At 38.6% G+C, this 144,179-nt stretch overlaps 4 protein-coding genes and 1 long non-coding RNA gene across 16 annotated transcripts in view; 2 read left to right on the top strand and 3 right to left on the bottom strand.

Moving 5' to 3' along the window:
• Positions 1–279: 279 nt before the first annotated feature.
• On the bottom strand, positions 280–83,773 carry LOC122833870 (inositol 1,4,5-trisphosphate receptor type 1-like). Of its 8 annotated transcripts, XM_044121808.1 has the most exons (61): positions 83,545–83,773; positions 82,332–82,446; positions 78,826–78,896; positions 65,609–65,718; positions 64,956–65,042; positions 64,381–64,539; positions 63,257–63,355; positions 62,151–62,234; positions 61,401–61,547; positions 61,233–61,328; positions 61,112–61,156; positions 60,207–60,361; positions 58,801–58,900; positions 58,452–58,612; positions 58,211–58,352; positions 57,908–58,066; positions 57,455–57,627; positions 57,189–57,308; positions 55,900–56,094; positions 55,566–55,817; positions 55,307–55,448; positions 55,027–55,180; positions 54,751–54,941; positions 54,534–54,666; positions 54,399–54,453; positions 54,155–54,320; positions 53,149–53,322; positions 52,989–53,060; positions 52,741–52,878; positions 52,534–52,659; positions 52,239–52,439; positions 51,231–51,482; positions 51,026–51,151; positions 50,818–50,946; positions 50,111–50,137; positions 49,089–49,209; positions 48,802–48,995; positions 48,574–48,722; positions 48,366–48,477; positions 47,011–47,046; positions 38,908–38,955; positions 36,305–36,437; positions 34,321–34,508; positions 28,201–28,384; positions 27,835–28,085; positions 26,803–27,003; positions 26,601–26,711; positions 26,355–26,450; positions 25,987–26,130; positions 25,747–25,854; positions 25,470–25,662; positions 23,801–23,923; positions 18,722–18,897; positions 16,424–16,588; positions 14,616–14,805; positions 14,438–14,530; positions 10,856–10,995; positions 8,914–9,079; positions 2,991–3,151; positions 2,297–2,458; positions 280–1,475 (listed from the first exon to the last, which is right to left on the bottom strand). In XM_044121808.1, the coding sequence occupies exons 2-61, from the start codon at positions 82,421–82,423 to the stop codon at positions 1,389–1,391; spliced, it is 8,265 nt and encodes a 2,754-aa protein (XP_043977743.1). In that variant the 5' UTR covers positions 82,424–82,446; positions 83,545–83,773; the 3' UTR covers positions 280–1,388. The 8 variants fall into 8 exon arrangements, with proteins under 8 accessions (XP_043977743.1, XP_043977746.1, XP_043977744.1 ...); XM_044121811.1 differs by lacking the exon at positions 61,112–61,156; XM_044121809.1 differs by lacking the exon at positions 50,111–50,137.
• Positions 27,991–38,562, top strand: LOC122833872. Of its 2 annotated transcripts, none has more exons than XR_006371081.1 (3): positions 27,991–28,122; positions 37,765–37,899; positions 37,994–38,562. It is a non-coding gene; the product is annotated as an uncharacterized LOC122833872 (long non-coding RNA). The 2 variants fall into 2 exon arrangements; XR_006371082.1 differs by having other exon boundaries at positions 28,007–28,122; positions 37,762–37,899.
• Positions 83,774–85,236: 1,463 nt separating the features above from the next.
• Positions 85,237–91,263, top strand: sumf1 (sulfatase modifying factor 1). Of its 2 annotated transcripts, XM_044120971.1 has the most exons (10): positions 85,237–85,623; positions 86,173–86,346; positions 86,453–86,527; positions 88,179–88,261; positions 88,416–88,538; positions 88,614–88,728; positions 89,715–89,828; positions 89,919–89,978; positions 90,111–90,320; positions 90,926–91,263. In XM_044120971.1, exons 1-10 carry the CDS (start codon positions 85,393–85,395, stop codon positions 91,025–91,027), a joined length of 1,287 nt encoding a protein of 428 aa, XP_043976906.1. In that variant the 5' UTR covers positions 85,237–85,392; the 3' UTR covers positions 91,028–91,263. The 2 variants fall into 2 exon arrangements, with proteins under 2 accessions (XP_043976906.1, XP_043976908.1); XM_044120973.1 differs by lacking the exon at positions 90,111–90,320 and having other exon boundaries at positions 85,272–85,623.
• A 2,069-nt stretch (positions 91,264–93,332) lies between these two features.
• Positions 93,333–105,902, bottom strand: LOC122833433 (leucine-rich repeat neuronal protein 1-like). The gene is made up of 2 exons (XM_044120964.1): positions 105,507–105,902; positions 93,333–96,378 (listed from the first exon to the last, which is right to left on the bottom strand). The coding sequence occupies exon 2, from the start codon at positions 96,205–96,207 to the stop codon at positions 94,063–94,065; it is 2,145 nt and encodes a 714-aa protein (XP_043976899.1). The 5' UTR covers positions 96,208–96,378; positions 105,507–105,902; the 3' UTR covers positions 93,333–94,062.
• A 35,531-nt stretch (positions 105,903–141,433) lies between these two features.
• Positions 141,434–144,179, bottom strand: part of si:dkey-28n18.9 (sorting nexin-6) — a 6,563-nt gene continuing 3,817 nt past the window's right edge. For 2 of the 3 annotated variants that reach the window (XM_044120968.1, XM_044120970.1), the window contains 6 exons: positions 143,726–143,813; positions 142,679–142,718; positions 142,511–142,597; positions 142,347–142,436; positions 142,110–142,175; positions 141,434–141,985 (listed from right to left, as the gene is read on the bottom strand). In XM_044120968.1, the coding sequence (XP_043976903.1) occupies positions 141,848–141,985; positions 142,110–142,175; positions 142,347–142,436; positions 142,511–142,597; positions 142,679–142,718; positions 143,726–143,813 (509 nt within the window). In that variant the 3' untranslated portion in view covers positions 141,434–141,847. Of the gene's footprint in view, positions 141,986–142,109; positions 142,243–142,346; positions 142,437–142,510; positions 142,598–142,678; positions 142,719–143,725; positions 143,814–144,179 lie in introns of those variants that run through there. The other variant, XM_044120969.1, reaches the window with a different exon arrangement.

The following is a 144,179-nucleotide window of genomic DNA, read 5'->3' on the forward strand; positions in this document are numbered from 1 at the left end:
CTCATTTGTAGAACAAAGCACATATAATTTACAAACTGTACTTTTCTGCAGACGTTTTGAGTCATTCCTGTCTTTAGCGGCTTGGAGAGAACCGTGGCACCTACACTGTCTACTGGTCAGCGGCTAAAATTTAACGATACACTCAGAAGTATTAAAATAAACTGCGATGAAGCAACTTGTGGGGGAAATACCAACCAAGCCTTAGTTTCCTTTCAGCATGACATTTAGTTTGCATCCTCCTAATTTGTCAGGCTGATTCAGACATAGTTTTTCACAGAGTATTTTACACACTTTCTTTATTTAAATAAACTCCAAGAATGGAATGTACAATTCAGACACAAACCGTCAATTAGTAGAAAAGCTTAGTTTGGTCAAGCAGCACGCCAAGTGACCTCACATACACTCAAACACTCAAGAAGGCATTTTCATGAGGATGTTTTACAAAGTAGTTGTGTGCTACAAAAATATCAGTGCTTTGGACTAAATAGTAAAAAAAAAAAAAAGATACATAATTTAGTGTAGACACACTAGGGTTTGTGTTTTACTATAAAGCCCCCATTAATAATAACATAGAGATATTTGTAAAGATTTTCACTGTCCCTCCAGGGATGTTCGTACTAGACATAACTTAAAGTCAAAGCTATGGACAGGTTTTAAGAAGACAAAGTAACTTTTTTTTTACAAAATGTTTCAATCTGAACTGCCCTACAACAAGCAAGGCCTCAGTTAGAGATAATAGGGAGTTCAGAAAGTGATAAATAATTACCTGGAAATTAAAAAGGGAAAGAAAAGACACTTAAGTTTTTATAATAAAAAAAAGCCACAGTATGGGTAAGCTATTGTGATTGTCTTCTATTCATGTTTTAAATACAAAATAAGCTCTCAATTAACTCCAAAATAGTTAATCTTTGTTTACACATTGCATATTATTTAATCCTATCACCATCAGATGAAACCAATTATTACAAAACGTGGAGAAACAAATCTTCAAATCAACGTAGGGCCTGAGTTTGCTGGTGCAACACTGAGGATTTGGTCCTCGACAAAAGGACACTTGACGAGAAAATCTCCTTCAGCAACGTGACTGAACTTTGGTTTTCAGGAGGGACAAAAGGCCCAAAACATTCAGGGTCCTAAAGCTCAAGTCAACATGTTCATTTCCTTGACTTTCAGAATTGACTTTGCAGATCTCCAGGCACTTTGTGCAAACTTAACCCACAAAGACACGCAGCTCACCTTACATAGATACAAGCATGTCTGCTGAAGAGCAATATTTTATGAGGGTCAGGAGAACCATAAAGTCAGATATCCACCTGAAACAGTTGGACACATTGCCCTGCCAGAGAGTGCTGAGGCACTGGTGAAAGGTGGACTCCCCTCCAGGGAAATCAGGCAGGCTGCTGGGGATTAATGTTCAGATGTGGGGGATGACCCAGAAGTCCCAGTCGTTGTTTTTGCTTCCTCTGCTCTGTCATCTGAATGGGGAAGAAAAGAAGAGCAGCACAAAGGTGACATTTCAATTACAGGGACTTCTGTATTCTAGTATTATGACCTTAGCCACTTCACATTGCTGCTGTCAGGCTGAGCTGTTTACACTGAGAGGGCAGCTGGTGGAAGAACTTTGTTAAACTACTAAACAGCAAAAAATTAAATGCTGGCTATTATAAAAGAGTGGTGCCAGTGCACCAGTGAACGTAAATAAATGTAAATATCCCTGAGCAGGAAGTAGAAATGCATCAAACATGGGCTTGTAACCAGAACAAGACTATTTTCATCTTATAAAAAATCCAACTCAAAAATCAAATGTTTTCTGATCAGAAAAAGCAATCAGGTTGACTGACTGGTTCATGCTTTTGAATTGTAAACTGAACGTGTAGATGCAGACATTTTCAACAAATGAAGAAAAGGGCTCATTTAAAAACAGCTATCCAGAGTAGTGGAGCTGAGAACATGGAGTAACTATTTACAGCGTAGAATATACAAAGAGACTATTGGTTTAGTGTCAATAGTTGTGCTAACTCCACTACATGTTGATGCTAAAGCCCATTAAGAATTTCAATTCCATGTTTGTATTTGAAAGTAATAGTAAAAGCCCATTTTACAGTGACTGCTATATTACTGGTCTCTTGCTCACTTTAAGAGTTGTTTGTTGTTTATTTGTGTGGTATTTTGGCACGTATTGCTTCCCTACAATGTTGACAGCTCTACCAAAAAGGAACCAAAAGACGGAAGACGTTTAAATCCAGGGAGGGTGAGTTGCATTACGAGCGAATCTGTAGCTCGGTAGTGCAGATACCTGCTCCTTGAGCTCTGTCAGCTGTCCAGACAGGTTGATTACTAGTCTCATGGTTGACTCCAGCTTCTCCTGCAGGTTCCTGATTTCATTCTGCTCCCCCTCTGAGTCACTGCTCACCAGGGACATGGCGCGCATCCGAGGAAACCAGTCCAGGTTGTGCTCCTGTGGATACCCAAGAATATGACCATTGTGTATTCATAACACCTGAACAGTAACTTTAATCAGGACGTTTCCCTTGACTTTATGTAGTTTAGGGGAAAGGTTGAAATGTTAGGATCATAGTACAACTAATAAATCCTAGTAACGTTTTGCTTAGATTTAATGTTAAACCACAGGCTCGTGTTTTCTTGATTTCCCAACTTCCTCTTTGGCTGCACCGGTCGGCTGGTATTGTTAAATGTTTAAAACCAGCATGTCTGTCGGTTAAGTTTAGAAAAGAGGAACAGATTAGCCCATTGGTATTAACGTGCTTTTGTGTCATGAGCCAGGACATGTTCGAAAGTGTGAATTAGTAACATTAAGGGATGAAAAAAATGTTTCGCCTAACTGCTGTTGCCAAAAACGTGACAGAACCTGGCGACTGACAACATCTATGACTTAAGAAACTCTCTAGTTCCACAGAAAAACTTTGAAATAACTTTTAAAAAAATCCTTACAAAGTTAGCCAAGAATATGTTGGGTGATTTTTTTTTACCTTGATCATTTCTGCCACGTAGCTCTCGGGCCCTGTGTATTCTGTGGAATCTTTCACTTTAACCAACACTATGAAGTACAGGTAGTGCCACATGTTGTGCTCCTCTTTGATGTGCTCTTCAAACGTCACTGTCTTGTTGTCAAACTTGTCACGCTCCAAACCTGCAGCGCAGAAGGCACAGGGTTGGCAGTTGTGTGTGGTTTAGAAATACAGAAAGAGAAACAAACAAAATTAACTGCTGCTGATGGCTTCTTATTCACTACTTTCGTTTTACAGAGTCAAAGTTAACTCTGTGCCTCACATTTAAGGACACAGCATAAAATATTTACCGAAAATGAAATACAGATGTTTGAATTTATTAGGCCTAAACAGTGGTGGTATTAGTAACACTGCTGCCTTGCAGAAAGAAGATCCTGGGGTCTTTCTGCATGGAGTCTGCATGTTCTTTCTGTGCCTGTTTAGGTTTTATGCAGGTACTTTGGCTCTTTCCGATGGTCCAAAAAACATGACTGCAGGGTTAATTGATCTCTCTGAATTGCCTTTGTTGTGAGTGTGTGCAATTTTGGTTGTTCATCCTGTGTGTCTCTGTGTTTCCTTGCAATGGACCGGCGACCTCTCCAAGGTGGACCTGCCTCTCTCCCCATGATAGCTGGAGATAGGCACCAACTCGGCTGCACAGTGGCGCAGTTGGTAGAGCTGTTGCCTTGCAACAAGAAGGTCCTGGGTTCGATTCCCGGCCGGGGATCTTTCTGCATGGAGTTTGCATGTTCTCCCTGTGCATGGTGGGTTCTCTCCGGGTTCTCCGGCTTCCTCCCACAGATCAAAAACATGACTGTCAGGTTAATTGGGCTCTCTAAATTCTCCCTAGGTGTGAGTGTGTGTGTGAATGGTCCTGTATGTTTCTGTGTTGCCCTGCGACAGACTGGTGACCTGTCCAGGTGTTTCCTTGCCTCGCCCGGGACGCAGCTGGAAGGTGGCACCTGCCTCCCGACCCCATTTAGGGAAGAAGGGTGTTAAGAAAATGGATGGATGGAGGCACCAACTCCACCATGACCCTTCAAGGATAAACAGGTATAAATGATGGATGGCTGACTTTATCAGTGAAAAGTAGGCAATTTGTAGTAAACTGTGGCCCGGTCTGTACGGTTTGGGTGTAAACAAGCTCGATTGCTCTAAGCATGTTTTTAGCGTTAGCATCTACGACCCCAGAGTGTTTCTCCGTTGAGACCAGGACAGTCTGGGAGCAAGGCCATCTGGTGCAGAGCTTGTTGTGCTTTTCATGATTACAATTGTTGTTTATGACCCAAATCATATCACATTAATGTGAAATGACAAGCCTGGGACTGTATTACCAAATGGTTCAGAGTGTGTATGTAGTGTGTGTATAATTGCTATTTAGAGATGCAACAAGAAATCAACAAAAATAAAATAAGTTTTAGATCATTTTACATTAACCATTGACAAAAAAAAAGTAATTAAACTCTTTTGCAGCTTTTGCCAGATTTTCAGAAACAATGACAACAAAATAGTTATTGTGTGGCAAAAGGCACAAAACCTGTACATTTTAATAAAATGCTATGTCTTGCACTCAATAGTTTATTTAAAAATATCTAGAATGTGACATCATTAATAATTATTAGCAATTGGGTAATATAGTGTTACTATGCAGGAGTATTGTAAAAGAGTAATCCCAATGCAACTTCATTTAAACACACAGAGCGCCACGAAAAACAAACAAAAAAAAACACAAGTCTGACTTAGCCAAGAGTTAAGTCCTTTTCAGTCCCAATGGAACCTGGTTCTGGTTGGAATAAAATAAAGGACAACCAGATTCATTGTGACATGAGGATTACAATGTATATCACTTGTCACATATCTATAAATGCAATCAATAACCTATAGGACAACTATCTATCCATCTATCTAAATACTATACCTTGCACTATTAACATGAGTTCAATAGAGGCTGTATTTTTGAAGTTGGACAAGTTTTACATTGTGTTTGAGCTGGAAACTTGCAAACAATGGCCTATCAATGGTTCTTTTAATAGTAGAACAAGTTTATTATATTGGAGCTTTAGCTTCTCTATAGGAAATACAAGTGTAATTTGATAGAAAATAATAGAGACTTGTTTTTTTAAGCTGTCCAGGTGTGTAGCCTTTCAGCTTTCCTTAAAATATTGGTAATATCTCATTTAGTGTTTTTCTCATGAACCCAATATTGTCTACCGTCTCGTCTTATGATCTACACGCCGTTTTACTCCCGTTAAAGCATGAAGAAGTACGTCCTCCGGCTGATTAGACTTTTTGTTTAGCCAAAACGTTTACACCAAGTAATTAAGTATTCAGGTCTTCTTCCAGGGTGAGAGAATATCACTAATTCCTCTCTCAAAGAGAAGACAGAAGGAAGAAGAGTCAGGCTTTTCACTTCTGTGCTTCATTCCTTTTGCCTTGAAACTCAAACCTTGGAATGATATAAGACTTTTATAACCTTGCTCCAGTTGCAAGTTGGCAAACCAGTTAGATTAGCTAATTGTTGTACACAAGGATCAAGCTAGCCTCCACTTGTAAGACAAGACAATCATGGTATATTTTGCTAGATATTACATGTTTGGTAATATACATTGTACAGTGATTTGTGTGGGACTGACACAAGTGCACAGAAAAGACAGTGCACAGAATTTAAACAAAATTGCAGCTAAAACCACGTTTTACATGCTGAACTGCTATGTTGGGTTGTCAAAATCATTTTTATTGTGGGCCACATCAAGATCACGAATGCCCTCAAAGGGCCAGCTGGCAGAATGTATTGATAAAACTACTTATTAAAAACTGCTAAAATATTATAGCGTTCTCTGCATTTAATGAGTACATCTTAAAAGGGCAGAATTCAAACACATTGGGGCCTTTTACAGCAAAAATCAAGCAACTATGTCACTGTCAGTTGTTATAAAATGTGGTCACTTAAAAGAAATTTGACTTCATGAGTTGGATGCATTAAACTTGGCCTCTGTCTCTTTAAGAAGCTCCTACTCTTTCAGATACCCCACTTCCAGGATGTCATCACAACAATTCGTCTCAAATAGTACATATATATATATTTATATGCATATATATATATAGTTTAACACTGATTTAACTCTAGAGTCTAGTAGGCACATTACAAATAAAATTTGATTTTGATTTGATTTGAGTTTTACACATGTCGTTTAGAGAATGTGTTCAGTATCTTGTTTAAAAAAAGCCGGGATAACTTTTCATGAAACTAAACAATGAAACAGTGTTAAAAAAAACACCAATCCTCAAATTACAATGTGTAAAAAACCTCAAAAGTGAAAATTTGTATGAGCAAGGATTGGTGAATCTCTAATCCTAAGGAAAACAAAAACATATAAAGGTAAATAAGACATGTCTTAATTGAAAGCTGAGATGCCAACATTATGATAATTAAGCCAACAAAGTAATTCTCATACATAGGAGGAGAATTGTAGGACGGTGTGACGCTTAGCAATTCATAACTTGGATCTCCTGCATCGAGAAACTAGTCCTGTTTCCTAACTTTTTCCATGAAAGATGGAAGTAAGCTAGATCTGTTGCACGAAGATAAGACAAATTCGTCTACAGGTAAAAATCAGATCTGTGTGTGCAGGATGTACATGGAGTAATTCAATCATTCGCCACAATCCCCATGAGACCTACAAACTGAATAGACAGAATGGCTTATAAAACCAAGCCGGAGGACGTCAGGCGACTTAATTCCTGCGGAGATCAGCTCCTAATCTCTGCATCTCCTGTTCTCTTGTGGTCCTTCTGGAAACCATAGAGACAGCAGCTCCCCCCGTGGCCTGGCCTTATTTAACGTGACTGACTCACAGCCAATGGGCTGGCTGGCTGGCTGACATAATGCTGTTCTCCTTCCATATGCTTACCACTTGTTCTGACTGCCATATGCATGCTCACACACATGCTCCCATACTGCATGTACTCCTGCGCTCACAATGACTAGGGTTTGGATGCACACGCTGTACGACACGTACTCCTTGGAAACATGTTTTGATCATATCAGGACATGCAGATGAACCCTGTTTAAAGCAGAAAGGCAGTTTGGCTAATTAGTGGAGATGCACAAAAACATATGGTAGGGGAATCAAGAGTGTGCATGTGATTGAATGTGTAGGAGAGAATGTGTGTGCGTGTGAGACAGAAGTAAATTCTGGAGGCGAGCAGAGCAGTGGCAGGAAGCTCTCATGACTCAGCCTTCGTTGGAACGACAGCATAGTGAAAAAGAGGGAGGAGGAGAAGAGGGGGACTTCAGCAAGCTACAAAGACCTCTACAGACCTACTTACCAGAAACCACTAACACAACCTGGAATCTGGTGCCCTAGGTTGGAAATTTGGGAATGAAAGGAGTCAAGTAGAAAGCCCTTCAAACAACAGAGAGTAGCCGTATCACTCAGACATGAGTCTGCACTTGAAAGTTACTGATAATGCTACATGTGCACAAGTGTATTTCAAAGCCTGAGATATAATGGAAATTTCAATCTACTGCAGTGGTTTTAACTTGTAGGTAATAAGGCCTAATTGCAGTTTCTCTGAAAATCAGAAGGCATAAGATAAATGAAATATATCTTTTTACTTCTGAAATGTTATGTGATGAAGACTCTTGACATATTGGCTGCCCAATAGGAAGTTATTGATGACGTCTATAAGAAGGTAAAGCCACAAAAAATCATTGTTAAATGGCTGGCTGTCCACATAGATCTGCATCCAAATATTTAAACGAAAAGCTGAGAGAGAAAAAACTGGGGTGAAAAAAAAGAGCACACAGATGTTCATGAGTTACAACTGTAGCATTCATGTTGAAGTTGCAATATTGGCAGAAGCACCTTATCTTGGTCAAGGAAAAAAAACTGAACTGTTGTTCTTTATTTGTTCAGTCCAAAAGCCAAAATAGAAATATAATTTCAAAATTAGAGTCAGAGTCTCTCCAGAGTCTGGCACAAAACCCAGATTTTAGGTTTACTGTGAGGTTTCCACAATCAGTGATGGTTTGGGGGAACCAGGTCAACTCCTGGTGTTTTCTGAAGTTCAAAGTCAGCAGGTCCGTCTAGCATTTTATGTTTTCTTTTGTTGACAAACTATTAAGATGTTGGTTTTATTTTTAGCAGGACTTGGCACCTGCTCACACAAGCAAAAGTGCCAGAAGCTGGTCTATTAGCCATGGTGTTATTGTGCTGGATTGGCCAATAAATCAAGCTATTTCTCTGAGGACCCAAACTCCTGAGAGAAACTGTGGAACATTGTCATAAAAACAATTTGAGACTCAGCATTTGGCCCTGTGTCTTAGCCCTTTAAATATATGAGCTATGACGAGAATGCACCCAAAGGAAAAAATCCTAAATAATTATTTATATCCAAACAGCAGCAGTGAAGAAGCAATTTTAAAAAACTACTTGTGTCACACTTTTGAATCAGTTTCCTAAAAGCTAATTCTGTATCCTTACCCCGGCTACTTCATTGCTAATGGTAAACAGTAAATGGTAGTTAATAATCAGTAACCGAGAATAATGTGTGCTTACATGAAGCCAATCCTGAAACACAAGTCATAAAAGACAAGGAGGAGTCAGTGTTGCTATAAGCTATCTGCAGACAACAGTTTTTTTTAAAAAAACATAACAAATACATTTTATTAGGAAATCACACCCGTTTGTGAAAAAAGGCACAATACTGCAAATTTCCTCTAAAGCCAGTAAATGCCAAGACATTGAAGAGCTCCTCCAGACTTCGGCACACCTGGTAAATATATGTGAAGCATAAGCTCCCTTTAAAAAGTGATAAAATCCAACCAATAGATTTATTCAATCGGGATTTTGCCAATAATTTAGTCCATTCTGACCCACTACAAAAACCTGAACACACTCACCACAGATGAAGCAGGTAGTCTTCAAAATTTCTTCTTTCTTCTGTTTCTCACTTCTCAAGTCGGCAAAGGTGTCGATGATGACACCAAAGATGAGGTTGAGGACGATGATGATGACCATGAAGAAGAAGAGCAGGTCATAAATCACTCTGGCTGCAAACAGTGGCTCCTGAGTGGAATAAAGAAAATAAGGGTGCAGTGTGTAAATCCTCGGTACAACAGAAAACAGATATAAAAAGAAAATTAACAGGTGGTTTCAGCGAAGAAAATAGTTTTATAGATTCACACGTGGAGATGATTATTCGAGTTAAAAACGAGGTTAAGCTTGGTTGTTATGGATAGAAATGGGGCAACAGGTGCTAACAGAGGCTAACGTAATAGAAACACCAGAGAGTTAACATGATGCAGCCCGTCTTATGTGAACCTTATGTGTTCAGTCTTGGATGCGTGGGTCAAATTCAGACACTCATTTTAAATGGAGATGTGGAAACGTTTTTTTTTTTTTTGTTTTATTTTACACCTGTGGTATAGACTTCAAAAGAAAAATCCTCAATTTGACATAAAATATTCTTTTATTTCTGTAGCATAAAAAGCTACCTCTTTACTTTTAGTGCATTAAATTTTGGGGGAAATGTCCTATAAATAAGTTAAAAATTAACCAAATTACCAGTGGCAGGCTAATTGGTACACCTGCTGTTAATACATTGTACAGCAGAACTTCACTTTTGTAAGCTTTCTTCTGTAACATTTACAGAGATTAAAGTACACAGACAGAGGGATCTTTCACCATTCCCCTTTGTACAGAACCTACATCATCCAGATTCCTCTTATGATTTATTTTCTTCAGCTCACCACACCGGGTTTTTATAAGATTTATGTCAGAGGACTGGTTTTCTGTCTGTTGGACCATTTCTATATTGATTTGATCCTATGCTTTGGATCATTACTCATTACCAATTCCAAAACCCACATGAGGATTGTAGTTATAGTCCCAGAAGCATCTAGCAAACAATCCTCACTAACAAAAATATTAGTAAGAGAGGAACAGAAAATGTTTTTCTTTCTTGACATGGTGGCGTAAAATAGCTTTAATGAGGACATGCTGATCCCTCAAATGCCACTCTGACGCAGTTCTTGAAGAGACATTTAGTTTTTTTGAGTCTTCATCACATTATCCTGTGAGGTGGCAAGATAAATATGGGTTCTCATTTAGGTCAGTAGCTAAGACAAATGGCCTTTTTTGTCATGTTGTGCTTATTGTTCCATTTACCAGAAAGTTCTGACTAATTAGAAACTCTGATCAACTTAAAATAAGAGAAAAAAGTCCTTCAGAAGAATATTTCTAAGCAACTAAAAGGGGCACCAACATGTTTTTCCCCCACTGAAAATGTAGTTAAAAGGTGAATTTTTCTACATTTTTAGTAAGAATTGCTGCAGTAGTGCAAGATTATTTTTATTTTACTTCTTTAATACATCTTTACCAGGGTGCCAACAAATTTGCATCCGCTTTTATTAAACGCTCACCAATAAAGTTCCCTACCCTGCAGAACAAGAGTACTGACCAACTGTGCCTTTCTTCAAAAGTCTCAGCCAACATTTCACATTTCTGATGTGAGTAACAGTGTGTTGCAAAAAGGGTGAGGGAGCAAGTCACATCCTCTTCTGTGGTTCAAGTTGAATTCAGTGGAAATCTATTTTAAAGTTTCATTCCCTAACACAAGCCAGAGGCAGCACAGCTGTTGGGAAACATTGCGAAAGCACCACGCTTTTGAAATAAAAACAAGTTTGGCTCACAATGAGCTCAGAGCCAACTCACATGACTTGTGCTGCAGCAGCAGCAGCAGCAGATACAACACCCTCCCAGGACACACGCACACACACGCCCACACACACACACACACACACACACACACACATGATGGAACCAATTCAGATTGGAATTTACCTCCTTAGAAGGCTTGCGGAGAACATCGCCCACACCCCCTCCGCTCCTCAAGCCGTGACTCAGCACCGTAACTATACACATGAGCAGAGAGTCGCACGTCCGCTCCACGTCGTTTTCATCATCACTGTCGATCCCAAACTCTGAAAAAGACAAAAAAAAAAAAAAAAAAGAGCCGAGATATTTTACTCAATCTAACGCAAAAAGTTTTACAATAACTGCAAAACAAAGCAATCACAGTATTGCTCTAGATTTTATTTTATGAATTGGTGTAACTGGTCAATCAGGAAGTTAAGGACTTTATGTAACATAAAAAAGCCATGCACAAAAGACTGCATATAAGCCTCACTAATTTCACTTAATCAAGACATTATAATTTTTTACATGCACCAAACATGCACTCCTGTTGTTTTAATGGCCAAATGTAGCTTTAATGGTGATAATTTAAGGAAAACAAGATCAAGCAAATATTATCTTTATTCAAAAACAGTCCATAAACCATCACCTTGTTTGTGATAATAGGGCATAGTCTGGGCATGAGTCAGCAGCACGAGACTAATGGTAGGATCACTTGTGATTAAAAAGCTATAAACATTTCAAACTGTAGCATTGATTACTACAGTTACAATAAGATATCTTTATTTTGATTTAAGTCAAAATTAGTACACCAAAAATGATTTTTAAATAAACCATGTCTTGGATAGAAACTGTTCTTGGCTACAGTTCCCACAAATTTAAAAGAAAACTCTTCCTTCTTGTCTTACAACTGAAGAATTGCACAAACATGTAGTCAGTCCTGAAAACTGCAGTGGTCAAACGTCTTTTAGAGACGCCTCAATACTAAATTGTCACAGGTCCACACATTATTCCCAAAAGTATTTGAAAAGACAGTTTATCAACAAATCTACTGACATTTTTGATTTAAAGAATGTTTTTAATGTAGCATGCTGAATTACTGCGATTCCATCTGCAAAGGTTTTAAATTGAGTACATCTTAACTATGATCCATCAAAAACTTTTACCTGGGATTTAGTGGATCTCAGGGTTGAATCTGACACAGTTTCGCTTGGCATAATGATTCATCAACAGGAAAAGGTCTGGTGTTGACTTAAGCACCTCCAGATCTTATTTCAAAGTCTTGGAATAATTTGTGTTATTTGGAAAGATAATATCAGGAGTGCCTCAAGATTCTGTGCTCAGGATATTTTCATTCAACATCTACATAACAAACATACAACTTTATATTTTTGTGTCACAACTTGAAAATAGTCCATTGCAATTGGTTAGTGTGTCCATAATGTTAATGAGATGATGGGTCAGAATTTCCAGCATCAGATAAAATTGTTTTCGTTACTAAGAATGCAAAGTTAGAAACAGAAATTTCCCTAAACTCTATAAGGGTTAAAACAGCACATTATGCAAACATTATGCAAACAGTACTATGTGTCATTTTAGAGTGAGACCCCAAATTGAAACTTTATTTTAAGGCTGTGAAGTGCTTTATGGACCAATAAAAACCTAACATAAGCAGTGAGTTGAGGACTGGTAAAATGTGATCCATTTTCCTGGTGTTTCTTAAGGGACCCGTATGGACATTATCTCATCCATAGTATTTCTGTGACCTGTTTTAATGGCTATATTTAGTGTGGTAGTCAGATGATTGTTAAACAAACTTCCTGTACATTTTTAACGGTTTCTGGTCAGGTTTGAATCGTGTAACCCCACAAGTCTTTAGAGACTCTGTGTCCCCAGGACCAAAACTAAACACGAGGAGGTTGACTTTAGTTTCAGCTTAGGAACAAACTCCTTCAAAAACAGCTTTGCAGAAACTGTGGGCTCCTTTAAATCAACTCTGAACACATTATCGCTTACAACAGCTTTCTTATAGTCCGCAAAGGCTACTTAGTAATTTTTTTCTATCATATTTAAGCTATTTATCTGTCAAATTTGCATTTTAATGTCTCCTTTTTATGGAGTATCAATTTTTAATCTTGTTCTTTTGATAACATTTTGTATTATAATGTAATTGTGTTTTTTTCTGTCCCATATTTCCCCCTAGAAAAGCATATTGAATTAACTTGTGTATAAATGGTGCTAACAAATAAACTCATCTTTTTATACACAACCATAACAGAGAACAGACACACCAACTAACATTAGCACTACGTTTCAATTGAGCAAAATATAATTACTTCCTACAGGTTATGAGAATACTTTCACAGCATCTATGAAGATGTGATGCACCAATTAAAATTGCACTTCATTGAAAGCCCTTCGATGGGTTGGTACCTCACAACTCTTTTTTTTTCACAACCAGAAAAATTTGTGAGTGAAAAGTGGAGTAGCTTTTCTTCAGCCAGCGTACAGGCAGTGTGCAGCAACACAATGTAAGTACGGCTTCACAACGATTTATATGGAAATGTGGAAAGAAGCTTCTCTGATGTCTTATTAAAAGCACTTTAAATAGCAATGGTAAACTTTTCAAGGTAGATCTTGATGGCAGGAAGTGGCATACACCTAAAATAGAAATGAATTCCCACTTTAGGTTGAAGGTGTAATCTACTGATTTACAACAAGAATCCCCGACTTTGTTGCATATCTCCACATTCCTCATCAGTCGTGTTTACATGCTTTGGCTCCAAGTGTGACGCCTGTTAGTCAAAGCAACAATGTTTTTGTTTTGGTGAAATGTGAAATCTGAATCAAAGCAGTATATAGGCCATCTTAACATCAGAGAAGGAGGGCAGTTTAATGCTCCTAAAACAAGACTCGTTGAAATTACATGTTTCTATGCCCAGTTCCAAGGTTGTGGGTTCAAAACTTTTTCTTGGCTTTAGGGAACATTTTCTGTCTTTTATGTAGGCAAAATATAGAAACATTACAGCTGTGGGCTAGTTCATAGATAGTAGTTGTCACAATTTTCTTTGCAATAATTTTAGACCTCATAAACTTCGCTGCAAGTCTGTTTTCAGTCTTAAGGTCACCAAACAGCCAGACTGATGGAAGGTTTTAGGGGATTTACTGTTTTTCTCTGGGATGCAACAGTTAGTCAATGTCACATGCAGGTCGACGAGTTCGCATGTGAACTCTTTGGATCAAATTGCAATCACGTGACACTCATATGAGTCACAAGCAGGTAGGTGTGCCTTGGTGCCAAAATGAAGAACAATGGAAAACCAAACACATTAAAAAAATATCTCACATTATTATTTTCCTTTCTGTGGTCTGATAAGTCACTTCTCTGGTATCTTCCTCATAATACATGCTGATTTTACAAGCAACTACCCCTTTCTTTATAAAATTATTCAACAGCCCATTTAGAAAACACGGAACATGAAAACAAACCCGAACCAAACCCTTGTAAGTGCTCAAATGAAAACCAATTTTTCACCTTGAAAAGGTCAACTCAGGGAATAAAGGTAGTTTACTTGAAAAACTGACATGAAAACCATAAATTATAGGCTTCTTGACTACCCTCAAACATTCAGAACTCGGTCTAATTTAGAACAGTATATTCTTAAACCAGGACTGACTAATAAAAACTCTTCAAACAGACAGAATATGAGGCATCACATTATTAAATACCTTCCTGCTGAGCATTGTTGCTGCAGTTCTCATTAAGGCCTCCTTGACACAGTCCTGTGTTCAGGAACTCCCCAGCGAGACTGGCTCCACTTTCTATAAAATTAAAACACACACAGATTTTAGTGACATCTAAAACAGCAAGGACAACTGTGACAAATAGACTGCATTGTCTCCTTACTCTGGGTTGCGTTGGCAATACGGTCCACCTCTAAGATGAAGTCATCTTTGAAGAAGATGTAGCCGACGATGGAGAACAGGTAGACCAGGATGAGAGCAAGAACAGCCGTCAAAACGATGGAGCGTCCGTTTCGGGTCACGCTCTTGATCACATTCAGCAGGGTCTCTTCTCTGTACACCAGGTCAAAGAGCTGCAGAAAAACAGCATGGATTACAAAGCAACAGAATTAAGAATCTGTAAAATGAAGAAAATGAGAAGTTTTGAGAAAAAAATGCTTTGGTTTTTCTTCGTAAACTTAGCTTTCCTTCTCAGGACACACAAAAGCCTCTGGTCAGTATGAATCTCCCGGCTTGATAAAATTTTTTATAATCTATGTTCTTCTTGATGTTTGGCGATTTATAGTCACAATGGGAACTTCACAGGCAGGTTGAATAGTGAACCTGCAATCAGCTAATTGTGCAATTATCTAATTGAATTATGTTAAACATAGTTGTTTTTTTTAGCTTTATAGCATATTATAATGTTATGCCCACATCAAAAGCATACCTAAAGTGTTGCTTTGATGTTTTCATATGTTTGAGAAATCCTTGAATCATCCTAATCACCTGTGGTAGCTATTCGTGGGTGCCTAAGCACTTTCTCCAACAAAGCACCACCTATTTCCACAAAGCTCCTCCTTGGAGCTGCAGGCTCCAAGCGCAGATTCCACCTTACAGAGCAACTCCCTCACTCAGCTCCTCTAGACTAGCAGCAGCGGCGATTAGCAAACACCTGGTGAAACTGTACATCTGCTGACCCTGCCATATGAACTACTTATCAGCTCAATGCTTCTAAGAATGGTTGTAAACAGCATCATGGAGTACCATTGTTGTGATGGCAAATTAAAAACATTGGCATTATCAATCTGAAAGGTTATCAAACCAATTTAGAGCTCTTACACCTTGAAAACTACAGAGTAGCATTAAAAAAACCTTCCAAATAAAACATCCGTCCATTCCAGAGCAACTGTGCCTATTTTTAGAGACAATAGGTGAGAGGCAGATTATACTCTGTACTGTTGAGGATAAATAATTCTGTGTTTTCCTCTCTGTCTTTCAGCTATTTGAATGTTTGCATATGCACAGACGCATTCACATAGATCACAGAGCTTTAGCTCTGCAAAGCTAAAGCTAAAGGGAATGACATGTTAGGAAACACCCTCAAAGCTAAGGTTAGAGGAAATGACACAATAAGGAAGAGGCTAAGGAAGGGAATCACAAACTGTTGTTTGATGCCATTTTGCTCTGCTAACCCATAAGGATAGCATGAACAATGGACAAGCTATATTTTGATATTCATAAATAAAATTCATGAATTCAACTTAATGATTCTTCTTCAACCTCATACATTATGAACCTATCATGGAGAAAGGATAATTCCCCACAGTACAGATTCTTGGCGTAAAAAAAGACACACATGACAAACATGCATGCACTCACACCCAACAGCAATTTATAATGCTAAATTATTCTAACCTGCATGTCTTTGAAGTATGAATGAAGAGAATGTGCAAACTCAGCAGAAAAGCCATTAAAAAGTGCATATTTTTAAGCAAAAATGCAAACATTGGCACAGATAAACCAACGTTTTGGTTTGGACCAAATTAGCCTAAACTAAAAGGCTTTAATTTCCGATTCAAAATTAATTTTACGTATCAATTTAACCCAAAGTCATTTGCCTTTTAAAAAGGAGAATGTGTACATGCCTATGAAAGTTGAAGGATTTATTTCCTGCAACAAACATCCTACGATTTACTGCTTCTGTCTTACCAGCAGGCTGTAGAAAAAGACGTGACCAAACACTCCCAGGCAGCAGATGATGAGGTAGAGGAGATGATAGAGGAACTCGAAGTCCATCACCATGGCTTTGTACCCCCGTGTGAAAGTCCCTCGGTTTCCAACAAAGCTTATCAGGAAGATAATTTTATTACAAACCTAGAAGAAAAAAGTTCATGTTTTGTTATTGTTAATGCCAATGAGGGATGATAAATCATTAATACTTCTAAGGATGGGATCCTATTGCTGGGGGCTGTACCATAGGAAAAATGTGCTGACATCAGTGACGGTGAATTTTGAGCTAAATGAGGGCACACTATTAGATTTGTTCCATTTAAGAAGCTCAGTTATCTGTGTAGATTAAGGGATTGACAAAAACCCGGTTAATACATCTTGAAAGGGTCCTGCTTGAGAAACCTCACTTCTTCGTCATTTATCTTTATATAATTTAACCCACTTTCTTTCTAGGTGGCGTGGTGGTGCGTCTGGGAGGGTTGGGTTTTTACATCCTGGAAAATTAGGATTTTGATCAAAAATAAAAGGAAGATCTAAACAAACATGTAATTGCCTAAGTTTGGGTAGAAATCTTTGGGTCTAATTCAAGAGTTCTGAATTTGTAAGAGAAAAATTATAAACAAACAGCAAACTAAGGGAGAAATCTGACCACCTGCATATAAACTAGATTTCAGAGTTACCAGGTTACTGCAGCACATGGCAACATCTCGGGTTTCTCGTTTGACCCGTTTTTGTTTTGTTTTTTTTCCCCTTTCTCATAACTTGCACTGGTTTGTACATGTCAACAAAGGGACCCAAAAGAAAGTCAATGAATTTTTATTTTCTTTATTTTAGAGCATTAGGTCCTTTTAGGAGCATTTTTTTTAAGTACTAGCAAAGCTGTAATGTCATTTCTGAGGTCCAGCTTTGCATCTTACACCAGGCATCACAGCACTGGCAGGAGGAGCTGGAAGGGCAAGAAGGGCAATGAAAGGGGCATGTGTGGTTCTGGCCTGCCAAAAGACCGTTAGCATGGGAGGTGAAAGAAGAAGTGGAACTAGCTGGGAGGAGGTTTCTCAGTACTTGAAAGTGCATACACTGGTGACTTCAATTCCATTTCTCTGGGGAAAATTAATTTTAAACCACACAGAGACATTTTCTCACAGAAAGTATAAAGATAAAGAATTTTAAATAGTTTCGATCAACAGTATTCAGTCATGTACCTCTGTACATGGGAAACCAGCCAAGAAAATGGCCGTGCACATAAACTGACAGATTGGGGCATAGAGAGTGTTAACCAGAAAATCTGCTAAGAGGCCTCTGGTAACTTTGGAGACCGTTGGTTGTCTACTGTATACAACTTCTTTGGTGGAAGAACAGCAAGACGAAAGCCATTACTGAACGACTTTAATAAGAAGTTCAGGTTTCAACAAGCTGTGTAGGGAACAAAGCAATCATGTGCAAGCTCAATCTTTGAACAAACAGAACCATTTAAGATGCAATTTAAGACTATGTATTGAGGAAAGCCAACTTTCCATATTACTCTGAACACTCCATCTCATGATGAAACATAGCATCATGTTTTAGGGATGCTTTTCTTCATGAAGGTCAAGGAAGATGGTCAAGGCTAATTGGAAGACTGGTCAACTAAATACAGAAGGTTCACCTCTCAGTTGGAAAATGACTGTGGGCATAAAGTCAGTGTCACTACGGACTGCGTGTGTTTGAACGGCCCAGTCAAACTGCAGAGCAAAATCCCACTGATAATCTGTGGTGAGACTGGGAAGCTGCTGTTTGTGGATGCAAGTCATTCAGTGAGCCTGAGCTTTTTCTAAAAGAAGGATGGGGGGAAAACATATCTATGTGGAAATAGCAGGCAAAGCAAAGACATACTCAAAAAGTGATCCCACAAGGTATTTACTCAGCACTCCAAACTTTTAAGATAAACTTGGTAAAAGTCTAAAAACCATGTACAATGTCACACTTACCCACTAATTTTGGTTGCCCTATCAATTGAAATCTCAATAAATTATGTTGATGTTTGTGGTTCTTGCATGACAACATTATGAAACAACAAAGGATATGAATACTTTTGCATAGCACTTATCCCACTAAGCAATTTTCCTCAAATGGAGTAATCAATTACAGAAAAAAAATGCTTAAAAACTAAAATGTATTTTTCACCTTTTTGCGTCTGGATAGTAACACAAATCTACAAAAAATAACAATTAAAAAGCATCCAAATATAAACAGAAGTCAGTAGACTAAACACCACCACAAGGTTTTAAGTCCACTCACATTGAAAGCACCCAACAGGAAGAGCGTAGGCTCCAGGCCCACAGAGAAGATAAGACGGAGGATTGTGACAGCAACCAGGACTAAGATACCCAGCGGCTTCGGCATGAGCAAAACAAGAACCAGTGCTGCAAAGAATCCCATCCACAGCAGTACAGACAGATGGGGCTCCAGGATTCCTGCAGAACACACACACATAAGGCAATTAACTGGGAAATGGAGAACTCAATCATATCTACCAAAGCCTCCACAATAAAATATATTTTACCTGCATCAGGCTGAACGTTAATAATTATTTTCATTGTATAGTGAGTGTTCCAACAACTTTTTCGGGTTACAAGTTATGAGATTACGACTTTGTAAATGTTCACACATTCTCAAATATATGCAAATATCACTAATATTTAGTTAAATTCCCATCAACAGGTTGCATAGTTCTTTATTTTATTCATTTGTAGCTTAAAATGAACAAGTCATAAGCTAAATTTTTAAAGGAAAGGAGTAGTTTGAAGAGGAAAAAAAATCTTATACACTGCCTGGCCAAAAAAAAAGTCGCCACCAAAAAATGGTCACACTCTCTTAATATTTTGTTGGACCGCCTTTAGCTTTGATTACAGCCCGCATTCGCTGTGGCATTGTTTCAATAAGCTTCTGCAGTGTCACAAGATTTATTTCCATCCAGTGTTGCATTAATTTTTCACCAAGATCTTGTATTGATGATGGGAGAGTCTGACCTCTGTGCAAAGACTTCTCCAGCACATCCCAAAGATTCTCAATGGGGTTAATGTCTGGACTCGGTGGTGGCCAGTCCATGTGTGAAAAAGATGTCTCATGCTCCCTGAACCACTCTTTCACAATTTGAGCCCGATGAATCCTGGCATTGTCATCTTGGAATATGCCCGTTCCATTTGGGAAGACAAAATCCATTGATGGAATAACCTGGTCATTCAGTATATTCAGGTATTCAGCTGACCTCATTCTTTGGGCACACATTGTTGCTGAACCTAGACCTGACCAACTGCAGCAACCCCAGATCATAGCACTGCCCCCACAGGCTTGTACAGTAGGCACTAGGCATGATGGGTGCATCACTTCACCAGCCTCTCTTCTTACCCTAATGCACCCATCACTCTGGAACAGGGTAAATCTGGACTCATCAGACCACATGACCCTCTTCCATTCCTCCAGAGTCCAATCTTTATGCTCCCTAGCAAACTGAGGCCTTTTTTTCTGGTTAGCCTTACTGATTAGAGGTTTTCTTACAGCTACACACCTGTTCAATCCCAACCCCTTGAGTTCCCTTCGCATTGTGCGTGTGGAAATGCTTTTGCATTCACAATTAAACATACTCCTGATTTCTGCTGTTGTTTTTCTTTGATTTGATTTGACCAAACGTTTAAGTAATTGCCGATCACGATCATTCAGGATTTTTTTTCCCGACCACATTTCCTCCTGGAAGACGATGGTTCCCCACCATCCTTCCAGTTTTTAATGATGCGTTGGGCAGTTCTTAACCCAATTCTAGTAGTTTCTGCAATCTCCTTAGATGTTTTCTCTGCTTGATGCATGCCAATGACTTGACCCTTCTCAAACAGACTAACGTCTTTTCCACAACCACAGGATGTGTCTTTTGCCATGGGTGTTCCAAAAACATATCAGAACTTTATGGACTATCCCTGAAAGTTGTGTCCATACCTGGACACCAACAAATTTAAACGAGCTGCTCTAACAAAGTGGTGTGAAATATCCAGGCAGGATTATAGCAGAAGCTTGTTGAAAGCCACAAAATATGCCAAATATTTTTGTGTTTAGTGAGTGTGCATGTACAATATATTTTTGAGTCTGCATGTATAGTTTTGATTATTTCCAATGTGTGCACCAAAATCTTGATTTATTTTTTTTTATTGCTTAAGTTGTTCACTGTGTTAGTCCATTTAAGGCCTAGAAGTAATTTGACATTATTACCCAGAAACTGAGTTTTAGTTCAGTACCTTAGACCTCTCCTGCATTAGAAAGTATTTGATTTCAAAATGAGTAAGTTACATAACACCAGAAAGTGTATGACACAGTTTTGTTTGGACTGAGTGTGTACGTGTTCACACAAATCGTTAGAGGGAGCCAAACCGATGTGCCCTCTGATCCTGAACGAAATCCAGGATTAGAGCCTGAAACATGGCTTTCATTTAGCAATGTGCCCATCAAGCTAAAATCTTCTACCAGGTTTGATTCGCCTAAAAGCCGAGGCCACACTTTAGCATATCCTAAAAGATTACTCTACTGCATGCCTTGGTCACAATACAGATTAAAACCAGAAACAAGCAAAGAAGGAGAAAATTTCAAGGAGAATGAGACAGACAGGGAGCGAGAGACTGCTGCGGTTAGTTTATTTTTTCCTTCTCTTGCCCCCCCTCTGTTTCATTCCGTCCTTCCCCGTCTCTGCTTTTCTCTCCTTTCCAATCCCAGTGGAGATCACATGACAGGTGCCACTTACATAACAGCCTCTAAAAATACCTTAGCTGAAAGATTCATGAGGAATGAGCGGGGAGCAGCACGCAGCTCCTGTGATGTCGGAGACAGAAAGAGGCGCGCTTACGTGAGCTCTCAAACTCCCTTACGACTGCGTGCAAATATCTGCAGGACAACTGCAGAGCTGCACAGTTCGAACGCTCGCGTGTGCTAAGAGTGTGGCATGCTAAGCAAACTTGCTCATCAAAAGCCGGTTAGTCATGCGTGCAGGCTGAACACATTGACCTAGATCTCTTGCTCTTATAACCTCCATTCTAAAGCCCTAAGTAATGGGGGAATGCGAGACCAAAGAGTGCATGTTTTTTCCAAGTCTGTGAGAGCAAAAGAGTAGACCCGGGTCAGAAGCCATAAAAAGTGCCTGTTTCAGCAGGTCAAAGGTATGCAGGAGTCTCACGTGATGTCATGCACACAGACCAAGCTCCAGAGGGCATAGAGACACAGTCGGGCATGATTCGTGTTGCATAACAATTATCTTTGTCTATGGAAACACATCATGGCTTTTTATTTCAGAATGTAGCACTTTTTGTTTTCAACCATGTTATTCAGAAATACAAAAACAGTCGTACTCCATGCAGTTTTTTCAACATTACAACAACTAAGTTATTCATTTATTTTACTGGAATTTTTATGATAGAGGTCTCTAAGGTTTCAGCTACAACGATATCAACCCAAAGTTTTTCCTGAGTCACTGCTTAGACCAACTTTTGTGGTTTTGTAGATTAAAAACGTAAAACCTTTTCTTCAGGATTGTCTTACTAAAAGGTAGGTATGCAATCTTTTTATGCTTTTTGATCTGAATGTTATCTTTCCATATGATCAAAATAACTTTTAGACTATTCTCAACAATGACAATAGTGGGTTACTCTTTTTGTTTTTGAAAATGAATTTAGCCACGTTTAATGAAGGGGTTCCTGGATTTTCCTGTTTCTGGCACTATTTATGATGAAACTAAAATGAAAACAAATGGATAAGTTAACAGAAGATGATAACATTGTGTTGAACCTTAAATTGAACCCTTTCTCCTTTTTTAAAATTTTGAAACCATGATTAATTTCCTTTCTGGTTAAAAATTACACATTACTTTGAGTTTGTCTTAAAGATAAATTCCCAGTTAACGCTTTGAAGATCAGGGTTGACAAAATGGGAAAACAAAGATAATCATGCAGGACACTGTACATTAGTCATTTACCAATTTCATTTTTGTCACAACTGACATAATTTAAAAAGGTTTACACACTACATACATTTTACTTGGAGGTTTTAATGTGGTCAAAGATATATACATGATGAATAACTTTTCAGATCATCATATGATCCGTATGAAAGCCTTGAGCTGCTTTAGATTCTGCTTATAGTAAACAGGGCAGCGGTGCCATGTTTTTTGTTTCCACAGCCCTGGAGGGCAAACATGACGGGAAGCAATGAGAGCTGTGGGTGTTTCTTAAACTAGGATAGTCTCACTCCTAATCCTGATCAGGTGATTAGACGTCAGTAGATCTGAATGCGGTGAAGAAAAGAGATCAGTAGGTCACTGCTGAAAATCAGCCATTTAAAAGCCGGTTTTTGTGGGTGGAAACAATTCATGGCTTAAAAATGTATTGACGTAAGAAAACTTTGTTGCAGTTTCTGATTGAATTAGTTGACTTTACTGCTGCTGTTGATTTTAAAAAAAGGGCATGAAACAGCAACGCTACAATCACTAATTTTAATGTCTTTTATTAGGATTTTATGTGAAAGTCCATCTGTAAAGTGTGCTCTGCATACAGAAGGGTAATTGTTTTAAGATACATCTTGACCAACTTTGCTCATCTACTGTCAGACTGAAAATAATCCACTTTTTTCTTTTTGGAAAGGAGGCATCATCCACATCAACTTTCGAGTTTTGTTACATTCTGAAAGAGACTGGGGCCTTGACTTTAACTAGGATATTTTGACAAATGTTTATTTTCCTTTGAGATTGTTTAGCTTTATTTAGCTTCCAATTAATCCCAACTAACTTTTGTGACAATTGTGAAGAGAAAAATTGCAACAGCATGAATCTGTTATTTAGTGTTCAGAATGCTGTGCAGAATGTGTTTTCTGCCTCAAATAGTGTTGTAAATGTAGTGCAAAAAGTTCTGTTCTGGTATCACTTGACCAGTCAACGTTCCTCCGCATGCTTGCTCGGTCCCCTAAGTGGCTTGAGGCGAAGCACAAACAGTTCTTATAACAGCTTTCTTTCAACAAAGGCGTTCATTTTGCAACTCTTCTCTAAAGGTTAGAATTCAGTTAGTTTAGGTCTCCTTTAGCCAAAACGCCCTCTCCCACATCTTTAACATATCCTCTTCGTGTGCTCTGTACGGCCTTTTTCTGAACCTCGTTTCTACAGAAGTCTGATTGCAATATCAAAAACACAGAAAAGAGGAACTCAAGTCTGAAAGTATGACCTCATCAAGACCTAGGTGTTTCCACTTCCCTTTTCCCTGCTTCTTAATTTATGTAAATATATTTGAAATGAAATATTTCACAGTTACACTTGGTTAAAAACCTCCTGATGGTTAGATGAGCATGACTGACCTCCATGTACCCCCTCCAGGGGGTAGAAGAAGCAGACCAGCAGATTCATGAGCAGGGCCAGTTTAAAGGAGATGTTGCTCCACACTGACATGTTTCTGGAGCACCAGTACAGCACTGGCTCAGCTGGGAAGGAGAGGAAATACAGTCAGTCAAACTGAATTTAATTTTTAGCTCATTTAGATGCCAAAAAAAATCTATATGTACTGGTTTTCATAATTTATAATATGCTTTAAGGATTTAGAGATGGAATATAAGTGAATTAAGTTTGGAAATCTGAACAGGAGAAAACTAAGAAAATGTGAGAAAATAAACAATAAATTAAAGCAACTTTGAACTCAAGCATGAAGGTCAAGTTAAGGAGCAGGTTCTTGAAAGGAAGGTCTTTCTACAGCCTGACTTTTCAGACTTTGTGAACTTGGTTTTCATAGGAAAACAGAAACAGATGCAGGGACTTTTCAACGTCCATCCCCTCCTCTGAGTGAAAGACTAAATAAAGTTTGTGCGTGGGCACGGGAGTCTTGTATGTGGATTAGACTTGTCACAGGGAGTGGGTGTGGGTCTGAGTGTGTGTGTGTGCGCACACGATCACGCACACTCTCACTTGTGATTCATAAGGTTACTGTACAAAACGCTTCACGGCTCAAATGAGTTTGGAAAGCCCCTGTCTGCTTTTACATAGCGGAAACATGCACTTGTGCCACGAAGATATAAAGGAGGGCAACAGTTGTCCATGCACATTGGTGCCTCTGCACAGCTGTCCACTTATCCTGCCCAGACTTGCGTTCTGTCATCTATTATTTCAGAAATAATGCACACATGCAGCAATTCACCAGTATATAGTCACCTGACAAAATTAGGACACTCCAATAAAACCTTAGTAAATGTTCACGTATGGATGTCTAATCCAAAATTTTGAAAATCTGTAAATAAAAGTATTTTAATTGCACTTAAAAACCAAGAATTAAATATAGTATCAGTCAGTAAACTAAAGATAAAATGCATTTCCTGGGATTTGGCTATAATTCAGTCTTTGGTGAATTTTCTGGTAGGTTATGGGTCACAGTCATGTTGCAAAGGCAATTCCTTCTTTAGGTTTTTTTTTTTTTACAGGTAGTGTCACATTTTCTTCAAGCACCCTCTGATACATGCTAGAGTTCCTGGTGGATTATATGATAATGAGCTGACCTGGTGCCGTTGCAGCCAAGCATCCACCAACCATGACACTTTTACTTTTTTGTACAATTCACATAAAGTTATTTTACTTGAGTGATGAAATTAGGAAATACCAAACCTTTAATGTTAGACTCATCTGTCCCAAGAACATTGCTCCAGAAGTCCTGGTCTTTGTCTACTAGATCTACAGCAAACCTTAGTCTGGCCTTCATGCTGTCTTAGACAGAAAAGCTGTCCTACTTTGACTTTCCATAAAAGTTAGATTTGTTTTGTGATTGAAAAAGCTCTTCCATATCAGCATTAGCGGCAGCCTGCTGTAGGTCCTGAAATAACTCCTTAGGGTTTTTGATCTTGTGGGTTTCTTTCAGGAAAGAACTGGGTTCAAAAATAGTTTGGTCCCATTAGTACTAATGTGAGATACTTCTTTTATACTCCTACTTTTACATTATTTTCTTCAAGATTTTCTAAATATATTGTTGGATATTCTTCACCCTACCTCTCAGCTTCTTCTGCCAGTTCATCTCATTGAAAAGGTCTTCTGCTCGCAAGAAGAAGTCATTAATCTTGCTGCCCTGCTCGTCTCTCTCAGTTGTGTAGTAAATCCGCAGCTTCGACTCCGAGGTCAGGAACTCACAGATGTTGGGTACGGGGAACACTATCTCCTCCATGGTGCGATCCTGACGCACAATCTAAAACATAGAGGCTCAAACAGTCACCTCAGAGGGACTCCAATCCCTGTGGAACATTTCGCTTTAGGGTTGAGTGTGTCTGACCTCTATCTGAGCAGTATGCTTGGCGTAAAACTCTAAGGCCTCGTCTCCATCTCCGCTGCCACCTCCAGGTCTTAACATCATGGAAAGTTCTTTATTATGGCGTGCCAACTGCAAAGTAGCCAACAAGAGCGATAATTTTCACCAAAGCAGCAGAAAGAAGCATCTAAGTTTTCTCATATGTCGGATGAAAGCCAAAAACATCATGATTTAATTAAGATTTTGCAAATATAAACATCCAACCTGGTGAGCCAGAATATAAATGTTGTGTCCAACGTTTCGAGGTGAAGCAGCATCATGTTCCTCTTCATCTCTAACATCCTCTTCCTCCTTAATGTCCACAAACTCTACCTCACCCTGAAGATAGGCCTTCTTTATCACCTCCACCTGCAAAGACACATATTAGTGTATTGGAATACTATTCACAACCTTTACATGTTTTGGGAAATTATATCCCCAAATTTAATATTTTTCTTCCTATTTACATCTAGGCACTAGTTTGTGTCGGTCCATCACACAAAAACCCAACAAATTATTGAAGTTTGAGGCCGTAACATGAACAAAACTGCAGTTATAGTGTCAAAGCAGAAGAAACAAGTTGAGTTTCCCACCAGCTCTTTCGGCTTCATGTTGTACAGGATCCTCTCTGCGTTCTCACTGTCATGTCGGCTCTCCATGATGGCGAGCAGCAACTTGGAGGCGTTGTTCTGGGAGGAGAGTTACAGAGACACGTAGTGAGAAAATGCACAAAGGTATAGAAGCACTCTCACAAGTGCAGAAATAATCAATAACAGCTAATAGCAATAACAAAGCAACAAAACTTAAGATTTGGGATTTTAGTAAACTTCCAGCCTCACCTTGAGCTCTAACACTAGATCCATCCGTTTCTTTCCAAGCGGGTTGATGTCATTCAGAATCAGTGCAATAATGATGTCAATACCATTGGATTCATGAGTTGCAATACAATTCTGGAGGAATTAAAGACATAACATAAATAAATGTGGTATAGTGGGCTAGTGCAGTGAGTATTTATTTATTTATTTTTTGCATTTCTTGTACCTGGTTTTCATGACAGGGGCCTTGGCAGTACTCCGTCAGGCTCTCCAGTGTTTGATTGATGAGGGCAACATTGTCCTCGTTGATGTACAGTCCCAGCAGGCCGAGGCCTCCGGTGGTGCTTCCACAGATACAGTCCAAGAACTGCAAGGTCTCGCAGACCAGGTTGTAGTTGTTCTTTTTGTTCTGATTACGAAGGAAGTTCTAGCAGAACACAGAAATTATGTAGGGATACTGATTAAAGTCAGAAAGTTGGAGTGAGGAATCTGGACTAATAACTATTTAGATTAAAAATCTACTTTGAGAATAAGACAATGAATGAACTGTTCAGATTAATAATTATCTTACTAACAACATAACTTTAAATGTAAAAGGTATAGGTCTGATACAGGTACCTAGGAACACCAACGTATTTAGACTTATAGATGACTGATATGAACTTATGCTATTATGATACTTTCTGGTATACAGCATATAATAGTTTGACTCCTTCTGTTGCTGTACACAAATAAATGCTGAATTTGTGGTAATACACTGATACAAAATGAATTTTTAGTTATTGTTATCATATCAACTCATGCTGGAATGTCAATACAAAAACAATTACTTCTGCAAAAACATGAATGAAGATAGTTTGCGGTCAAATGTGATTCTTTAACATAATCTTGCACAGATCATCAGGTATGTTATTAATAGATTTACTGTCATAAACACAAGTAACTTTAGTTTATCATAAGGCTTGAGATAAATAAATAAAAATTAAACCCACAAAGACAAGGAGAGAATCTACATGCATGAATTACTGCTGGGTTTTATTTATACTCCAAATGCCTTACTTTATTTTGTCAGAACATATCGAAAGACCAAAGATAAGAAATTAAATAAAGATTTCCGGTGTTTAGATCTACACAAATACAGCAGAATAGTATACCTGACATTTAACTGAAGCAATTTTTGTGATAAAACCCATAAATGATATATTCTCAGACATTAAAACCATATACCGAAACCTATCCGATACGCTGTGTGTCCCACCTGCAGGTCACGGTTGTGGTTCTCACAAAGTAGCTGCAGGAAGCGAAGAATTGGCTGCATGATAACGATCACAAAGCTCATCTTTTCCTCCTGGTTCTTGGCCCCAGCGCTGGGCAGCCCGTCTGTTGAGGAACAGTGGTCCTCTGGGTCAGCTTCCCGCCGGAAAGAGTTGAACGCCTTCTTGGTGGCAGATGAGGCCTCTACCAACTGCTCTTTCACATCTTCTGTCATCGTTACAGCTGAATCTCGGGCTGCAGCAAAGTTGTGAAATAAAAAGTCATCATTTAGGTAACTATCAATTTACAAAGTATGATATCTGACCTGAAAAATGGATTACTGTTTCCTGCTTTTAATTTTATATCAGACCTTTTTTGCGAACAGGGGCATCTCTGTCCTGGTTGTCTTCGTCTCTTCTCTTGTTTCCTAAATCGCTCGTGTTTACCGTCACAGTCGCTTTGATTTCCTGCTGAGCCGACTTCATACGGTCGTAGAAAACCCGAAAGAACTTCTCTGAGTTCTTGTCATCGGTCAGACGGCAAAAGAAAGAGCGCTGGATACAAGGAAAAATATTGGAAAATTTTATGAAATAGGAAAATGTCATCATGTTTTAAAGCTAGAAAGCCCAGAAATTCTCCAGACATGAAACAAAGTTGAATCACAACAAAAAAATCGGAACTGAGCACCAAGACCTGCTGTTTGAACGTAGCTTACTTGGCTGTACTGTAGTTCTGATCTCAACATGACAGAACACCTTTTGAAAGTTTAAAAGCTGAGCAAGGCTTCCCATCCAACATCAGACCCAGACCCATCTAACCCAGGGGTGGGCAATCCTGGTCCTCGAGGGCCGATGTCCTGCAACTCTTAGAGTCTCCCTGATCCAACACACCTGAATCCAACAGCTGAATCACCTCCTAAATCCAGTCAGGTTCTCCAGAGTCCTGCTAATGACCTCATTATTTGACTCAGGTGTGTTGAAGTAGAGATACATCCAAAGGTTGCAGGAGACCGGCCCTCCAGGCCTGGAGTTGCCCACCCCTGGTCTAACCTCACAAATGCACTGGAAAAATGGCCAAACCCCCCATCAACATAAACACACTCCTAAAGCTTGAGGCAGCTACAGCTGCAAAAGGATGAGCCAACAACACAACTCACGCTAAAGTTCATTTATGGGGGGAATTTAAATGAAAGTATACTTTTGGCAATATACTGTGTGTGTGTCAACTTTGGACTTAGAAATTAGCATCCCTTATATATTTATGGGTTTCAAACATGTTATCATGTAAAAGCTCTACAAAATGCATCAGCTATTGCCACAGTAAATTGGCACAAATGGTTTCACTTTCTGTCTAAGAAATCTTAGAAATAAAAGTTTCAAAGCACCTACAGCATTGTCCTAGCAGAGATAAGGTAAGGAATTTATTTATTAACACAAATATTGCACTTTCAATATCAGTGAGAGCCTGTTTTTATAATCAACACTTCTGGTCTGACTATTCAAGAGTCAAAACCAGTATCACTCGATATGAGAAAACAGGTCTTATCAGGGCCTTCAGAAAATGTTATACAACGGCCATGAAGGAGGTCCAAGATATGAGCGGGTTTAACGCCATGGTTACGGCTGCAGAATGGGGTCACAGAGAATTAGAGCACTTTCAAGCTTGCCAGGGACGATGTATACACCGAGTCCCAGTCCACAAGGCTGTTGTTTTGATTATGTAAGAGCTGTTACTGCTGCAGTATATGGAAAGGTTTTTTACCAGCCAAAGCAGGCTTGCCACACTTACAGGGTGAAAAAAATTACATAGGACAAGCGGGAGGGAGAAATCTGGCCTACTTACACAGATCGAATGGCAGAGATGGTGTGTGGGGAAAGCGGACAAGGAAGAAAAACTGACTATAAATGAAAAAAAAGGGATGATTAAGTGAGGGAAAATGAGAGCAAGAGATAGGGAGGGACAGAATGTTATCAGGCAGTATTTAGGCCACTTCTCAAATTTTGTTACATAACCATCTGTCTTTCCAGGTTAGACGTAAGGCTGGACAACAAAAGAAAGACACAAATTATAGTCATGAGGTTTCCATTTCTCCTTCTCCAACAAAATACTTCCCGTGCCTTTGAAATTAAAAAGGGCTACAAAAAAACAAGCGAGTCTATTCAGCTTTTTGACCAAAGTACCTTGAGGAAGAAAAATGATATTAATCAGAACTCGCACTTCAAAAGGAGACCTGTAGCTCTGTGCCCCACCCTGGCCATCCACCACTGAGCTGCAGACCTCCTGCACGTACACACTCTGCCAAGTCTCAAAGACAAGGAGACGGGCAGCGTGGGGAGAGCGAGAGAAACTGCCAGCCAAGACAAGGCCATCGAGCAATAAACAACCTGATGATAGACGGGAAGCGCAGAGACGGGTTTAGCTGCACTACTGACAGTCCAGCCAGAGTTTACAAGTCCAAGCACGCCTGTGGAGGGTATGAACATGAAGGAGGTGGGGGCTAGTTATTGTCATGCATGCTCATATATCTCTGTAGCAGGGGGTGAACAACGAGGCACGGCACGATTAACATACATCGACCCGACCACAGGAAACACAGAGAACCACTCATCTTTAAGCATTACATAACTAGCACCGCCACACACAAACAAAAATCCTTGTACAGTTCAAGCACAAACAGGCTGGAGATTGCACACATCAGTACGCCCACTGACTTTTGCACTTGCAAAAAAAAAAAAATGGGTCAGCTGTCTCTGGCAATCAGCGCATGCCAGTTTTGAAAAGGACACACCCACAATCGCACACATGCCCTAAAGTTCAGTCTTTTCTATCGGCCATTTTTATTCTTATGTAATCAAACTGGTTTTCCACACTATGTTTTATTAAAGCATAATGGCTCCTCTGTAGTAAATGGCAGCTACCACAGATATCCCAAACAGTGTGAGAGTGCAGCAGCATGCCAGAAGGGCCTTCTCATCTTTATTAGACGATCATGTTCCACTTTGGTAAAGCCTTGTTAGTTTCATTCCCATTTAAAGAAGCCAAATGTGCTGGTCATAAAAACATTTTCATAATCACCTGCAGCCCAAAGCCCCAAATGCAGTGCTTTGTCAAAACTCAGTTTCTAAGAACTACACTGTAGTGCGTCACCGAAACAAAGACAATGCCACAGCAAAGGCTAACAAAAAAAAACATAGCGACCTAACTTTCATTTTTTGATTTCTTCAGAAATGCTTTTGACAATGAATCAGAAGTGAGAACCTTAAACTTTCATATCTAACCACGCTGCTGCCTCTGTAGTTTTGACGTTTGCCCTGAGAAGCTCATCAACAAAATCCGTGCCACTGTTTTCAGCATGGCCTTCTGCGTGTTTTGGTAGGATGGGGAAAAAAAAGGAAAGGACGAAAGCGTAGAGAGATGAGGTGGACAGAGAAGAGGGCTACGCATCTGAGGGGCCCCCCTGTAGTGTTGGGTAAACACAGAGCCTGTCTGTAACTATGAGACGGAGAGGAGCGGGGCCAGGAGGGGGCGGACAGTGCTGAAAAACAAGGTCATAGCGCTTTCCCTTCTCTCCTTCCGTTCCGCCACTTGGCATCAACAAAAGGATGTTATGTAACAGCTATTTATACTTGCGCTCCTCTTTTCCTCTCACCCTCCCTCTCACGTCAGCCAGCACCACATGTAGACCAAACGTAGTTGCTGCTTAGCTCTGCTTTACCCCCCTGACGACTTTTGCCTCCTTTTTTCTCTCATCCCTTTCTTCCTCCCACAAACTATCCGAGCCTGTTAGGATTTTCGATTTTAAATCAACAGGGTTCTCTCCCCCCTCCATTCACAACACCTCGGCAGGGAAAGAGAGCAGCGTGGCGTGTAGTTAGACGGCAGATGGCGGATGAGTGGAATGTCACAAGTCACCATGTCACAACAGAATTTACACTCGTGTTTGATTTGTCATAGCTCTTTGCAGCAAACCTGACTGGAGACAGAGATGGAGAAGAGAAGAAGCTTTGTGTATGAGGTGTAGGACAGGGACTTTGAAAAAAAAGCTACCGCTTAAAAGTAAATAAATTAGAATGCAATCAAATTTTTTAATCATCAGATTTTTTTGTTTTCAACCTAAAAAGACTCTGTTATTTTTGGTGAATAAATGCCCACTGCAAATTTAATACCAGCAAAAAAAAATAAAAAATCCAAAATGTTGTTCCATGACTAACTTCACCATTCTGAATGTATATTCTGATATTTTAGGTTTTCCGGTTTCGCCATGTTAAAAAATATATGTTTTTATTTGTTTGTAATCAAAAAAAAACTATGTATTTGGCAATTGAGATGCAATAATTGTGCAAAATCTGGAAAGTATGGTTTGCATTTTATTTATCCCCCTTGCTCCAATCAATACTTTGTAGAGCCCGTCTATGTTTTGAGGTATGTCTCTACTACTGTTGTACATCTAGACTATGGGTGTCCAAGATCAGTACCTTCATCTTTTATATGCAGCTCTGATTCAGCACACCTGAATCAAATGGGTAAATTCCCTCATTAGCAATCAATCAGATCTGCAGAGGTCTGGTAATGACACATTTATGAGATTTAGATGTGTTGAGAAGCAATCACGTTTGAGCAGCTCTCGTGATGCTGTTTGTTCACTAATGTACTTTAATAAACCTCTGAGGCATTCAAAGAACAGATACATTTGTACAGAGATTTCATTACATAAAGGCACCCTTTATTCGCTCCACTAGGACTTGACTGAATTTGAGTAAAAGGAGAATAAATATAAATGCATGCCACACTTTCCAGATTTAAAACTTTACAAATTTTTGAAAGCTTTGAATAATTTTCCAAACACACATTATGGATTACTTTGTATATTGAAATGAAACAATATTGAATTTTATATTTGTAAAATGGAAAATGTGAAAAGGTTCATAAAGATTAAACCCATTTCAAGGCCTTCAAACGTATACTGTTGGCAGCATGAAACATGCACATTATTCTTCCTCAGGAAGAGTGGTGATTTTCTTCTACATCTTTTATTTCAACAAACATTTAAAAATTTACAGTATTCCCATTTCTTCATCTGGAATTTACTGGATGTCTTGGATAATCCAGTATGGATAATATTTTCAAACTGATATTTTTGACAGAAATGCACATCTTTTATTTTTGTTTTGCATGAAAGCTCTATTGTGATGTTAGAAATCATATTAATATCAGACATTGTATTCTTGAACACTCTCATGACATTCTGGTTCTGCTAAAGTTCCTAAAATAATCCAATACGTTTCTTACTGACAAACATAGCTTGAAATATGCAATATTTTCCATTCAGTGTTCCTAGCTTGCTTTGTGCTTGGAAGTATCTATTATTTATTGCATGTGGGCATTTATGCATTAGTCTTGCAGGTCTGATACAGCATGAGAGACACACGAGTTTGAAAAACTAAATGCTGGAGATTTACAGTACATAGTTTGGCTATTTTTGTTCACTAAGTAGGGCAAGAGTAAATAGTCAACAGTGTTACGTGAAAGCGAGATATGCAACACCCAGCAGGTGTTCGGGAAGTAACAATGGATGATGACGGTAAAAAAAAATCTAAGCTTGAGGTGATCTATGACTTATCACGGATTTGGCTTCCTCTCACTCCTGGAAACATTTAGGATATTATCCAGTAACTTAAAGCAGACAAATGTTTCCACACTGTAGTATATTTCTATCTCAGCAGGATGCATTTCACATTTTTTCCCGGGAAAACACGAGTTGCGAAGGGTTAGGAGCTCTCCAGTTTTTCCTCAATCCCCTCTCCGTGTTTCCTCACCTCTCCGCCCTCTCTCCCCACTGCCCCAGTTCCGGAGGCCCGGCATGACCCAGTTTGGGCGGCAGGAGAACCTAAGGGAGCGAGGCAGGAATGTTTTGAAGGCTGAGACATTCCTCATTGTTCATTCACACTGCCTTATGTAACACAGACTGATCACGTGACGCTGCTCTGCAGCAGCCGTGGGAAGCCGATGCATTATCTCCGCCTTAGTGGCTTCCTCGCTCTAATCTGATTATGCAAGCCCCAGCTTACACAACAGACTGACCGACAAAAATGAACAGAAAAAGAGATAAACTGATTAAAAAAAAGGAGAAACGGAGACAACAAAGAACTGCAGAGAGAAGGTCTGAAGGGCTCCAGTTAAATCCAAGAAATGTTTAACGTAATTTCACAGCTTGATTTTTGTGGTTATCGACAGACTGGGAAAATTATTAACAGATGACCTGGTTTTTCGTCAACAAAAAGTAGAGGAGTGGAGGGTGGGAATGTATATGTGCACGACTGCAATGGCATACTGACCCACATGTGGTGCATCATTTCCATTTTAAGTAAATAAAAAATTACAAAACTCTTCACTACTGACTGATGTTAAATACTCAGGCAATATTTAATAGTAAACACCATCAACAAAAAATGCAAACTCAAATGATGGAGTCTGGACTTGTGTGTCTGACCTGGATAGTTGTGTTTCCTCCTTCCAGCAATGCAATGGCCAAGAGAATGCTTTCTTGGAAGACTCTATCACTGGTAGTGTTCATGATTAGATCAATAACGAGATCAGAAGCTCCTTCTTTGTCCAGATGACACTGAACCTCTGACAGAGTCATCTCCCCCCGACTGAGGCCGCCTGGACCCCCCAAAGCTGCAAGACCAAGACAAAGCAACACGTAAATCCTAGGTTGTCATTGGATGCTCTTTTTGATAATATAATTGTTATAATTTAATACATTGTAACACACATATATATATATATATATATATATATATATATATATATATATATATATATATATATATATATATATATATATATATATATATATATATATATATATATATATATATATATATATATATCTTTTATTACAGCAACATAATCATACATGGAAAATTTTATATCCGAACCCTTTCCTCTAGATTTCCTAAGAAAGTGGTTACAATACCATAAGCGTTTGAAAAAAAAAAAAACAACAACAACAACATTGGGTGGACTTGACCAGAAAACTGAAACTGGTTCATTATTAAGTCTTTTAAAAGGATAATGATTCAGAACATTTGGTCAAATAAATGGTTTTGCCTTCAAGAACGAGAACACGTGATCCAACTTAAATATATTGCATTAATTCATCACAAAGAATAAAAAGAAGTAAATCCAAGTTAGTCTACTAAGTTTATTAAGTTGTGAAGTTAAACAAATGTAAATTAAATTTGGCAAACTTCATTCACTTGTGACCGATTAATATTTTTTTAAGTTGGGGCTCCATTAACTTTTTTCAGTGTATACTCCAACCCTGTTGGACGAAGGAACTAAGCACTGTCATTTTGTGAGATTATGCATAAAGAAAATTAACTTATTCCTAATATCAATCTGTGTGTATGAGCATACTGCGCTCGCACACTAGATGGACTTGAAATCTTTCTGTTTACCAAGAGGAACAATTATATCATTGTTTTGAATCTAATTTACCAATGCATGTTTTTAAGAAAAAAAAGGCATTTCATTTTAAATAAATAAGAATTTACAATTTAGGATCGAGCCCCAAAACAGCTCCAATTTACAGCAGTGTAAGTCACTGCACCCAGCTTTTCCTCCACATTTCTCCTCCCGCGTGGGGCCCCAACTTCAGGCTGCATATTGAATTCCTTTCCTGGCTCTTGTTTCTGCAACAGGTGCACAGACTGTTTCCACAGCGCACCCGCCTGTCTCTTAGCAACAAAAAGAAGTTAATCATGGATGGGAGAGGAAATGCTTTCTGTGGTCTGGATGGTGTTCATGGGCAAGATGGGAAACTAGGATCCAGTGTGATTGTGTGTCTAAACTCAGTCAAATGCTGCTCATTATAACTGCTTCATTAGAGCAAGTTAGATAATGTGAATGAATTTTATGCCAGACACAAATTATTCATTCATTTAATTCTGAATTCCTGAAAATCACAGGCTCAGAGCAACTGTAGGTTGATAAAAACATTATATAATTACAAATATTAAAAATCAACCAATGACTCAAATAGCCATTGTGCATTGCTTCAGTATTTTGACTCCAGATAGTAACACATTGACCTCTTTATCATGTATTGATAGGAATGTTGTGCTCTGTGTGCTCAAAGTGCAGCTCGCAGCACAACCACCGGGCTGATAACCACCTCAGGGTCAGACAGATACAGCCACATTCTTGTGTTTCATCTCTTATAAGAAAAAAAAAGAAAAGCAAAAGGTTCACAGAGGCTCTGCCATCTGATATCATCATTCCCAGCAGCAAGATGCCCTCTATTTTTTCCTAAGGCTTATTGCTTCACATCAGTATCGGGTCAGTTAGAAATGTTGCTACCAGTGTTCTCACGTCCTTTTTGTTGCAAGCTGGGGGAAAAAAAAAGGCACAGCAAAAATATTTTACAATAAATGTTTACGTGCAAGGCTGCAAATGATCAAAACAATCACCTGATTGACTCCTTCCCGGTCCTACCGGACTGAGGGGGCCATTGCCAAATGACGTCAGGCTGTCCCTCCGCCCACTGCTCCGATGAAAGTTTCCATAGTAACGGCTCACCAGAATCTGTCTGAGCGCCTCGCCCTAAAAGTGGGAAAGAAAGGGCAGGATGTAATGGTGTGACGTCAGCGACTGGGGAAAGAAGGCAAATTATATAACACGAGTAAGATATTCTGAGAAAAAGAAAAGCTTAGAGAAAATCTCAGACTGCCAACATGTTGGTAGCTTCTGAGACAGAGAGGTCAAGGTAATCCTTGGTGTTTGCACACAAGTGCCACTGGACATACTTTTGGGCTTTGCCAATATAACAACACAAGAATCAACAAGTCCAGCTCTATTTAATTCAAGCACCAAAGAGCCTTTTTACCTTCCAACAATCATAACCAAGCCCTGTAACAGAGTACCCTCCATGAGTGATTGTAAACATTTAAAACTCCCCCACCCAGAAAAATAAAATCTGTCATAGTTCAACATGAAGTTTATGTCATGTGTCTCCCATGCAACTGTTGTTTGTTACTGCAACAGTGACCCCAGGCTATGAAAATGGAAGGTCCTGGTTTTCACTCAGGCAGACCCGAGGGCAGTCCTCCTACACCGTGACTCATCCGCTGTAGAGCAGTCAGCGGCACGACTCTGCCGTTGCCATAGCAACCACAGTCCATCATTACCTGAAAGACCTCCCATGGGATAAAGTGAAGGAAATGAAAGAGTCTGTGATTCGTGTGTTTGTGTGCGATTATGTGCAAATTATTGTGAGCGGTGGGTGGTCCTTGAAAGACGGCAGTGAAATTATATAAACTCTGCTGCCGGCGTCATGCTCTGGGGGTCACGATTACTTTTTGTAGGTGGTGTGAAGAACTCATCTTTATTGGCAGTGGGCTATTCAGAAGCATGTATGTGCAAAATGCTAATTTCCTAATAAGGTTTTAAATGATTTTCTACACTCTAAAGTCCTCAAGCGTGACTTTCCAACACGGACGTAAAGTAAATCTCAAAAGTGTACACACCGATACAAAAAAGGCCAGAATTATAGGATGTAAATGGAGAGATTATGATGTACCATTTACAGACTATTCCCATCTTTAATTCAAAATTTGTCTTGTGTAACTTCACTGATTAAGATGCATTCAGTTAAGAATATAAAACAAATATAAAAAGCTACAGTAACCTGGTTACATAATTGTGCAGGCTGTTTAACTAATAACATATTGAAGACCCCAGTCTTGAGATCACACCTGTTGTTAATTTCAGTGGAAATTAACAAACAAGACATAAAGTAGCACTTTGTCAATAGAACTTTCCTGACATTTGCAGTCTTTAGCTAAAGTCTATTTCAGGAAACATTTCCTTCATAAACCAGCAACAAAAGGTGTTTCTTAACTTCCTCCTGTATTTTATCACTCACAAGTAGAGATGCTGTGCAGCTGTGAGTCTTCAAAAATACAGCCAGTAGTGTGGGATGACAGGAGCTTTGGTGACTCATCATTGACGCAGTGCATGTTGGACGACTTTCCATACCACAAACAATATTTATGGACGATTCAAGGTAGTGATTGATTTGAAATGCTTCAAAATTCAACTATGCACCTCCTTCTCTTTGGTAATTATTACCAAGTCTTGTTTTTGCTTCCCAATTGTAGGCCAGCTGGCAGCACAATCCATACGACATCCTTACATCACTGCCTTCCAGCAGGGGGCTGAGGTCAGCGCCCCTCTGTTACAGCCCTGACATCACAAGCAAGGGTACGCGCAGACTCGCATAAAATGTCTTATATTGGCTTCACTGGTTGAGGGAGTGATGTAATGTTTTACTGTTTGTGTACGGATGTAAAAGTGCAAACAATTCTCAAAACAATAAGCGACAAACTCTGCATATTGACATTAAGTAAAAGGTGCTTTTTACAGAGCATTAGTGTAGATGTTTTCAAAAATCATGGACATTATAAGCCCCTGTTCATCCTTTTAATTATAACATAACAACATATTTTGGGTTTTTTCATTAAAATTTGGAAATGATTTGTCACTCACTTGTTTTTTTACATCACAAAAACCTGGCCCATAAACACAGACGTGTAAACTTTTGAGATCCAAAAACTCGAATTGATGAACCAAACGCACAATGACTCAAGAATTATCACCAACTGAAAAGAGGATGTTGGTGCTTCGGTTCGGTGTCATTTCTGAACATTTTAAAGGCCAAACAACTGTGTCATACAACTGGAGTGAAAGAGGCACCAACGTGTCAATGTGCTTCACTTTCAAAAGTGGGAACAAAACAATTTTAAATGATAAAGACAATTTTAGTTAGTAAATAATTTTGACATCAAAATCATAGGATTTTATTTGCAATGTCCCTGTCTAAGAGTGTAGTAAACTGGAAATATAGTTTTCACAACTAATTTACCGTTTCACATGAATGTAATTAAAGTGATACTACTAAGATAAATGTAAAACTTTTAAACCTTCATGTGTTTACCAAGAAGGGTAAATATGAGCCTCTATACGTCTCTATTAAAGATGTTAGTTAAGCTGCCATGCTGGTGTAAGTACCTACCCTTCTCTGGTCTGCCAACAGTTTCGGAGGCACGTTCTGATCCAGCTTCTGTATGCATTGAGTGGTTCAAGCATTGTAACACAAATACAGAGTTAATATTCATGCAGCACAAACATATTTCTCAGATTAATTACTACACAGTGCATCTACCAGCTGTCACAAGTGGTCATGCAAAGATCTGTACGCATTGCCATGCTTTTTACAGCCAAGTCAGAAACCAGGAAACAGCAAACATTCACAACTATGAAAGGTGAGGTATTTATTGGATACAATATGCCCAATTAAATTATTTAATAAGGGAATAGTTAATCACATGTTTAGCTTGTTGAAATCAAGCCTCAACTTTGACCTACATGGCAGTACGCACAGAATTAAATATACAAATGTAGGATCAAAGGGTAACATGCTGAAAACAAAATATGAAGATGAAATGTGGAATTTGTGAAGATGAAAACAGGATAGGGTGAACTGTCAATGGAAAATAGTTAGTCCCAATTCCAAGACAAATACTAACAGAGACAGTTGACACAGAATCATGCACACTTGGACAAACTCCTCATTTCCACCATTTGACCTCATATGCATGCTTGTAGATTCTTTGAAGAGAAAAATAATGAAAGCATTCAAAGAACATACAGACTCCACACAGAAGTTTAACCAGGAAAAACAAGTCCTTAGATCTTGGTTTTCATAAATTTTTGTGGTGTCGTGTGAAGTATGTTCCCTAAAGGGAAAAGCAGTTTAACGCCATTTTGTCTTCCTCTCTGGTTTCACATTGAAGGAACCTGAGTTTTTTTCTTAAAGAATTTAACTAATTTATCTGCCCGTCAGATTTTTAGATATATCTCTTTTTTATCACACACCCAATATCCCACTTATCAGCCAAGTATAATAATTCATTTTAAACTCGTGAAAGAAATAGTATGGATGTTTAGTTGGTAATTTTCATCACAAAGCTCCTAAGTTATAGTACCAATCAATGGAAAACAAGAATATGTCGATATCTTTCAAAGATCATTCAAGGACAAAATTTGCTATTTTACAAATGCCTTTTTGGAGAGAATTTTGTTTTTTACTTAATTAATTTTGTCTTATATTAGCTATTTTAGCTTTTCTTATATTAGTTAGTTACCTTAGTCTATATTTACCACATCCGCTTATTTTCTACACTTTATCTTATCTTTTAAAATGCTAACTTTTTAGGTTTATGTGATTAATCCTCCCTTTTAGAAGAATCTCATCTATTTTTTAAGTATGTTATTTTGCTTTAGGTAATTTATCTTAATTTACATTAGTTTACTTTTAGCTTATTTTAGCTCATTAAGCTCACAAAATTTGATCTAATTCATATTATTGAATTTATATAATTATAGCATTAAGACTAAATGCTTAATTAAGGCTTGGTGAAAAATTCACATCTCAAAAGTTTAAAAAAAAAACTTCATAATTTCATTGTTCATCACAAATAAAAGAAACATTATTGTTTTTAACTTTGAGGTTGCTTGTACCGACATACTGAAGCTACACAATTTAGCTAATCCAAAAGAGCTATAAACTATTTTTAAGGCTACAGAATTTATAATTAATGACAACAAAACAGATTATCAAAGCATGCAGCCGCTCAATTATTTTTTTGAAGAGATTCAGAGTAATCATTTTAATTTACAGATTATGTTCTAGGAGAAACTGTTACTTTGTCAAAGGTAGCATTGCTTTCTTGTCTTTTCTGACTTCGGCGTTTTTACCACTCATTACAAAAGGCAGGAAAGGAAATCAGTCATTTTCCCAAATTGCCAAATTCTTCTTTTACAATTCAAGATCCAAGCATTGACTGAGCAGAAACTGAAATCACACAGCAACTGTTAGTTAAGGTCATACATGAGTAATCAGAAAGTTCAGAAGTTTTGGTATGAGCCACGTTCCAGGGAACGTGAACAAACGTCACATTTCAGAAGCATCAAACTTAGAGAATTTAGAGTTTTCCCATTTTTATTTTCCTCACTGGCTCACCTGAAGACCGGTAACTTAGATTAAATATAATTTTAGCATATCCATATACCTGCATACTTATTGTACACCCACATGAAACTTGTAAAAGCAATGGGTGATGGGGTTAGAGTTACATAATCACGCCAAAAGAAACCAGGCCACAAAACCAATGACACAGAGCTGCTTACAGGAACCATCTGTCTCCAAAACACAGGATTATCACTGATGAAAGGCAAAAAAAGGGGAGCAGAAGAGTCACAGAAGCCCAGTGTCAATGCTCTGACTAGATGGTGTCAGGGTTCTTGAATGTTTTGTAGGTTTTAGTGTTTATACCAAAGAGTCTGCACTGATACTTTCACTAAACTCAGAACAGAAATGCAGGCAAAAAGAAAGTGCAAGTGTACAAAACACAACTGAAGTCAAGATGTTAAGATGTGATAAGAGAGTCAAACTCAGCAAACATCACACAGCTGCTAAGTTGATCCAAAATCTAAAGTACTTCTAGTTACTCTTTCACTGGACATGTCCTAGCTTGACATTTGGTTACATTAATAAATATTAACCCCTAAAATGTCTCAGAATCTTAAAGCATAGTGTCAGGACTGCCTTCACTATCTTTTCAACATTGCAGTACAACGGTGAACTGCAAAAGCCATCGTAAGCATAAAACCACAAAATTAGAAACTCTTCGAATTAATTAGTTTATAAACATTTGAAATGATAATCTGATGACGTATGATACTGCAGCTACTCCAGTCATGTATGTTTCTACTCTGTAAGTGTTGTTAAAACATTTGGCTGAACTGTTTTGGCGATGTGAGAAGCCCAGAGAAAATTATTGTGTTTTTATTCACAATAATTAGACTTTTGGTTTTAAATAAAGTATAGTTTTATGGTACTACAATTATTCAAGTAAGATCCTCAAAAATGAAACTTGCCATTATGCTGGTGAATTAGATGAAATTACAACCAGAAGGAAACTCAGACAGCACAGTAATCCAACACTAGACAAAAGACAGACAACTGTGCTTGCAAAAACATTTGTTTACACAGCCAACTAACATTTATTCACTTCCACTAAAGTTCAAAATAATAAAACTTAAACCTCAAAAACATCCTGTTTTTTAGAGTTTATGTAACCATAACTGTTTTAAGAGTCGCTGCAATGTGATGTGATGCTTTTTAAAAATAGGTAGTAGTTACAAGATGGATTTTGTTGGCTTGTCTGTGTGGGTGACGGGTGCTAACGCAGACAGAGACAGAGCAAGAAAATGACAGTGAAGCAGATGTAGAAGACACTGAGCAAAAACACAGATCATGCTCACATTAGGGCTTTTGAAGATATAAAATGCAAATGATGGCAATTTAGTGCATTTGAATTATACACTGTTATATTAATTTTGCTGATCATCAGTGTTTCATACAGTCTGACAGTAAAATCAAACAAAACTTTCTGTATTTTAGGTCAGTTAGGATTTCCAAAAATATTTTACTTGTTAAATGGAAGAATAACCATGGCAATATCTTCTAACTTTTTTAAAATTTGTAAATGTTCACAAATTGAAGGAATATCTGTAAAAGCTGCCTTTAAACTGAATGACTTGGGGCAAACATTTTGGGTTTTCTTCCATAAGCTTCTAACAATAGTTTCCTAGAATATCGGCCAATTCCAACTGGAGTAACTGAGTCAGGGCTCCTACGGGACTGACATCAGGGTTTCTGTAATGGCCGCCCCTAAACACACTGTTGTCATAAATTTGGTTGTATGGTTGTGGTCATTGTCCATTTGGAAGACCCATCTGTGACCACGCTTTAACTTCCTGACTGATTTCTTTAAATGTTGCTTCAATATCTCCTTTCATCTTTCCTTAGGATGCCATTTCATGCAGTGCAGCAAAGCACACACAAAACATGATGCTATCACACTTGAACTTTGCAGTTGGGATGGTGTTCTCAGACCTGCAAGCTATCCCCTCTTTCCTACAAATGTAACAATGGTCATTATGACAAAATGCAATAACTTTAGTTTAATCTGACCAAAAGAAGAATAATTTTGTCCTTTTGTTCATTTGTGAGCTGAAATCAGGCTTTTTATGTTGCTTTTTGAGAAATGGCTGATTGGTCTTTTAGCCCATCATCATTATCACTATTATTTGGTCTTTGCTAAATCTTTTCCAAATTGTTTGAAGTTGCAGGGATCTTTTTATAAACCCCTGAATTTACAGAAAGTAACAAAGATTCTAGTTATTTTAGCATTTAGCAAATAAAACATTTTGCTAATCCTGTGGATTTCTAAGCATCTGGTTTCAGCTATAGTTCACAACCTACTAGAGTTTTCTATCTATAAACTAGCCCACAGTATTTGACAAAAGCTTATCTAAAAAAATACAGACTTGTATCAAATTAATCAAATTGAGACTCTGCACATGTTCCATGTGAACAATGGCTAAATGAGACATTGTACTGATGAAGAAAGTCAAACTTGCACACAAATAACTGAAGCCCACAGATCAGCTTTCAGCTGTTATTGCTCAAATAACACAAAATTCCCACAAAAAAGCTTAAAAATTAATCAGTGAGCACCAGCTCTTTTTGAATCCATAAGTTTATTATTAAGTCCTAAAGGAACAAGTTCAACATAACCAGAGCTTCAACACCAAGGACACAGAGGCCCGTAGTTCAGCAGTAAGATAAGCAGCTGATACACCATAATTTCTTATCAATCTATGGACACTATCTCAGTGTGACCACATCAAACTACAGAGCAACATGTGGATCAGGGTCGATATATGCAGCCAATCAACCCCGGGCTTGACCACAAACACCACAGAGCAACCTCTCACAGCTCCCACATCCGCTGCAAGTAGTGAATTTTACTGAACTGGAATCTCCCCACGGCAAACCCCTGAGCAGTCTCACACCTTTCAGTTCCACTCTAGAGGAAACAAATGTGCGCACGTACACATTAGCACGAAGAGGTCCTTCCACTTTGTTTTTTCTGAAAGTGCAAAAATAAACATATCTCTGCATCTCTGGAGTGTGAGACTGAGTCATCTTTAAAGCGGAGATCAATGACGCAAAGAACTGGGGTTTACCACTCTTTTGCTTGTTTTATGCGCATAAAAACAATGGCTGAATTAAAAGACTGCGGTCTCTCATTTTCATTTCAGTTGACCTACTTTGTCAAACCAAAGTTGTAAAAAAAATTTTCGTCCTGACCAGAGAGGCTGCGGCCCAGCTGCAAGCATGCACGAGGGTAAATTTACTGGCTGGATGAATATAAAAAAATAAAAATAAAGCCAATAATGAACAGGATGATGCATGAAATGGATCAGAAATAGTTGCTGTGGTGGCATAGGGGATGGCGCGACCCACGTTTGGAGGCCTAGAGTCCCTGACGCAGCCGTCGCAGGTTCGATTCCTGGACTCTGCGACATTTACCACGTCTTCCCTCCTCTCCTTCCCCCTTTCCTGTCAGCCTACTTTCATATAAGGGACACTAGAGCCCACAAAAAGACCACCTGGAGGGGAGGAAAAAAATAGTTGCTGTTAACATAAAAGGCTTGCACAATTATTTTGGGACAGACGAAGCCACGTGAGGAGGACATCTTGAGAGGAAGAATGAGTCCTTCATGTATCCTGAGTCCTTCTGGTTCTTGCGTAACTCAGAGAACAGCAAGTTTAACTGCTAATCGCCTCCCTGACATTTCGCAAAGGTGTGGGACACACAAAAACAAGGTAAAAAATGCATGTACAGTATGAGGTAGAAAACAATGACTGGATCATTTGTCTCCATGCAGGGCCTAAATACAGTGCCTCCCAAAAGTATTTACACCCCTTCTTTTCCACATTCTTATGTTACAAAGACTGATGGGATGTTTCGACTATGTTTAATCTGTGTTTTGGATTCTATATGATGAAACAACACTAAGTAATGCGTAATTGTGAAATGCCAAAAATGACAGAAGTCTGGTATGCATTTGTAATCAACTCCGTATTAGTCTGATACCCAAAAATAAAATCCATTACAACCAACTGATCTCCAATTGAACTGCTCTGTGATGGTATTAGAGGTTTGTTAGAGAACTTTCAGGCAAGGATAAAGTTGTGGAAGCAGTTGTGGTTTAACACAATATCCCAATGTTTGAACCTCTCACCGGACACTGTTCAATCAGTCACCCAAAGATGGAAACGCAACCCTACTGCTGTTTACTTAAACCGGCAGGCCTGGTAACTCAGTATTAATCAAATACGTAGGAGTACTCTGAAGCATCTGTAGAGATCGACAGTTCAGGTTGAACTTTGAGTCATGCACTCCTCAAATCTAACTTTTACAGAGAGGATCATGAAAAACAGTTGTTGAAAGGGAAGCCAAATGAAAAATCATGCCTTAGGGCATGATGCTGCCACTGCCCTTGGATTTTTCCACATTATCTCAGAGAAGCCAGTCAGAGTTGATAAAAAGGTGGATTGACGAATTTGAGATGAACAAAAAAATTGTGCAGTTCAAGACAAAAGAAAAGCATGCAAACACCCCACACCGAAAAGATCAGCAGGGGAGACAAAAGCTAAGTATGCATTTTCATGTCACACCCACAGAAACATTCACAGCCAACTTAATTAGGTTTACACAAAGTAGGTGTTGTTGAAACGGCATGAAGAAGGGTGTGAATGGAAAGGGAGTAGTATTTCAGGTAGTTCGAAAACCGTGTCAGAGAGATGTATTGGGAGCAAAAGGGCAAAACAGAATAAGAGGGGGTTGAGATCATTGAGAGGAAAAGTGTTATCTTACACCACATTGAGTTTTCATCTAAGGACAATGAATGCAATGCTTGACAGGAAAGACTCCTGCAAACACTTTTCTATCCCACCCCTAACTCTGCCTTTATACACACAGGTGTGCACACTCATGCATGCATACAACAAGTGGGTAAACAGCCCCTCCACACTAGCATTGGCAATTACTGTTGAAGGTCGCACATCAGCGGCGGGGCTGAGTTCCAGGAAAAAAAAAAAGCCTGGTTCTTATGTAACCTCAGCCCAGAGTTGGCAGACACCCAGGAATCGTGCAGCTAGCAGGAAAGGGAAACTAGGACACAGCCTCAATGACTGCAACAGTCCCTCACATTCATTAGTTTCAGGCATACATATGTGCACAGTCACAGTGCCCCCTGCTGGCACCTTAAGTGGATAAAGAGGAAACGCCACACACACACACACACGCACACACACACACAAAGATGAGATGTTGGTAAAATCGCCTTTTTAGAGGATAAAAATGGAATATGGTTTCTGTGGTTTTAGTTTCTTTCCTATTGTTTCTGCAGGAACAGGCATCAGGTTATGTGATGACGTACAAATGCAAACTGTAAAAAATACAAAGGTATTCACAACCCTTGGATTTTTCCACATTTAAGCAGGATTGTTTTCATGTGTGCAAAATTGTGCATAGATAGAAAGCGGAAGAAAACTGAAGAAAACAGAAAACGTTTTCTATGAATAAAATGCCAGTGTGCAAAGTGCTTTTGTATTCGACCCAGGAGGGATAGTGTCAGAGAACAACGTGAATAAAAAGCTCCTTCTGTTCTGGAGAAAAGAAAAAGGAGAAGTGTCGCAGGGCGGAAGACAGTTTCTTCAGAAAATAAGTTAAAGCTAGTTTAAAACTCTCTTGATTATGTTTTAAATTGACTTACCTTTGAAACCTAAGCATCAAGTATCACAAATTGCATTTCCACAATATAATAAACAATTTCAGACACATCAGCCGTCAGTGTGAAAACAGTGAACAGACACAAATGCACCTCTGCCACCTGGCCCAGCTAAACAGAACTCCACCTGAGTGTTTGTAATAACACAGCTTTACTGAGCAACACACATATCAGCCACAACACACACCTACCACCTCCTCGGTTAGTCTGCACACAGTTTTTTTTTGGTAAAGGCTGCAGCAGGTGGCAATACCAGAGCTGCTCTGCCCCATATTTGCCACCATCTGTGCCCAGAGAACCCCCACTAACAACAGTGCAGCTACAGAACAGCTGAAGATGTTGCACAGACACAACAGACAGAGGCTGAGGGAAACGGGGCCAGGAATTAAAGAAAAAGAGTAACAACCTTAGGCATTTCCATCTCATCATCAAAGGCCCTGAGCTGAAAGAGAACAGAAGGTTTAAAGAGTTATATAACAATGCAGGAAGGAGGAAGTTTGCACTGAGGGCAATAATACAGCGTGGCGTGCTTGTTAGGTGAGCTAAGTGTTGCTGTAAAGATCCAGAAGTTCACAAAGATTTGGGGTTTTTCTAAGTGGATATTAACACTTAGAAAACCCAAAAAAATATATTCCTTCCAAAAAACTAAGCTAAACTAAACTATCCCAGCCATGTGGGATAGTTATCAACCATCCACTGACCATCAGCTGCAGCAGCTTTGTACAGGTTTTATGTAAATATATTCATTTATTTGTTAGACGGTAAGGAGAGAAGTGACTTCTTCAAATATTGATTGCTTAAGAGAAATCTGATGCAATATGTTTGTGTTTCTTAATCCTAAACATTCATAATTCAATTGTATGTTGGTATCACGCTGTATTTTGCTGCCTCATATTGCTGTTTCTGTGTAAAGCCCTGTGGGAAGAAATTGTCTCTTTTATGTGAGTCTGCAGCGTTAAGAGACATTGAGCCTAAGAAATAAACTTAAATTTGGAAGAAAAACAAATCATCATTTATTGTCACCATAAAGTGTGAAAACCTAAAAAATTATTTCAACAATAAAAACTGACATTGTCTTCCAATATTAAAGCCTCAAACAAGATGCATTGTTCTCAAATACACAACACTTAAAGCTGACTAACACTGCTCAGGCATAATATTATGACCACAGCCTGTCAAAGCAAAGGAGCCTTCAGTTATCTCATTCAGCATCCTGTCAGCTCCTTCTCCTGACATGATGAGGAGGGAAAGCAGACACTGAGAATTAAAGCAATTTATGGGCCATTTAGTGTAATATGAACACAAAATAGTCAAACTGATGCGTTTTGTTAGCTTTATGCCAGCAAATAATTTGTATTGCAAAGAACTGATCGTGTTACCAACTTCTGATATGAAGTTTGTCAAATCCGTTTAGCTAAGTTCCTGTCATGATAACCACACATCGACAGTAATTGTGTTGAAGCACAAGCAATGAAATATGCAGTATATCGGCTCTTGATGTCCTGGAGTTGGACGGGAGTTGGACAACCTTGACTTATGATCTGCACCCGTGAGAGTCATGCCACAGTAAACCTGCAAAGACATTTGTGTATCCAGTGCTTTGTCACACAGTTGTCGTGATGGAAAATAGGGAACCAAATAAATGCAAAGTGAGTGGTCATAATTTGGAGATGCCTATCAGTATATAAATAATCTAAAGCAGAGGGTGAGTAATAAGGTTTATGATTGCAAACCATTTTACTTCAGAGAAGAGCATGTTACCTTCTCTCCATAGCCTCGGTCCTTTGTCATCATCTCTCTTAGCGTCTGCAGAACTTTGATGCATAGTTTCTCTTCATTTTCTTCCAAGAGTTGTTTGGTATGCTTGATCAGCCTGCACGCATGCACACGCACACACACATCAAATATAAAGTCTCAGCAGCACTTTACAACTTAATTTATAAATCACATAAGTCACTGCGCTGCTTACTTGCATATAAACCCTCCGCTCTCACATTTCTTGCGTGAGTCGGTATTCTCAGGGAAGAGCAGCTCGGGCCGATGCAGCACATCCACCAGGACGGACAGCTCAGCCTGGACCAGAGGACGCAGGCGGTCCTCAAGAGCTGATACAATGTCCTACAAAAGAGACAAGCGCATGTCCTTTATGTCTGTGCATAACTGGTATGAGTTAAATTCAAACATCCCCAGATGTTACCTGCAGCCTCTCAATAATGTTCCTGTAGTCCCTCGACACGGTCACCACAGATTCTCTGCGAGTTGAAAGGTGCGAGTTGCGAACAGAGAGCCTCCAGCTAATGGCGGTTCTCTGCACGATGTTGTTGGATCTCACAAACAGGTTGTTCACCTGGTTGTCCAGGTCCACTGGGATGGCTATGGCTCTGCTTTTGGCTGGTCGGCACAGAGAGAAATGCACTTATATCTGCTACCAGTTGTGTATTCAAATAATTTAAGGTAAGTCTCGAAAAAGAGAGAAAATCTCACCAACATCAGAGAGCACCTTAATACAGGTTTCAACAGAGCCCTTCTGGCCTGAGCCCAACCAGTAGCAATGGTAGACCCTGAAGATCGCCTGCAGCAGCTGCACAAAGACAGGCTGTCTGGTCTGGAAGGAAAACACCAGAGAATACAAAAAAACCTCAGTGTTTTCATGTCCTTTTCAATGAGCTTGTCTGGAGCAAAAGAAATAGATCCCCATCAACATTAAAGTCTCCCACGTTTCCTCGTGTACAGTGGTTCCCAAACATTTCAACTTCTGGAGTAATTGCAACACAAACAGCCAAGAGTTGCGCCAATACATTGGTTTTTAACCAGAGTCAGTGATTTTATAAAGATAACTACATGAACCCGATAACATTTTTGAAACAGAAACGTAGATTTAAAAAGTGTGTTTATTACCTGCCAATGTGTTATTTTAAAAAGATACATTTAATTTGATTTTTTAAAAAACACATTCTAATTTAGTGAATACGACTAGTATTTCTATTTTTTTAAGAGGAAGCAAGACATTTATGCATAAGACAGTTCAAACATAAATCTACCCCTAAAGTAAAGCTTTATTGTGTTTAATCTGTAGCAGGTGGGCAGAGCTTTACAAAACTGGAGACCGGAAATTATCTACAAAATCTGCTATTATTTTCTTTCAAAAGAAATCTGAGTTCATTTTCAAATAAGTTTTGAGATCCTCTCCAAGTTTGGGAACCACTGCTTCCTTGCACCAATAGTGTTTTAATATCCAACACCCCTTTTCAAAAGTCAATAAGCAAGAGTGAGAGAAGTTATGGTTAGATCAGCATGCTGAAACAGTTTGAAGTACATTTATTTTCCTGGACACACATGAATCCCACAGCAGACACTTATTCATATTTCACCCAGTGACAATAAAGCTGCATTGTACTTCACAAAACCAATTAATAACAAGGAAAATAGTCTTTGGTTTTTTTTGCATCCCACTAAAAAAAGTTTTGCACCTTTTGTTATTTCCCTGCAAAAGAAATTTACTATACCTGCAAATTTTTCCTCAGACGTTTATCCTGTAGCAAAGGTAAACAATTCATGAAAAAAATAAAATTAAAATAAACTAAGGCAAAAAAAAAAGAAAAAAAAAGATTAAGGTTCGTGGACACAAAAGGCATCCCACAGACTGCAGAGCCAAAATTATTAAAATATGATATGGAAGTAAAAAAACAACAACAATGAAAGCAGAAAAGGTTTTCAAACAATTTCATCAGTGAAGGACCTTGGAACCAGGTGCAACTTGCCACCATTCACTCTGGGTCTAAAGTGTAAGTTAGGCAGTCATGAGCAAATCTGGCCTGACTTTTTTTCAACAGCAATATCAAGATTATTTAACCAGATTTCTCATTGAGTTTGGAACACAGAGCATTTGGAGAACTAAATGAACACATATTTGCAAAGCAGAGTATTGCAGCATGTTGTTTTAAATCAATAATCAATTACAATGTTTTAGTGAAAGTTTAATAAACTAAAATACAAATTTGATTAGCCTTCCTCTGATCCATGTATGGTAACCCAAGTTTACGACTCTAAATGGCTTGCTAAGAACTGAAATCCAAAGCAAAGTATATAGTACCTTAATCATTTTGAATTTATGCTCTTAAATACTTCATTTATTTTAATATTTTTCCTGCAATGTGACTGAAGCATTTTCTGAACAGATATGGTGTTGGAGAAGCCAATGCAACATGATTACCTGGAGGCTTGTACTCTGGTCAGAGAAAGGAGAACTGAAGAAGGTAGTTACGATGCTCATAACCGTCTCAGTCACGTAGCGCTCCAGAACGCTGTCTGCATGCTTACGATCGCTCGTGTTGTTGCACACCTGAACAACAGTTTCAAGGTTTAAGTGACGCATAAGTTAATTGTTATTTCTCACATAAAGAAGGCATAAAGCTCCTTACACTGCAAATGTCAACCAGAAAGTTATCAAAGAGATTCCACATGTGGTTGGAGGTGTAGATCTCCTTCATTTCCACCTCAGTGTCCACATAGCAGTGGTTCAGAAAGTTGATGTATGCAATCTTGATCTGAGGGATTACAGCAGGGAAACAAAATAAGTGACATGTTTCTAAATGCGTCCCAAATGCCACTTGCTTCTCCCGTCACCTCAGGGATGCAGTCCTCATGGGTTACGACCCGCACTATGTCATCCAGCGGTAGCAGGGAGTTGCACTTTATCTCAGTGTAGACGTTCTTGCCCTCAGTGCAGACGGCCAACAGCTCCACCAGGTGTATGTGGTACCTGAGCGGGCTGTTCTCATCCATCCGATCTCGCTCCGACCGCATCATGCTGACCAAAGTCTGGAAGGAGGCCCGATCGTTGTAGAAGACCAGAACATCTTCTCCTGCATTCACTAGCTGTATGAGAAACATAGCATAATGCCAAAGAAGAACAGTGATATAGAGAACTTTGCAAATGTATTCCTGCCTGTTTGTTTCCACATTTTCTCATGCTACTTAATGTGACAGGCCTACACAGATTAGTGAATCAGTTAAATGTTAAAATAATTTGTAGTTTTCAAAATGGGGTTTGCATGTCTATTGATATTCCCCCATTGGGTCAATACTTTGCAGAAACAATAGCTGCAAGTCGCTTAGGCCATGTCTCTACAACCCTTGCCCATTTAGAAACTTTTTTGCTAGAAATAAATATTGCCCGTTCTATTTTGCAAAATTGTGCAAACTCAATCAGACTGAATGGAGAACATCAGTCTCAGAGTGTCTGTATATTTAAGTTTGACTTAAAAGGGTCATTGTAAAAAATGATTAGGGTTGCTGCAATGCTGGAAAATGTACTCCAGTTCAGTCTGGCGTCTTGGGCAGCACCTAACAAGTTTTGTCTCGGTATTGCCCTGAATGCAGCTCCATCAACGCTCTGAACAGCTTCACTATTTCTGCTGAAAACAGTGCATCGTTTTTACCATGGAGATGATTTGTGAGCAGCTCTAAACTAAGATTAAATTTCATAAAGATGGACCCGATATGCATGGTGTTGCTCTCTCACAAAAACATCAAAATAAATACATAAACACAGGTTGTGTTTGTCACATGACAAAATGGGGACAAATTCAGAGGGCGCGTATTTTATAAGTTACATTTGGAAACAGGCACAACCTCTGCCATGACGATATCCTGACACTTTTTGATGAACTTGTTCTCTGCCTTGACGATCGTCTGTAAGAATTTGAGGTACTGCACGTTGCGGCCGTGTGTTTCAATACAGTGGACGAAGTGCTGGACCACGCGATCGTTGATCTCGCTACACAGCTGGAAGTTGTTCATGAAGATGTGCTGCATAGTGATCGCTTCTAAGATCTGAATGACAAGAAGCACAAAGGACCAGTGAGTCATAATCTAAGGTTTATATCACTGCTGTGGGTTTGAGGCCAGGTGAGGAAGGACAGCTGACCCCTGGATTGAGGAAAAGATTGATGTGTTTATGGAGCAGGGCCTGGTTCTGCTGGTTTCCTGCACAGAAGTTCTGTAGAAACTGATGGGCTAGTTTCATGTTGTCCTGCATGCGTACATCTTCTCCCTGAAAGATAAGATAACCAAGTTATGATCACTTTTAGGCACAAACACAATCAATAAATATGTAATTTGAAACCCTTTTTACCTTTTCATAAGGAATCTGCAGCAGCTCCAGAACCACAGCATGAGCCCCCATGTTTCTTAGCAGCCTCTGCTGCTGTTTTCGGCTCTTTCTACCCGACAGACCGTCTTGGATGCACAATTTGCTGAGACGAAGCAGGACCTATGGGGGAAGCATGACGTAGGAGGAAAACACAAACGATATTAAACATCTGGAAAAAAATATTTTTTTTATTATGCAAAATCTTTCACTTTAGGAATAACTTTCATCACCTCCTTTATCACCCTGTAGTTTTTGCTGCTGGCACTTTCTGCCTTCCTTGGTTTGTCAGTGGCCGCTGCGTCCTGCAGAAGCCAGCATCGGGTGTTAAGGAACATGCCCTTACAGTGGCTTGGTTTACCCTCAGTTTGCATGATGTAAAACAAAGCACACCTTTTGAGGTTCTGGTTCAGCTGGCATCCCCTCTCCTCCATCCAAGCCCTCATCTGGTCCCTGCCTCTTGTACACCCACAGCTCGGATTTCTCAACTATAGACCGCAGCTTGTCCAGATCTTCTTTTATCTGCTTATAATTCTCCACATCTTGGCTGGTGACCAGTAACTGCACCTGTTACCAAAGTTATGAGGAAATAGAGATCATTGAAGAATCCACTAGAGAGAAATAATTATATAGAATCCAACAAGTAATTACTGTAGAAGTAATGTGTGTTTACTGGAGGTATAAGGCTTTATTTTTCCAGGAAGTAAATTATCTTTATTTTATATATTCTAATGTTTTCAAAATGTGATAGTAGCTTATTCACTTACTTTAAGAGTCCTAAACATAAGTATTAAGCTTACAGTGTTTTTCAGGTTTTCATGTTACAAATAGAAATCTCAATATCTTTTTAGGGGTTTCTATTGACTTACACAAAGTAGTGAAGAATGTGCAATGGAAATGATATGTGGCTGTTATTTATTTTAAACTGTTTTTTACAAAAAAGAAATTGAACAATTAAGGCGTGGGTTTGTTTTCCCTCCCTAATCTGTAGGATCACCTTTGGTTTTGCTCTTTTGCAATATGTCTCTATGTATATTCTCCGTACATAGAGACATATTGTCAGAATCCATTCAGTCAGAATCGGCCCGCCATATGAACATGACTCCTATTCCAAATTGAATCCATGACCATAAGTCTTGATCTAAATCATTTGATTGTAGCTGTGACTATATTTAGCATTGTTGTCCAGCTGGAAGGTAAACCTCCACCCCAGTATCAAGTCTTCTGAAGCCTCTAAAAGGTTTTATCCCAGGATGTTCCTGTTTTTAGCTCCATCCATCTTTAACATCAAATCTCCAAAATGTTTTTTTTCCTTCCAGGAGAAAAGCCTTTCACCCTACTATTGTTTTTGTGAAATATAAATAATATTGACATTGATATGCTCGGCAGCAGGGGTTACCTGTTTGAATGCCTGTAGAACCTCCTGCCTCTGGCTGAAATGCTTGAAGAGCAGGTGCAGGGCTTTGGACACCAGCGGAGGATACTCATGCATGGTTAAGTGGAGCAAGACCCTTAAGAAGGTTCGACCGCCATGATCGTCCAAGTCGAGAGGCGTATTCTCCTCACTGAACACACAGAAAAACCATGCTTTCATAGAAATACATCTTATTTAACTTTATGTTCTGAGCATAGTCTAACTTTACCTTCCACCAAAGATCGCCTCCGCCTGCTCCTCTATGTTTTCAAAATCCAAAGCTCCTGGATTTTAGGAAGACACTCAAAATCAGTTTCTAGTGGACCCAACTTTGGTGTATAATGCATCTAAGGATAAACCTAACCTGGGATATTATTTGGGCCTTCTACTGATCCACTTAAAGATAATTGGTTCTGGGAAGTACTCTCATCAAACTCCCTTTTAAAAATCGACAGAAGACAGGAGATCCTGTAGTCCAGGCGGACATTCAGGATAAACTGCAGGAGAAAAGATGAAATACAATTCAGAAATACTGACCATGAAACATTCAGATTTCATTTCCTAAACGATGTGTATTTCACCTGCAGGATCTCTATAATCTTGAGCTTAGTGTCCATGACCAAAATGTCCTGTTTCTCAGGCTCAATCTGTGTCTTCACCGTGTCGCCATTCGAGTCGCTGTTTGTACTGATAGGAAGGAACCCGCCTCCTCTCAGGACTACCTGGGACATCAGTTCTCCTACACCATGAATGGACCTCATCACATTACTGCCTGAAAGCATATAAACGCACAAACACAAATCAACCTCATGGCCACCAGATTCACGTCCTCAACTCGCCGCTCTAGGTTATTATACCTCTGCCTCCATCTTCTTTTTCCAGCTTGGTGAACGGGAAAACAGTGCTCACATGGACACAATCCAGAATAGCCAGAAGGATCTTGGTTAGTCTGAGCAGGTCACTGAAGTTGTAGAAGCCAAAATAAATTAGATTTCTGGCCAGATTCACCACCTGGAAAAAAGAAAAACAGATGCAAGTGTGAAAACTACAAGTTCAAAGTATTTTATCATAAATTTATGTAACAGATTAACACAGTGTATTGCATAATTATGAAGTAGAGCTATCGGCCATACTAACCTCAGAAGTGAGCTTGTTCTTTTCCTTATCTGCAAACGGGAAGTTCTGACACACCACGTCCCTGAGGTAGTTTTCAACAAACTCCATAGTCTGCCAAAATCGCTCCTTAATATTATCTTTGGTCGTTCCATCATTGTCGTAGCTTCAAATTAAAAGATAAACATAGCTTTAAAAAGACAAATAAACACAAGCAGATTTTACAATGAACACAAAGGAAACCTGAAGTAAAAAAGGATTTTGTTTGCGGCCCATTTCTCACTCGTTAATGGAGATTTCTGACGGGATCTCAGACCACAGCCGTGCATATTTGACTGGCGTGACTTGCTCCTGTGGATCCCGATCCACGTGCATGTGCAGCATTAGCCGACAGAAAGAGGCTCGAAGGTCAAAGGGCAAGTCTTCATCCGACATGCATCGTAAGATCAGGTCGACATCCAGCTGAAGGGAAATTTTGTTGATTGCTAGATACTGCCGATCCAAGCACATCCTGGCAAACAAGTTGAGCTGATACCTGTCCCAAATGAATCAGACTAATCAATGATCCACACTATAAGGGTTGCTCAGCCCAGCTAAAATGAGAACCAGAAATGTACCTGTAGTAACTGATTACTTCTTTATCCTCCTTCTGGCCCTCTTTGGCATCCTGGGCCATCTCCCTGACGCTTTTGCTACGCATCTCTTTGTCGTTGTTGTTCCAGAACAACCAGACTTCCTCCTCATCCTCCTCTACCTCCACAGAGTTTTCCCCCAGCTGCGATCCCTCAATCTCAAACCTTGAAAGCACCAGTCTGAACCAGAGTTAATCAAAAAAAAAAAGAAAAAGAATGGATTTATTTTTTTGTATTTAATTTAATTCATCTTTAGGCTTGATGACCCAAACATTTCCCATGTTAAATCCTCCTGGATGTCCACATGTTAAATGCACCCAAATTTCCCCATGGAGCGCCTGACATTTCGGAGGATTCCTTGATGCTTCCATAGTTCCCCATGTAAAGTCCACCCATGTTTCCTATAGTAAGTCCTCTCAAAATACCCCAAGGTAAATGCTCCCAAATTTCCACTTGTTAAATGGGGAAATTTAGCATAGGGAAAAATTGCTTTTAATTTTTTTTAAAATTTAAAAACATTAAATGTAAAAAAAAATGTATGTTTTGTAAATGATGATTAAAAAAAAAAAGAAATAATCTTTGCCTATTCACTTGTGCTCTCTATATAAAATGGTAATGCATGTACGTTTCAGTCACTCAACATAAGCACAGACAATGATGTTTACAAGTATGAATTCAATACAAAAGATCAACTTTATGTGCAGGGTGTAAACTATGCTAATAAGCTCAAATACTTAGGGTACTTTGAAAAAATATTTGTCCCCATAAAAATTTTTCCTCTACACTTAAGTGCTTTGGAACTATTTTTATATTAGGAACCAGATATTTTATGAAATATAATCTGAATTAATACAAAAGAGAGTTGTCATATGCTTATTTTATTTTAATTTTTACTTTTTTAAAAAAGCTTTCCAAAACAACCAGACCATTTGTGAAAAAGTCATCTCTGCGCCCAATTTTTGACTTCTGGAAAGACCCCATTTTTTAACCCTATGGAAAATTTGAGGACTGAACTTAATGGCCATTTGTTTGCCTGGAAACTGACAAATCTAAGTGAATTTCTGATAAGACTTGATGAAGAATCTGTCACATAATTCTTCAAAAGTCTTAATCAAACTGTCATTTATACCTGCATCTATATTTATTTATTAGTATTAACCAGTGGTCCAAGTTTTTTTTTCTAATTACTGCCCTGTTTGGATAGAAAATAGGACCAATAAAGTTGTTATACTATCTTTAGTGGCAACCTGAGGTGCAACAGAAAAACCTGTTACTTTGTTTCTATGAGGATGTCAGCATTGGCTGGATCCAACACTGCAGTACAGATGAGCTCCTGTGTCACAGGGATGGACTTGTTCATCGACACACACAGGTCTGACAGATAATCCAAGAACCTGGACACAAACACAGGGAACACAAAACTCAACTGCACCCTGAGGGTCAAAGAACATCTATAACATATGAGTTGTTCAACGATTTAAAAAAACAAAAAAACCTAAACACAACAAAACACAGATTAGATAATCAAACAGTGTCACACCTGGGCTCCCGATTTTTGCGGACCAAGCTCACAAACGTGTCAATCTCTGCAGCAGTAATGTGCTTCTCCAGCAACTTGCGGTTGTTATGGAGCAAAGCTGTGATGGTGTCCTCGGCCAGCACATCGTAGCCAATCTGTTTCTGCATGAAACGAAACTGTTTGGCGATGTATTCCTGCAAGAAACAAAAAAAGAACACAAAAAAAACACTGGTTATGTGCAAATGCAACAAGATAGGCACAAAGGTTTACATGACATGGAACATTTAAATGAGCATGGTACATTAGCAGCTCAAATTGCAGACTGGAATGGATGTTCAGCTGCATGATATATTTTTTTATTGCTTTAATGTTAGTACATATCAAGAACTCTTTTCCTCAGGAAAACAAGGCAATACAACCCTCTTATATTGCAGTGGTGAGTATTAAATAATGTTCATGGTGGACCAATTGTACCTGATTCTTGCGATAATCCTGTTGAGAGTGACGCAGGACCCTGTAACACAAGCGGCAGATGTGCCTGAAGGGGGCATGACGCTGGTCAGCCAGCTCCTCCAGCCGCAGCATGGGCCCATCCCCGCTGTCTGTGAAGGGTGCCTGCAGCAGCTTGAAGATCTACAAGCAGGAAGGAGATTGTGATAAACGCAACCATGCAAAAAGTCCACTTTTTATACCACTTCCACACAAAACTACAAAAATCAGAGATAAGAGGTCAGGGGAGTTTTACAAGAAGTGGCCATTCTTCCTTTATTGCATTACCTGTTTGAGAATATTCTGTTCTCTCATGAGTTTCTGTCGCTCCCTATTGGGTTTGTTCACCATAATTTCCAGAACATCCTGTCCGTTGTTGGGAATGTCCACCACAAAGAACACCAAATCCTCCAGGAGCTTTGTAACAGCCCTGAATTTATTCATTACAAAAAAAAAGACACAAACACAAATTAACAACAGAACTATCAACTTCAAGGAAACAACTCCACAGTGCTGATGTGTTTTCTACCTCCTCTCGTTTTGTGTGATGGTGCCTTTTTCCAACTTTCCTGCAATAGAGGCCAGGACTTTACTGGCATCATTGGCAAAATCAAGGTCCCTCACTTCAGCCGGAGAGACAGGCACGATGGCGAAAGCCTCTTTATCCTCTTTATATGCAGATGTGCCAATCTTGAATCAGAAATAAAATCCAATTGTTTTTTACTTATCAGAGGAAATCTGATTCATTTTGGGGCCTTATTAAGGGTTAAAATAAAAATGCAAATTCACTATCAAATATTCCATAAACATTTCTTCAACAAAAATAAGTCTTTGGGAAAAAAGCTAAATAAAAGTTAGAAAATAGATTTGTCACTTACCCGCAGCATGACAGGCTTTTCTTCTTCCTTGTCTATCGGCTGGTTAGTGCTGTGAACCCATGTGTTGGTGCAGAGGTGTCGGAGGCGCACATACGAGTTTCTGAAAGGATATTTGTTTTAAATAGTTTTTTCAATTTAAAGTACACATGGTTGATTCTTTTTAAAGCTGTCAGTGTAACCAGTCACACAAAAGTTTCCCCTGACTGGCGCTCATAAATATGGAGAAACAGACAAGAGTTTCTGTCATAAGGTAAAAGTCTCAGCCATACTTTCATTTGTGGTGGTAGAGCAGGTTAAAAATTGTGTCAAAAACTTACATTTCAGTTTAATTTGACCAGAACCTTCTTATAATTGTTTGCTTTCAAACAATGGCTTTCAAACCGGTACCTCAAAAGTCAGATTTGTGCACGGCTAATAGTTATGCCGATAAATTCTACCACCAGAGCAGTGGAGCTCTGCAACTCCTCCAGAGTTACCATGCCACTGATTAACGCTTTCCTTGCCTGACCTGGTAGTTAAGGTGGAAAACCATATTGTGATATTGTCTGAAGTTGGGCCACATCCTTACTACTTTCAGATGAGGGATTAAATTTTTTAACTGAAGGATTTTAGAGTAAATAGAACAAACGAACACAACACTTTGCAGATTATTTGTAAAATTTGTAAAAATCATCTCTACTTTCTTTCCACTTCACTGTTATGCTTGTCCAGCATAACTGTTTGTGTTTATCTTTTTTTTTTTTTTTTTTTCCCCACCAGGGGGTCTTTTGTGGGCTCTAGTGTCCCTTATATGACAGCAGGCTGACAGGAAAGGGGGAAGGAGAGGGGGGAAGACATGCGACAAATGTCGCCGGGTCCGGGAATCGAACCTGCAACGGCTGCGTCGAGGACTCAAGGCCTCCACAGCACGCCCCTGTGTTTATCTTTTATATACAATCAAAATTTTTTCTATCTCTCAAATTGTTCTAGTCAATACTGGGAGTTTGTGCTGCATTTGTTTCATAGTCGTTGAACACAAAACGACTACTGCCATTAGTAGCACCAGTATGAAAAACAGACCAATATCTTTCACATTCAGCAGCCAAAATTATAATTATCTGCATGACGAGCAGAAGGTGTATGATCTTTATCAGTTGTTGTCAGTAACTGAATCTCTTAGACAGGAAAGTACCACCACACACTCAATCCAGGCTCTATTTCAGAAACGCATCGCAGTGTGGCATCATTGGCACCCTGTAATGTACTTTGGAAGTCCCCAAACTACAACATGTCTGTTGTTTGATTTCCAAAATTAAATGAGGCAGATAGTTACTCAGATGAATTTTCCAATTGGGTAAGTGATTCTCAGACCACAGTGAAGTAGAGGCCAACTCACAATATTTTGTGACAATATACGTCTTTCCTACCTGGGTACCAGACAGTCCCCCCCTCTTAAGGTGGTCGGGTCCAGCTCGAATATGGAGGAGATGTCGTTTCCATCAGGAACCGATATGAGTGTGTACAAAACTTTATCTTGGACAATTTTCAAGCGGGCTCTCAAGGGGTCTTGCTCTGAGTCCAGCTATAAAAACAAATTAAAAATGACATTAGAAACCGAATGAAAAATTAGAAACCTCTTCGAGGGCCAATTTTTATGTTTTACAAACTGACTGGTGAAACACAGGCCAATAATCGCTAAGATAACATGGATTCTAGGAACTAAATCCATGTACTGCTAGCAAAACTAGGTCTTAAAATCACAAAAAATTTGTAAACAGCGCAATCAGGGTTGTATACACTTGTGTAAGTTGAGATTTGTCTTTACAATGCCGCAATCCTGAAATGATGGATGAATTTATAGCTGTATGGATGAAATTTTACTTTTCTTCTATTTTTTATTTTTTTAAAACAGAGAAAAAGTTAACTGCAGCCGAACAGTTCATTCATCTTCTTCTGCCTTGGCCAGCAAATGTTTGAAACTTCATAATAAGAACAATAATGTGAACCATTCAATCATTCGTTAACAAGAGACGAACACTGATGGACAAAGACTGCCATCTGCTGTTCAACAAAGCATAACACATTCACTTTGCAACCAGAACAACCAGAGACTGTTACCTGTGTCAAGAATAAAGTGTAAACATATTTTCCATATTCCTGTTAATTAAAGCAGCTATAAAATAGGTGTGAGATGTTTATAAATACAACAGTGTGAGATTTGAAGCGGGTTATTTTTGTGTTAGCGGACAAGCCAATTACAAGCGGTGTTATTATTTCAGTGGCAACTCTACACTAGTGATGAAAAGTCAGGCCTTCAGCAAGACTTTCTCACCGGAGAGCGGAAATCGAGACCCTCCTCTTCATACTCTGGGTTTACCTGCACAAATTCAAGAGTGGTTGACTATCTATTGCTCACAAGCAAACATATGAGGCGTGGAGACGGACAGACTGACCTCTGCAGCCAAGTAGTGTCCTGTGGCCAGATGTTTGAACCTGAACAGGCTATTCCAGTAGCCAGCGCCACCTCGACATGGATCATGCTGTACGACCTGAAACAAAGAAAATCCTTTTCAGCTCAAAGCACATCCAGCAAAGCCAGGTTTGAACTGATTGCTGCTCACCTCAATCTCCCAGAGGGCTTTGCTGCTAGTGGCCGAGGTAGCCGACTGCCGCCCAGTAGTGCGAAGAAAAACATATTGTTTTTTTCTGTGGTCGTCACATGTGAGGAACTTCTCCTGCTCTGCGTGGAACAACCGTACAACATCACCCTGCAGAGATAAGTCACAGCAAAGTATGGCTAAACTTGGCTCATTTTAAAATAGGAAACCTTGTTAGTGATCTCTGATGGCTAACATTTGATCAATGTGAATGGAAAGCATTCTCACTTAATCAGTTTTGGGAAAGTAACCAAATGCTATTAAATAATTTTGGGACTGTGGGGCCAGTACTTTATTCTAGAAAGGTTAACCAGCAGACTGAATAGTCCACTTGAGTTTTCTCAGTAATAACAGAAAGTTTGTAACATTGAGTTTTTAAAGTTTTTACAGGCATGTACTGCTGACTGATGATACTGTTTGTCAGAAACAAAGCAACCCACTCAGATTAGACGAATAACATTATGCAACATTTTTAAAGAAAAAAAACAACAACTTAGAAACCCTTCAACATTATTTAACTGAAACTATTTTAGGTTTCAAAGTAAATACCATGTTAAAAAATGAATTATCTATCCCAGTCTTTTCACTTTAAATACTGCAATTAACTTATTGTACAAGTATATTTTCTAAGAATGAGAAAAGATTCTGTGCCAAAAAGAGCCATTTGAAATAAATTGTCAGAGAAAGTTATCAGGCATTCGCTGAGAAACGCACTCCTTTCAGGACAAGCTCCTGGTTGTCGCTCCACTTCATAAACAAGACAATCTTCCAGCTGGTGCTGCAGTTTACAGAGTTCACCTGAAATATAAAGAGAGATGATGTGACTGAAGCTGTGGTTCACAGAACTACAACAACTCATAAAGTAGAACTATTTGCTAAATTCTTTGTAAAGTATTTAAGTGTATGGTATATCTGTTGGATGACATGAAAAGTAAAATAGGATAAATTTAAGTGGAGCAATTGTTTTCCTCAATCCTGTGCACAATCACCCAACTAAAGAAAACAATTTCCATTTCCAAATGGCACTTTAACTGCCTTCAAAATTGAATTTTAACTTCAGAGCAACTTAAAAATCAATTGCATTGGTTCTCTACAAAGTAAGTGATACCATTTTGAAGTTTGTGTGTCAAACCATATAACATGAAATTTCTTTATACATTACAAGGTCTAACCAGATCGCATAATAAACAGTACCGTTAGTTAAGGAAACTTTAAGATCTTGTTAAAAACACATATCAGCTCTTAACTTTCGATAAAGGAAAGAGTACAGTATTGATAAAACTTATGCTGAACATAAATTCCTTCCAAAAAAACCCTGTTATGTCACTATGCAGTTTTTAAAGGTTAGAAGAAAAGCATCCTTTAATTTACCACAATCAGTGACAAAAGAAGGCACAATAGAATTCAGTGTTGTAGAAGAAAAATGGATGACTTATTTGCCAAAAACGTGAGAAGACAGAAAAAGATGAATAATAAACAGAATGAGACCTGATACAGAACCCTGAGGAAAACCACAGACAACTGATGCAGCTTGTAATCTAAAATGTTTTAACTACACAAGCTGATTTTGATCTAATAAAGATCATTTAAACAAATCTTTGAGGAGCCAATTCCACCAACTTTAATGTTCATAGGAGAATATCATGAAAGATGATCTAAAAGGCAAAAATAAATAAAAACAACTATGTCTGAAAGCTCAGAGCGAGACACAATGTGTGGCTAACATGAGATTTTAACCAGAGCTGTTTCTGTCCTGAGAAGAGGCTGGAAACCAGGGTGGTATCTGTTCAGACAGATTAAGAGGGAAACATAAAGCAAACCTCGTTGCATCCTGGGTTATCCACAAGTTGATGTGTGCTGGCATGCAGCGGCTGACCAGCGTTGACTGGGTTCAGGACCACTTTATCCCCAATCACTACCTGCAGTCACACAGAACACACATGCAACAAATGTAAAAGCCTGACAAAGAAAGTTTCTTTACTGAATATCTGACACAGACACTGCTGCAAGGTAAAGCAGATTGAAGAGCGGCTTTGTTTTCAAATACGAAAAACTGAGGAATTAATTATATTTACACAGAATGTAACAGTCAAAAACACGCATGTTTGTAAGTCAAGATGGGCACAAACTTTGGTCTAAAATGTTCTATGCATGTATATCAAGTTCTTGCCACAATATTTCTGCAAAATATAAAGTTTTTATAGTTAAAGAACAAATTGTATGTCTATAAAAGTTTAGATTTAGATTCTGATTCAATTTAGTTTTTAATCTGACCACAGACACGACACTGCTACAGCTTTACCAACCTTCGTCAGGCTTTTTATCAAACAATGTTACGTTTAATTTACACATGCAGAATACTTTTAGCCCAAACTTATGGCATGGTCAGTTTGCACCAAATTGATTCTTAGAGAAGACCAAACATGACCAGGACCTGGCTCCTGTAACTATCTACAACCACCACTGGTGAATAATTAACAACATTAATAATTTGTATATTAATTATTTGCTAATAAAGCTAGATTTTATTTATTTGGTATACAAAACAGATAAAAAATAATTTTTGAAACATCTTTGCAGCTGCATTTAAGGGTTTTCAGTTTAATAGCTCTTCATTTGTCAGTGTGGTTTAATCATGGCGCAGACCTCAGTCCAGTTGGGAATTTGCTGCAAGTCTCAAAAATGGATATCAAAGATGTTCTCTATCCAATTTGGCATCAACTATTTTTCAAAGGACATGTGCAACTCTTGGTATGAGATACCAAAACGGAACTGCAGCTGTAATTTCAGTGGAAGGTGATTTTTCATAGTCGAATGTGAGAATTGAATAATAAATATCGCATCTCTGGTATTGATTAGACTTTTTTGTTTTACTGCAGGCTGTTTATTTACACGGAGCACAACGCTCCCGCATAGAACTCGTCCCATGGCCTGAAATACTCACGATGTCCCCAATAGAGCGGAGTTTGTAGAAAGGCTGAATGTAGAACCAGGAGCCTTCGTTTCCTGCAGTGTCCAACATCACCCTCATGGCGTTTTTCTCCAGCAGCGCTGGCAGCCGTTTGTTCACCGTCAGGTATTTGTTGCTCTTCAGGTGAAGCAGCTGTGCAGGAACAAAGAGCAGTGAAAGTTTGCACACACTCTTCACATGACTGGGATTATTTTGAGGCTTCTAATGATTCATCTGAACTGATCTTTAAAATAAAATAAAATAAAAAACTGGATGCAAAACTTTAAATGTGTTGCGGAATAAGGGTTTAAATTATATATATATATATATATATATATATATATATATATATATATATATATATAGGGTCAACTGTATACAGCTCTAGATATTGCCTGATTGGGGCATTTGAAGAAAATAGACGTTTTTACCATATTAGCACAGGATTTAATTTTCATTTCAGAAAACTCATTGTCCTCAAGCAAAGGAATATTTTGGATTTAGGAGTATGGCATTTTGGAATAAATGTCACAAAAGGTTTCACCCCCACAAAACAAACAGAAACAAACCTGAATGACATGTCCATACTGTATCACAGTTCCCAGGAGTTTTTTGTTTTCAGAGTCATTTTGTTTCTTCTCCAAGTCAGCTGCATGCTGGGTTCAAAGAGAGAGAAGGACAAAATTAATTCCACCAACATGTTCACAGCTCACTACATCCTGTCCTGCAGAAATGCTCAAAGAAGCAGTTGTATTTGTACCAAAGAAAAAGTCCTGGAAGAATAGTCATAACTAAAATTTGGATCTTCAGCAGAAACAATTTAAGTGAATCCCAGCCTCACCTATCCACAGGGAATATTGCCAGCTTCCATTTTATGACTGTTTGGTCAAAAAGATTTGCTTTAAATGGTATTAAGACTTCAGAGGAGAGAAAAAAAAAGAAGAGAATCTTGGGCAGAAAGGTAAGACAGTAGTTCCCAGAATGTCTATAAAAGGGCTTACAAGGATTCTACCACATAATAATTGATGCTTTAAAGTCCTATAACTGAGACTTTTGTAAATTCAGTTCATAAACAATCAAAAAATGCTTCACTGAGATCCCGACCTGTGAAGAAATTTATATTCAAGACCTATTGAAATCTGCCTAGATATGTTTATTGCCATGGGGACAGAGCTGTGTGTTGTGGTGGCTGTGAGGTAACTGTGTTGTTTTCGTAGCTTACATGGAGCTTGTTGAGCAGCACCGTGTCTGTGTTCCCCCCAGGCTTCGCTGCTTTCCAGAACTGCTTCTGGGCTGAGTAGCGGTTCATGGGGCAAAGTTTAAACAGACAGTCTGCACAGAAAAAAGAGGCACGAAGCAATCAGTTCTGCTTCATTAACATAAAAAAAAAAAAAACAGACAGGACAAAGGGAAATGCATGAAAATACACAAAGCCTCCTCTCTACAATAACCAGCAATCCTGGTAAAGATGTGCAAAAACAATAACTGCAGCATCATCGTTTCACAGTGGAAGAACAACGATCATTGGAAATGTATTCAAACCTCATTTAAAATCCTCCTCACACTGTGTGGTGGCAAAGCAGACTTAGGTTCAGACTTATTTATCACAGTTATGTTGTTATACAATGATTACATGCGTACAATTAAACCTCAGTTTAATGCAGCTGTTCTGTGAAGGCATCAGAGATTTGACAGCAAATGAACAGCATCATGAAGGAGCACAGCAGAAAGGTCAGGGGGAAAGTTCAGGAGGAGTTTAAGGCAAGGTTGGGTTGAAGTGAGCCATTTTCACCAAAGATTACCATGTTAACACAGGAGGCACTGAAGGGATCAACAGCTCAGGTGGAAGAATGGTTTCATAGGGGAAATATTAGCTGTACATCCATTTAACTATGCTCTATTGTAACTTAATCCTTGCAGTGAAGACTGGTGCATGTTCCCAACAGTCTATAGGAAAAAGGCAGGGCGCACCATATTACTAATACCCAAAAGGAAACCAAAGATCATTGATTATTCACTGACCATTCTTTGACACTAAAAGACATAGAGTAAAGGTGTCCCACTAAAGAGGCTTCAATTAGATTATGGCATATCGTTAAACCGAACAAAATGTAAAAACTAAAAGCTGTTTTTAAAAAAATATTTCAGTGTGAAAATATGTCACTGAAACTAAATTCACAATCTTTTTAAAAGCTTTTCACAAATCTTCAGAGATGGCTATAAATGTGAAGGGAGTTTAAATGTATGCAAACTATAAAGGCCTTCCCAAAACAACATAGCATAAAACATCAACATTACAAGTCAGAAATGAAACTAGTAAACTATCTTTGTTCTCTCTGCACACTGAGGTGGCTATGCGTTTGCCTGCACTTCAAACGCATATTAATAATTCTCCTGAATGGAGATCAAAGGCCTTTCTCTGCTCTGGGGAGGAGCAACGGATGCAGAGACGGCCTGCATCTGTGTGTGCAATCAACCTACACCACCTCCTCAAAATGTGGTCACAGCCAACAGTTAGACGGCGACAATAACACCACATAAAACATCAGCGCTTCTGTTTGCATTACGAAAAGGCATGTAAAGGAGGCGTGGTCAGCCGGCATGAGTAACCACAGGCAACGAGGAGATGCTGCCGTTATCAGTAGCGCCAAATTGTAGAGTTAATTTTCATATGCTGCGCAGAAACCCGCCTAAAGGGAAACCAGGCCTTTTATTTGCATGTGGACTGAGAATGAGAGAAGTTCCTCTTCTGTCCCAGGAGAGTTCCTCTTCTGCAGCTCGCCAGGACTGAGGAAGACTTTAACAGTGGATTCAAGTTAGGTTTTGTTTAGCACGAACAGATGAACTACTTTCTCCTGCAGAGCTGGGTTTGTCTCCTCCCTCTGAGTTCTGGCTTTCCTCTCATTTTTATCTCCTATCAGATCTCTGCTCCTTTTTTACCGAGAGGGCGAAAAGAGGAGGAAAAGAACAATCTGTCCATCCTTCCTCCCATTCTATGTCTCTGAACTTCATTTGGAGTCGCAGTAACATGCCCAAATAAGGCCAGCCAAGAGAAGGGGAGTTAGATGACTTTAAGAGAGGGGGAGTGGGTGGGGACTCCCTGTTTCCCCCCTTCACATATTCTGTTATCCCTCCTTCCCTTTCTCTCTGAATTTCTCTATTTCACACACACCATTTGTTCCCTCGTGGCAATATCCTAAAGCTTCTCCAGCCATCCAAACCCCACTGCTCCAGTGGTCTTTCTCATCAGTCATGTTTGACTTCAGCTTGGTGCATAATTCAGTGAGGAAAACAATTAAAGAGAAGTGAAAGACAAATGAGGAAGATGAGGAGAGAGTGAAAGAATGTAAAACACAGCGTGTAAAACACAGGCAGTGGAGAAAATGAGAAACTCTGACATCTGCATGTTGGATGATTCATTTACAGTTGAAACCACATATTTACATGCATCGCATTAAAAAACACATATAGCCTGGTTTTTTACAGTCTTGAAATAAATGAGACGAAACCTTTCCTCCTTTAAATCAGTTAAAATTACAGAATAATTTCTGTTAACTGGATGCCAGAATATTTTCTTAAAATTCAGAGGTTTACATACTGACAATATGTGTTGACAATATAATGAATTTGAACAGCCCAGATGACGATAACATGGCTCTGTCATTTTAAGATAAGTTATTTCACAACACTTAAGTTAATTGGAAGCAAACAAGTGAACATATTTTCAACCAACACCTCAAGCATACCACTTTCTTGTGTGAAATTATGGAAAAATCTTCTCAAAAAGTCAGCCAATATGGTAGGAAGTGGATTGCTCCATCTTTGTGAAAACCTCAAGATGCTTAAAGGTACCACACACATTTATTCAAATATTTATACACAAGCATGAACACCAAGGGAAAGCCAAAGTCATCTTCAGCCATCACAACATTTAGGAAGGAGACAGATTCTGTGTCTCAGATGTGAACGAATAATAGTGTGAAATGTGTGAAAAGTGCAAATGACCTTGTCATTTGTCAAAGAAGAACTACGTAGATTGAGACGTCAGTCAGAGAGGAAGGGGCCATCAGTACAAAAGCAATATAAAAGGTAGATTACAGCTTGCACATGTACGCAGAGAGAAAATCCTGGGTTTTTGGCCACATTCTGCTGCAGGACGCACTGCTGCGATTAACCAGAAATATGACATCATGAGAAAAAACATTACGTGAAAATAATAAAACTAAATCTCCAGACATTAGTCAGGAAATTAAAGTTTAGGCCCAAATCGATCTTCCATATAAATAAAGACCCTGAGCATTGTAACAAATCAGTTTCAAACTAGCTTACGGACAACAAAGTCAATATTTTGGATCACAAAGCTCAGATCTTCGTCTCAAAGACACTTTGTGGGCAAAGTTGAAAAAGTGCATGTGAGCAAGTAGGTCTGCAAACAAAACTCAGTTATATGAGTTCTGTCAGGAGGAATGGGCCAAAAAGTATTTTTCTAAGTTTGAGGTAAGATGCACAAAACACAAGTCAGAGAGTTTATATAGTATTGTTCTTAACAATACTAAGGAAATGTGTGTAGACCTATGACTTTAAAGAAAATGAAGAAAAAAATACAAACATCCCCTTCTCTCAATATTATGGAATTTAGAAAATAAAACCAATCTTAGTATATTAAGTGACCTAAAACTGGAAATCTTTAGACTCATTTAAAGTCAGACAGAGAGATTAAAAAAAAAAAAAGTTTATGTGTTTGTGTTATAAAGAGTAATTAAACACATGCTAAACTTCTGTTTTAAAATGTGTAGCAGCTCATGATGTGAGTAACAGAAAAGTAAAATTACGTTTGCACTCATTTTTTTTTTTCATTAAATTGCAGATATTTAACCACAGAACACATAATGGCAACAGTAATGGATTGTAAAACCAACAGAGTTTGGTTAAGGAGGAATAAGGATGGAAAAACTGAACATAACTAGGAACCAGGCTAATATTAGAAAAACTACATTAAACTTCTTTCAATAGCATAGAAAGTTTGCACTTCCATCCAAATGACAATCACAGCTTTAAATGGATTCAGAATTCAACTAAAATGTTTAATTAAATTTGACAGTTCCAACAATTGTCAGACAGTGGTTGAAACCTTTTCCCAGAGGAAAGTAACAAAAGTTTCCATCAAGCCTCCATTCATGCCCACAGTTTACAGTTTACATAATAGAGTCATAAAAGCACTCAGAAAGCAGAAGAGACTCCTGACACGTTCTACCTTGTGTATAAAAAACCAAGCAACCACCACTAAGAGTTGACCACACCTCGGGTCCAGATCTAACCAAGCTACCTCTGCTCTAAATACAATACACAGACTGACCAAGGACTTAGAATCAAATGCTGCTCTTACTGAGATTTCTATCTTGTATGTAGAGGAAGCAACAGATCACTACTGATTCAAAAGCTGGACCATTTCTGCAAGATCTTGACAGAACAAGGGAGGATAGTCGTGTGTTAATAATGAAAGGAATGAACAACAGAACAGTTTCTGCTGTTTGTCTTAATTAAAACACTCAGCTTTTCTCCTGTGTGTCTCTGACAGAAGCAAATAATGCTTGGAAAACAGAAATAAGCTATAAGGTGGGCCTGAGGGGCAGGTTAATTATTTCAGAGCTGACGCAAATGGTATGAGTTAAATATTGTAAATTAGGCAGGAGTTGACATGAGCATGAATGGTTAAGAGAGTCAGTATTCCCATAAATGCTTTCACATGCTACTTAGTTTAGCAATGAAAATGCTGGAGTAATCAAAACTTGGTTTTGTTTTTCATCAGTTTTGGTAAATTGTGGAGCTGAGGCAAAAAGGGAAGGAAAAGTTTTTAAAAGGGTATTTGATAGTGAATCAAAGTTTTCAATGAGTCAACGTTATGGCCCTTAATCCAAGTAAAACCTAAAATGAAAAAATAAATAAATAAAATAAATAAACAGTAAGAAAGTGATAAATTATCACTAACAGTATACAATGATATGTGATATCTTTAGATATTAACTTGTATTTTTAAAGAAATCTGATTAAATTAATATTTAAATTTTTAATTTAAATATTAAAAATATTCATATCCCAGGACTGTGTGAAAAAGCAACAATTCACTAAACCTGATGGTTGCACCATCCTCTGTAATCACTGCCACCAAGTGTTAGACAAAATGGATCAGAAAGTTGTCTCTGTGGAGGCACGGAGGAAAGCTCTTCCTTGCAGAACGGTTCAAATTCAGCCAAATTAGGTGGTTTTCAAGTATAAAATCCTGTTTGAGATTATGTCACAGCAGTTCAACAGGATTGAAGTCCAGACTTTGACTACACCACTCTAATACTTTACTGTACAACAGTTTTATTTTGTGCCAAGATGTTGAATTACTGGTGGACTTTGGATCACTGATCTACAGCACTTGACCTATTGGCTGGACATTTTCTATCATTATTTCCACCACATTGTTTGACTAAAAGTATAATGTTCTTTCCCCAGAATGCTGTGTCAGCTTCTCTTCTGATTTAACAGGATGAGACATTTCCAAAAAGTTCAAATGTGAGACCGGACTTTGTCTTCTGCTTGGTCAGCAGCAAATTTGAATTTGGAAATCTGAGGCAAATGAGGCCTGCAGTGGTTCTTCTAGATTCTTCTGTGATCTCCTGAATGAGTCATTCTCAGGTTTACAACTGTGTCATGTTTTCTCCATTTGTAGTTAATTTTATGCTTTGCTAGACTCCCTACTACTTAGAAATGGCTTTGTATTTCCTTATTGTTCACGAAATACTTTATTTCATGGTATTATGTGTTGCTTTTAGACAAGTTCAGTTAGACTGATTTCTTGATTCTGCATCTCTGGCATTAATCACACATGCGTGTGCATAGTGAATAAAATCAAAATATTACAGGAAACTGCACATTTTGCAGCAAATTACCACAAGTTCAACGTTCCTTTATGTTATTATGTAAGAATGACAACTTATTAGAACAAGAAAATAACGTAATATTGGACAAGAAAATACTTTTCAAATAAATAAAAAAAATCAAAGGGTATTACAGACCCTACATATCAAAGGCTTTTAACTGCACATCATTTCAGTTTGCAGCAATGAAACATTTGAGAACATCAGACAAAACTGTATTCAATTAGCATTGATAATGTGATACATTCTAAAAAATCTCATTAAAAAAAAGCTGGCAGATTGTAATGTAAGTATTTATTTTGTGTATATATATATATATATATAAAATGTTTGACTTCTAATGAAGTCAAACAGAAGTTAATGATAGTTATTCATAGATTGAGGGCTAAAATAAAATCTTGAAAGAGCTTTCAAGTTTCTGTAAGTACGACTGAAAATGTAATCAATATTTTGCATTGATATTTAATTTTAAATAGAGATGGGTTTTTTTGATACTTAGCTTTTTGACAGGACATAAGTTCAGGACATGTCACAATAGGGTTCAGCACGGCTCCACCCATGAGCTGGTTATGATTTGTCTCCCATAATATTTTAGCACAATTTTACCAAAGCAGATGTTTCAGAGTGCAGATGCAGGCTTCATGTGAGAGATTATAGTGGTGAGGAGAGAGCTGTGTTTACATTAGGAGGAAATGTTGAGCATACCTCAGCAGTGACAGTAACGCCAAGAGGACCTAACAAAGGAATCATTTTGAGGGGATTAATGTATTATTTTTACCAAAGCTTCATAGAAGCACCAGCTTCAAATCAGTTATCAGTTGATAAAAATGACTATTGGTCTGTTGAACCCTTGCTGACTACAGTTAATCGCTCTGGAAATTGCCTAATTGGAGTAATTCCAGTGTCATGTGGAAACACTTTTCTGTTTCCCTACAAGACTCTCAACTAAAATGAGCTAATCAGGTCAGGACCAGCCAATACAGTAAAGGAGCTTTTCAACTCCAACAAACAGCATGTACAGCATGTTTGCTGCAGATTAGTATGTTACAAATCTGCAGTGTCTATGAACTATAAAGGGCAATGCAGGATTGGAGAACAAGTGTGACATAATGATGGGAAACAAAGAAAAGACAACAGCAGACAAAGCGAAGGCACTGGATCTGAAAAACACAATGAGGGACAGAATCTGATGCATGTATTATGTTGACATGCTACAATAAATAAACAAAACCATTGCTTATATTTAAAGCACTGAAAGAGTTTGGATGGTTTGAGGATTGTGACTTACTGAACCTCAGTTAACTCAATGAAGTGTTATAGTAATGCGTCTCTCAGTTAAATCAAATAAAATAGAGTAGAAGGCTTTGCACAACATTGCAATATTTATTCCTACATATACTGGTTTGCAGTAGAGACATGCCAACACATGCAGATCCCATGCACCTTGTGCCTGAATCCATGAACATTTGAAACTGCAGACATTCTTTTATGAAATGTTGGTTAGAGGTTTTCATTCGAGGAACACGTTCACTTATATATATTTTTTAATTTTTAAAAATCATGGTTGTCATACATTTGTTGCAGCTTGCTTCTTCATTTAATGACATTGCTCTGGAAATTTTGCTTAGTTGTCATCTTATTTGTTTATAATTTTAAAACACATTTTAAACATGAAGATATAACCAAAGGATCAAAGTAGTTCACGATCCTTAAAAAACCCTTCAAACTTATTATTGTAAAAGCTATGATCTTTGGGAATGTTGTGTTTTTCTGCCAAACCTTTTAAAATTAATCATGATTAAGAGAATACGCACATCCTAATTAGTGAAATAATTTCTACATCTAACTAAGCTGCCACTAGACTTACAAACAATTATAGTTCCTCTACCAGGGTGGAAGTCTGACTGCAGTGTGGTTTGCATGCTTCTCTATCAGCAAGATCACATAAACCTCTGGTTGAATTTCATAACATCTGGTAGAGAAGAGTGTGTGAAAAAGAAAACTACAATAAATTTTTGTGTAGATTCTTATATTTTCAGTGCGATGACATGACAGCCTGATATTCTCCTTCAGGATAATTTTTCAGTGTGAGGCTCTTTTTCTGATAAGTTGTGCGGTCAAGTCAAAGTTTATTTGTACAACACAGTTACAACAGCCTCAGCTGACCAAAGTCCTTCACAACAAACAACATCACCAGTAGATAAATGACAAAATAGAAAATTTAATTCAATTTAGTAAAAATGTATGTTAAACAATAGATGTAGCAGAATCACACCTTCCTAAACATCTCACTTTTGTCTCCCAACTTCACAAATGATAATCTTGGGGACCATACAGCTGTTTTCTGTCAAATGTGAGATTGGCATTTGTGTTCCTATTGTTCAGCAAGTGTTGCCCCTTTGAACTGCCCCATGGAGGCATTTTTTTTACCCTGTGTCTTTCTTATTGTTGAATCATGAACTCTAAGCTTCACCCAGGTAAATGAGCTCTGCATGACCTCCTTGATAACTCATCAATGTGGGACTGTAGGGAAGATTTTCTACTGCTCAATGTTTCCTCCTTTTGTCTCTCATGAAGTCCCAAAATGTCTTAGAGATAGTTTTGTGACCTTCCTGGACAATCACTGAATATGTTTCAGATGTGTATATAACTCTAAGTTTTGAGATCTTCTAGCCTATTTCATGTCGTCAGAGTGGTTCTATTTAAGCTATTTCTTTATTTTAAACTAAATAATTGATTACTATTATGTTGTCAGGTTTCTTTGGTTACATTAACATTTATTTAACAATCTGAAACATTATAAATACACACAAACAGTAAAAACCTGTAAGTGGCAAAAGACTTCTTCACAAGACTGTACATACATGACTGAACTACTTCGTAATACACTTATCTGAGGGGCTAAAGTGGTTCGATAGGATCTCTGTTGAAGTTTGGTCCACAAAGTAAACTTCACAGCTTCACTCAGAGCTGAAAAGTGCCAGTCTGGATTTACTGTGATGCAGCGATTGTCTCCAAGGGACAGATAGCATCTCCTTGAACATCATAGAGAAGATGAAGAGCTTTCAGTTCGCAGCTCTTTTTTTTTTAAGTGGCAGACTTTGCAAAATAGTAGAGCTGACTCTAAATACAAAGTGTTGATATACCCACATGGACATACTTTAAACTCAAGACTGAAAGCAAGTCAAGTATTACTTAGAACCTTTACCCAAATTAGAAGATTGAATGTTTGTGTGGCATTTAATGGCAGTTTTCACCTGCTGTGCCATCAGCTTTCTAAATAAGAAGCTGAAAGCTATAAATGTGGCAAAAATACCATGCGACTTTTTTAAATAGGGTGACTTTAGCAAACTCACACAGCCTTATTTAATAAATTGGAATGCTTTGATGAGGCTTGTGTCATGTTTTTATTAGCTGCATGCAGAAAATCCTCATAACTAAGAAATAAAGGCTTCAAAGCAGTCTGTGTGTTTCACTTAGTGATGGAATATTTTGAGCCAATTAGTATCCATTTGTTCAATTTAGTCTACTCATATTCAGCACAATAGGAAATTAAGTTTTACATAAGAATTTAGAGACCCTTGATCTCAGGTCTGGTTTCACCAGACCCAAAAGCTATATTTTAACTTCAAAGTTAAATACCAATAAAAAAGCTGAAATGTACGGAGCCCCCTAGAAGACATGGGGAATTCTTTTTCTTTTGCGTTCCCTCGCAAAACTGTACTGATCAGTAATGTGGCATAATTGAATACTGTAAGTCTTTCTTACGGTGGCTGCCGTACTTTCTGCTTTAATATAAGGTTATGTAAGGTTTTTCCATGAATGTTAATATCTCGTTGTGAAATAACTGAAGTTTTATATCTTTCTTTAGGATACAAAAGCACCACAAACCTATGATATAAACAGAAACCTTCCGTAAGTAGGAAAGAAATATAAATACTGTACATCCAAACTATATTTCTGAGTTATTATTACGGCGTAATAAGTTATCTGACAGTTTTGATTGTGTCTCTGTTGTGTTCGTTGTCTGGATGGTTTAAAGAGCTGCTTTCATGTTCAGTTCCATCTCAACCTTAACAGACATAAACATGCAGTCAATAAATCACAAATAATACAATAATCAGTGAATGTCGCTCTGGGAATGTGCCTCTATGGCAGAAGTAGTTGGTGTGACAGAAGAGCACAATTTAAATTCAGATAAATGTCAATTACCTTTCTCATATGTTCTTGAATTTCTTTAGATTAGAGTGTGATGTGTAGCTTTTTTTTATTATTATTATTGAGTTTGCTTCTTGTTAAACCAGTCATATTGGATTATTCTCAATTCTACAGCTCTGTCAGTAATCAGGTCTGGGTGTGACCAATGAAACCAAATCAAAACATTGTGGTTAAGCATACCAAGACGAACAGGTTGGTTTATAAACCTTTTATATGCATATAAAAAAAAAAAAAAATCTTCATTAGACGTTTTGCATTTACTCAGGTCATTGTTGTTTATAATAAATGTAGAATGCCATTTCCAAGACAAAATAAATCTTCAATGATCTGTAAGAATGTATTAATAAGAATTAATACATGTAGCTGTGCTAGTTACTACTTTAAACTAGCAATTAAAAGGGTGTTTCTCAGCCAATAAATGCTGTTTACACAAAAACAGAATGGGTTCTCAGAATAAATATTTAAATGGATGCCCACATGAACAGTTTCCGTTCAAGGTTAGCACCATTTTGACTATTTTAGGATTCCTCACAGGACGTGACACCCACGGGTAATCTGCTCTTTAATTAGTCAACAGCCCACGTTACTGTGCTGGCAACTTGCAGTCTGTTGTATGAATCAAGAAAGAAATTGGTTTTGTTTGGTGTGAATAAACGTGTTTCAACTCACTTTATTTCAGCTACTTTAAACTGAATATGCATTTGTTCGAAGACACTGGTACAACAGTAGTTATGCAACACATGTAAAATGTATAAGTCACTAAATCTTAATGCCACAGATTTAAAAACAACAAGTGCAATAATGGAAATGAAATATCTATGGCAACTAATGTAGATGTGTGACAAAGTCTGTAGCAGCTACAGATGCTCTGGTTTATAAAAGAAAAGCATTACAAGGATTGTAAGTATGCAAACACTGTAGGTAAATAAGTCCCTTAAAACATGGAGTGTTGTGTACAGTGCATACATTTTTCATAATCATTTCCTCATGCAAATTATATTTATTCAGGAGTTTCCTCATACATTTCCTTTTTAATGCATCAAAACCCAACTAATTTAAAAACCTACCTCTTGTTAATTAAAGTTTTACTTTCAACAAGTCAATGTTACTTTAAACTTGTAAAATAATCTTGATTAAATTTTATCCTTGTTTTCAATTGATTTCTTTTCCTTTGAATCTTTGCTGCTTTTTTATTTCTTATGTTGTTCGTAAGTTAACCATTTTTAGAGTCGTGAATTTTATTTATAAGTTTTTTTCTTCTTTCTTGAAATGCTCCTCAATTCAAAGGGTGTACCAATCAGACAGTTTGTCAGAAACACATTTTAAATGTGGTCTTTGGCTCTTTTTTGGAGATACCACTTTTTCCCACAGTTTTAGCTGAATTTATAAATTACACAAAACTTTTGATATACAGAGAAATTAGCTGTTGACAGAAAATTAAAGATTTTCAGCTTGACTGGACCTAAAAAGCCTCTTGAGATTCAACAAATCAGCTTAATCAGCCTGCAACACTCCTATTGACTCCTATTAAACACCTTTTGCTGTCCAATTGGTTATTCCAAAAAACAGAAAACAGGTTAGTCCTACACTGTATCGATGCTAACTCAAGCAGAAAGGCCCGGGATTTCCAATATTAAAGGTTTTTAGCTGCAGATGCATCCTTTGCTACAAATGATGAGTTGCAGGCTTACATAATGTGATGCTGCAAATATTTATCTTCTTGTTTCAAAAAGGAAATTATTTGTTTAATATGCATTATCTTAATCTGCAGAATGTCCTATTATTTAATCTGATTAATCAATTATTCATCGCAATAAGGTGATTAGTAAAATAATCGTTAGTTGCTGCCCTAGACTAGAAATACATTTTCTACGGCACTGGTTCTCAAGTAAGAAACTAGTATTAGGAGTACATTGATGCTTTTTAAAGAGTCCTTTCAAAAGTCATTTTCAGACTGTTGAAAAAAGCTTCTATGAATGAAAACAACCAGAAAACTGTTATATTTTACATTTTTAAATGAAATAAGACTATACCAAATTACTTTTATAGTCAGCAGGCACCAATCAGGGAAAATCTGATTAGTCTGTATATTAAATTGGTTTGACTCAATGTTGCTTGAGCCAAAAGAAGGCATTTCGAGGGTGTGTGTAAAGTAACATGCTGACCTGAGAGAGAAAACTTTAAAGCATATTCTTCAGTTTTCTTCTGCTTATTTATATGATACTTACTCTTCTGCAAGAACTGTTCATAACAAAACCAAACCAGCCTGAACCTAAAAAGGGACTTGATTACATCATCTGTCTCCAACAGTGACAAAAATCAAGAGTATCAAAACCAATTTGATGCAGCAATATAAGTTGTGCAAAATTATTCTTGATCATTTTTTATTTGTAGGATATTAGTAAAACCCCATTTCCAGTGATTCCTCTGTTATGCACACACACTCCAAATAAGTGACGACTGCTCGTGGGAACAAGAAAAGAAAAACATTTTCTGAATGGTGTTGTATTTTATCTGTCTCTAAGCAAAACCAGAATTGGTCAAAATCAGAAGTAGGTCAAAGCTTCACAAAGACCAAAGATCAGAAATTAGACAAAATTTTAATCTAACAAATAAAAGTTTAGAGTCCTTGATAGAAAATGCGTGAGAAATTAGATTGAGAAAAAAAGGTCTACTGACAACCATTTTCTAGAGCTTATGACACTGTTTGGGTCCTTGGAAGCAAATTAAAAATAAATGAGGAGATTGTGGTCTAAAGCTTTTGCGCAGTAATGTATTTATGGAAAAAGCTGCTCTGCTCATTGTAGAACACTGTGCCATGCCTCTATTGAGTGACGTTTCCAGTCTGAGAATTGTGGGTCACAACTTTACTTCCTGTATATTAATAGGAAACTATTTATAGGAAGTTCAGCAAAAGTATCAACTCAAGGCTTTTACCAATATAGCAGCTTTGTTTCACTAATCACCATCAGTGCTGATTCTCCCTATCTGGCCTTACTTGGACAGACGTGTGCAAGCAAGCACACATGCAGGGAATGAACACATGCACAAATATGCTGGCACATATACGTGCACACACACACACACACACGCACACACACACACACGCAGTCACATCATTAACACTGACAAAGGCAGGTCTGTTTGAAGTCTTGTGGGCAGAGACCTTGTGGCCACCACCAAAGAGACAGAGCACAACACATTCAGCATTGTCTGCAACACACTCTGCAGTATCAACAGACTGCAGTTAGGGTTATAACACCAGAAAATACAAAGGGAGTCAGCTGCTTCTTACCTCTGAACTTCTTTGGGGGATTACTGAGGTCCCCGGCATCAGGCTGGACAACGCAGCGGTCATCCACCAAGCTGTAAAAGTAAAACAAATAACACAGTGTAATGCACAGCTGACTCACAAAAAAGAGGAAATCTTTTTTGTGATTCGTAAAAAGAATCACAAAGATGCTCCTAAAGCATCTCTTTGTTTTAGGAGATGCAAAGAGAGCTGTTGACCAAGTTGGACAATTTTTATCTTAATTGGCCCATACCAATGACGGTCTGGATCCTAGTGAACGAAGTATATGCTAGTTTTACCAGGTTGCACCGACAACAACCCTGTTCAGGACAGATGTGGTAACTGTGTGAAGACTCAATGCTAGCTCTAATTATTAATCAGAGAGATTTTCACAATTTTAGTCAGGCAGAGGTATGAGAATGTATTTAAAACAATCTGTATTTTCCAAAAACAGACAAAAGACATGCCTTTGATTTATTCAGAAAGTGAGAGAGCATACATTTTAGCAGGTAAAAATAATGCTGAACAGGGCAAAATTGCTCTTCTTTTAAAATCATTTTCAGGTTTTAATCTCCATCCACCATGAAACATGCTGTTTGTAAATATAGAGAGTTTTGGAAATCTCTGCAATAAGGTTGGGAATACACCCAGGAACTGCTATTTTTGAAATGCTCTTTGTGTTAACTGAATAAATAGTTACTGAATGAGCTAAAGACAGAATAAAACGGGCAGTCTGTTAAAATTTTTTCCTTTGTCTTAGAACAATAGAAAAACCACATTTTACAGCAACTATTCACTCAAACAAGGCTGGACTGTCACTCATAATATAAATTCTTAATTACTACACAGCATGGAGGAATAAAACAAAACACATAATGTTTTTAATTATAGATCTTAAGGAAAGAGCCAATTCCAAAACTTTAGAAAAGAGATCAGAATATCAGGCACAAAATTCTGACTGGTGCAACTCTTCCTGACATTTTTAGCTACAGTGTGAAGATCGACATGTGACTGCTCTGGAGGAATGGAAGACTGCACAGATGATCTTAGTGTTCACACGCAGTCAACATTGATGGTCTCTGTGCTTACAGGAGGTTTTTGGACTGCTGCCCATGTTATTTTCACCAGAAGTTTCTAAAATGGTTGCTGCTTACATTCCAAAATGTGCAAATTCAATAAACAATAAATAAGAAACAGTCTGGTATCTTCAGTGGACAAAAAAACTGCTAAATGTACTTTAATTCCTACTAAATGTAATGGAATTACCATTTAGAGGTATTTGAGGATAGCGATTATGAAAGATGAACATTTATACTCTGATAACACCATTTTGTATGCTGTGGTCCATCCCTAGAAAGTCTTTCAATCTCTAAACCAAAGCTTATTGGATGTTCAAAATGCCTCTGCGAATTTGTGTGAACAACATGAAATTTATGCCATAAGTGTGCAGCAATTGTGTGATGTGATCATGTCAATGTGGACAAAAATCTATTGTTCTGTAACACTGTTGAATCTATGTTATCAAAAGTTAAGGCATTTCTGAAGACCCTGCACTAGTGGTGTGTACATAATAAAGAGGATGGTGAGTGTAGTTTACAATGACAATTTAAATTTGAGATTTTGGTCCAGCTGCAAAACCAGTTAATGTTAACAAAAAGCATCCAAACATCTATAAGTCAAAGGCAGATTTAACTATACACACATTTACAGTCATATCCAGTGAGGTTGATTTGTCAGATTAAAAATACCTTTTGATCACTTTTAAGCAGGTATAAAACCCACTTTTTAATAAGGCTATATTTCTGTATAATTTTTTGTTTTTATTGCTCTGATGTAATATTCTAAATTTAAATATTGTGTTTTCTTAACAGTACGAGGAAAGTCATGATCATTAATAGAAATAAAGGCATTCAAACATCCGTTTCTGTGTAACTGATCTATATAATGTGTTTTACTAAGTGTAAAAATTTCCTGAAATGAACTAAATTTTCAAGAATATTCTAAGTTTATTCAACGGGTCTCTACGTTTTATACCTGCCATCTGCAAATGCAATAACAGGCAGTTGCTGAGTTTAGTATCTGCTACATCTGACCATTTAAATCATGCATTTGTTTCCAATCTTTACTTTCAAAAAACAAACAAACCAATAAGCAGACTTGAATGTTCTGTGACAGATTTATCTTTGGCCTATTACAACACAAGCTGGGACAGAGGCCCGCATCCCATTTAGCAGAATATGTACAACAGAAGGAGAATGCTCCTCCTTAGTATTTTGAAGGAAAAGGAACGAGCAGAAGAAGCTCGGATATAAAATGAGGACTATTTGCAGATACAGAAAAACTTGACAATTCACCTCAGAGGTTTGTGGTTGGTAACAGATTAGTATGACCTCTAAACATCTCAAACCTTTCCAGCTGCTGGATCAACATGAACATTTCCAACTTGTCTCAACATCTCAGTTTGATGCTGGAAACATCTCAGAACGAAACACTGGGATATTAAGAGATTTCTCTCCTCTCTGCCTAACTTCTTCCTGGAGGGCAGATGACCTAGAGAACCCAGTGAAGTTGGATTTGTTTGTAGAGTGGGTGGCTTCTGGCCAAAGCTCTCATGACAGTTTTTGCAGATAAGTGGGTTTTACTGCGTGAGAGTGTGCATAACTCTACGTGGGAAGTGGCTCCATGTAAGAATGGCCACAATGTCTTTATCATGACTCAGTCTTTGTAGCGGGTCGTTCCATTTTTCATGAGCCGGCAGACGGGGGTGTGGGTAGGACCAGGACTCTGAGCTGTTAGTCCTGATTCCATTACAAATGGTAGATACCTTTCAATTTCTTTTTTTTTTTTTCCCTCCAGGGGATCTTTTGTGGGCTCTAGTGTCCCTTATTCGAAAATAGGCTGACAGGAAATGGGGAAGGAGAGGGGGAAGACATGCGGCAAACGTCGGCCGGGTCCGGGAATCGAACCCGCAACCGCCGCGTCGAGGACTGAAAGCCTCCGAACGTGGGTTGCGCTATCCCCTACACCACCACAGTACGCCCACCTTTCAACTTCTGAGGATGAATTATATCCACTAGTGCATAGAGTATATATCAGGTATATTTTATTAACTATATTTCCTGTTCAAAAAATGTTAAAATATTATTTATTAAATAGTTAGAGCAATACAATGAGATGCCAGGGAGACTGCTGGATTGACTAGAGTTTTGTTTGGTAGTATTTGCCCTAAACACTTGCCATCCTGCTGCTACATTCTCAAATACAAACTTTAATTTTTGCGTCTACTACCCATACATCCACTTCCTCCTCACACTTTCAGAGATGAGAAAGGTGGAAGCTTATTCAGCCTCCAGTCCTTATTCTCGCCTCTACACAACTAATTAAAAAGGTGTACGTTTTCATCTTTATTAAAAATATCAGACCTCTGGTGCAAAAGAACAGAGAAAGGTGTAAAAAGCAGACTGATACACATGATATACATAATATGTGGCCAGTTATAGAAAACATACCCCAGAGTACTGATGAAGCCATTGGTGGATCCCTCTGCATACAGGGAGCAAATATCCCCAATATGCAAAAAGCTGGATGTCTTATCCGACATGATTGACACCAATTACAGAGCACCTAGAAAACATGACAAGAAGATAAACAATGAAATTGAAAAAATAAATAATAAAATCTGCTACTTTTTTATGCATGTATAGCTTTTACAAAGTTCGACCAACATCAGGCTCATCTACAGTGTTTTGTGAAAGTTCTTACACCCCTGTCATATTTTCTCACATTAAAACCCAAGACTTCAGTGTTTTTAAAGGGATTCTATGTGGTTCTCAAACCCAAAACGGTGCATAAGCATAAAAACAAAGGGGAAAAAAATGCAAATAAAAATTTTTATTTGTTGGGCTTTAAACTAATACACCTGAATAAAATCACATGCATCAAATTCACTTCAGAAGTCATCTCATAAACAGCAATAAACATTTTGACATATATATATATATTATTGGGGTCTTTAGTGTAGATAATTACTGAATAAATATTCATTTGTCCTTTCAATTCATAATTATATATTATTTTTGTGTTAGCCTACCAAATAAAATATGGTAGGCTAACCCGTTAGTGGGTTATAACACTCAGTACTCTTAGCTTTTCCAGGAAGCTGACACAACCCTACCAGTCTGGTTGGCTGGTTGGATTTGCATAGAACCGGCTGGAAATGAAAATGTTACAGTAACCTGTTGATGTTGCTTTGCGGCTTTAAGGGACTGCAGCCACCTATCAGGAAGGTTTCTGCACCTGCACCAGGTCATCCCCACCGAGGCTCCCTGCAGGAAGCTTTAGTTTCACCATGTCAGAGACACTAAGCAGTGTTGGGAATAAAATTTCACCAAACAATTTACAGCGAACAATGGGGGCGGAACAGTCGGCGCATCAGGCTGATGTGATTGTTTATCCAAGCATCAAAAAGAAAAACTCACTTTAAAACTTTTAGAACCGCTGTCCCTGACTCATAATGGTTCCTATCGTCAAAGTTGGTCTTTGCGGATTGTTTGTGGGCGTATAAAGCAATCTGCTTTCAGCTGAGAGTCTTAATAACCATGTAAGGAAGAAACAAATGTTTTTCTCCGCTGAGAGAGAGAGAGAGAACGCGAGAGAAGGGGAGAGGATCGGAGGTAGGAAGAGAGGATGGCAAAACTGTGAGAGTTGTGCGCTCAACTTTACCTCGGTAGTGCTGCACTCAGCTCAGACGATCAGCTTTCTCCGAACCAGAGGAGCCAGCATGACTGTGTCCGTCCTCTCCGCCGGACCAAGTGCTGAGATCCAGCCGTCAGCGACTCCGATAACCCTGTTTCTGACAGCTTTCCGTGTCTGCGTTCGCTGAGGCAGCGGGCGGGCAGCAGTCACTGACTGAGCTGAGCTGCCTGGCTTGCTGCCACTTCTTTCTCTTCTTCTTCTTTTAGGCGCCTGCTGTGTTGATAGCTGGGAAATGTGGTTTCGTTTTACCCCGTGGAAATCGGAGCCGCAGCAGCGTCAAAAAACCCACACACAAAAAAAATAAATCATAGTTTATGATTAAATTGAAGCGTCTTATATCAAACAGATAAGATTGGTGTACTGATATTTTATCATAAGGCAAACAGTGTCTATTAGCTCTAAATTGTTTGTCTAAACAGGGGCGGTTGCAGAGAGTTTTTATAGGGGATCTCAGATAGGGGATCCCTAATAACCTTGGGTGGCAAAGCAAAACAACTATCCAGAACAAAAATTAAGGACTTTTGTAATCCTGTTTCATTGGTGAGACTAGTAATAGGTATTTAAAGGTACCACACTATAAAGAACAGAAAAAATATAGAACGGGGGGAAAAAAAGCTTCAACTCCTTAAAACTTAGAGGATTTTGAGAAATGCATAGTTCATATTAGTGAAGGTAATGAATCAATATATTGCTTGTGTAAGAACTTTGGCAGCCACCCTAGAGCAACTTAAGAGTGAACTGGAAAAGTTCTTGTAGATCACAGTAGCATATTTGGTTCAGTAGCAGTGGATCCATAGAAAACATCTGTACACTCATTAAAACATTAAAATGTCCAATGTTTTCAGCTAATACGCTGGACACGTGGAGAGGAAAAGAATCAATGATTGAAAAAACTTTATTTAAACTACTACTGAAGCATTCAGTCACCAGCAGGAGCTTATATCATTGAGACCCAGCTTTTTTTGTCAGCATGCTAATTTGCATATTATCTAAAAATTTATAAAGCAATCTAAATATTTAGTTAGCAAGCAAAATATTTATTTACCAACTTAAATACATAGTTACTAGTTTGGTGTGCTAACCAACAATCTACAATGTTAGCTTGTTAGCTATGCTTAGTAAACAAGCTAAATCTAGCTTGTTAAAATTTTGTTAGCAAGCTCGATATTTTTAGCAGGCAAGCTAAATATTTTGGTCCAAGCTAAAATGCTCGGACCATGCTTGGAAAATAATAAATAGTTTGGCAAACAATTATTTTGGAAAATAAATATTTACTTTGAAACTATATATTTAGTTTTAAAATAAGAAATATTTAATTTGGAGTGAAATATTTGCTTTGGACACTATGTAGCTTCCTTACCTAATAATTATTTTTGTAAGCTATATTTAGTTTGTAAAGTAAATATTTAGCTTGTGAATAAAATATGTAGTTTGGAGCTACGACACGAGCACGGTGAAAATATGACTTTGAAAAATGAGTACTCCTTTCTTTCCCTCTTATGACAGGCTAACAAATAAAAATATTGCTGCTTATTTTGTGTAACTTTACAAACGGCACTCCATACGTACATGTAATGCTTTGTAGCAGTGTGTGGAACTTTACTGACCTTCTTAGCTACCTTCACTATCATCTCTGGGGCCTTCATTTAGTCATTAAAAGAAATAAAACAAGCAACAACTAAGAGAGAGATACAGAAACCACCTTCAGTAAAGAGTTAAAATTTTCTTCCAGTCAGATCAGCTGACTTCCCACGTGACTTTGCGGAAGTAAGAGTATCAACATGAGCACATCCCGACTGGACGGGACTCGCCAGAATGGTGCGCTATTTTCTCTTGCTTTTAGTGGTAGTGCTTGTCAATGTAGAAGTTTGTCTTCAGAGTTCATGCGGAGGAGAGCAAGAGGCCGACTCCACGGAGGGAACAGCGGGCTGCGGCTGCGATAAGCTGAGGAGAACCGACTCTGGTGCTGTGGACTCGAAGGAGGAGCGACCATCGAGCGAGCCTGCTGTAAAATACACAGCAGCTGCTAATGAGAAAATCTCTCAGGTTAGAAGGGTTGACACGAAATTACCCGGTCAAATACATTGTGTTCAGACTGGGGGGGGAAAATAACCTGGATTTGTATGTATGAATAAAAATCTGAAAAGTGTGTTATGCAGTTGTATTCAACCCATTTTACAAAGATTAAATAAATTCCTTCAAAGGCGCCTTATCAGTAGTTCACTTTGGTGTAATTCAGTCAAAATGTAGCTTTGTTAAATAACAGCATAATACACAGCAGACGTGACAAAGTTGTTGAGAAATGCAGTTTAAAACTTTTGAAAGCTGAGACCATTTGCAAGTCATATTTGCTTTATTGCTTTGCCAGTAGAATGCTTAATATTTCAATGTGACTTTTATTGTTTCTCCATAACAAAATAGAAGTTTCAGCTTGTGGTGGACTACAGACTGGTAATAGACACTTTTGAGGCATTCTTTACAGTCAGCTCTGGGCGTTGTAGTTAAAACTGCTGCTTACCTCTCGTGTTTGTGTGACATTTCTGATAAATTTATGGTTTGGTTTTAGTGCAGCTGAGGTTTTTGCTTTCCATTCAGATGGTGTTCATACCTGGAGGAGAGTTTTTCATGGGAACGGATGACCCAGGTATCCCCCAGGATGGCGAGGCGCCCCAGAGACCGGTGTTCATTGGCTCTTTCTACATGGACGTACTGGAAGTAACTAACCAACAGTTCCAGAGCTTCATCAAAGCCACAGGTTATGTTACTGAGGTATCAAATAATTCTGTTTTAAGATATTTAAATGTAGTATATTTTAGATGCATTTGTAATTTTGCAGCATTCTCTGGGAATAACTTGTCTTTCCTCCTGATTTTAGGCAGAGAAATTTGGAGACTCGTTTGTGTTTGAGGGAATCTTGAGTGAATCTGTCAAAAGCCAAATCACACAAGCAGTGAGTATATTCATGCAGATATGAGTAAGGTGACTCTCAGTTTCTTATGTCGATGGAGACAACAAAACGAGGGACATGTGGCACATGTGACGTTGAACCTTAGTAGTGGTGGGAAATGACTATTTATTCAGAACTTTTATCGTTGAAACACGGCCAGCTGAAGAAGTTCACACACACTTTATTGAAGTTAGACACAACTTCAGCCTCTTGCTTTTTGGGCCTGTTTGAACATCAAGGGTACAGGATATAAAGATATTACGATGCTCACAACTTCCTAAGACGACTCCTTCCAATTAACAATGTATGTCCCCTTACAGATTTTGAATGTTTTTGCTTTTATTGTCACATGTAAAGGTTTCAGATTATCACAAAGATTTTTGAAGAAAAAAGATAACGTGGGATAAAAGTAACCCTAATTAGGATTATCTTCATTTACAGAAGCTTGTAATGAGTTTTTGTGGAAGTGTGGAAGAGTTCTGGGCTTTTCAAAGACACACAGTCTGATTTAAGTCCAGGCTTTTACAAGCCAAAACTTTCATTTTCCATTTTGCTAGTGTTCTTTTATTGAAACATTGTGTTGGTTTTACTCCATGTATAAAAGAATGCACCCCTTCCTCAAGTTTCACTCTGAACTCCTCATTCCTCTGAATATTTTCCAGGAGTCTTGTAGAACATTTAGATATTTTTTGGTAAATGTGAGATGGGCCTTATGTTCAGCAGTGGTTCTGGGCATCATAGATGCCATTTTATCTCAGTTTTTTTTTTCTTCTTATCTTTATATCATAAACACTGAACTTAATCAGGGTAGGTGAAGCCCACAATCTTCAGCTGGTCTCCTGGGTGGGCCATCAGTGCTGTCTTGGAGTTGTTTTGGTTCAGCAGCCAATCCTGGGAAGGTTTGTCTTTGTCATATATTTTCTTAATTTGTGAATATTGGCTTTCACGGTGGTTCATTGGGGTCTCAAACCATTACATATGGCTGTGTAATTTTTCCCAACCCAATAAATGTCTGGGGAGAAAATGTTTCATTGGTTCTTGAAATCCTTCAGGTGTTTCATTTTGAGATCATTTAGTCTGCATCATGTTGTTGCAGCATCACCATTTGAATAAACCATGGGTATGAAAAATAAGAAAGCAAGGTGGGGAAGAACTAGAATAATATACCTTAAAGCCAAAAGCTAAATAAAATCTCAAATCTACATCTGTTCGTTCATAAGGGCAATGCAAAAAGGTTGTATTAGAAACCAGAAACAGTTGCACCTTTATGATAGTGAAAAACTAGAACCTCAGATAAAATGTCCTGCCTTTCTAACATCTTTCATTGTTGTGTGGCTTTGTTCACAAAATTTTAATTTTGGAAGATGTTTGCCTGACTGTAACTCATCCACAGTTCAAGTTCCTGCTGCTAGACATTCAGGTCATAGTTTTTATGACTTTCAGTAGGCAGGAAGACATACAGTACTATATGTTCCTGCTCTCAAAGACGACGCACCAGCGTAGCAGCACTGGAAACCAGTAGAGACATTTTTACTCTGCAAAGACAGTTCCTGACAAACTTTGACAGGAATTTATGAGGGAAAAAAAATGTTAAAAAGATAATGGATGAAAGCCGTTGAACCAGTTATAACTATTATTATCTCTTTGCTGTCAGGTGGCAGCTGCCCCCTGGTGGCTCCCAGTCAAAGGGGCCAACTGGAATCACCCTGAGGGCCAAAACTCGAACATCACAGACAGGTAGCCAAAACATTACTACGTGCCTGGTAAAATAACATTTTAATGTACAGACCCTCTATCTGAAAACACATTATTTTAATGTTTTATTTCATTTAATGAGGTCTGAGTAACAATCAGTGAAAACATACTTGGGAAACACACCTGTTTTCTCCAGACTGGATCATCCAGTTGTGCACGTCTCTTGGGCTGACGCTGTCGCCTTCTGCTCTTGGGCCAACAAGAGACTGCCTACTGAGGCTGAGTGGGAGTACGCCTGCAGGGGGGGCTTGCGAGACAGGTGGGCCGTGAGTTATGACTGTACAGTATGAGTGTGCCTGAGATTAACCTACTGGTGCACTTTATCTCCTCTCAGACTTTACCCATGGGGGAATAAACTGAACCCAAAGGGACAACACTACGCCAACTTGTGGCAAGGGGATTTTCCCCTGCACAACTCTGGAGAGGACGGATACATCCAAACATCTCCTGTAAGTGGGACAAGAGGTGAAGGGGGAAGTTTTGTGGTTGTGGGGGTGACAAAGATTTCATATTCCAGAGTGGGTAGGAGAAGACTCTGTCTCAGGAATATACTCCAGTTACAAACTTACTCCAACACCTCAAAGTGCTCAGGACGAAGGCAAATTCCTTTACGATGTAAAACTGATTTCTATCTTCTCTAGTAGGGGAGGGACAGATCTTGTACAGATTGTTTCTTTCAAGCTTATTTGTCAAGACAGTCAAAATTCAGCATATTAGAACAATTATTGATTAGTTGTCTGGCAAGAGCAAATGTGAGTTAGATAGACATATCAAACAAACATCTACATAAAATTTAGATATATAAACTTTTTAACTGGTGCTGGATGAATACCCAAAATAACTCTGAATGAGTTTGCTCTGTACTTCAACAATATGATTCAGGTATTGTTTCAAAATTACACCACTCATTTCTCAAAAGCAAAAAAAGAATCTGCAAACTTATGCTCTGGATAGTTTATGGAGGAACTTGTAAGTTGCAATGATGCAGCTTTCAAGTTCACACATGCAAGTTCTGCGTGTGAGATTTATTGTCAGATAACCAAATATGGCACTATAGAGTGGTGAACTATATTTCTTAAGCCTCGCTACTTGAGCTTGAACACAGAAGTAAAAAATGCATGCATTTAGGAGAAGGTTTAATTCTTTTCTGATTATTTGAGTAGCATCAATACCAACAAAATAGCTAAATTCTGCAAAGAAGCTGTTGCTATGTACAGAAAATTGTTCTTAAAAAAATAGCCTAGATTTACATTTTAATTTATTAATATGAGATTTTGACAGGAGGAAACAGGAAATTAGCTCACCAGCAGAAAACCTATTTGGAAAACATTACAAGATACTTTGCCATACTTGTGCCTTGCTTCAGATTATATGGTATTTCTATTTTTTTTCAACAGCCGTATATTTTCAAAACCTGCACATCCATATTTTGCAGGTTATGTCTTTTCCTGCCAACTCGTTCGGTCTACATGATATGGTGGGGAATGTTTGGGAGTGGACCTCAGACTGGTGGACTGTTCACCACACCACAGACCACCAACACAATCCGGTGAAAGCAAACATGTGGATTTTCTCTATTTTACTGTCATGAGTTTAGTTTTGGAGGATATTAGTGACAATACCTTCACTTGTCTTTCAGACTGGCCCCCCTTCAGGCAAAGACAAGGTGAAAAAAGGAGGGTCATACATGTGCCACAAGGTAAAGATGGCAAACTACATATGTAGTTATTATTGTTCTGTCTTATACTTTCTTAACTTGGACATTATAAATGCTGTCCCTTGCAGATTTATTCTGTTTGTACATTTTTGTCTTTTTTTTTTTATGTCACAGATTATTCAAATTTCATCAGTTTGCTGTGATCATCTGCATATTTTGGAAAGATTAATTCAATTTCGGCATTTACCCCAGGCCTGGTTACTGACTGAGCTGCAAAGTGAAGACTTAGACTTGTGTAGAGATACTGTGCAGACCTGCTTTGCAGCTATTATCTCTTCCTTGTTGTTAACAAAGGGGGAAAATCCAGCGTGGTCTTTCTTCCTGGTGTGTAAGGTTTGATGCTGCTAGCTGCTGTGTAACCTGTTCTCCTGCTTATTCATACAACCTTTTCATTTTGAGTTTACTATGAATTTAGTGAAATTATATAGAAATACTAAAAGCTAAAAAGAGAATATTTGAACACTACAGAAACACAGTGTAGCTTGAAAGCTAATCAGATTTTGTAAAGTGTACCATTTATGTCATGGAGATGTACAGGACAGGTGTTAAATTGGATAAATGGTTATGCAAACGATTGTCTTCACATCTATGATAAACCTAGCAGGATGTTGCCAGAGTGTAAATGAGCCTTAACTTAAAATAAATTCATGATGAATTATATATTGTCAAAGTTATGAAATCCATGTTTAGATTCGGCAGCACTGGATGCAACGGGACTGTAGTTAGCTGTATAATAAAAGTTCACAGCACACAATTCTGTTTGTCTTCTGCATGACATGAGTGAAAGGAAACAGTTTGTGCTCTGGAGTTGTGCAAAAACGTTGTTGAGAAGAAAAACAAAGCAGCAAGCCTAATTTAAAATCACTCCCTCTGTAGTCTTAGGATTATAGTTTGACTGAGAGTAATCTTCTTTCCTCTCTCTCCGTCAGTCTTATTGCTACAGATACCGATGTGCGGCTCGGAGCCAGAACACCCCTGACAGCTCGGCCTCCAACCTGGGGTTTCGCTGCGTTTCTCAGGAGAAACAATAACCTGAGCTGCTTGTTTAATGAAGGCTTCCTTATTATCTGTAATCCAATTGTTTACTGGGATTTGAACTGGATGGCACAGTGTTTTGTTTTGTTTTGTTTTTTTGCCATGGCAGTTTTTTTGCTGCCATATAATTCCACAGTCAAAAAAAGGAAATGCAGAAAATGTTGCTGTAAATATCCTATTTCACACCATGAAAGTGTTTTTCACTTTTTTATAATAAAATATAAAAAGATGAGGTTTATAGTCTTTATTGTATCAGCTTATTTTTATTGTTATAGCTGTGTCATTTATAAGTTTAGGACCATTTACAACAAAGACTAAGACTTTGGTTTTGTTTTGCTAATATATGGTTGGTGAAAAATTACTATCAGAACAATTTTTTTTTGTCTCATTCTAAGGTTAGCAAAGAAGTCATAATAATAAAAATTATCATCGGAAAAATTACATTTTTTCTTGATTTTGGGTTTTGTAAGATTGTTCCTTTTTATGCATTACAAATGTAAACCTCTAGGGGGCAGTAGCTCCGCATATATATCTGCTGTTCCAACCTACAGGCCACTTGCAAGTTTTCCACTTCCAACCACAAACTCAGCTGTCCAAATCTCCTTCTGGACTGAGTTGTTAAAAGTATTTCTAGCATGCAGGTGCTAGGTAATAAATTGAAATCTTTTTTTTATTATTATTATTATTGTTACTTTAGCAAATCAGTTTAAATAAAACGTATGTACACGGTGATATGTGTGTATATTCTTTATTTCAGTTTTTTTTCTGATGACAATTGAAATCAGTTGCCTAGATAGATAGACTACTACATAAAACGTTTTTTGTTTTTGTTTTTTTTCTTCTTTTTTTAAATTAACACATCAGAGCAGTATTGTACCAAAACATTTTGGAGAACTTCATGCTGAGAAGCTGTTCTGAAATTTCATTTTCCATCAGAGTGCTGGGCATGCCCACACATCCAAAAGTACCAATACCTGACCAAAGTTATTAATAATGTGGAGGACAGGGCAAAAAACTCACCTGGCCTACAACCTCATTGAATCAATGTAATATGGTCAAGAAGAAGCTGAGAGACACCAAAATAAAGTTGATACTATAAACCACAGGTGTCAAACTCCAGTCCTCAAGGGCCGGTATCCTGCAGCTTTTAGATGTGCCTCTGCTGCACCACACCTGAATAGAATAATTAGGTCATTAAGGCTCTGGAGAGCTGATCTACACAAGGAGGAGGTAATTAAGCCATTTCATTCCAGTGTTTTGTACCTGTGGCACATCTAAAAACTGCAGGACAACGGCCCATTAGGACTGGAGTTTGACACCCCTGCTATAAGCAAAGTGTTCGGTGCATATAATGTATGGTCCATGGATAGGTTTCTTTGGACAACATTTCATTTCAGTTTATCTTGTGGAGAGGAAACCCTCCAGCAGAACCAGGCTTAGTGTGAATGACCATCTGTCTCAATCAAGTGAGTCTTTCTACATTAAATGTATATTTTTAGTTGTCTTATGAAAGACCTTTATTTTTTTTTTATTAGCTGTAAGCTGTCAAAATTAACAGGAATAAAAGTTTTAAATATATCACTGCAATAAATCAAAGTAATTGAGTTTGGCTTTTTCAATTTAATCATTAAAATGAGTGGTTATCATTTTAATTTATTCAGACAAACATTAGCTGCAAGTGCTTAATAATTGGTGAACAATCAATCGGTTTTCTGAAAATACATGCCACCGTGACAAATATTTGTTAAGGTAATATATCTTACACCTGTAATTCTAATTAAGTTGTAAAGTAATACTGGATTAAGATATTTCTTGACATAAATGATTTAAAGTCTTTGGGTCAAATTAGACTTTTACCCAAAATTTTCATATCAAAAAAAGAGCCAACAGCAGTGGATCTAAAGTATAGTATTTTTGGAGTTAAGACCCACACATGCAGAATGGTTCTGTAAAGGATTTGAACACAGGACCTTCTTGCTTCGTCCACTGTCAGCCATGTTGTGAGAAAGGCAACAGACCCTCTGATAGGTTTTTCCATCCTCTTATTTTCTTTTTTCCAAAGTTACCAAGTTAGTATGGAAAACACTTTCGAAGATACTACAGGAACTCTGACTGTCTGTGTAGCTGATTTATGTACCGAACTGGTAAAGTTTGAGCTTTGACTATTAAAATGGATCAGTGTAGCAAGTAAAGTGGTTTTTCCTCCAATAAAAGAATCCTCCATAAAACCAATAGCTTTATTACAATGGAGAAACTGGGTGTTAAACTGGTAAATTGACAAGCAAAGAACTCTCAAACATCTGCAAAAGAACAAAATCTTTATTTATCAGTAAGTTTACTTATTACATGTGGGGATGATAAACTAAGCAATTAGTAAACAAAAACTCTAGCCTAAAGCATAAGTAAATGGAGAATAATGTAAAAAAAAAATTCTAGTGCACCTTTGGAGAAAATTCCTAAAGAAACATTTATTTGTAGAATTAGTAGTGTTACACTTTTAGCAAACTAAAGTCCTACTATGTCACAGCAAAAATCAGAAGGTTCAAATTTAGAGTTGATACAACATTACTGCACAACCGCTAACATCCATTAGAGTCTAAACCCTGCAGCCAGCTTTTAATTGAAGTTCTCACAAACCTCTTTATCTATCAGTGCACAACAGATTAATTGTTTTACAAAACAAGAAAATAACAACTTATTCCTACAAATAGTTCAACCCCCTGCTGCTGTATGATTAACTCAAAAACAATGCGAGTCCAAAATGCACCACAGAAACAGAGCAGAGCAACTAAGACAACCTGGAGGCTAAATACAGCTGCCGTCTTGGAGAGTAAAGAACAAACAGTGATATAGATTAAACAAAGGCGATACGCTATACTAATATAAATCCTTCACTTGATCACTCTGCCTCTTAACAGCAAAGCTAAAAATACAAAAAACACTTGCAACCTTATTTTACTTTTGCACCAAAATGGCAAAAGAGTGTCTTATTGTGCTGCTAGAGAGGCGTTAAGCCTCATTAAGAATACCCTCACCACATATAATAACTGCGTGTGGTGTCGACAGGGGACGGTTTCCCCTCTGTGCTGTCTTTGTCCTTCTCTCCATCAGCCTCCCACAGGTTAATGAGTGGAGGGTAGAGCTCGTTAAGAGGGATGGAAGAGGTCTTCAGCATGTACTTCTTCAGTGAGTGGTGGTAGTTTTTCCTCTTCCACTTGCGGGCCATGTAGACACCCACAGTGGCAAGGCTGAGGAAGGCCAAGGCTGTTGACATGACCGCCAGCACAGCCACGCTTGGGTGCTGGTCCGACAGGTCCAGTGCGAAGGTGGTACCCTGTGTTGTGACGTTGACGCAGGACTTGTGTGTCTGCAAGTGGATGTTGGAAACCGTGAGGCATACTTCATACTCTGTGGCAGGTTGAAGGTGCGTGAGGTTGTACTCGTGGACGTCTACGGGTACGCGAGCTGTGTATGTGATGTGGGGGTTGTCGATTTTCATGGTAGCAGAGGCCCATTTCAGGTTGGAGGACAGGACATTTGAGTTGACTTTCCAGGAGATCAGAATTGAATGGGACTCTGTCTGCTTGACGTAGATCTTCATCACCTGAGTGCTGTCAAGCAGGGTCCCGTTTACACGGATTGTGGAGACCCATGTGTCGGCACCTTCTGGGTTCTGTGCCACGCAGGTGTACCTGCCAGAGTCTTCCACCTGCACATGAGATAGCCGAAGAGTCCCCTCGCTGCTCAGGTGGTACCGCTCTGACACAGTGTCAGTTGTGATTTTGGCACCAAGAGGGGTCACCCAATAAATTTCAGGTTCTGGTTCAGCCATTGCCCGACAGTCTAGGCTGACACTCATTCCTAACTCAAGGTTCAAGTGGCTGGGGAAAGTGTCATGAGAAATGAGGGGAAGGCACTGCTCTGTGGAGTCCAGCAGCCTTAACTCTCGGACTCGTTGGCCTCTGAGTTCTGTTGGGGTTGTGCAGAGCATTGCCAGAGGCTCCATGAACCGCACTGTGGACCTGTTCAAACTCATCCACTGAATCACACAGTCGCAGCGTAGTGGATTGCTGTGAATACTGATCTCCCGCAGGTTTGACAGCACCTCCACAATGTGCTGGTAAAGGGCAGTCAGGGCATTATTGTTGAGCATCAGACTCTCCAAAGAGGGCATGTCCCTAAATGCTAATCTATGGATATAAGAAAGCTTTGGGTTGTTGGTAGCCTCTAGTTTTGTCAGTTCTGGTAGGTTGTCCAGAGCATAGCGATCAATGGACACTAACTCCATCATGTTGTTGATGCCCAGCTCCTTAAGGTTTAGCATGTTTCTGAAGTCTCCTTCCTGAATTTTTTTAACTGGATTTTTGTTCAAATCCAGAAATTTCAAGTTGGGAACTTTTTGTAGGGCCAGTTGGGGGATTCTGACCAGTTTGTTGTCATAGAATGATATGCTCTCCAAATTGTCCAAGCCAACAAATGCATTTGGTGGAACATCAGTGAGATCCATCCCAGCCAGAACCAGACTTCTCAACCTTCCCAGTGGTGTAAAGTTCATATCCAGAAGGCCAAGAACTGGGTTTTCCCCAATCATGAGGATCTCAAGGTTAGGAGTTTCCTCAAACCAGCGGCTGTCTATCACATGGAGCCTGTTTGAGTTGAGGTGGAGCCGCAACAGACTGTGTAGACCTGAAAATGCATAGGGGGAGATGGAGCTTATCTGGTTGTGGTTAATGTAGAGTTCCTGGAGGCTGGAGAGGTTTCCCAAGCAGTGATCTGGCAACTCTTTGATCTGGTTCTCCTCCAGATGCAGAGTAGTAAGGTGATTCATGTTTCTCAGACCCACAGCTTCAACATTGGTAAAGTTGTTCTGAGAAAGATCCAGCTCCGTCAGGTTCACCAGAACCTGCAGCTCTCCACTGGTGCGAGAGATGACATTGCTTTGCAGCAGCAACACCTGCGTGTCTGCTGACAGGTTTGTGGGAATGTGTGTCAGTCTCAAGTCATTGCAGTCCACTGTCGTTGCCTCCTTGTATGTTGACTGGGGGGTAAACCAGGGACGGATCTCGCACACACATAAACGTGGGCATTCTTTGCTGCGCACTGGTGACAGACAAGCAAGAAGAAATCCCATGCACAGCAAGACCGGAGGTGGCCAAAGCTGAGAGCCGATTGCCATGCTGGCTACTCTCTCTAAGAGGGCTTAGTGAAGAAGCAGTGTTTGCAAGAAGGATATGAAGGAACACCTCACAAACATCAGTGTACTTTGCTGCTATCAAAGTTGCCTTAGGTTCAGAATGGTGATTCCTAAGCCAGATGGACGAGTTGGTAAAGAAAGGTCACTCCTAACCTAAAAAAGAGAAGAAAGCAAAATAATTATGTGGCAGCAATAAAATAGAGATTATATAAAGTAAAACTCAAAGAAAGCATGAGTTGAATATTCATTATGTCTTACCACAGTTTTCTTTTTACTATATTCTATTTACCTAACGTAATGAGGCAGCATGTATCTCTAACATTGGTTGTGCTTTAGAGTATCCAAGATAATCTGTTTAATTTTAGCTTCCTTGATGAGTTTGCCTCCTGGGAGATTCAGAACAAGTTTTTTTCCTCTCTCTCTTGTTTGATCCGATTGTATTCATACCAGCTTAGTATCGGTTATCAGCTTGAACAAGTGTGAGTGTGTATATGGGGGGGGAGCACAGCCTGCAGCCTAGGCTATGACCCCTTTATGTAACAAGCTTAAAAAGCAGGGAGTTTGGGGACTTTAAATCAACCACAGCTACATAGATGTGGTTGTGGTTGATTAAGAGAAAGGCAGAGATTTATGAAATTAATATCTCTTTACCAGTTTATGACATTACCTATTGCCCCTTGGATACATGTTCAGGTTCTAAAATAATGAGAAATGACAATGATGCAGCATTGCAACCATTATTCTTCAGAGATATTTTTCTAATCTTTCATTTCTGTGCTCGTTAGTACTACGCTACCTAGATCTGTCTACTTAACTGACGGGGTAGGATAAGATACCTTCAGGTACCTTCAGCTGAAGAAATATTTGCTTAAAGCACACAAAACATTGTAGTTTAACTTGACCTATCTGTAAATCTTATTTCCACAACTAATTGCAAAGTAATTTAGTACTTTGCTAAAGTATATAAACTTCCTGAAGTTTCTCACATTTTGTCACGCTACAACCAAAATCTTATGATACACAAAACGCCACTATTGCATAATAAAGTGGAAGAAAAAGACAAAAATAATCTTAGAAATAAGTACATCTGAAAACGTTTTAGGCATTTATATTCAAACCCCTCAGACCCCTTTAATCTGAGGCCTCCAAGTAAAAAATCCAGTCCAGTGCAATGAACGGCCTTAGAATTGAATCTAAATTGTAAATTTTATCAATGCATGTGTAATTTTTTATTAGTATAAATCTAGGCGTTCTGTGGGGATATCAGAAGGCCAAGGAGTTGCAGAGAACTTTCTAATGTTGCATAAAACAGCATCACAACTTTTAAAAATCTCTCTTTTATAAAACTATAATCCCAACCTGACTGTCATGCTTCAGCAGATGTACCCAAGGTGAACCCAAGGTCCAGTGTTTGAGAGGTTCTGTACTGCAGCTTCAAATCTGTCCCTTCTCTAACTCTCCTGAATCAAATAAAGTAGAGATGCTTTTCTTCAGCAGAGATGAGGAAGCAAAACTCTGTTGCAAGACTTGTGTTTTGATGCTTTTAGATGTTCTACGTCAAGGCTGGCTGAAATCTAGGTTCCAGTGTGGGATATCAGAAGGCCAAGGAGTTGCAGAACAGATAATGTTGCATAAAATGTCCAACTGTAACTATCCAAAAACCTTTCCTTAACCTCTAGAACCCGACGGACCCACTCCAAATCAGAGCAGGGCCTCAAAGGGTTAAGGTACATTGACTTTTTTAAGATTCTCCTTTCCTCCCACTGACAAGTATCAGCTGCTCTATGTTGGTCTATCACATAAAATCTCAAAGAATACAGTGAAGTTTTTGGTTGTAATGTGACAAAAAGGGTGTGTGAATACTTTGGTAAGGCACGATATAGGGTTATGTTTGTGTTTGCATGTCTTCACAATGCACCACCCCTCCAAAATGTAATAGGTCTCCCCAGAGATCTCCTGAAAATACAGAAAACTTTCAGAGTAACAAAAATTGTCCAGAAAATTAGATGTGAAAACAGGCGTCAAGGCTGGCTGAAACTGAGCTTTTCCAAAAGGTTCCAGTGTAGGTGAAGACTAAAAATAATTTGGTGACTGCTGCTCTTTAGAGGATGGAGAAACAGGATTGAGCGCAGCAAGTCATCATCTCTTTCTGTCAGAAAAGCAGTCAGTTATGGAGAGATCAATGAGATTCTGATATCTCCACTTGTCAAGAAACAAGATACTAACAACCTTTATCAACATGACAATAAGGAGAGTCTGGGTGCAGCACACGTCCTAAACCTCAGATAGCAGCTTTTTTTACATGATGGTAAGTCAAAATCACTGCTGAGCAGTCTGACACCAAAGTTATGGCTTGATCTGGCTGGGTCACATTATTGAGGGTGTTGGTTCTTAAAAGCACAAAAAAATTGAGTCCTGCAATCATGACTGAAGACATGATTGTCTTCAGTTAACTCAGACGCTTATCATTACGTCCAGTTACTATCTCTAACTCTCTGCCACTGGATGTTTTGTAGTCTACTGGCCATCTGTCAGTTTCTACCAGCCATTCGATGTTTCATTACCACTTTGACAGCTGGTGGTTTAAAGTAATTTCTATGATCTAATCATAATCTACTCTAGGGAAATTTAATTATGCCTCCTGAATGACTATTATCCAGCAGCAGGAGGTTATTTTGCTTGAAACAAGAGTTATATTTTAACACACCTAAAGGTGGATTAGAACCAAAACACATACAAACACCGTGAAATACAAAGTTTCAAAATAATAATATACAATTAGATTAAATCCTACGAGTGCTTTAATGACTATGCATTTCCATAATTTATGAAAAATACATAACTACAAAGAAAAATCAACAACAACAAAAAAACTAGACTGGTAATCAACAGTGCAGAATAAGGCAACAAATTAGCTTCATTGTAAACATAAACAGCAGGCTGTGTTAGTTCCTCCAATGCTATGATCAACTACAAAGGTATTTTTTGAGCTCTTGAGTTATCATTCCTGTCGTAACCTTTTTTTATTTCAAGCTTAATTTCTCAATCTGACCACTGAGCTTCAGTTTCTTGAACAGCCAAAATGTTTGCCTGTAGAAAAATGTATTTTATCACAAATATTTAACAAAGCAAAAACAATACACCAATTGCACATTCTTCTTGCACATTTGCAGAAGAATGTGCAGAAAATAAATAAATAAATAAATATCTGAGCACATTTAATTTCAAACATTGATGATGGACCAAATAGAACATTGATGCTCTGTTCCAAATAGGCTCAGGAGAATGTCAATTATAGCTTCCCATCAACAGCCCCACTGATATTCTGATGAAGAAAACACAGATTGTTTTCCTCATCTATGTGCTCTGGAGTGATTTATTGGCTACTCTACACAAACAGTTCTTCTGCACATTTGAATGAGCAGATGTCCAAAAGCAGCCCAAGAGTTACACAACGGAACAACACTTACTTTACAGAAAAATGTTACCATGGTAAAACAACCAGCACAAGTGTTCAGATCTTATTTTAGCTGTGCTGCCGTTTTTCTGAGTGAGACTGATGCCTGCTGTCAGTGGCTGGACTCTGCAGAGACCCAGTCGCAAACAAACTGAGCTAATTCCCTCAATAGGACTCAAACGCACCAATGGAGTCCGTCAGCTCCTCTTTCCTCCCTCTGTTGGTTTCGATTAAGAATTATTTCTTCTTCCTCTGTTTTAATTATCCATCATCCGGTTTTACAGATGATCCAGCCATGTTTTATTTATCTTAATTACCCATAAATATAGTGCTTTTATAGGCAATTTTTCCGTTCAAATGACTTTATCTCGTCCTCTCTTTCTGCATGCGTTGCGCTGCTCAGATATTAAATCCGAAGAGGCAGGCGGATTAATACCCGCTTTCAATCGGAAGCAATAAAACTCAGACACCTGGCAGCAGGTTCTTTTGGCAGGCTGGTATAACTGTGGGGGTCTGCATCTGCTCCCAGGGATCCCTCACTGTGCTATGTTTTGACCTTACTGACTGTAGGAAGGTTTGCTTAGCACATATGGTTGTTTTCACTGAGGGGCTGTTTGATAATCACTGCAGTGCACAAATTCTCTCTTAGACACCCTCCTGTGCACACTTAGATACCACAGACAGCTCCGCTGAGAGTGGCTCCCTGCCTCTACATTACCTTTGGCTTACAAAATTACAAAAGACTCCCCACATCTTTACAACATCAGTGAACATGGATGGTACATTTATAAACTCAAAGGAAGGTCACCGAGTACTGGAGTCACACCAGATATGTTCAGGCACAGGAATCAGGGAAATCTGTATTAATCTTTCATCTTATGCACATTTTGTTGGCATCAACGCCACACCATTATCTACACTTCTCAAGAAGTACACTGCCTTCTCTGAGTCACTTTGGCATGCAACTGCACACAGAATCCTTAAAAAAAAAATAGGCAGAAAAATCCTCCAACAGTGCCTGTCGGTATTATCCAGTTGACAGTGCGAGCAGAAAGCTCAGCAGCGAGATTTATCTCCTTTTCTCACCAAATCCCTGAGAAGTTTAACTATACAAATACATTATCCATGGTAGAGTTTGCATACATCTGTCTACAGCTACTTCTACACAGTGTCAAGCAAAAGTATTAATGCATTTTTCCATTCAGTCACACTACAATCACAAACGTCTATTTATGTCATAAAAATCTGAAAATATTTTATGTGCATGTTCAAATGTTCAGAATCAAAAGTTCAGTTTCAAGTATTCATGAGTATGTCTACATTTTTCTATTCTTAAAAAAATAGTTCATGTTTTGTCTATCTGAATGGAAAGTGTCTGTGATAATCAATTTTCAATTCTGGCCACAGATTTTGATTTGGATTTAGGTCTGGACTTTGATTGGGCCATTCTAACCAGTGAATATGGTTAGAATGGCAGGACACTGTACCCCATGTTGCCTACTGATCTTTGTATTAGTGTATAAATGTGTGTGTTGTGACTGTAAATGGGTGAATTGCTTTGATAAAGTCAAAGTAACAACATAAGTGGTTGGTATGACAAGAAAAGCAATTCAGTTTGTTTACCACTAATGTTCACTTTCCCAAGCCTGTCAGTTCAGGTTCTGGTTTGGAGATGTGCTACATTTATTTAGATAAGATTTTATTACCTTACTTCAAACTTCTCCGCAACATTGATCTGTTTGATATGTCTCTTTGTCTTTGTGATGCTGGTTGATCACAAATGTTCTCAAATAAACCGCTAAGAGCCACCTGTTTTCCAATTAGCTAAATTATGACCTTTATAAATTGCACTCAGTTTCAGTTAGGGGCCTCAGTGTAGCAAACTACAAATGAGCTCCATAACTTTCACATTTATATTTGTAAAAAGGTAAAAACCATGCAATATTTTCCTTCCAGCCAAATGCAATAATCACAGTTTGTCTTTGCAATATGATAACCTTACTTATCATAAGTCCAAAGGGTGTGAATAATTTTCAGAGGTTCTTTGCAGGTAAAATTTGTGCTCAGTTCAAGCCTGCTCCCAGGCTTTTGCAACGAGGTTCATAACAAGGTTCATAACAATGTGAATGTGGGACTCTAATGAGGCCTCTCTGCTTCATAACATGCTACATCTGATAAACACAGTTATCAGGCAACGGGGCGACTCGGAGCTTAACAATACAGAGAGCAGGACAATCAGTGAGACTAAAGAAGCTCTAGACCTGCTGTCAGATCCAGAAGCACTACTATTCAGATTGAAAGATCAAAGTACACAACCTTCTACGTGGAGCCTAGACAACATAGCAACAATAAAACTGCACCAACACAGGCAGGAGAGCCCTGGGACGATGGCACTTAATATTTCTCACAGGAGGACCAGCTTTCTCCCATCTGTTTCTGGGGTTTGTTGTCATACTGGGTGCTAAGTGAAAGAGAATCAGCAGCTCCCAGGCATGACATTGTCATGGTGACAGCTATGCCACAGGCTTTAATGTTTGGTAACCAAATAAGAAGCAGACATGAGGAGCTCATATGGTGCCATCACTTCTGCAAGAAGGTGACTGCAGCAGTACTCATGCAAAACACAACAGGAAATATGGCCCCGTGCATCAAGCCTCGTCATAAACCCAGCCAGTAAATGTTGCAAGATCTTTCAGAAGATGCTGTATTTTTTTCAGCTGTAATTATGTGACAATAAATTAAGGCGAAGAAGTAAAAACATTCCATGATGTTCCTCGCTGCCCTGCCTGGGCAGTAGTCTGCTTCTGCTCCTTTAGTGTGCAGGCGTCTCACTTCACATCACAGACGGCTTTGCTGCAGCTGCTGATAGCGGAGGCACAAAGCCGAGGAGGAGGAGACGGACGCGTGTCCACTCTGTCAGAAAAAAGAAGGATGGAGAGCTCTATTTCAGCCGGAAGGTCGCGAGAACGAAAGTGATTAACTGAAGGAAGAACGACAAAGAAAGTCCTCAAGCTATATTTATAGTGAAAGGGAACAAATTATCCCGCAAACTTGAACAAAGCCTCTCAAGACTCCACCGAGGTTTAAAAGTTGCAGGGCAGCAAATTGTCTCTGGATTTTCTATTTACTGCAAATCCATACGGTTGCCTTATTTCCCTGTGGATCCAAGATGGATCTTGACACAATTTTTCTTCTCTGGCTTTAATCTTTTTTCTCCACACTTTCTGCCCTCGTCCTCTCCATCCATTTTAAAGGTCCCTTTTCAGTCACAATGTCTGTGAATACTCAATATGTTGTCAGAGTTGCACTGATCAATCATGCTTCAGTGCCAGTTTCCAGTCTCTGGAGGATCCAGGCAGAGTTAGTATGCATGGAGGTAATCAGCCAGTGTACAACAGATCATCCAAGAGCAATAACAAATTTGGTGAAAAAAGAAGATTTTGAATCATCTATCTTTATTAAATAACTGTATAAAAAAACTAAACAAGCAGAAAAATCTGACCAACTATAAATAAAGTTAGCTTGATTGACTTAACAGGATCAGTATTAGTCTTAACATCAACTCATAACTGATCATCCATCTTTAAAACTTCATCAAAAATGCGCATTAGACATGCCTGTGGTAACGATGCAATTCAGAAGGATTGCACACAATCAGGAAATCATGTAAGTGCAATAATGTTGTTGCATACTGGACTGAGGATTTCCGCTATGCTTCAGCCACATTTTGAAAATCCCTGGTTGTCTTTTTTTTTATCACATTATTGTCCTCACCACTTCTGCAAACAAACTACGTGTGAGTTTTATCATCTTAGCTACTATAAAATATACATCACATCACGTTTGGGCAAAGATGGCATTAAAGGTCTATCCAAGAAGCCAAAGATATCAAAGCAAGCAGAACTTGCATGCATGTCATTTAGATTACAAAGTTATATTCAAAATGGGTTATGATATTGCACCTCTCAATAGTGTGATGTCAAATTCAATTCCTGGAATGCTTTCCTGCTCTATTTCTCTGGAGCAATTTTAGAAAGGAAAATTTGCAATGGCAAAACAAACGCAGCCCAGAAGTATGGATTTACAGCAGGAGATACCAAAATAGCAAGTTTTCTAAAGCACACTGAAGAAATCTGTGCAAGTTCTGTTTTGCGTGTGTTCATGCCGGTGACATCACAGGAGGATCAAGAATCAAACTGTAAACTCACATTAGAAAAAAGTATGGTCAAAATACAGGTAAACACGTTTGATTGGGAAATTTAAGTTAAAACATGCAAACAAAGGGTAAAAAAAACCAAGAACAATATAAGTGCACATACTCTGTTGCCTTTTGTGATGTCACCACAGGCATATGTGCCTGCATGATTGCTTATGTAGAGGTAGATTTTATAAACAATATTTCTTAACAAACAGAAAAAGAAGAATGTGCCATATGGTTTCATAGGTGCTAAAATATAGCCAGAGTGACTTTGGCAGATTTTACTGAGGAGGTTCGATATTGGCTTTAACAAATCCTCAACTTGTGGAAATAAGTCAAAAATAACGAAACAGAAACGTCTCATTTATTGTTACAGAAACACAAACTCTCCATCAGTGACGTCAACCTCACAAAAACAAAACAAAACAAACAAAAAAACCATCCAAGATCTCATTCTCAGCTGGGGGGAGGTCAGCCTGTTGCAGACTTGCCTCTCCTCTCCACTGCTGTGGGAACCCAGACAGGAGAACATGCTGCAGAGTTTGGCCTATTGCGCACAATGGCTCCGATCCAAAACACACTCAGACACACCAGGTTGTGTCTTTGTTGGGGAATTTTCTCACACTCCTCCCCAGGGCCAGAGGAGCTACGTCACAGAACTGTGAGCTCTCAGCCTGGGGGAAGGTGGCAAAACCTTGTGAACTATTGTGAGTCTGGGCCACCGGGTGACATCTGCATCAGCTGTGTCCCTTTTACACACAAGGCAAAAAAGCAGGAGGCAAAGTTGAACTCTTAGATGTGCTGGTTTACACACCTACTCTTGACTATGTGGAAAAATAAACAGCTACAGTGTAGTAACAGGTGCCTCCCAGTGAATTAGAACCAATCAAAGCCCTTCATAATGAAAAAGTGTGAGCCAAAATATACAAACGTCTACATTTCTGTAAACCTTCTGCAGAATAAACAACATTCATATTAAGTTCCCTCCCCCGCCACCTTTGCCTCAGAATCTGACATCTGCTGACTTCTTTACTAAGAGGGAGGCAAACAGATAAGCTGCTACACAGCTGTTCCAGCAGAGCTCTGCACCGGGAACTGATGCTGTGGTTTATCTGCCTGGACCAACTGGTAATAATGGTGAGCTGTGAGGAAACGCATTCTCACACTCATAGACTATCATTTGTACTTTTTTTTTTTTTAATGGCAAGCTCAACATTTTACACCCCAACGTAGCGCACAGATTTGCTCCACGTTGTTCTTTGTTTCCTCTTCTCATCTCGGCACAATGAGAAATAAGAATCCACTACAGGGCGCAGCATGACTGCAAACTGTGTGTTCAAATTTACAAGAACAAGCAGACGCACATGTTGCTGAGAAATTGTGTGCAATTGTACATGCGTAAAAATGTGGGGTTTAAATAAATAAATAAATATAGACATTCGCTTTAAAACACAATGACTTATTGTTTGATTTCATCTTTGCTGATCAGTTCACTTATCCAAACGCATAAATCAAGTATCTATCTTTTAAAAAGCCTCAGTACAGCAAGAGGAAATTCACAAATGCAGAAAATATTCCAAACAAAAACATTTGAGCACAGGCACAGAGCGAACAGATGGCACTCACCTGTGAAGCGCCGTATCCTCTGTAAATACGCAGGAATGCTGCAGGCTACTGTATGTGACACTAGTCAGCCTCCATGGCGTACGGAGGATGCGCGAAATGTGCAATTGCTAGTTCGGTGTGTAAATAGTCGGGATGGTAAAAAAAAAAAAAAAAGAAGAATCAACAACAAAACACACACAACCCAAAAAATAACAAAAAAGAAAAAACTGTAAAAGTGGATGCAACAAAATCCGTCCCCACTTCAGACACGATGTTGCAAACACAACGATGCCCCAGCAGTTTCCAGAAAACGCACAGATGCCTCCCCACGCCCCTCCCTCCTCCCCGCTCGCCCACCCTGCGCAGGTCAGCTGGACTAAAAACCGCCTGACACTCACTGCTAAGTCCGAACCTCAACATCTGTTGTGACACCGCTGCCATGGGAACAAAAGTCCCACCCTGTGGCGTTGCGATGAAGGAGTCATTGACTTTCTGAGCGCTCTGACAGGCTGACCTGGGTTCCGAGCTGCTCACTTTTAGGCTGGGTTCGCGCAGCGGGTCAACATCACCGACATGTTTTTTTTTGTCTTCGTTTTCCTTTAAGCTTGAAAGAGGATGCTGCGGAGGATTTCAACAGACACTTGGCGCCAAGACGCCAAACATAATCTAAATTTAATGACCTGCTACTTAATGATTCGTAATTATTATTGGAATGGACTTCAAAGTGGATCTCATGCATATTTCTTCCTATAAGAACAGACACGCACTCATTAGGACCTGGATTTAGATGGACTGTTTTCCCTCAGTGGCGACTTATCTCACTCCACAGGAATCTTCCTCTGAAGTCAATACATGTTTAAACACACACACACGCGCACGCACCCACACGCACACACACCTTTAAATGCAGCATATAACGACTTTATTATAAACTTTACACAGGAAATTAAGAGTTGTCTCTTGTCTGTGCATATTTATATCTAAATTAACCATGCAGCTCTTTGAACATCAGTTCACACATACACAGCTAATTACAGTGTGATCTAGTTCTCCAGCTAGTCAAAGCAATCAGGAAGTCAGCCGCTCTGTTCATGTTTCAGCTACTTCCTGGACTCCGTGCATTATGTATTTAGATTTTTACACATTCAACCTTGGTATCTGACAGGCAAGGTGGAAAATGAAAAGAAACCGATGCAGTTGTGAAAAGGGTAAACTGCCCAGCTTTTTGTCTGTGAGCAAGCAAATTTTGATGATCTGAAACCCTCTGAACATTTAAGAGTGACAAATCCAGAAGAAATCTGGAGTGGGACAAAGACATTTTCTCTGCACTGTGTGTTTTGCGGCAAATATTTATACGTATAAATCACATCTTAGTAAAACTGCAGGGTGGGCGGGCCTGCTATAATTTGATCACAGTAAAGACCTTATACAGTTGATTCAGCATTCACTGTGGGCATGCGTGTGTGTGTGTAGGTGTGTGTGGGTGTGTGTGTGTATATGTCTGCGTGTGTATGAGTGCGTGCGTGTTCCAGCTGGCAAAATCATAATTTCCCATCATTAACCTGCAGCTCTTGTGGTGTGGTTGCCGTGGCAACTCCTCCCTCTCTGGGAGAGGCGATGCAGCACATCCGCACCGGTTTATTAGATTTCTGATCACACAGCTCCTTCCACATGGCCATCTGGGAAAAACAAGTGAACGAAGAAACGTGTGCCCTCCGCTTTACCTTCTGCAAGCCTTTGCGTTGTGGCGCTGCGAGACAAGGAGATTTGTATTGTTTTTTTATTATTGTTTTTTATTTTTTGGCAGCGTTTGCTTTCAGTCACGCTAGCGTGGAATGTAAAGTACGAAGCGAGAAGATGAATGGTGGGATGAAAATACACTACACAGTGAAAAGTAGATAAAGACGCACTGAGACTCTCTGCAGCAGCTGAACTGATGAACGCCTCCTCCGCCTTTTGGCAGAAAGTCTCCGTCTGAGTTCATCCACAGTTTATTCGCAGCACATGCTCGACATGAAGGACTTTGACTTGCTGAGATTATTGTAGATCCGGAAGATGCTAATTAAATGTTCCTGATCAAATTGGCAGCTTGATGAACCTGGAACAGAGGACTGCGGGCAAACATGTAGCACATTTGCAACCTTGTTGTACATCACAATTACACCATTATGACCAAAACCACCTTCTGCCAGGCTCCCGACAACACTGTTGACAGAGTGCACATGGCGTTACAGTCCACACAACAGCCGCACACGCATTCCCGCGCACTCATCTGAGTCCATGTTTGGCATGGTTCATGCTGTCTAATCTGCAGAACTGATGAAATGTAGACAGGCGTTAGACACAGACAATCTGATGCACTCTGATACAAATGAAAGCTGTCTGAGAAGCTCAGCACTCAGCCGGCTCAGCATTATCATAAATTTAGCATAATACGCTCCAGTAAATTTTATGGAAGGAGCTTTATATTTAATTGCTTACATTCAGTGTTAAGGAGAAGGCTTTGGTGTAGAGTTTGTTTTGGTGAAAAGCTAAGAATATTACTCCTCAGACTTATAATGTATAACAATCTGAGATGATTGGTATGCATTTGTATTTTGATAATCGTCTTCTGATAGACCAACGAGCACAGGTCAGGGAAGAACTTGTGAAGAGCTTTAAAGCATTGATAGCTTAGAAAACAATATCGCGTGCTCTCATTGTTAAATCTCTATCCACAACTGATTGTCTACTTGATCTAACAGGATGTGTGCAGCAGTAATCTGAGAAGCAAACAGAGCAGTAGAGATTATGTACTTCTTATTTAATGGAAGCATGGTACGATTGCTGGAAAAAAACACACAAAAAAACAAGAGAAAGTCCAGCTTGAAGTTTGCTAGAAGTCATTTTTGGGACTCAAAATGGTGAAAAACTAACCCTGAACACAGAGTTCCTTTTGTGGAACATGGCGGTTGCAGCATCATCCTGTGGTAATGTGTTTCTTTAGCAGCATAGTAAAGCTGGTTAAAGTTAATGGGATAATGGGTGGATCTGAATACACTGTAATTCTGGAAGGCTGCAAAAGACTGAAGACCAGACAGAGCTGCAGTAGAATAGGCTAATAATCTTTTTTTTGTTGTTTTTTTTCTGGTTCCACATATCAATGCAAAACTGGCCATGTCATTTCTGCTGGTCTGTGTGCAGAGCAGAGCGTGTCTGTGCTTGTTTTCTGCTCATCGTCAGGCACAGCTGGGAGGCTTGATTATCCTCAGCTGTAGCTCATCAGAGGAACTGCAGAAAAGAGTAGAGAGAGTTTGCTCTCTGGGTTTACTCCATAGCTGCTGAGAAAGGGCGTCTTCCTAGTTACTAACCTGTTGCTCTTGCTCCTTGTTTTCCAAACATCTTTTGGAGGTTTGCTCAAATCAAGCCCTCACTGGCTACTGAGAAAATGAAGAAAAAACTATGATGTTCTACTCTCTAATCTACTGACATCTGCTTTGGCTGAAATAACTTCAGTGAAATGTTTCTACCAGTCTCTTTCTGTGGATACATGCACTTTCATATTAACAGTAGCAGAAGACTGCTGTTGGTTCAGCTGTGAGTGGTTCTGTTAGCATCTTACCCAATGCTCCAGAGGCAGAGCTTTGAGCAAATAGGAGGCACAATGCATAAGCAGGCAAGTGGTTGCCATGGGAGATTTAAGGGTTGTTTTTTTTTTAATAAACATACATGAATGAGCGTAAACGATGCTCTATGTATGATATGTGACTATGACTATAATTATGACCCATAAACATAATTTAGTGGCAGGTCATAGATTAAAGAACATAACAGAACCCCTGACAGTAAGAGGGTCAGTGCTTCTGTAGTGCTGAGGCGAGTGTCTTTCTGCTCCGTAAAGCATCAGCTTTACTCCACTTGTCTTCTTGGAGATGATGGTCATTGCAGTTCAATACAAAGATTTTTATAGGGTGTCACTGATGCAGCTGTTCTGTTCAGATGGCTTGCAGATTGGCAATGCTTAAAGATAAACAGTTTTTGGATTTGAAGAGTATAAGAACAAATTATCCATAAACCCAAAGATTTACCACATCTAAGCTTCAGTAAGATTAGGTGACATTCTAGTATATTGAAAGGAAAACCTGTTTTGTTCTTGTACAACAGTCAAGACGAAGGATATTTATCGGTGATTGAAGAATGTGTTGCACTTCCACAGGTTCTTAAATTCTTTGCTTTTTGTTTACTGTTTCCACCGGTCAGTCAATAAATCCATCAGAGTCTTGTCTGGATTGAAAACATACCCGGCTTTGTCTGACATTCCAGGGAGAACTGAAAATGTGACTTTCGTCGTGTGATCACTGCAGGGGAAAAAAATGATCTCTTTAGCTTCATATGTTCATTCTGGAAAAGGAAAATCTCCCCATCCTCCATCCTTCTGCCTCCCTGCTCGCTCCCCCCCTCTCTCCTGCACCAGCTGAACAAAGACAACTGCTCTTTGTTGGCTTCATGCTCTGTGTGAGACTGAGGGCCAGCAGCTTTTCACTGATACCAGAAGCAAAGATAGGAGCATTCAGCAGAAAACAATGTAATACTCCAAAACATTTTTGGCCTTGAGTCTCTATTTAGATCCCAGGTGCCTTTTTCAGATGTTTTCAAAAGAGATAAGAGTTAAGAGAGCTGAAGCAGCTGTCTGAATGAAAGCGCTTCAATCAGCACCTTTTCTTGTTTAAACCACTTTTTTTTCACATATTCTGCCACTTTCAGTCCTTCAGCTTAAAAACATCAGATTTTCAAAGAAATGCTGCTTTTTTTTTCCTAGTCAGAAATCTGAGAACTTGTCAGAATCCAACTACAAAGCACTTCATCCTTACATCCTAGCATTTTTTTTATTACTATTGAACTCTTCAAATTGACTTTTTAGAAATCTTGTTTTCTCTCTCTCTTTAAATTGTTTTCCTTTCTTTCCCTCCTATTTTTGTTGTTCAAAATTTTGTTCAAAAACAAGTAAACATTCATTCGTACAAAGGAGAAACTGCTGCCTGTCTAAGTGGGGGAGAAAATCACAGAGGGTAAACATACAACAAGAGGGGAATGGATTTTGCTTAGGAGGAAAAATGAGGAGTGATGGAATTTTTTTCCCCTCTGTTGCCACACCCAGTTGGGAACCAGTTTGCTCCGGGCTGGTGAGCTGCTTTACCAGGCTGGTTAATTGAGGAGGGGGCTGTGCAACATTTTTTTTGTCTATAGTTGCAAGAAAAACAAGCACATTTTGTCTTTTCTTGTTGGGTTATCCTACCAGTTACCCTATATATATATATATTGCCTTGTTTGGAAGAATAAAAGGGGGCTTTTATAATTAATAATTTCCGTTACACATGGAGAATGCATTATTAATTGCAGATGTCAGATTGAATTCTCTGCATAAATGTTGCACAGTACAGCAGAGGCTCTCTGACAGAGGACAAATCCTGCAGAGTGTTTCAAGTCTTGTGGTGAATGGGATAATTTAGCTCCATTTCCAGGCTGACTTAATGCTAATAGATGAAGAGTAAAAGAGCAAGAGGAGAGAGGGCGGCCATCGGCACTTATAAATCAAGATGATTTCGGAGGAGGACGAGGAAGATGATGTCAAGAACGGGGAAACCTATACGTGAAAGTGCTTCGCCGAATGGCCAATCTTCACATGTTCAGTTGTTCTGTTACAAAACTAACAGAGACGCTCAGATGTCCTCTGAGTCAACATTGACGTCGTTTTTAGGGATCAATCAGCAGGTGAATCATTTAAAGTCCGCAACGCAGCATCACGTTTGTAGCTAATTGCAAACTCAGGATCCAGCAGACTAATTGGCACACATTTGGGATTTTCGTAAAAGAAAAAAAAAAAGAAAAAAGCTTCCTTAGGTTAGATCAATACAGGCATGTCTTCAAAGAGACACAGTCCAGCAGCATTTCAGCCCTTCTGAGCCTCATTATGTTTGAATAATTAACAGATTTTAAGAAAACAAACAGAGTGGCCCTGTTTCTGTCCTCGACGTGTGGAGACACATTGTTCTGTCTTTGTAAGGGTGGCTCTAATGTGCCAAAAGCAACCAAGCACAGCCTAAGCTTACAGTCACGTCTCCACTAATATAAAAAAGGAGAACATCCATTAAATATTTAGTTTTTATCAAGGAATGTTCACATACGAATGTATGTTCTTGATTTGTTTTATTCATATCTGAAAAAGAAAGCGATTTAAAAATATATACCTCCCTTCAATGATTAGAGGTTACCAATAAACCAATAACCAACAAAGGTTAAAACTTTGGCTCATTTCACTTGGTCATGTCAATAACTATTCAAATGTCAGTTGATTTGAGTTTTAAAACTGAACAAAAGATGTGTTGGATCCTTGTTATGTGTATATGTATTCAGATCTGCTCCAATTAGAATTTTTTCTATTACATTTTTTACAGATGGTCTCTAAACAAGCAGCCCCCGACCCCCGATGCTCTGACATATACTCTGTGATGAAAAGGATGAATCATTCTAGGTTTCCATAGCTGGACATCTGCAGTATTTCTGGGGTTTTCAGTTGTTTAATTAAACTGCAATACAATCAGTTGCCTTTAAAGCTCACATAAGGAACCAGATTCTGCCTCCACCACTGGTTAGGTAATTGTAATCTGCTGTATCTGAAGCTGACACCAAAACTGATAGCAGTGCAGGGAGCCTAGGGGTCAGTCGGTGTCACCAAGCTTGTTCAGGTTCTGTTTGACATGCAAATACAAGACCTTTTCGCCGGTGACCCTGAGATTGAGTCAGCTTTTGTGCTGAGATACAGACAGAAAAAGCAAATTCACTCATATCGGTGTCGGCGTCCTGTGATCCTCCACCTCATCTCCCCTCAGCTGAAATACCCACATCCCACCCTCCCTATCTCCCAATGCCGCTGTTCTTGTCACTCATCACATCCAGGCAAACATGAATTTAAGATATTAATGAGCTCATCTGACAAGAACAGACACACACAGTGGGACAATGTGGAACAGCTGGAAACAAGCCATAATGTTCAATTTACAATCTTCTTATGAGCAACGTGAACTGCTATGTGACCTAAATCCTCTGGACAGAAATTTAAATGTTTTGTTCCCTATGCTCTCTCCTTTAGAGGAAGACAAAATGAGTGATAACCTATATTTTATTTGAAATCCTATTTAGCTTACATCACAGGTAATGTCCCGACTGCCCAGCTGAAGCTCTGTTGTTTTCACTTTAGCCAAGGATCTAATGAAGGAAGAAATCCACAAACAAATAGCTATTTGAAACTTAATCACACCCATAAAATACTATTATATTTTTATTTTTACTTTTAAAAATAACCTTTTTCTGTTTCCTACAATCAGTTTCGACTTCTAAAGACATGATATTATTGACTCTGTGACAAAAATAGGTCATTTGCATGCATGCTGCTCTTCAGCAGTGCAACTAAATATGCACACACACATACACACGCACACACACACACACACATGTCCTTGTACTTATATGGGAAGTGAGGAGTTTTTAATTGACTTTCATTTATTTTAGTATCCGCATTTATGTCTAACCCACTTTTTCCCGAGCCACATCCATTACTAGTCTATTCTTCACCCTGACCAAAACTTAATTTACACTATAGCTCTAAATCTAACCAGTAGATGATAGATAAAAACAACTCAGAATAAGACAATTTAAAAATATCCATTTTCAAATACTGTTATTCTCTAATTGTGCAATTTGCTTTTCCATCTGTCTCAAACCCGCATTCACATTAACATGTATTAAAGTCTATAGATCTGGTACCAAATATCCAAAATTATTGCACTATTAAATGACTTATTACGCAACTGCAGGTTGAAAACTATTTCAGCAATGTTTTAAGATCCAACAACTACTCAGATTAACGGTAAAGTTATGTTAAGTGACAAAGGAAATAAATGAACAGAAACCTCCATTAGCTGATATGAGTAACTCCAAAATGAATACAATATGGAGGAAAAAAGTTATAGATACAGAGGCATGGTGAAATAGTAAAAGACAACAACAAATGGATGACATCCATTCAATCACATCAGATGAGATAATCTAAGATATAATATGGCCTAGTCAGCAGAACGATAGTGTTATTAAATATTATCACACTCCACTGCCTTCCACATCAGAATGTAACTAGGGACACATTTCTGCCATTTGACTCAGAGCCAAAAACTCTGCACTCATGCCAGACGACGTACTTGAGTCTGTCAACCAATGGAAATGAGACAGTTTGTTCATGCATCCCTCTAGTTCCCTGGTGGAGAATATGGTTCCATTTGGTATTTAAATGGGTCAAACTGTAGTGATTTATTCATGTTTTGAGTCCTTAGTGCCACTCCTCTTGACAGGCAAGCGCCGGGCTCACCCGCCTCTGAACAGAAAAGCTTCTTGATTTTCAGCCTTTCATCACCCAAATGCAAATATTCTTGCAAACAATTTAAAATGTATCACCAGCAATTCTTGGAGGTCTTTGAAAAATATTAATGCATCAGAATTCTTTTTTACAGTGTCACATTATAACTGTAATAGAGTACTTTATTGTGTTTAACTGTGATGAACCAATACTGTGTTTCGATTCATTGTAAGCTGGAAGGAAAAAGATATGACGTTTTTAAATAGTTTTAAAACAAAAATCTGAATAGTGTGGCATGACTTTGCAGTCAGCCTCATCAGTCAAAATTTATTAAACCATCTTTTACTAAACTATAGTAGCTCTGACTGAACATTTAGGGTTGTTCTCTCTAGAAACAATTTTTTTCAGATACTAATAAGATTTCTTTTAGGACTGCCCTGTATTTAACTCCACTCATCCTTTCCATTAAGTTTGTCCAGCATTCCTCTGTCTGCTGAACAAAAGCATAATACTTCCACCACCATGTTACCATTAAATTGCTGTGTTACAGATGTATTTTTCCCCACTCCATGTAGTGCATAAAACTATGTGTAGTTTATGTTTTTTTTTTGCCAGTTGCCCTGGAATGCACCATGCTGCAGTCATATAAAGCCCTGTGGGGAGCAAAAGATGATGAATCAGCCCAAATACATAAGTGATTCTGAAGGATTAAACTGAATAGAAGACAAAAAGCAATTTTAGAGCATTTTTCCCAAGCAATTATTTTATTATCAGTAGAGAACAACTGTCATTATCCCAAGATAGATTCAAATTATATATAGCAGACCACTGATGGCTTTGGTACAATGCAAAACACTGGACAGAAACACATTTTGGAAAAGAATAGCTGATTCTTGGAGAGCTAAGAGCACTTAGCAATGAAGAACAAAAGAATAAAAACTGATGCAAACACAACTATTGAACACCTGCTCTGACGCTGTCAAAGCTCTGTTGTTCTCCTTCTATCAGCAAGCTTTCCTGGAAGTGCAGTTGTCCAAACTATCAGAATATCTCTTTGTTATCTTTAGGCAGATATTTCTGCTTTCATGGACTCCAGGTCACCTGTGGCAGTGAGAGAAACAAGAGAGAGCTGCATTTCTCACTGTCCTCAACCATGCAGCTGTTAAACTGCACAGCACTATAGGCCAACATTTTTTGGTAAATAGTTCTCCAACATTTCACCTGGTGAACTAAAGATTATATAAATGTTCCCTACTTACTTTCCTTAGAAAATTGAATCCCTGAAACATTAAGCCTGATTCAAAGAGATAAGCAAAATCACCAGAACTACACAAAGTGTTCACAAAAGGCAAAAGAGCAAATTACAAACCACAAATAATGAGATTCAGTTTGACCCAGAAGAACACAAATCATTTTCTCAGTGATTAATTTATGGAAGCCTTGTCTAGATTTTCTTGTTTCACTTTGGTTTAATCCTCATTCTGCATCAGTATGCAAAAAAAAAAGAAAAAAAGAAAACCAGTAAGTCCTGCCAGAGGCATGTTTAAGGCCTGGGAAGTCCACAGTAATTACACTAATATGCCCCCTCTCAGCAGGATCATTTGTTTGGTTTCCAAAAGGGCCGACCAGATGGTCCCCTGAGCCCAGTGTTTCTCCATATTCATGAGCTAAAGTTTGACCCTGACACCTCTGAAGGGCTGACCTCTAACCTGGACTCTTTAGGGCATCAATAGGACATAGAAGACAGCTGAGGGAGAAGCATTGCACCAGGCATAACAAAACCCCACCTCCAGCATGGATGAGTGCCAGACCCCTCTGAGTGAAGACATTTGGAAATGTGTGAGCACCAGAGTGAGCCAAAGCCTGGTGAGGTTTCTCAGGGACTGATGGGTTGTTGTCTCTGGAAGTGGACATCTGTCCCAACCTCATAAAGTCCCACACAGAGACGGTTTGATGGGGGGAGTTCACAGGGAAAATACGAATGACGTTGCAACATGTCATCAATGTTGAGGATAGTGTTTGTGAACTGGATGATGATGCTTTTTTAAGAAAGTCCATCTGAATCACAACAGGACACAAACATAAAAAGTTTTTCAATCAACCTAAAACAGATTTACACTTAAGCTGCTGCAGCTGGAAGAACTAGATAGCAAGTTATGTTCACCAAAAGTAATTTCTCAATGCCAGAATAAGAGATGAGGGTTTTCTTCTTCAAATCCAGAAGTTACTTTATTATTTAGTTCATTACTTTAAGCAATCTGGGAAAGCTTCCTGGATGCATTTTATTGAGATAAAATACTGCCTGCATCTGTGATGTCATAGAAAATTTTTTAAAAACCAGGAGAGATGTTAGGAGAGGGAGTTGTGAATCTCCATCTTCCAGAACCTCTGAGCTTTATGATTCTTTGGTTCTTATTATATATATATATATATATATATATATATATATATATATATATATATATATATATATATATATATATATATATATATATATATATTAAACAAATTTAAAAAATCCCACATCCCACAAACTGGGAAACTGGTCTGTAAGTTCTATATCACCAAATACTATTTCCAATGTGTTAAACTGGTTAAAGTGGTGCCACATTACTTTTCCTGTTTCTACCTTGACAAAATGTGTAAGGGTGTACATTTTTTGAGTTGTTAAAAGAAGACTGAAAATAAGCTTTCAGCTAAGCCATGACAAACCCTGCTTTACATCTGTTGAATCTATTTAATGCACAGAAAATTTACTGTTAAAAGCAGGTGTTTTGTATTTTAGGGATGGAGGGCAGAGTTTTACTCAAATTAGCTATGGGAACACTGGGATTTGTCACTGTCTGCTGAGCAACAGTAGATAAGTGGATGATGTAACCATCTCCGGGGCAAAGAGCCCAGTGCTCATAGGCTGATCTCAATGAGGTCACCAGGTTGAGGGTCAGCAGAGGGGTCAAAAAGCTCAGGGTCACTGGAAGCTACCCAATACACACAGCAAAAGAGACAGGTATTTTCATAAACTATCCTTCTGTGTCACAAAGACTGTTTTGGTAAATAATACAATCTGAACATATGACTATTACAGTTTATAAAATCCAGAATCTCTAAATATAACTAAAACCTATTGTTAAAACATTTAAATCTAATTATTTGACTAGATCCATTTCTTAAATGGATTATCTAAACAGAAACTAATTCAAATTCTAAAAAACTGTCATGCAAGTCACAGGATGGGGATTGATAAGAATTCAGTAATACTGATTCCATTATCAACCTTACCAATTCAATTCCTCATCGATTCTCAACTGATTCTTATTGAGTTAGGAAATAACTCTATTTCAAAATATGCACCATGTTCCATTGATTCACTTTCTCTCTCTCTCTCTCTCTCTCTCTCTCTCTCTCTATATATATATATATATATATATATATATATATATATATATATATATATATATATATATATATATATATATATATATATATATATGCGTATGGCTGTGTGACTGATAAGTGCGCAGTTGCAAAAACGTGAAAAAATACGGACAACTTCGGCGAAACACGTTGTTTGAGCTTTCACGGTATCCGTAGTTCTCTAGATAAGAGCGCTGAACAAGCGCGTGCTTGTTATGAGCGCTGAAGAAGCACGCGCGTATTTGGGCGCCTGGTATTTATACTAGTGATTATGAAAACAGCGCCCCCTTCATTTCCGGAATGAAATAGTCCCATTTCCATATAAGGTATGAGACTGACAGTGGTCCGTCCCCGCCCCTTTCTGTTTGCTGCAGCGAGGTGTACTTGGAGAAGGACCTTGGCCTGGTCGGCGAAGAGACGCAGGGGAACAGTATCTGATAGGAAAACGCGAATCGACGTAACACCTGTAATCAGCGCTCTATTGTCCTCATCCAGCCGAGCTACGACCAATGACATGTTCGCATACACCTCTGAAGGTATGTAGTTACGCCACTTGTGTTTCTGTCTGCTGTCGCGGAAAACGTATCTTTTGCTGTTTGTAGCTGTGAACTAGATATAATCCGCGGGAGAGCAATCTGTATGACGTAGTAAATATACCTTAAAACAGGGGTGTCAAAGTCAAATGGACGGAGGGTCAAATAAAAAATTTAGCTACAAGCCGAGGGCCGAACTGATCGAATGTTCATTGAGATTTTTTTAAATGACGCATTTGGTCTAGTGCAGCGGACCGGCCCAAGCCTTCGTAAATTTCCTGCGGACCGGGGGGGGGCGCAGAGGATCGAACGGGGTTCGGCCAGAGGATCAAGGGGGTTGCCAGCGAGAGGATCAAGGGGGGGGTTTGCCAGAGGATCGAACGGGGTTGCGCGCAGAGGATCGAACGGGGTGCATCCAGGGGTCAGAAAATCTTCTCATGGTCGGATGTGGCTCATGGCCTTGACTCTGACATATGTGCCTTAAAATGTTCAGGTTAATGGTGGGCTCAGACCTTAACTATGACAGCCTTAATACATAATACACGAGAGAAAGAAAATAAAAACAGTTGAGGCACCCACCCTCAAACTTCAGAAAAAAGACCAGAATACAACCACTAGCATTTTCCTGGTGAAAAATATCATCGATTGAACTAAAAAGCACTTGTGTTGCACATAAAGCTAGCTGAGAAATAATTGAAGTTAGCTTTAGCAAACAAAGTGATAAAAGCGAGAGTAGCTCAATACAACCACATAAAATATATTTTCATCCACAAACATAAAACTAAAATAAAAATGTTTTTTAAAAAGTACTTACCCGGTGAAAGTCATTGCTGGCCCCGCTCGTTAGCCCAGTTGTGTTGCCAAAAATGACATTGCTTGTATCTAAAACGACTCACAACAAGCTTAGTAGATGCATTTTAAAGGTATGTTTCAAACTTCCTGCAATACACTCATAAGAAATTGTGTCCAAGTGCCTCTTAACCATGTCCATTTGATAAAAATAGCTGAAAATAGCTTGTTATCTCTATTCTACAGAGAGTGTAACATGAAAAAAATTATTGTGTTTTTGCTGCAGGCCAGAACAGTGTAAACAGTGGAGGCTCAGAATGAATTTAAGTGACTTTATGAAGTGATGACAAATATGTTACTCTGTGTCAGCATCATTTCTCCTTTAAATGTGACCATAGCAAAATAAGCCACCTGGTGTTTTTTTTTTTTATTATGATATTTTCTGGCAGTGTTTGCCCATAAGAGCTTATAGGAGTTGTGAGTTGACTGGTAACAGAAGATCCATGTGTACATCCATTTAACTAACTGGTTCTACTCTGGAAGCAGAAGAAGAGATATGTGTTTCTCTTTAAAATATATTTTATCAGTGTAAACTCATTTAGAGACCATTTACCAATTAAAAAGGTTAATTTGTGCCATTTAGGATACTATGTTCTAGTAACCTTTTGGGGCATACGTTGTCTTGCGGGTGAATCCAAAAGATGAACAGAAATGTGCAGCCTTAGGGAGATGGCACCTTTGACTGACTAAAAGCCCTCTGAATGGGTTTGTGTAAGCCGATTATCCCCTACTCAGAGATAATCATGTAACATTTTATTTTGGGTGACCACAAATTAACCGCTAATTATGTCCACAAAGGCTTGTAGATTCAGATTTTTTTTTCCACAATATGCACTCTGTTTTTTTAACGACAGCAGGGATTTGCAAGTGTCTTTTGCTCAAGCTGTGCCCCAGGGGTAATGTCATGCACATTGCTGACATATTATATTTATGAAACAGGTTAGGCAGTCTTGTATGGGTCATTTAGACCACGCTGCTCTGCTGCTTTGGAAATGTTTCACAAATTCCTCATCACAGCTGTCATACCTTATCCTGATCTGACCCTGATAGCAGATTAAATATGTGACTGAAATGGATGTCTGATATTGACAGCAGCTAATGTAGGCATGAGTATTTCTTTGCAAAATTTAAATTCAAAGCAAATGAAAGGTCACTGAATTCATTCAGTCTTATCTCATATGCATTGGTGATGTACTGGGGAGGCCTGCAGGGACAAATACCTGTGCATAGTTATTGAACAGCTTCATCAGTTGCAGGTACAGCTGGCAGAAAAAAGGGACACGGTGCATCCAGAAAGTAGAAAGAGCGGTGTAACTGCAACAGATGTGGGTCGAGATCCAGATGGACAATCAGTAACAGTCCGACAAGGGCAAGGCAAAAGGGGCAGGTCCGAGGAACAAAGCGTGGTAGTAACTATGAGGGTGAGGTAGAAGTGCTGGAAAACTACTTGCTGAAAGTGTTCGATAATCTGGCAGCGTGGTTGTGACTGAGAGAGGTTTAAAAAGGGAGACAAGGAATAACAGATGTGAGGGACGTGACTTGGATTGGCTCAAACAAAAAACACAGAGTACAATGTGAACATCACAAGTAGGGCTCAGTGTACCTGTAAGTGTGGGGTGTGTGTGCATGGGTGGCCACATGTGAAGGATTTAAAGTACAACACAATTAAAGTAGGAAAAACAATAAGTGATAGTCAGTATCAAGAATGGTAAATAGTTTGTCACCTTTCCTTGAGAAGTTTAGATTTAGAATCTTGTAATTACCTAAGGTTTTGCTCACCAAGCAGTTTGCAGGTCCGTGCGCGTCCCTGCGTAAGAGTAAACACATACCTCTAAAGAAAACCTGCAGTTTTACTGCATTATTTATGGTAGCACGATTAGTGAGTGCTCACTATGAGTTTGTGATTTTCTTCATCCGTTCCGAAAACTCTCAAATTTTAAACTCTTATGAAAAATTTTTCTGTAACACTTGCTAGTATGATGCATTTCAGTAAATGTTCCTCATTGTACATGTACTTCTTAAATATGTGACAGACAGTATATGTGGTGCTACTCAAATTTAACTTTTATCTTTCCGCAGTTACCCCTAACATCACTCCCTTTCCAGAATTTGTCCTCGCATCATTATGAATGTTTTCGTTCGGGTTTTTTTTCTTGCTGTTGAATCAACACTGATCTTCCCACTGCTTCATGCTTTCTCCAAAATAGTAAAGATTGGTTTAAATACATTTTAAACTCAGATTTCTTTTCTGTAACACTTGCTAGTGTGACACATGTCAGTAAAAGTTCCCCATCTGTAAATTTATTTCTGAAGAATATTCAACAGGGACTAAACAGGCCTAGGTGAGGCTACTCTGAGCATTTGTTTTATGTATTTCATAAAACAGATGCTGTTTGTTTTATGTATTTCACCATGTCCAAATTACAGATATGTGTGTGTGTGTGTAATGTACCAATTTCCCTTACGATTAATAAAGCATATATTTGTATTGTAATAAATTCAGCCAATAGAGCTTTGGAGCTGACGTCACTGCGTGTGACGTTTACGTCTCACGCAATCGTTCGGCGCCATCTTTTGAGGCCACAGACCAAAACGAACTTTATTCCGGCGTTTTCATTGTGTTACTGACCGCATCGAAGTTGTTTTCAAGTTGGCTATTGGATTTTCGTGCTCCGTGGAGTAAGGGGCGTTTAGCTCAAGGTTGATCTGATTTATGAACGCTAATTCCACCCAGCTGTTCTCTATCGCTCCCTCCTCAATGGCTCGCCTTGTTGCCAACTGATACAAAAAGTGATAATTCATGCTATTACACGAGCCACACTATCCTCTATTAAAATTTTAACTTATATTCAATATTTTAAATAATTTTAATATTAAATCGTGTGCCCCATTAACTCAAAATCAGTGTGAAATTGTTCTACTACTCTGTAGATGAAGCACACTCATCTTTATTACATTGTGACCCCTTTTTAAAAAATTTTAACTAATTCTATATGTAACAAATACTTTAAAAAATGTTTAGAAAATGTATTGCATCAGATGAGCATCACATTTGTTACCTGTAATGTTCAATTACATAAAATCCTAGGACAGGATCTATTTCATTACATGTTCATTTCTTACCTGAAATATGTTAAATACAACAAATATTTCCTTAAAGTGTGATCTGTTTCATAATATTTACTTGTCACCTTTATTGTTTACTCTGAAATGTTTAATTACACATTAAATGTTTAAAGATGGGCTCTTTCATCTGGTTTGATTGTTTACATTAAATGTTTACTGCAAAATGTCTGATTATAAAATTGTTTACTTTAATCATATAAAATATTTATTTAAAAATATAATATTTATGTTTGTTACCTGAAATATTTTAAATATCAAATTTTCAGTGCTTGAATCAAACGTTTCATGAATGTTCACCACATTAAATGATCAAATGAGAGAAAACAGCCACTTCCAACTGAACACATATTTCAACACAAATGGTTCATGTTCGTGTGCAGCCTTGCTGAGCTCTTCTCCTGGGGTTTCTTCCTTAGCCTCTCCAACTTGCTCCTCTTCTACAGCCTCCTCTACTGTGTTTTCATGATTTACCTCTTCTGGGATAAATAATGAAAACAGTCTCTGTAACTTGTTGATCCATCGTGGTCTTGCTGTATCGCCTCTTTAATTCATGCACATGTCGGTCCGATGTTGTGGCGTTTACCTCGCAGTGACCCATATTCAGTCTGGATTGAGCTAATCCATTTCATACGTCGGTTTGCCTTGAAGAGGATACATCAGTATTAATACTGTAAATTTGAAAACACTAGTAAAATAGTTTACAACAATGGACGATGTCCGCTGATAAAACTCGGACTATGCTGCATAAAAATATAAACCCGACCTAAACAAGGTTGACCCACTTAAATGAACTCAACGTAACTAAACATGAGTACACCTGGACAGAATCATAGCAAAAACTTATGACACAACACCAACAAAGCGAATTTAAACACTCACCAGAATGGACATGTCTGGAGCAAACTTGTAGATAACTTGGGATGTTGGGGAACGTAATACCAGGACATCTCACCGCTGATACCCAGGACATTCGTCTCCATTTTGTTAGCTCCAATAGCTTAGCCCCCCTCACGTTGTTTCCAGGCAGGAAAATAGTGAAATGAAAGTCCGTTTTCCATCTTTTTACCATTTCAGTCATGTGATCGGACATTACATCCAATAACGCTGCGAGTTCGAACCATTGCTAAATAATTTTAAGTAACTTGGATTAAAAAAATTCAAAATATCTGTGAGACAGTCATTTTGTTTGCGGATTGTGCGGAAAACATTGTTTTGAGCAAAACCTGTTTGAATAAACCAGAATGCAGGAACCAATGGTCTATCACCTCAACAATCAGCTCTTTGACATCTTTCAGCAGGAGATCAAGGAGCCACACCAAGATGTTGAGGCCATTACGATGGAGAAATTCCACACAGAACGCTACTATGAAGACCATGTTTCAGAAGAAAGGAAGGAGAAGCAGGCCTTCCTTCTGGAAATTCAGGAGCTTAAGGAGACGCTGGAGAAAGCTGAATCCAAGAACCAAGACCTGGTGGGTAGAGATGAGACAACGTGCTGCCCCACAATACAGGAACTCCAACAAGAAATAAAGGAGATACAAAAAAAACGCCGTCAGGAAATTGAGATGCTCACCATTGAGCTTGAAATTGATGTTGCTGTGGCTCAGAAAGAGGTAAAGAAGCTACAGGAAAAGCTGAAGAATGAAAAAAAAATCTTGGTGCAAAAAGGGATTCAGCGAAAAGAGAAGCCATCAGGATTCCGCTATAATTCTCTAGCCACTGTGAAGGGTTGAAGAAAGTCTCCACTGAACTTTAAACAGAAATCAAAGTTTGAGATGACGACATTCCTTATCTTGATGTCTGACAGCTTCGAGCAATGCTCCAGAGAGAGAGAAAGTTGAGGATTCAGGCTGAAAATGAGAATCTGGATCAATTTAAATGTGCTGAGGCTTTCTTTGAAATGATGGAGCAAGAGCTGAAAACCAAACAAGAACTTGGAGCCCAAAAAAAAGCTTGAGGACGTGGAGAACATGTCCAAAGAGGGTCCCACTGAGATCACTTCAGATGATGGGGACAAGATTCATCTGGAATGGAAACTATCCAAGGAGAAAAAGCACTGAGGGTCCAGGCAGAGAATTTCTTAGAAATATTGGACCAAGAACTGAAAACAGAACAAGAACTTAGAGCCCAAATTGAGGCAAACAAACAGGAAGCTGCAGAGATTAAAAACTAATTAAAAAGCTTGAGGACGTGGAGAAAACGTCCATGGAGATCTGAGATCACTTTGGATGATTGGTACAAATTTGAACTGGAACTCCAAAAGCTAGAGAAAAGGCTCCAAGAGGAGAAAAGTCTAAGGGTCCAAGGAGAGACTGAAAATGATTCTTTCTCTCTTGAAAACTGTAGAGTGTCTTTGGCAGGAAACAGACAAAGAACTGCAGAAAGAAAGGGCTTTGAGAAAAGAGGCAGAAAGAGGTAAGCTGGAGTTTGAAAAGGTAAGTGATAAACTGTACCGGGATTTAGAGAAAGCCTGTAAGATGACAGAGACACTCTCAACTGAGACAAAACTCCTTACCAACAAGCTTCAGGCAGAGGACAAGAAATGGAGATCTCTGCTCAAAGATATCCAGGAACTCACCCTCGTGCTGGAAAAGGAAAAAAAAACCTTAGAATCAAGGTAGAGAACTATGAGATGGAGGCCTTAGAGATTGTAGAGGCCATGCAGAAGGAAGCAAAATATAGAACCCGGAAGAACAAAGATTTGAAAGAGAAACGCCATCTCATCAAAGTTCAACCTTTTTAAAGTTACGTAAATTGCTCCTTGGTGTTGTTGTTGTTGGATTATTAGTACTTTAATTCATGTAAAAATAACTCTGTTATGTGTTTCTTTTTCACCACACCTGATTCAAATGATTGCATGGCCTCTCTGCAGCCACCAAATACTGCAAAAGTCTGTCAATCAGCCATTCATTTGAGTCAGGAGAAGGAGACACCTAAAACATGTAGGGCATGGGTATTTGAGGACTACGGTTAGGAACCACTGCGACGGCAGTCGGGAATCGACTGCAAAGGGTGGACGTCGCAGTGCCGTCCACCCTTTGCCATTTGTTTTCCCTCTTCACCCACCTTGCCTGCTGGTGTTGGTCAGAAGGGCCGGTGGCGCAAAAATTTGCAGCCTCACTTCTAGCAGCCTGTAACTACAATCCAGTAGCTTGCCGTCAGCAGAATGTGAATGAGTCCTTTGAGATAAGTTCTTTTTCCACTGCAGGGTCCGGCCTGGCCCAGCCTGGCTCCGTCCAATCCGGTCCTTTAGCCCTGATCGTTTTGCATTAAGTGAGATCACTTAAACCGAATTCTTGATAAAGCTACCAAGGCGATCTCCCCAGCAACCGCAGAACAGTTTCCTTCTTGGTTCTCCCGTCCCGCTCTTTCTGAATGCGCTCATGAGCGAGGAAGCTGAGGGAAAAACTTACCTAAGCTTTACATTTAAAAAAATCTCATCTGAGTGGAACCACAGCTCTCGGGATACAAGAAGCAAGTTGCAAGTTCTAAGTCAATGTTTCATTTTTATTGTACTCTTTTATTTAAAAAAATGCTTGAAAACAAACAACATAGAAGGTAAGGACAGTTTTGGTATTTTTTATTATTTGACTTGGGATTCAGCCTCTTTACTGTGAAATAAATAGCTCCTTGTGTTTGTTTCTGTTTTAAATGTTGAACGTTTTACATCATTGTATGTATTCAAACTCGTAATGTAAATAGCTGTTCAGTGTGTATGTCTTTCTTTTAAATGTTGCAGGTTCTCTGTCAATGTTGCATTTTATGTCCTCCTCTTTGTACAAACAAAAGCTAAGAAACAAACAAACAACAAAAACAACTAAACAAAAATGGAAAGGTTGGATCTATTCCACCTCTTTACAGTAATGTAAATAACTTCCTGTTTGTTTCTGTCTTAAGTTGAAAGTCTTACATCATCATTCTATGTATTCAAACTTTAATGTAATGTAAATAGCTGTTGATGTTTGTCTATGTTTTAAATGTTGCAGATAAGTTGCATTTTTTTATGTCTATTATAAAAAAATTGCCAAAAAAGCTAAATAAAGGAGGAAAGTGTTTTATTTGATTTGAATGTAATAGAAATTTCTTTTGATGTGCTTCCTTTTCTTTTCAGTGTTGCAGGTTTTACATTTTTATTATGTCTTTTTATTAAAAAATGCTGTTTACACTACAGTAAGAAACAAAAACAACTAAACAAAAATAAAAAGGTTGTTTTTTTCCACTCCTTTACAGTACTGTAAATAGCTTCTTCTTGTGTTTGTTTTTGTTTAAATGATGAAAGTCTTACGTCATCATTCTATGTATTCAAACTTTAATGTTATGTAAATAGCTGCGGAAGTGTTTGTCTTTGTTTTAAATGTTGCAAGTTCTATGCCAATGTTGCATTTTAATTATCTTTTTATTTTTAAAAAATGCTGGAAAAAAAACAAGCAAAATGATGGAGATCTTTTTATTTGATTTTTGATCTATTCCACCTCTTTAGAGTAATGTAAATAGCTGCTGATGTGTTTGTCTTTGTTTTAAATGTTGCAGGTATGTTGCATTTTTGTTATTTCTTTTTATTTTAAAAAAACTGCTCAAATAAAAGTTATTTTTTGTTTTATTTTATTTTTGTGCATTTCTATGTAATTTCAACCACCTCTGGTTTTATGTGGTAATGCTACCAGATTTGTATTGTAGACAATGTCTGATTCACAACCCTCTACCTCGTGAGTTCAACCAAGTATCACATCCGTGGAAAGAAGTGCGACTCTCAGTTCAAGGTAACCTCATAGATCATCGAGGACTTCAAAATCCCAGCACGTCTTCTGAGGTTTCAGTAGAAAAACACCTCGTCTATACTGTGAGTATAGACGCAGATGTACATGATGGATCCTTGACAGTACCCGCCTATATTCACAGAATACCTGTATGGCATTATATATTGACGTCACTGAAATAAATGTTTATATTTGTTACAATATTGTCCTGCTGTACAAAAAATTGCAGATTTTAATTGTGTAAATGCATCTTCTAACACATGCAAATGTTATGTGAATCATGACTCCTTACTCAAACTCTTAGAGATATGCAATGCTGAAAAAAAAAAAATTAATAATCCAATGTTAGTTCCATATCAAGATATGGAACTATCTTGGTAATTGTCACCATAGCAACACGGCTTCTAAAATTGCATTTGTTTTGTGATATCATGCGTGCAAGATCCCGTGTTTTACTTATCAAACTGCAGCAATTTAAATGTATTAGTTAAGTCAGTAAAAAAAATTTTTTTATCTGAGTTAAAAATGCAGAATGCATCATGTCATTGACTTCTCCCCCATTTAAATTACTTTTACCCTGTAATGACTGATTTTATCCATATTTTCAGGGGAAGCCAGAGGAACCAACATGCACATTGCTTCCTTCTTTCTTTGTTTCCTTCTTTCTTAGACTAGGACCACCACAAAATGAATAACCTCACTGAATGAACTCTGAAATGAATGAAAAGTCATTCAGTTAATCATTCAACTACCGGTACTCTGAATCAGCACAACATTGTCTCTTTCCATCTTTAGGATGACTAGAACAAACTCCTCACTGTTGAATCCATGGTGTTGGCATCACTTTATTACAGATGATAGTAAATAATTGGAAATGTAGAAATATAACTACCAAGATAGAGCTTAATCCGCTATTACTGGACACTATTATGGAGTTCCATAAAGTCTCGTAGTAAAAGTCACATTAAGACACAATAGGAGCGCATTATGCTCAACCGATCCTCCGCACAAAACCACTGACTAATCGTGCTACTATAAATAATGCAGTAAAACAGTTCAACTGTAGGTTTTTTTTAAAGGTATGTGTTTACTCTTACGCAGGGACACGCACGGATGTACAAATGGCTTGGTGAGCAAAACCTTAGGTTATTACAAGATTCTAAATTGTGTTGTACTTTAAACCCCTCACACGTGGCCACGCATGCACACACCCCCCACACTCACGCCCACAGGTACACTGAGCACTACTGCCATTGACCCTTCCCCAGAGGTCATGAGAATCATCCTGTTGTGGCGTTTGAATTGTAGCCTCCAGACCTTCTTAGAGGTTGGAAGGAGTTTTCCAAAACAAAGTGTCACAAAGTTGGTGAGCAAATGTCCTGACCATCCTGACCAACACACACAGATGGCATGTTGAGCAAGGTTGGGGTCAGTCCTCTCCCCCCTTCACGCTATGTATCAGGAAGACCTTCTGTTTAAAACCGCAGGTAAATACAACATCCAAATCTATTTAAGCTTCTCTGGGTATAGTATATGCCATATATATATTATTCTTGATTATCTAACACTTATTGTTTTTCCTACTTTAAAACTCAGAGGTCAGAAGGAGTTTACCAAAACAAAGTATCACAAAGATGGAATTAACAGATGTCAAAGGAATGTTTATTTTGGGGGATTACAAGCTTAAACATGTGTTAGACATTTCATTGAAATATTGTAGATTCCTGAGTGACGTTGAAAGCTCCAGATAAAGTGATCCAGAATAGTAACAATAGCTTTTGTCTTACTCTTGCTTTAATGAAAGTAACAATAGAAGAACTCTGCTCCGCTCACAAGGTGTCATTAGTGTAACTCATTAAGCTCTTAAGGAGTTTTAATCAGTATAACAAGGATAAAAATGAAACGCTTGTTTTGTTTGTAATCCCTCATTCAAAAAGCCGCTCTGCTGTTCAGCTTCTAACATCTTTTTAAATGAAACTCCTCAAGTACAGGTGCTTAATAAGATCTATGGGAAGTTACTGCAACTTTTCATAAATACATCTTTGTAACCCTTCTGCTGCAACATAAAGTCTCAACCCTCAATGCCAAAGTGGTCACACTTGAATAGACCGACTGGCCATCCTGCCAATCATGAGTCCTCTCTCTGTGGTGATGAATTGGTTCCACTCCGTGTTCCCACATCATCAGTTGGAGGGAGGAGAAACTGTCTTCATCAATATTCATTTGCTTTTTTCTCATCTGCTGTCATAGGTTCATTCATATTCATCACTGGCTGCACAAAGCAGATCAGCGAGCTTTGTGTCCATTTCTGCAGATCATCATCTGAGATAATGAGCTGACTGTCACACTGTTTATGCGCCGTGTTATGTTAGAGTGAGCTCTGAAGAGAAACTGAGCAGAATCAGAGGCAATTACCACATCCTGATACTGTACTGCTGGTAATGATCTCCAGATGACTGCAGTACACCGTTAGGTTTCTTGAGACTAATCTGTCTCTGTATCTGATAACAAAAATACACCAGGAGGCCATATGGTTTATTCTCAGTAAATCCAGAATCAAAACAAACGGAGATGAACTTCGGAGCAAGTCCAAAGATGACAGTTTGATGAAACAGCCAGAAATTATAGATGATAGAATGAGATACACAAGATCAGACAGCGGAGAAGGAGCCAGGCCATTTACAATCCTGTAAGCATGACATAAACTACAAAATAATCTAAAATGTTCAAAGCTCTATGACTTGTATTTCTCTTGTATCCTACAGTGATAGTAGTGCTCTGGCTTTTTGTCCAGAGCTTGTTTGTATATAGATGGGTGATAGATTGTTACTATCGCCTGTCTGAACCCAACAGGTGACACAGCAGGACATGGGACAAAACAATGGCATGCATAAATATCTTAGCTGAATCAAGTGAGAGACAATGACTAATAGGTTTAAAATTAATGAGGCTTAGTTTAATAACTATAGTCATAATCTTAGCATGCTTCTTGAAATTCAAAGTTGGATTCAGGGTCATCTGGATTATTCTTCACTGAAGATCTCAAACTTAATGACATTAGATTGAGATTATATGTGAATAGTGATATTTAAACCTTGCCACATATTATCAGTTGGACTTAAGTCTGGACTTTGACTAGATCCTTCTGTGTTTTAATCTAAGCTGTTCTAAGCTGTAGTTCTGAATGTTAGTTTTCTACTGATTATAGTTTTCTGTATCTAGGCCAAAAATATCAGTTTCAGTCAAGAAATGCATCAAAGTTTGTGCTTGTAACATGACAAAAATGTGGAAAACAGGTGTGAATATTTCCCCCAGGCAATGTAGCAGCAAGATTTGTGCAAGGAGAAAGATAAACCAAGAAACAGATAGCTCAAACTAATGAAGCAGTTCTGCAGCTGAGGATAGATGACCTGCTGTGACACAGCCAGAGTGTGACAGAGAGGTGTTGGAGGATGGTTAGTCCTCGAAGCATTTAATATCCATTGCAGGACAGCAAATAGATAGTTAGAAAACGCAACAGCAAGAACAAGGTCGGATATGGATTGTTCAACCCCTCTGCACCCCACTGAGCTGGCAGTGGCACATAAACAGTGGAAAGTGGAAGGACTCATTATCCAACCTGTCCACATCAGAGAAGATAAAAGGCAATTTAAGGAGACTTGACTTTGGGTCGATTTCTTTCTGGTGCTGTTGTTAACTCTGTTTTTGAAGCTGCTAACTCATTCTTTGATATGAATAATTAAGTAAATGTAAGCACAGAAATTTTGTATAGAAACCACAAAGTGCTTCAACAAACACAATAACAAATGCACACAAGGCATTTAAGCAAAAGGAGATTTAAAAAGATAAGGTCAATTCAAAATAAGCTGAAATTATCTCATGGTGTTTGTGTTGGAGGGCTGATCAATGACAGGCTGCTGCTGTGAAGCAAATCAAAATTTCTCTTGTCTCGGCTGGAGTATGGACTTTTAAGTTGAAAGACCCAGCAGCCCTCATAAACCTGAGAGAGCTGTGACGCAGCATCCAATCACCTGAGCATGCATCAAAAAAGTAAACACATCATAAATTATCTTGTGGGTGTAGTGATGATGGCTCCCATCAGTAATTTAGCTCTGACTCATCCAGATGCTCTATTTCTGTATTCCTCAGAGCTCCGGAGTGGACACGCTCTACAACACCATTCATCATTTCTCTAAGACAATGATTCACTTCTGAGTTTTTATTAACATCTTCACACAAAGAACATTTTCAGCTTTTTTTTTTTCCTCAAAGAAAGTATATTTTTTTGCTTCTCTTCTGTTTAATTTCCCCTGACCTCTCTGATAATTTCTTCTCCTATTCTTCCCCTCGCGCTGTGAGTGGTTGCTTAACAATGCAAAGATGGCAGAGACATAACGGGAGCATAAAGTTTTATGGCAGAGGGAAAAATGAAAGAGGCTGGTATTGAACAGTAAAACCCAGTAGGTAATTATAGTGGTGTGTGTGTAGCAATTTGGACTAACAGAAATCAGTCTTTTTACAGATATTTGACACTCGAACCAAGACTTTTGCAGAAGGCCTTCCTCATGACACTAGACTGGGCTACAATAATCTTTAGCCCACAGCTGTTCCTGGGCTTTTCAAATCATTTGAGTCAATTTTTATGATCCTGAGAACATTTTTAATTTCGGATTCTTCTCACTATGGTATTTCATTGCAATAAATGATTCAGTATGTTTATGAGATAGTCTATTAATAAGTGATATACCTGTATTTATTTTGAATATAGAACTATACTCTTTGAATAAATTAAAGTTTTTGTTTCTCTCCTTAAAATATCGCAGTGGATGTTGGTAACTATGACAACAGATCGACCGCAGGCAGAAAGACATACTAATATATAATTTTTAAGTGTGTTGCAGAAACTTCTCCCATAGAGTTTGAAAAAAATAAGATCTGCTACTAAAAAACCTAATAGGCACCCTTCTGATTTTGAAAAACAATAGAATATGAGCTCTTTACTCAAATCTTCATTGTGGTAAGATCATTTAAGTGTTTCTTATATCGATGAAAAATCAACATTATGTATGGCAGGTTAGCTCAGCTGGTCAGAGCCTCTTGTTAAGAATGCCAAGGTCATGGGTTCAATCCCCACACTGGCCAATTGAAACATAAAGTGTTTCATAAGGTCAACTCTTCAAAATAGCAGGTGACTTTAAATAAAACTGTTAATCATTGACTTAGAAAAACTTACATGATCTTGACAAGAGCAGTGAAATTCAAAAGTATTTCATACATTGATGAAAACTCAACATTATGTGTGGCTGTTTAGCTCAGCTTGTCAGAGTAGGGTACTTGTAATGCTAAGGTCATGGGTTCAAGCCCCACACTGGCCAACTGAAATATAAAGTCTTCAGGAAATCAATTCTTCAAAATAGCAGAAGGCTGTATATTTAACCTTTATGCACTTTGATTTTGAAAAACCAATAGAATATGAGCTCTTTACTCAAATCTTCTCCGTGGTAAGATCATATAAGTTTTCTTAAATCCATGTAAGCATGCTGAGGTCATGAGACATCCTGGGGGGAGGGGGCATCATGTGACCGGAAATTCAAAGCAATTAATTAGGGTCATTAATCACTCATCAATCATCCCCCGATTAAATTTTGACAGAAGGGTGCCTATATAGTTTTTTGCTACTCCTTAACAGTTTTCTCAAAGTGACATGAGACTCCTTTCCTGCTCTGAAGCAGTTCTTTGACAATATTCTACAAAGGATTGAAGATTCAGTTAGCTTTGTTTTTGTTTTATCTCCACACACGTCCAGCAGGACTGTACAGTGGTAGAACCGCTGAGATCTTCTGCTTGAAGTCTTCAGGTTCTCCTTATGTCTGCATGGCTTCTTTATGGGTATTCTGGTTTCTTCCCACGGTCCAAAAACATTACTGTGAGGTTAATTGGTGTCTCTAAATTGTCCTTAGGTGTGAGTGTGTGTGCATAGTTGCTTTTTCTTGTGTGTCTCTGTGTTGGGTCTGTGATAGACTGGAGTTTTGTGTACTATACCTCTTACCCAAGCAGGCACCTACTCTCCTGCAACCCCACTCTGACAACCCAGAATACATGATGGATATGTGACACCTGCAGTAGAAGAAAGCCCTCATTTTATCAAGTTTATTTTATATACTGTTACGAAAATGTTTGGAACTGATAAATCCAAACATAGTGCAACTATTTAGTCCACTTACGGTACTTCAAGCTGAGTGGGAGGGAGCTGATGGATAGAAGTTGAAGTTGGTTCAGGAAAAATGTAAACATTCTTCAGACCCAAAGTAAGACACTTCTTATTGAATCAGTCCCTGGTAGTTCTGGTTCTGGAAAAAAAAAAACTAACAACCTAAAGGTGTACTTTCTTTTGAATCCCTTTTTTCCCTCCTCCAAACTTTAATCAGGCGTTAAATAACCAAAATACGCATGAAATGTTTGCACTGACATTTCTGGTTCAGGTTAGTTAGTTAATGTTTTGTTTTTGTCTCTAACTCAATTAAGCTTTAGAATATATGTGTGTGTGATTCTCAGCGGCCTCAGCACCTGCCTGATAGACCACAAAGGATGCAACTTGATCTGCTGAGATGTGTTTTTATTACATTCGTCTTTGACTTTATCGTTCTTGTAAAAGCACACACTTCGCCTCAAGGAGAGTGTGTTTACATCAGTGGGGGTTTCCTGTGGAAAGAGTGGATGCATTGTTCCTATTGTTTCTCTACGATAACACAAAGACTTTTCAAGCTCTCTCCTCAGCGCCTCCCTTTCCCGTAGATGGCCCACAACTGCTGTAATCAGCAGAAAATCAGTTTTTTAATGCACAGAGCCCCAGAGCCTTATGTCTTTCTGACGTTTAGTGGAAACAGATATAGAACTGTGCAGAGACATTAGGGAAAAGATGACTCAATGTATTTTAGTGCAGCTTTTTTGTCTAAACACACTGCAAAGTTTATGAAACCCCCCTCCTCCCCCCCAAAAAAACACTTTTTATTTTCAAAGAGCAAGATAAATTCTAATGACTCATAAACTTGACCATATCCCTTCAGCTTAAGTCTTTACATAATAAACTTTATAATCCGGCAGCCAGGTCTTGATATTTCAGAGAATTAAGAAAATCCTCAGGGAAAAGAGCTCTTTCCTTACTTCACCCCATTTCTTAACTTACATCCTCTCTTGAGGAAACTGCCAGCTTGTGATTTTTCAAATACAGACTTAAAACTTTTAATTTATGGGGAGTTTTACAGTGTAAAACTTTGTGTGAGTCTTTATATTTAATAGAATTCAAGTGTTTACAATTCAGCTCATGCCTTGCTTACACATGCAGCTTTATGAAGACTCTTAGCATGCTGCAGAGCAAACATTTCTCAGTTTTTAGAAAAGTTGCTAAGACAAGTAAAATTGCATTCTCTTTCCCATCAATATTTATTAGAAAGACGTAAACTTCCTGCTACTAAGTAAAATGAACCGATTGCATTGAAAGGAGTTCAATATCATTGAACTCATCATTGATCATAAAATTTGTATTTACACCCCTACAAATTTTTTTTATTTCTGCTTTTTGTCAGGCTTCATCTGATCAAACAAAGTCTGTCCTGGTAAAATACAGATAGCAGTTTTCAAAGGATGGTTTCATTTATTGAAACAGAAATGCTTTTGAAAACTACCAGGCCTTGTGTTTTAGGGCTGGTTGTTCACCCACAATGAGTCTTTTATTTCACTGTGGATGAAAATTGGCCCAAACGTTTTTTGCAGAATTGTTTTTGATTTCGGTGCTGTCCAACATCTTTTTTCAACATCAGGTCAAAGATTTAGGACCTGACTTTAGATAGGCCACTGCTTGTGAGCTGTTCAGAGGTGGACTTGCTAGTTTCATGATCAATGGCTGCTTGGGTTTTGGTTTTTATTCATGTTTATTTCAGCTCTCTTCATGTTTTCTGCGTGAGTTAGTCCTCCTTCCTTGTTCACTCTCTGCCACAGCAGTTCTACATTCTCTCTTATTAAGCTCACCTGGTCTCGATGTCGTTCTCCATACACATTTCCACAAATCACCCTTTGATAACTACAGCATGCTTTTCAGTGTGAGTTTACAGTAAAAGATTCATTTTTAAAGGGTCTTTTAGCAATAAACGTGGACGGCGATGTAAATGTAAACATTCCCTTTTCTCGACTTTACTTGAAAATCTATCCTCATCAAGTGATGACCGGTGTGAAACAGGTTTTTGCACACTGAAAGAGGAAAAATAAAAAAAGCAGGCACACCAAGCCTGATCGGTTTTTGTAGACTTGTAACTTCCAAGATAAAATAGTTGTTTGTGGAAACGGTGTGACTGTTTTTAATTCAAGGGCATCCAGCGGGGTGTTGTGTGCTGCCTGGGGGGCTTCTTCAGTAGCTGAAGGACAACCTCTTTGCTCACTTTTCCACCTTCATGTTCCAAGGATTCAAGGACAAACAGAGCAGACGGGATAGTCGTCCAACAGCAAGCAGAGTTTGAACATCTGCCGCAGGGAGGCTTCCATGTAACACTGGGTTCACCTTCCCTTCCCTCTTGTTGTTTCCTGGCTGACTTACTGGCAACAGGATGAGAGACCCAGTCACGACTGCTCCTCTATTCCTGCTATTACATTTAGCATTGAGATAATGCAAGCTAAATCCCATTCTGATTTGATTTGAAGACATGCGAGCCTTGAATCCATTCTGCTGACTGTTTGGCAAACAAATAATAAAGACAGAAAAACACAAAGACGATCACAACTTCATCTTCCTCTCCGTTGACTTTGCAAGAAGAGGGCTTGACAGATGTTTGGATTCTTTTCACTTCTGTTAGAAAATGTTATATTTTCTTCGGCAGTTCTCCAATGTTAGTTTCTCTATGGATGTTTGTTGTAAGATCATAAATATATAGTGTCTTAAGTTATAAAATATACTGCATGTTCAAGTGACACTGCAGTTTTCTATATAGAAGTTCACATAAATATGGGCGTGGCTACAGTGTTACGTTTAGGCTTGAAGAAGTTTTAAAGCTGCCATTGTTTCTAAAGGTGGAATATTTATCTAATAATCTCTTTGAATTCATTATAAAGAGTGGAATCAGTGGCATCAGTTTATCCTGAATTTTCTTTAACGCACACCTTTACATCCTTACTTACTAATTCCCAGGTCACATTCTTTCAACACAACCCTCGGTTGGATCTCTCTTCTTCTTAATCTCCTCTCCCTCATACTTTCCCCTGTTCTTTAGTCTCCTTCATCGTCTCTTTGAAGCCAGGTCATTTTATGATCTTAATGCTTATGCTTTCATAATTCAAACTAAGGCTCCCAAACAAGATAACATCTTCTGTGAAAATATGCTAGCAGATAATGAACACCACAAACACAATCAGTGACAAGTTCCGCTAGGTTTTCTTTGCAAGGCAGATAAGTTTAATTTTGAAGCTGGTGTCACTGGGGCACCTCCAATTTTCCCAGTTGGAATTCTGACTTCAGTGGATCGTTTTATGATTTTATTTTATTTATTTTTTTGTCGCTTTTCAGACGGTTTATATGCATGAAACAACAAAGCTGAGTTACATGAAAGCAATAAAAAGAAGAAAGAAAAATAAAAGTGCTTTAGCGAGTTTCCAATTTGCAACAGCAACAAGAGGCAGAACATTGGGAGAGTCTCCAAAAGTAAGACATAACTTCTAACCTCACAAATGGAAATCTATGATCTTCGCTACCAAACACTTTTGAATTACCTGGGTTTACTTCAGTTGTTTGTTTCCAGTTTTTTGAAATACATACAATGAGGTGTAAAAAAAAAGAACATGCATAAAAATTAAATATTATATCATCTGTGGCTAGGAAATCTTGCAAAAGTTCATAAAATTGTAATTATATCTTTCTTTTCCTTCTATGTCTGACTCCAAAGAGTAGGATAATAGAGCAACACAAAGAGCACAACTGTATTGGTGCTTTTCTACTCAGAGCAACACAGTAGCCGAAAGAAAACAATGCACAATTGATTTTACTCTAATTGCTGCACTTGTCTGTGTTTGTTTAGTTTTGCTCTCGTTAATGATCTCTGCACCTTTGCACGGCAAGAAATTATTGCAGTTTTGCAAAAATCCTCTGACAAGTTTCCGTTTTTAAATATTTAATTGAAGAGTGAATAAATCATGATGTTGTAAATCCTGCTCCTCTGTCTCCCGGGAGACAACGCTCGGCGTCGGAGCGCGTTCGACGAATATCCGGAAAGTCATCACCTCGGTGTGTCAGCCCCTCCGCAGGTTCGCTGCTAACATTATTCCTGCAAAACTAATTAACAATATAATACCATCACCCATAATCCCTTGAATGCATGACAAGCTGCCAGGAGGGTAGTGTGAATATATTAATATTTATAGATCCATTCAGAGCTGAACACGAAAAATGGACTAGATTAGCAAGTCTAATGCTTTGCAGTGGAAGGGGAATTGATACTACATCCAAAACATCAGTCGAGTGCTGCCGTCAGAGGTAAGTCATAGACAGGGAGGTTCTGTTTTATTGAAACTCATACATACTGACAACCCAATAAATGAGATATGACAAATGAAGCTGCTTTCTAGAAATCACGTTCACAGCAACAGTTCAGCTCTAAAAGGCTCCAGCAACTTTGGATTTATTTACCTCCTACTGAGATGCATAAAAAAAAGTACCTCTCAGATAAATATAGGATTAAAGCTCTTGGTTTTCATTTGCTTGTTTTGATGTCAGAGCTTGGGTAATTGGAACGAATGTCAAGTCTCATCTGCAAAGTTGAAAGCAGCAAACTTTAGATCTTCAAACTTTGTTCTTTTAACTTCCCTCTGGTGGAGTATTCTCAGAGATATCAAAGACTGCTGGGGAGATGGAGCAATCGAGGGGCTGCTGGAAAATAGGACAACCAGCTCAGGATATACTCTTGGATGTTATTTTGTTTTTGTTTTTTTTCTGCTGGTTATCTTTTATTTTAATGTGTAATGAAGCAAAATGCCAATGAATTGTCAGAGCAGAGCATGACAAAAATAAAACAGAATTAACTTGTGTTTCAGAGACATCAATGATGTGGCTAAGCTAAACTAAAGAAGGCACTGATATTCCTTCATCTGTTCCTCTACAGCTCAGGTCAGAAGTTTAAAAAGTCAGATTCAGATTAGAAAATCACACCAGACACCTTTTATCGTTTCCAAAAACAAGAATTGCCTGCACAAGAATTTTTGTGAACAATCTCCAAGGTCACAATTTTTCATACAAGCTTGAATACATGCATACATACCATATTTTATTTGGAACATAGCGTTAATAAAATGTGTGTTTATAGACGATTGTACTGGAAGAACCCACAAATGTTTCAGCCATTTAGATGGCTTCAACCTAAAAGTAAGGTTGAAAAAGCAGACTTGTATTTGTCCTAGACAGTCTTACCAACAGTCAGAACCAAACACACAAAAATTGTTTTTGTAAGGGGAGACCTTCATAGCATCGCTTTGGAATAGCACTGACTTCAAACCCACCGAAAATGTATGGACTTTGCACAATATAGGGGCAATGACTGGAAAGTGACTAATCTAAATGCCACAGCAGATCACAATCTAGAGATTTGTTAAATATCCAACTGAAATTATACCAGAAGTTTGTTGCTGACCACACAAGGAATGTTGTTTCTCTGACTTTGACTTGATTAGGGTCATTTATCCAGAGATTGTATATAATCTCATGTATAGAGATTGTATATATGATATTAACATAACATATATGATATGTTAATAACATATATGATATGATAATAGATGTCACTATCACATAGTGACATCTATGTGATATCACATAGTGATAGTGACATCAAATATTATAATGTTAATACATTATACATATATTAACTTAATAAATATATGTATGATGTGGACCTTATTTGGATTGCAAAAAAATGCACCATAAATTCACATTTGTGTAAAATAAAATGAACAGTTCAGATGCATGATCCATCCATCCATGATCTAAACATGTTTATCCTTGCAGGGTGGTCGGGGGGCTGTGACCATCTCCAGAGGTCATCGGGTGAGAGGCGGGCTACACCATGGACAGGTCGTCAGTCCATTACAATTAAAAGTTTACTATTAATTACACAATTTATATATCAGAGAAAAACTTTCCTTTCTCGTCTGAACTGATTTTCAGGCTAATTTTTTTTGACTAATCCCACCTCCCCAAAAAAAAAAAAAAATTGGGGGTGATTAATTTCTAATCACAATTTTCAACTAATTATGTTTAGATGAAACATAATTAATTAATATACTTTGCTCGTTAGATCTCACTCAGAAATTGAGGGCTGCCCTCACATATTGTCGCACTAACTCACCCGTTCAGATGGTTAAACTGTGGCTGAGAATGCCTCGTCACAGACCGCATTCAGACTGGCTTCACTTTTCTCCGGATAAGCCAGGCGGGTCACAAGATGATATGCTGTGTGCTGCTCTTTCACCAGTAATGAGCCACTTTGGCAAATCAGTTTTAAGTGCCTGTTTTTAATGAGGTTCACACACACATGTATGAACAGAGCGCTGCTACGAACCCCCTCCGTCCTTGATCTGGGTCATGCTCCCAGTAGCTGAGAAGGGCTCTCATGACTGAGTCTGCACCCGCCATGTGCACTAGTTAGCTACTGCATCAGCAAGATGAAAGCAGCAGAAATGAGGCTCCCCTGTTGTGAATTTTGTCTCTTTTTATGTTTCTGTAAACTGCAGGGACTCGCATCACTGAAAGGAAAGAACAATGCTGCAATGTGACGAATCCTGAAGAAATATACATTATCTTTTCTCTTTGTAATGCTCACAGTGAGAGCTGCTGTAGAGAGGGGAGGTTGTTTTGTTTTTTCTCTCTATGGGAGACAAAAGTAAAACCATTAAAATTAAAATGAGCTCAACAACTTTGAGAGCATTGATGTGCCTCTTGCAAGGAGTATGGCACAAACAGGAAGGAGGAAGCATTAGGAATGAGGAAAATACCTGATTACTTCCTCTTAATTACAGAGCTGAGTGGCACAGGATAAGGTTGAGCTGCCATCGCTCCTCTCCTCTCTCGTCTCACATATCTCATTACCGCGGTCAAACGTTAGCACACCGCTTCCCCTTTAAATCGCTTTCCATGTAACTATTTTGACAAAGGAGTGGATCTTGGTCTGACCAGCAGCTGAAGACCATAATCTGGATCATCAAATCTTCAGACTCTGAGGTGTCTAGACAGCATACTTATCTTATTTACAAAATTATGTCTAAGCTTATTAATGCAGAACTTCCTTCTCTTAGCTGAAACTTAATGTTTTCTCCTCCATTCAGTATGAAGGGAACATTCTCTGCATTAAGCAGAACTGGACTCCCTTCATGTGTCCAGGATAGAAGACTCGGTTTGAATCACAAAACTGCTTATTTGACTACAGCCTGGCAGTAGCAAGATAGCTGACAGATTATTCTGTTAGCAGTTTTCCTGACAAATACACATTTACCTCCTGATATTTCTTGTTTGCATTAACATTCTTTAATGCAAACAATATGCTAGTGCAATATTATTAGTGCAACACCTACATTAACCAAGAAATCATGATCTGACATAAATTTGTTACAAAGGTGTTACTGATTAAACTTTAAAAATTATGTAGCTTTATGTTATTAAAGCCAAAGTTTAATCAGAAATACTTTTATAACAAATTTACATCATATTGTAACAAAGACATTTTGAATAATGTCAGCTTTGTATTAAAAGTGTCATGATTTACGGAATGACACTTTATGACAACAGTCATAAATATATATAAAGACGTACTTGTGTTCATGACAGGTGGTATGTCATGTTTATGACATGCCATAAACATGACATGTATACGGCAACTTCTTATTTACAACCCGTCAAACAAAGTGTTACTGGGTATTTTTACAATGCACTGTTATTTACAACACCAAGTTTTTCAAGGCTTTAATCTAATATGTTAGGAATTATTGGGGCTTAAGAAACTCAAATAGCTTTCCCGACTTGCAGATAATATTACAAGTTCATTACAAGTCACTAAGCCAAAAAAGAAAACAGCAGCCAATTGTGGAATCACAGCATACCCACACTTATTTCCGTGAATTTTTCACAATATATTATAACAATACAAAACAATGACATAAGATTGTCCCAAAGTAGGCTTTAAGTCTTGTCCCCACGCTTATTATTTTTGCATGTCAATGCTGTTCATGTTGCTTTCTGAAAGCATAATTTTAAAAACCTTCATAAAGATTCATGTTGAGTAAATATAGAACCATATCAATCTGCATATCATAGTAAATAATTGTTACTAATGAATGTTATGAACAAAAACTGAGGTCACGTTTCACAAACTCTTACTACTTCAGCATAAGCCATTAAATTACATCTATTTGTAATTTGAATACAATATCAACCTGTTTCCCTGCTCACAGCCTTCAGTGTTCTTTCTTTGGACTTTTGTCAAACATCCCCTCTACTCTTGCTACATATGAGAGCAGTCATCAATCTGTCGCTGACTCATTCCATCAAATGCTAGCTTCTTCTTTTTTCACTCACTGGTTGGAGGAGATTAGAAGAAGCACAAAGCGACGCTCTGACTTGAATGTTTGGTCTAGAGCAGGTAGCACTCTCTTACGAGGTTCTGTGCTGAAACTTCAGCAAAGCACATCTTAATTTTGACCAAGATGTAAAATAGAAAAGGCATTTACTAATATCAATACCAGTGGAATGGTAGGTTTAGGGACGAAGCGACCTTCCTGCCACGTCCTTGCAGGAGTGGTCAAATAAACTGATTTATGACCCAGGAGTGGAGAGGAAAGCAGGTGCTTTAGGAATCAATTCATCACACTTTATTTTATGTTACCCTACACCCCCAGCTGATGTAGCAGCTAGAAAGCAGCACAATACAATCTCAGCACATTTGAGCAGTGTTGTATAAAGCACATGTACAATCACAGCTCCGCAGATAATCAGTCTCAGAGCAGTCATTTTCATTCGAGTTTTATAGAAGTTAGTGCGATTACATGTGGGATTTCAGTGCTGATTTGTAGAGTCTATTTACACAACCCCATGATGGGGACTTGGGGTAAAATTCGATAGAGACGATAGATGATCTTTAGGCAGTAGTAGTGCAGGTTCAGTGTAGAACATATGTCCAGTAATGCTTCAAATAAGTACGAGACACTAAATGACACACTGGTTATAACTCATAGTGGGTTTGAAGGCAGTCATGGCACCAGCGAGGTCAATTAGGCCATTGCTTTGAAGGCTTGCAGGTGCTGGTTGAAAACGTCAGCACCTTCTTTGGCTGTCTGAAGCTGCTGCTCACACCACTGAATCAGACTTTTCTGCACCATTCCCACCCGGTCCTGACTCAGATGGACAATCTGCAAAAAATAAAGGGTGAAATACATTTCCTGTCTGCTTAGATATCTAAATAATGTTTGTTATTAGCAATCTGCTCACAGTTTTACAGCAGTCTGGGTTCTGGTTGCTTATTTGCTACTTTACCTCTTGCTTTGCAACTTTACAGATCTGCTCAAACTCTTCCTCTGCTGCTTTCTTCACCTCCTCCATCTGAAACACATCACTGTCAACATCACTCCATTCTTCATTGGAGGGTTTTTCCTCTCGTCTTCTAAGGCTGGATTACACAAGCAGAATGTTGCTGCCATCTGCTGTTCACCTTAAGGATGCGCATCTGCTGTCGCAATAATCCTTTCACATCGAAAAGGAAAAGGCACTCACAGCATTCTTCTTCACAGGTTTGGCCTTCTCTGCGTTCTTGCGGGCATTTTCCAGCTCCACCAGTTTGCAGGTTCTTCTGAAGAGCATCTCCTTCAGGCAGAATCATTTATTTCACACACATCAATACGATTCGTGAGAGTCGACTCTACGACCAGAGAGCTCACCTTTTCTGCCTCTTGGGTTCGCAAGTCCAGGTCCAGACCCAGACCGAGAGTGTTCATGTCATTCACAGCAACGCTCATCATATTTTTCTGTTCACACAGAAACACATTGATTAGCATGGTACCATTGCATTGAGCATGCTTCTACTATTAAGATGACAAAATAGCTACCTTTATAGAGTCGAATACTTCTGATAATTTCACACAAACTCTGGAAGCAGAAAGTGTGTTTAATGAACATGCCAGACTGTTTAAAAGGATAATGCCTCACATCATATTGACGTGTTAGAACAATTGTACTTTACTGGGAGGTTTCATCAACTCATTTCATAATTTTGAGGTGGTGGAAAAGCATACAAGAAATAAACATATGTCTTTGCATGTATGCAGTTGTGCAATACTCTTTAAAAAATTTTTCAGATGACTGATTAACGTTTGTGATACTGTTTTATAACCTAACTCTGCTTTAAATTTCTCCATAAACTTCTTTTGTTCCTCAGTCTGTCTTATGCTCTTTGTTCGATAATACTTAACAATTTCCTCCCAAATATGGACTGCTTATTGTTGGTCCATCTCATAAAATCCAAATCAAATTCAAGAAATATGTTGCTACAAGATAACAAATTATAAACTTGCTCCTTTGTGAAAGTAGGAGCTTTTATAGAGTTAGCAAAACAATGTGGGAAGCAGCTGAAACCGATCCAGGCACCGTCAGTGGACAATGGTTGGTTTATTTTAAAACCACAAAGCCCAGAAGTGGTTTTAGACAGTAATGTATGCTGCAGCTCTTCACTTTTGCAGAAACCTCCATAAAACACATGCAGCCGAGCGCACCAGCTGCAGTCCTGTGTTTTATGAAGGCTGCTTTTGATGCAGGATGTGAGCATCTAGCCCCAAAGCCCGGCGTTTACAAGCCTGTGACTTTACTATCGTTCATGGGAATGGGACAAGATAGAAGCCTTTAAAGATATGATGTGATTAGAAGTTCAAACATGTTGTTTGCTGATAAACGGGCCTGCCCTCGGTTCTGCTCTATAACAGTTTGGAAGCAGTTGAAATAAAAGCAAAAACTAAAACAAAGGAACTGCTGAGGAGAGATCTGAACATCAAGAAAGAACATAAACATATTCCCCTTAAAGTCACTCTACAACTCATGGATTTTATTAATATATACCACTTTCACTAACTGTAACTATATGAAAAAATGTGTTTTCTCACCTAGAAAAAGCCCTTTTTTCTGGATCCTCTCCGTTTTCAACACAGAGGTGCAGAGCAGCAGCAAAGTGCCCACAGGCCACAGCTATTTCTGCAAAGAAGTACAATGGATGCTAGTTATTTACATAATTTTTCTTTTTTTGTGCCTTTGCCTTTTCAGACAATCCTTAGCACCACATCCTTTTGGTGCTAAAACAGCACTCTGTTCTGAATGCTTCATGGCGCCCTTGAGTTGGTTGCTTAGTTGTTGGGTATTTTTTTGCCACTGTTTTAACAACTGATTTAAAGTGAATTTCTTTTACAAACTCGTAGTGTTGGATTTGATTGGTTCTGAGTATTCCAAATGGTCTATTTGGGGATCAGAACCTCGCTAAGTGGAAAATAGGGTGTATTAGTTGTGTTCAGAAAAAAAAAAGTGAATAAATAAAATTCTACTTGAGCTTTGAGCATTTTTATG

This window comes from Gambusia affinis, linkage group LG07 (genome assembly GCF_019740435.1).
Source record: "Gambusia affinis linkage group LG07, SWU_Gaff_1.0, whole genome shotgun sequence".
NCBI lineage: Eukaryota > Metazoa > Chordata > Actinopteri > Cyprinodontiformes > Poeciliidae > Gambusia > Gambusia affinis.

Bases quoted from the DNA above. Each gene is read 5' to 3' on its own strand.
- LOC122833870 (XM_044121808.1), bottom strand. From the start codon at position 82,423: ATGTCGGATAAGACATCCAGCTTTTTGCATATTGGGGATATTTGCTCC. The intron at 50,138-50,817 runs GTAATCATGTTG...CCTTTGCTACAG, and splicing joins ACCAGAGTACAAGCCTCCAG to GATAAACGTCTGAGGAAAAA. The intron at 16,589-18,721 runs GTGAGTGGACTT...TTTTTCTTCTAG, and splicing joins TCCTGTTGGGTGCTTTCAAT to GTTTGTAATAAAATTATCTT.
- sumf1 (XM_044120971.1), top strand. From the start codon at position 85,393: ATGGTGCGCTATTTTCTCTTGCTTTTAGTGGTAGTGCTTGTCAATGTA. The intron at 86,528-88,178 runs GTGAGTATATTC...CTTTGCTGTCAG, and splicing joins AAAGCCAAATCACACAAGCA to GTGGCAGCTGCCCCCTGGTG. The intron at 90,321-90,925 runs GTGTGTAAGGTT...TCTCTCCGTCAG, and splicing joins CAGCGTGGTCTTTCTTCCTG to TCTTATTGCTACAGATACCG.
- LOC122833433 (XM_044120964.1), bottom strand. From the start codon at position 96,207: ATGGCAATCGGCTCTCAGCTTTGGCCACCTCCGGTCTTGCTGTGCATG.